The following is a 121,292-nucleotide window of genomic DNA, read 5'->3' as shown; positions in this document are numbered from 1 at the left end:
TTACTTTTTGCCTTAACAAAGCATATTGCAAATTTTAGAAAGGGCCTTTAAATAGTAATACCCTTGGTGAGCTGCTTAGAGAACAGTACTTGATTGTTCAAATTTAATGAACAGGAAAAGAAAAAGAGATTATAGAAAGCCCATTGATGGTATCTTTCCCAGAGTCTCTGTTTATTAAGCAATTTTATTTCTTCTTTATTAAAATGTCCATCAGTTCTTTTGTTCATTTACTGGAGCCTAAATTTGTGTGAGCTATTTTAAATAATTTGACAACAATTTTATAAATTTACAGGAAATATTTCCCCTCAACTTCTGTTTTTAAAAAACATAGAACTTCAAATTTTAACACTTTGACCTAAATAGAATTTATTTTGGGGTACTGTATGAAATTAAGTATTATAAAACACATTGTTATTTGTAAACACTATAAATTCTAAAAACATTTGTAGTAAAATAAATGGAAACCTCTTTTTAGGGATAGTTGGATTTAGTTATAAAATTTCAACTTCTTAAAGGACACTTCAATTTTACTTAAATGCATTTTAAGATAAATAACCCAGGTTAAATATAATGTTAAAATAATAAAACATATTTAAATGGACTCCTGTTTAACATCTTTCCCACTCCTAATCTTCTCTGATCCTTTTATAGTCATAAGGGTCAAACATGTATGTTTATGGAAACAGTAGTTATGTTTTATTTCTTAAAGCTAGTTTCTTTCATGGGTATTAATAACAGGATTGGCAAAGTTGATGATGACTCAATTATTTCCAGAAAATGAATCTTAAACTGAGCATCAAAAAGATGATGAAATGACATGAAACCATGTGTTTGTGATTATTTTTTTTAATTAATGAAACAAAGAGGAAATTGTCTACTGAAAAAAATTATATGGCTATACTTTTTTAAAAAGGAGTTCATATGAAAGGGATGTAAAGTAGATATAATTGATCAAAAGAGAAATGAGCATTTTTTTGGCCCTTAAACAAGCTTATCTATCACTGCATAACAAATTGCTGCCAAATCGACAGCTTCAAACAGTTTATTATCTGTCACAGTTTTGTAAATTAAGTTATTTCGGCTTGGTGACTCTCATTCTGGAGTCATGCTTTTGCTCAGATAGTAGATGAGGCTGAAGTTATATGAAGACTTGCCTTGGACATCCAAGATGGCTTCTTCATTTCACACTTCAACTGGATAGGCTCTTCAGGCATCTCTCTCTTCCATGGCCTCTCTATGGGGCCAGGTTGGGTTTCCTCACTGCATGGTTGTCTAAAGTAAATTTTAAGTGGCTACTTGTTTTCCCTATAACATGAGCTCTGAGACCAAGACAGAAGCTACAAGGCTTTTTGTGACTCAGTCTTAGATGTCACAAATCATCACCACCACTGCACTCTTATGTGTTAAATGGGGCCAGCCCAGATTCACTGTGCAGGATACTGCACAAGGTGGTAATTGCTATAACTTGTTCTTCTGACTACATTCTCTTCTGCTACTTTGGAGAATTTAACTGTGTATTCACACTAACAGCAGAGAATGAGAAAAGGGCAGAGCAAACACCTGAAAGTGTTAGTCGTGTCCTACTCTTTGTGACCCCATAGACTGTACCCTGCCAGGCTCCTCTGTCCAAGGGATTCTCTAGGCAAGAATACTAGAGTGGGTTGCCATTTCCTCATCCAGGGCATCTTCCCAAGCCAGGGATCGAAGCTGAATCTCCTGAATTGCAAGCAGATTCTTTACCCACTAAGCCACCAGAGAATCTCCCAACTGAATGATAACACATGAAAGTTTGGCCCCTTGAAGGGCACTTTTCTTTATTAAGTGCCAGATGTAATAACAACATCGTACTATAACAGTGGGCATACTGGAAAGCTCATAAAATTTTAGACCTTGAAGGGATTTGAAAGTCAATCTTTTTTTTCTGTTTTGTTTTTTGGCTATGTTACATGGCTTGCAGTATCTTAATTCTCTAACCAGGGACTGAACCTGTGCCATGGTAGTGAACGCACCAAGTCCTAACCACTGCACAACCAGGGAATTCCCAAAAGCAAATCTCTATTTCAAAGACATTCCAACTAAGGCCAAGACTGGTTAAACAACTTGCTAAAGATTTATTTAAATCATTGAAGACATTCTAACTCTGAGTTTACAAATTTGCATGCAACATGCCTCCTCCTTTTATCCACGAGTATTTGAACTAAAAGGCTTCCCTGGTGACTCAGATGATAAAGAATCCACCTGCAATGTGGGAGACCTGGGTTCAATCCCTGGGTTGGGAAGATCCCCTGGAGGAAGGCATGGCAACCCACTCCAGTATTTTCGCGTGGAGAATCCCCATGGACAGAAAAGCCTGGTGGGCTCCAGTTCATGGGGTCGCAAAGAGTTGGACATGACTGAGCGAGTAAGCACATTTGAACTAAAACTTTACTAACAAGACAACTAGACCTAAGTATGGTTTTCTTTATTAATTTTTTTTCCTTATTAATTTTTAAGAGCTCAGAGAGTGACACCTGTGATGTATTAAAAAGTATACATAGAGAAAAAAAGCCCAAGTTTATTCTAGACTAATGATGCTCAAATTTGAGTAAAGTATAAACCCCTTTTTAAAAAAAAGAAGGGAGAAAAACTCTCAATGGCCACATTATTGACTTAAGTTTCTTTTTTAAAAAACTACATGATTATAGTTTTGTATCATATTTCAATTATATATTTGTATTATAGTTCAAATGAAAAACTTTATGTAAAATTCTTAGGATTAGAACATATGTATAACTATGAAACCAAAACAAATGTGCAAGTTCGTTAAATAATATCTAACACATATACTAGTTAATGGATAATAGCCACTTTATATTTAGCAACTCATTTAACACCCACAAGAACTCTATAAGGTTGGAGACTATTACACTCACTTAATAGATGAGAAATCAAGATCTAGCTGGTCAATGGGGACCTGGGTTTCACAATTAATTATGAAAAATGATATTGTTGGACAGAAATTAAATTGCTGCTTGCAAATTGAGTGTGGTACTGACTGTACCTCTGTAGATCTTCTGGGTTTAACATACTTAAAATGAGCACTTGAAAAGATACAGGTACCCCAATGTTCATAGCAACATTATTTACAATTGCTAAGACATGGAAGCAACTTAAGTGTTCATCAATAGATGAATGGATAAAGAAGAAATGGCATATACACTGTATGTACACACACAGAAATACTACTCAGCCATAAAAAAAGAATGAAATTTTGCCATTCACAACAACATGATGGACTTGGAGGGCATTATGCTAAGTGAAATAAGTCAAAGAAAGAAAGACAAATTCTGTATGATATCACCTATACGTGGAATCTAAAACATACAAGAAACTAGTGAGTATAACAAAAAAGAAGCAGAGTCACAGATATAGAAAAAAAACTAGTGATTACCAGTGGGGAGAGGGGAGGAGAGGGGCAACATAGGGGTAGGGCTTAAGAGGTACGAAGTATTAGGTATAAAATAAGCTACAAGGATATATTGTACAACACAGGGAATATAGCCAATATTTTATAATAACTATAAATGGAATACAACTTTTAAAAATTATGAATCACTATATTGTATACCTGTAACTTATGTAAAATAAATTTTTAATTAAAATGAGTTGGAGAGTGACTAATTTCTCCCATCCCTTTTTTCTCTTCTGTCAGTTGTCAACTACATCTTGAAAAAGCACAAATTAATGTTATTTGGTCTTCACTTGAAGAGAATGTCTTTTTAGAAACTAAGTCCACAGATACATTCAAATCATTTGTCCATTTTATAATTGGATTATTGTCTTTTTATTGTTCCGCTCTAAGATCTCTCATTAGACTTTGACAGGGTGATATTGCTAGGCACCAATGCCATGACAAATGCAAAAAAACATGCATTCTGAAATTGCATACTTGTACTCGGTTACAAAGTGGTCATCTATGAGATCCAGAATCAAATCTGCTTTTACTGAAATTTTGTAGATAATTTAAAATATACATTTTAAATGTTTAATAAAATACTGATATCAGAAATATTCCTTCCACTTACTATAGCAAAGAGCAAATTTTTCAAAGAGGTTAAGGAAGTATTAATTGCAATAGGAAAAGAATAAAAAAATGTATTTTTCTAAAGCTCAGAGTAAAGAAAACATTTCTATACTAATATTATGGACTATAGCAATTAAAAATTATAAGCATCTGGACTATATTGATGTATGCAAAGTCATTCATGAAACAATGTTAGCCACAAAATATGTCTTAAACAGATATACACTCATATATTCTAATAGATTTATAAATGTGTCTACATCATTTGTCTTCAGACAAAATCTATGAAACATATTCTTATAAATCTACCAAAATTTATTAATGTACTTATAAATGTATATAATTTTATTTTCAATCTATTTCAAATGTACTATATATAAATTTATTAAAGTACATGATATGCATTGACAGAAAATGTAAGGTAATATTAACAGAATTTTATGTTTATTGGTTTCAGAGAGCAGTGTTTCACAAAAATGGTTCTATTTCATTAATATTCAGTCCTCAAAAAAGTTTGGGAATTTGTTGGGGAGAAGTAAACGAAATGTCTTTTAGGTAGAAATTCTCAGAGCCTTTAACCCAATAATTTGCATTGTGAATCTCTAAAATAAAGAAGTTCATCATATTATTTATCTGTTATTATCTGTTATTTTAGTCTGTTATTTTCATCATGATTTACATTTATTTTACTTGTGTAAACAAATTTGTGTAAATCTCATTTCTACTTGTTCACTAATTTATTGTCCCCAAACTATCAGTTCTAATGGGACAGGTAAGTATGTCTGTTCTTCACCTTTCTCCAAGTGCCTTAGCCAGGAACACAGCAGGAACTCAATAATCACTTTTGTAGTGAATGTATTACTTGGAAGAGCATTTTGAGGGACTAGAGCTTGAAATTACATACTTTGGAAATAACCACTCTAAAGTTATTCAATTGTATAATAACTTCAAAGAAAATACTGTGTGAACATCTTTAGGCCATTAGAAATCCATTTAATAACTTATTGCTGTGTACTTCAGTGGAATTCATTACTACTTCATGGAGCTAAAGGGATTTCTCAGAAAGCATGTCATGACCTGGAAAAATCTTGCGAAATCATTTTTATACTCTGCAACTCCAAATGACAACTGTAGTAAAAATGACAGTAACTGTGGAAGAAGAAGTTGAAAGGAATCATGTTTGCATCAATACCAACAATTCTGGGGAACACATCTGGTGACATGAGATTTTCCATCGAGAATGTCTTATTTTAATAGTTCAAGTAGACATGTCTTCTGGAAATTGCAAATTACTGACTCATTGGTTCTCTTTTAGGATAAGCGATTTCACATATAACTTGTTTTTTTGAATAGTTCAAATCCATGTTAAGACAGCTATTAAAAATACATAAAATATATGTCCTGTTTGATACAATAACTTATAGTTTAGGATACTTAAAAATCCTTTGTTTTTAATAACCCTTGTAGAAATTATATGATGCTATTGTATATTTTAAGAACATGGGAAAGCTAAACACTTGATTAACTACTAAGTTTCATGAATTTCCTCTACCTGCCCTAATACGAACTTCATTACTTCAGAGTAGTGTTGAAACAAAATAATAAAAATTGATACAAAATTTAATTATTTTTTTCCCAGTTACCAACGTGGAAAGAATTTTACCAGTTGCCAGTGTCACCACATCATGACACATCATTAACGGGTAGCTCATGCCTAAACTTTTGAACTTAATATTTGGCTGTGGGGGAGGGGGCACATGTTAAGTCAAACAAAGAATGTATTTCCAAAGCAGCATTTGCAAAGGTTAATCCCAGTATAGACTGCAAAGGGGAAAGTGCAGTGTCCAATAATCGATCCAAGACCTGCTTCAAGAGTTTTCCCCCCCCTAGTTAATAAAACACCGGAAGAGATTATTTTTTAAACTTAAATTTGCTGAAATGGGGATTTACTGATGTATGAAAACTCATTCCCCAAATTTGAGAATCTTCAGTAAATCGATTTGATATTTGAGAATAAAGATCTCTTGCTTCTGCCTGCATCTTCGGCACAAAAGATGGATACCTGGCTATTTGGCAATCTGCGGGGTTGGGGGTGGGGGCTGGTATTTACATAATCCTCAAACCAAAGGTAGCCTTACCGCTCAGGAATCCTCTGAACACTCAAGGCCATTGTGGCCTAGGCAGTTAAGTGGCTTTCCCAGGAACCCAGGTATCCTATCTCACCTGCGTTCCCCGCCCCCCACTCCAGACCTAACCCTCTTTTTCTCCTACACCAAGCTCAAGCACCACCAGCTAGAGTGAAGGTCAAAGCTAACAAACTGCTACGTGGTCCGCCAGCTCTGAGGGTTCTCTCCTAGCTCAGGGAGTTGTTAAATGTTGTTCATGAAAGGGCATTTCTGAACATTTTATTCCAAGGACACAGTCAAGCCAAAAGATGATTTGGGTGGGTAAAGGTGAGGGAAAGAACACGTACAGCATAAAAAGCGCAGTTTCTTGGAGACTTGTCAGGAACTGGAGTGGGGAAAGCGGGGGTGTAATTAAAAGTAAAATCTAGACGGGAAAAGGCGGCTGTACAGCACACAAGCAATGGAGGAGAAAAGTGGGCACAACTGTTCTAAGCGGCTTCAAAATGAATCCTGGCGGAGCCCTGCAGGGAGGCTCAGGCCACGGGTGGATACTCAGTGGCTCCCAGGAGGTGCAGAGGGCGGGGGAAGCGCCAAGCTGGAGCCGTAGAGCCAGCACTCCCCGCCGCTCTGCTTGCACTTCTTGATGGCCCACGTACTCCCGGGTTCTCCCCAGATCTTCCCCTCACCCTCTCCCAGCTCTCCGACTCCTCCCCCGCCGCCTCAGCTCTCCCACCTAGCTCGCTAGGCGTCCCCGGTCCCGCTCCGCGCTCTGCGAGCTCCCTGCGCGCAGCCCCTAGCGGTGGGTCTTGCGAGGGCGGCCTCTGCGCGCCTCCCTCCCTTCTCCCTCTCTCACTCCCTCCTCCCCGTGCTCCCCAGCCCTGCGCGATCCAGCTTGGGGAGGCGGGGAAGCTGCCCGAGCGCGACCGCAGCTGCAGTCACCCTGCAAGCCGCCAGCCGGAGGCACGGTCCCTAGGCCCTAGAGCCCGGGGAGGCCCCCGGGGACTCGGCACTGCTGGCGAGAGCTGCGAGGCCCGCCCCTGCCAGGCGCGGAGGGCGCGGAGGTGAGTCTTTCGGGGAGAGCGCTAGACGCGGCGGCGGCTGCAGAGTTGGGGGTCAAGACGCGGTCGGTGCCAAGCGCTGCATGCCTCTTTCCCAGAATTCTGCGGCGTCCGCTCTGAGCTTCTGGGGTTCCTGATCGCCTGGTACCTTGAGGCAGGGAGTGGAGAGGGAGTCTGTTCCACGGATTCCGTCCCCTACTTCCCCGAGCTCCCAGAAAGTCCTGGGGTTGGTTGGGCCCAAGAGAAAGGAGGCCAGGAGAGACACTGTCCCAGGTAGGATGTGGCCCAAGGGAACGAAGGGAAAGGACGGAGAGGTTACCTTAGCCTGCCTGATACTCTTCTAGACACTTTAGGTTCATGCAGCGTATTTCACTGAAGATCCGGCAGCGCTGCTTTACGAACGTGTATATCTTTCTAGTAGTCATTTTGTTTATTACCCAATGATGTGGCCGTGGTGTGTTTAGGCCATTATGTGTTAGAAAGTAATTGGCCTCTTCTTTGAGTGACCTAAATTATCTAAGCCCTGTATTCATCCACAGCCAAAACTTGTTGAAAATTATGGCCTAAAAATCTCGCTCTTAAAATAGAGCAGAGAGATAAAGAGAATTTTTGTCGAGAGATTTCCAATTATTATCTTCCTTACTGCCTTGGAGAAGGATTGGTGTCAGGTTTTGCTCCTCAGGCAGTGCATTTTTTAGATAGAAAAACTTATTCCAGGTCATGGTTAATTATCACTCATCACCTTGAAAGTGGGAGAAGTAGAATTTCAACTCCTGCCCCACCCCCACTCTCTTGACTTTGACTGGATTCTAGTCCTGCTAACAACCCCCGCGCTGGGAACATTTTTAGTTCTCTGCAAACCACATCCCCGCCACACCCACACACTTTTTTCACCTATATTATTTCTTCGTCGTGTTGATCTCCATTTATTTATTTTTTCTTTCTCTAAGTCTCTATTGTTTTTTAGTAGCTGTCTCTGTTTCTCTTCAGAAGAAAAATACCCATCCTAGAGATTTTGCAGGATATTTAGAAACATAATTTGAAAGGCTAGTTTCTTTGTCTTAGCTAGTCAGACTGGGGGTGGGGATGTTTGAGGGGGTAGGGGATGGAGAGGTGTTGAGGGAGTGAGACAATATCAGTAATGATGAATTGAGCAAATTGTTCAGAAAGGAAATGAAAGGCTATATATCCAGGTCACCTTTTATTATCTAGTGACATGGAAAACAGACTTATAGTGAGTGAGCATAATTATATTTTAGTACTGCAGTTTCAGTGAAGAACACAGGGCATCGGGGAGATGCATTTATTCTGTGTTCAGTCAGTAACCATGACATTGACTTAACTATGACATTGATATATCACCCCCTTTGGGCCTGTGGGCTTGCTGCCTTCATCAGCAAAATGAGGGGTCTTATCTGAGACCTATTACATCTCTTTTGTCCATGACATTTTTGGATGCATTTGACAAGGAAGAATATTTACCGTGTTCTTATGTACTATGTGTCGGAGACTGTGGAGGGAGTGATGGACAAGACAAACATGGTTCTACCCTCAGGGAGCTGATTTTCCGGCCAGGAAAATAGTAATGAGTAAAGAATAATTCCATAAGAAAGGAAACTTAACAGGGGCTCAAGACAAAACAAAATTGGAGTGAATCATTTTACTGAAGAGGTATGATAGCCTGATAGGATGGGAAAGTGATTGGTCCTTTCTACTTCAAGACAAGGGTCCTGAGACCAGAACACAGGGAGGAACAGTCATACAGGATGATATTGAAGAGTTATACTGGGCTAGCTAGTCCATTCAGAGCCTTCAGGTCAGGTTCATTTAGGTCAGAAAGGTGTGTGAGTGAGGGCTGAGTTGTGTCCAACTCTGTGGCCCCATGGACTATAGCCTGTCAGGCTCCTCTGTCCATGGCATTTTCCAGGCAAGAATAGTGGAGTGGATTGCCATTTTCTTCTCCAGGGGATCTCCCTGACCCAGGGATTGAACCCATGTCTGCTGAATTGGCAGGCAGATTCTTTACCACTACCACCGCCACCTGGGAAACCTGTAGGTCAGGAAGGTGACTGTAGTTCAAAATGCATCACGAGGCCATTGATTTTTAAGGAGGTGAAAGATATCATCTGATCTACATTTTAAGACAATCTTAGCTGCTACCTGGAGAATGGTTTGGAAAGAAGCGAAGAAATAAGAGAGACCCATTAGAAAATGTCTGCAGAGTTCAGGTGAAAGATGAGAGAGACTTGGATTAAGCTGGTGTCATTGGAGAGAGATTTTTAAGAAATACTTTGGAAAACAGAAGTTGGTGTTGGGTTTTACGTTAGGGGTGAGAGAAAGCAAGGACCTGAAGTTCACTTCTAGGTTTCTGGCTTGACCAAATGATGGGTTGTGTGTGCTTAGTTGCTCGGTGTTGTCTGACTCTTTGCAACCCCATGGACTGTAACCTGCCAGGCTCCTCTGCCCATGGGGTTTTCCAGGCAAGGATACTAGAGTGGGTAGCCATTCCCTCTCTAGGGGATTTTCCTGACCCAGGGATCAAACCCACATATCCTGCTTTGCAGGAGGATTCTTTACCACCTCAGCTACCAGGGAACCCCAAATGGTGGGTAATGATATCATTTACTGAGAGGAGAAAATTTGGATGAATGTGAATAGATCTGAGTATGAAAAGCTGTTTTATTTTGAACCTGTTGAGATGTCTCTGAGGAGATCATAACAAAAGCTGCTTGGAAGGAGAAAAGGGATGGTGTCCAGGTCAGAAATGGACAGACTGTCCTTTGATAGGTGAGATTGATAATGGTGAATTTAAGGTGAGCTGAGTTTTCAGATTTTTCTTTAGTAGCTTTCACCAACTTGAGTACAGATAACAGTAAAAATGGATAGCTGGGTTCTTCCACAACTAGAGAATTGCCAAGTGGATGTGATGGAAAGGAACTATAACGGAATACCACTGCTTGGGTAGCTTAAACCACAGACATTTATTTCTCACAGTTCTGGAGGCTGGCAAGTCCCAGATCAAGACACCGGAAGATTCAGTCTGGTAGGGGCCCACTTCCTGGTTCATAGACTTCTCTCTGTGACCTCATATGGCAGATGGGAAAAGAGAGCTCTCTGGGCTCTATTTTATCCTGTTGATAAGGGTTCCACCCTTGTGACCTAATCCCCTCCCAAAGGCTGTGCATACTAACACTCTCGCATTGGGAGTTAGGATTTCAACATATAAATAGTTTGGGTAGGGTACTAAACATTTAGTGTGTAATAAGAGTCCATCTTTTTAAGTGAGTAATGATAAATACACACTGTGAAATCTAGGATGGATAAAGAAACCAGTAGAGTGAGAATATAGTAAACAGATTAGATTTCTCTTCCTATCTGGAATTATCAGTATGAGTATTTGACTAAATTATTGGAAGGCCAAGAGATAGTGCTTGGAGATATCTGAGGTGAGGTGGAGGCAAAGATTCATTGCCTTAGATGAAGGGAATGAAGCCATGAGATTGAACGATTCATCCATTTGAATGATGAAGTGGTGGACATGACAACTGCTGGGGTAGAGAGGAACACTGTTAGTATTGGGGGCCAAAGTCACTAGTAATAATGAATAAGCCGGAAATCAGTAGATGATAGCAGTGAGCATAGGGAGAGGATGTTTAATTTTGCCATGAGCTTCAAAGGAGCTTGGGGTTTGCAGGACAGAAGAAGAAAGGTTCAGTGTAGCCTGCAAAGTAAAAAATATACCACCCTCATTGCCTGGTCCCAGAGGATTACCTTTTCTTGGTAACACATCCAAATTAGCAGGCTTTGAAAGTCATCAAGATCTCTGAGAACAACAGTCCTCTCAGAGTTATTATCATCCAACAATTAATGTTCTAGATGTTTGTGAAACAAATGTGGTTCTGTTTTATAAAATTAATATAGCACAACAGCTGCCATTCAGCCAGAGGAATATCAAGGAAACTCCACTAAATTGAAAATCTTAGGAGGTGATGTATCTGAGTGTAATAGAATTCTCTTAGCTTGATAATATACTTCAGATGGAAGCAGTGACAAATTTCTTCTTCTTGGGCTCTAAAATCTCTGGATGGTGACCGCAGCCAGAAATTAGAAGACAATTGCTTCTTGGAAGGAAAGCTATGACAAACCTAGACAGTGTGTTGAAAAGCAAAGACATCACCTTGCCAACAAAAGTCTGTATAGTCAAGGCTGTGGTTTTTCCAGTAATCATGTATCTATGTGAGAGTTGGACCATAAAGAAGGCTGAGCACCGAGAATTGATGCTCTTGAACTGTGGTGCTAGAGAAGACTCTTGAGAGTCCCTTGGATAGTAAGATCAAACCAGTCAATCCTAAAGGAAATCAACCCTGAATACTCATTGGAAGGACTGATGCTGAAGCTCCAATACTTTGGCTACCTGATGTGAACAACTGACTTCCTGGAAAAAGAGCCTGATGCTGGGAAAGATTGAAGGCAGAAGGAGAAGAGGACGACAGAGGATGAGATGGTTGGGTGGCATCACCAATTCAATGGACATGAACTTGGCCAACCTCCAGGAGGTGATGAGGGAAAGGGAAGCCTGGTGTGCTGCAGTCCATGGGGGTCGCAAAGAGTCGGACATTACTTGGCAACTAAACAACAACAACATACTTCAGGGATTAAATGCATACATCAAGTCAAAGGTCCACTCAGGAAAACTGTGACCTTGAAATTTCAAGGAACCTATGTACTACTTAAATCATACTGTTAAATAAAGCTCACAAATTTGAAGTGTCATAGTGTTAAATATAAGCTAGCAATTCCCATTATTATATAGCTATTAGTCTTAGAAACAAAAGAATTTTAGGTTAGAAAGGACTGTAGAGTCAAGTACAACTTTTTTGTTTTAACAAAGGAAACTGAAATTCATAATAACAAGATGATTTCAGAAGCCTAGGCCTATTCTTTCTCCTTGACACCACATAAACAAAACTTTCTATAAATGCCATAGTCTTCTCATTTATTTAGCCGGTATCACCTGTAATTAAGATCAAAAGAAAAGGTAGAGAAACTCTAGAGCCGTGCTAGTCCAAGTCTGGCCGATGAACTAGGACCATGTGTATCACCTAGGGGCTTGGGAGAAAGGCAGGCTCTCAAGTCTCCTCCAGACGTAGAGAATCAGAATGTGCATTGCAGCAAGATCCTCAGGTGATCCTGCCCACATTAAAGCTTGATAATCGGTCCACCTGGAAACCCTTTGTCTGCTCAGGTCAGTGGAATCTATGATGCCTGAAGAATTGAGGAGAGAAGCCCCTAGTCAGACAGAAGAGACACTCTTACTGGAACACTCTGAAATTTGAATATTATGAAATAACAGGAACAAAGTATGCTGTGCGGTGGGATGACACATTTTAAGGAATGGCACAGTCCTTTCCAAAAAATGAAGAGAGGAAATTGCAAAATAGTGAGTGGACCTTCTGAGACAGCTGAGAGCCTGCAAGGGAAAGGGCTGCATTCTCCAGCTTCCAGCATCCAGGGGCCGCTGTTAGTCTCTTGCTAGGGTTACTTTTATTGGAGAAGGAAATGGCAACCCACTCCAGTATTCTTGCCTGGAGAATCCCAGGGATGGGGGAGCCTGGTGGACTGCCGTCTATGGGGTCGCACAGAGTCAGACACCAAGTGACTTAGCAGCAGCAGAGTTACTTTTCATTATTACAAACAACAATGTGAAAAGAAATGTAACTGAGCATCAAAAAGCCGTATCTGTTATCTCCAAATACCCAAATGAGTATTTGGGTATTGAATCCTGCCTCAATTGAATCCTGCCTCCTTTAGTATAGTCGTTGTCAATCTTGGCTGCGAATTAAAGCACCTGAGGATATCGTTTAAAATCCTGATGAAAAAAATCTCTTAAAAAATTCAGGCTGAAACTTAGACTAATTAAATAAAAATCTGGGGTTCAGGGGTGGTAGTGACTGGGTATCACTATGTGGTAAAGCTCCTCAGGTCACTGGAGGGTGCAGCTGGAGTTGAGAACCACAGCTTTAGAAGGTGGTTCTCCATTGTGGAAAAGGCAGCTCTGACTGAGATTCTGCCTCTCCACTTAAGCCAAGTAATAGGTGCCTCTATTATACCCATATAGTATTGAGCAGAATCAGCAAAAGTCAGGCCACAATCTGCTGTGTGAAAGCCAGTGGGGTGTTTAGGACATTGCAGGAACAAGGATTTTTTTTTTAAAGAAGCATATACTAGTTTAAAAAAAAAAGAGGCATATGCTCTCAGCAAGTTTTTATTAAAATTTGAGTAATAACAGTTATTGCTGGTGGGAATGTTCTAAAACTGGATTATTGTGATGGTTACATAACTATAAATATACTGAAAATCATTAATTTATACATTTTAAATGGGTAGATTTCATAATATGTAAATTACACCTCCATTAAGCTTTTTTTTAGTTGCTATATATGCTTCAATATTTATAATTTCATCATATTGTTTAGAAGACCAAGAAGCCAGTACTTGTTTAGTGTCACTGAAGTGTTAATACCTAGCTGAATGCCTAATGGGTCAGGCTCAATAAGACACTGGATAGAGGAATGGTTGGGGATGGATGGTGAGTATCCTTATGACCTTTGGCTGTAGACAGATTTCTAAATTGATGTCAAAAATAAATAAGTAAATAAATTGATGTCAATCATCAGAGATCCCTACAGTTCACAGCACCCAGTGGACACTGAAAGGGAAAATGGGTTTGTGTAGAGGCTAGAGTGCTAGGCCTTTCATAGAAGATTATTTATTTGTAAGTTGCTACAACATAGGAAAACTTGTATTTGCTAGCCAGTAAACATAGATGTGGGCTTCTCTGGTGGCTCAGTCAGTAAAGAATCTGCCTGTAATTCAGGAGACCCAGGTTTCATCCCTGAGTCGGAAAGATCCCCTGGAGAAGGAAATGGCAACCCACTCCACTCTTCTTGCCTGGAAAATCCCATGAACAGAGGAGCTTGGCGGTCTCCAGCCCATGGGGTCACAAGAGTTGGAAACGATTTAGTGACTAATCCACCACCACCAAACATAGGTGTCCTTATCTCAAAGTATAATCTGCCACAAGTTATAAAATGGAGAGATTATATCAGCCATGATCTACCCTGCTATTCCCAGCTTCATTTGGGAATATGACATACCCCCTTGTAATTCAGTTTGCATTGCTATGAGAGTCCAGGTATACACAAGATTCCTGACTCTGCTTGATGTAACAGGCTTTCTTATAAGGTGGATGGAAGGATGTATATAGCATCTTCTATGGCCTAAACATAGAGGAAAAGTGGGTGGGTGGGGAGGTCTTAGACAGATGTTGTTGCTTTAATTCATTGAAGAAGATCCTAAAATATTTTTATCAACTCAAGTTGTTGGGCAATACATTTTTAAAGTTGAGTTTCTAGACTAACCTAAATTTAACCAGCAAGTTTTTTTGTTTAAAATGTTCCTACCATGAATTAGACTGCTTTCTTACCCTAGAAATTTCAACATAATAAACATATAAAGCTCTGTTTTGGTGATTTAGGACCTAGAAATATCATAAAATCATACCCATATAAAGGTGTATATTGAATACATACTGAGCCTAGGAAATATTTTGGGAGTTACTTGTAATTTTTAATCTCACTAAAATTCAGGTTCTTTGAAAAGTCTGGAAGGCGTGGAGTTAAGCTTTTGCTATAGTGCTATTATATTTCTTTTCTGAAAATTCTTCAGTTGGTTCTAGAAAACATGAACACAAAAAGACACTCAGATCCAAGTATGAAATATTAATGAATCATTTGTAATTACCATAGTTTATAAACAGAATTTCAAAGAATAAATCTGCATAGTTTTAATAAAATTACCATTTCATAATTTTGAGAGAATGAGTTTTAAATGAGGATGCATACAAATTACCCAAGAGTTTCAGCTGAAAGAATTTAATAATCTAAGTGGATTTTAATATTCAAATGGTGAATAGTGGTTGGACTGCATTACATTAGGGCAGTTATTCTCAAACTTTGATGTGCATCAAAACCACCTGAGGACTTTTTATAACAGATTGCTGCGCTCCACCCCCAGGGTTTCTGATTTAGGAGGTCTGGGATAGTGCCTAAGAATTCACATTTCTAACCAGTTCCCAGTACTGCTGATGCTGCTGGTTCAGGGACCATACTTGGACATCTGCTGTGTTAAGAAATCACATTCTGATTTTTCAAGCAGAATTGTTGCTTCTGGGCTTGTTTAAAGGACTTACAAATTTCTTCCAAAAAATGAAAGCCTAAAAAAAAAGACCCCACCTCTTCCCTCAAATAAATTTTTTGTTGTTATAAATATTTGAAAGTGAAACTGAAAATTGCTCGGTAGTGTCCGACTCTTTGAGACCCCGTGGACTATACAGTCCATTGAATTCTCCAGGCCAGAATACTGGAGTGGGTAGCCTTTCCCTTCTCCAGAGGATCTTCCCAACTCAGGGATCGAACCCAGGTCTCCCACATTACAGGTGGATTTTTTTTTTTTTTTTTTTTGCAGGTGGATTCTTTACCAGCTGAACCACAAGGGAAGCCCATAAACAGTTGGGTTTTATGTTTATTTAAATACTGAGAGACTGCAGAGTTTATCTTTTTTCAACCCAAAGATCATGATAGTAAAATCTCTAGTTACATAAAATTAGATGGGGATATTTGATATATCATCTGAGGGTTAAGCAGACATCTCCAGCAGCAGGGAACTTGTCCAGGGTGCTTTCCCCCTTCTCCCCAGAAAGGTTTTCTCTCCAAAAGGTTTAAGGAGCACTTTTATATAAGAGTTTCCAGTAAAATAAAAAGGAGGGGAGAGGATCTATGTAGGACTGCCAGCTCACACAACTTTCATCACTATCCTTTCATGAAAAACAGATATTTTGACCCCTAAAGTTAGTTAAGATATACTCTCAGAGGAAAGGACAATTTGGCAAATTGAATAATTTTATGAAGAACTCCCAACTGTATCCATATACTTTTTAATTGCTGTTGACCAGTGATAGCTTCATATTTGGGAGCCAGTGCCCTAGTGCTTTGAAGGTAAGGTCACAGAAAGCCAAATTTAATTTTGGGTCCTTGAGGTTTTAAGTCAGAATGAACCTGTAGTATACCTCCCTTGAAACATTCTGTGTAATTTTGAGATTATTTTGCAGGTACAATTCATATATATAGAATGCTTTGAGGTAAGGAGACACTATTTGACACTTTTCTCTCGCTGATTTTCTAGAATAATTATGCTCTGGTCATACTATCTAATTCTTAATTATATGCTAATATGAGTTTGTTTTTCTTTTTCTTGCTTTTTAATCCAAGTATATCCTGTCTTTTCTTAAATGGAATATAAACTTAAGTGTAAACACTGTGCTTCTCTTCTTTATCTCTTCTGTGCAAAGTCAGTGGCCTGAATAAATTGATGCTGGACCACGGAAAAACAGATCTTTAGATTATAGTTGCATCACTCCTTGTCAGTGGAAATGTACAATGTAAGGTATTTATGACTCTTACTTTGTAAATAGGTAAACCTTTTTCAGCTGTTGACATTCTTCACTTCTTATAACCCCATTAAAAAAATATTTATTTATTTCGCTGCACAGGATCTTAGTTGTGGCATGTGGGATCTAGTTCCCCGACCAGGGATCGAACCCAGGGTTCCTGCATTGGGAGCTCTGAACCACTGGACCAAGGAAAGTTCCTTATAACCCCATTTTTTATGGACATCACAATTGTAAACTTCAGCTCAGCTGTTAACTAAGTGATCCAAAATGATGGCTTACAGAATTGAAAGGAGATTGATGAGATTTTTACTCCAGTGTCTCAGCACACATAGTTTGTGCAGAGGAGGTGCTTTTTAGGTCTATGCACAGATGAGTTCCACAGGACCCACACATACTTCTTGCCTCTTTTTTCCTCCCCTCTAGAAGCAATATATACCTTCATGGTGTTTGCAGTGCCCCCACAGAAAACGGGTTGCTACCTGGGGGTTCTTCAAGAATTACCCAGCAATCAATCATGTTTTTTTTTTACAGTATTAATAAAGTTAGGTTTTGGTTGATTTTGATCTAAAATTTGGATTTACTGATGATTGATTGATTAATAGCTGTAAGTCCAAACTATATAGCTTTGTCATTGTGTTCAGTTAGTTATAAGTCATGTCCAATTCTTTGCAACTCCATGGACTACAGCACACCAGGTCTCCCTGTCCCTCACTATCTCCTGGAGTTTGCCCACTTTATAGCTTTGGGTTTACCTAAAACTATCTGAGCTATGATTCATACTTTATTTAGAGTTAGTATTTCTTTTGGAGAATAAAACTAATGGGTGACTTTTGGTGATCTTGATAGTTTTAAGATATCCCATACAATGTTTGCACTGCAGTGTTAGAATTAGCAGAGGTCAAAGGCCTTATATGTGAAGCTGAGTTGTGTTAACTACAAAGTGCACTGTCTTTGATAAATTGCTAAAATTCTCTAAGCCTCTGTTTCCTCATCTTTAAGATGGGCGTAGTATGTACTTCATAGCCATCTGAGAATTAAATAAGGTAATATATGTGAAAATATTGCAAACTACGAAATAGTATGTGCCATTATCATATGCTTACAGCAGTATACAAATAATCCATCTCTCAAATCCACCAAAAGTTGTTGTTTTTTTCTCATGAATGCTTTTACATTACTTAAAACTTTGATGAGAAGTCTCATTTATTAGACCAACTTCTATTTATAGGCATAGTCATACTCTTAAAGGGTTCAGTTAAAACTTGCCATTAGAAATACAATATGAATAAGGCCCAGACATGTTAGGACAGAGTCATCTATTAATATGCATAAGATACATGGTATTATGAGGTATCCAGAGATGACATTTTTAGGCCCTAATGTATTTTTACTTGTTCACATTCTGATTTACAGAAAGGGTTTGAACTTACTTTGTAAAATAAGCATATCAATGATACTGTTTTTATATTTGCTTTCATTTAAAAAGGTCTTGATCATCATGATTCTTGGATTTAAAGATTTTGCAATTCTTACATTTTGGGAGATGCTACGATCTCTACTCAGAAGAATTTGAGACTGGGATATAGGAAACTTGGTTTCCTGTGTGAGAATTTAGTAACTCTCTTTACCCTTAGATAATATATATGACTAGGGGTAGGTCAGTCAGTTCACCTTGAATTGTTTAATGAAATGAGCATTGATTTAATTACTTCTGGTTTCTTTAACTGCTCCTGATTCTCTAAATACCAGGAATGTCTCTCGGAGGATGCTCACAGTTTTGTACCACCTTGGTGCCTCTGACACCCCCCACCCCCACTTTTCAGGGTGTGTGGGATCACCCCAAGGGAAAGCAAATAATAACTTGGAAAGTGTGAAATGAAACATGTAATAGATTTAAAAATAGTGAGTTTTCCCCTTTCCCAGGACCCAAGTTAGACATTGAGATGACTAGGTAATGCTAAGGAACAATGACATGGCTGAAGAAGGACAACATACTAATATGAACACAACCATCTCTCTTCCACCTTGCCTCTGCCCCCATATCTTTCTTTAATTCCTTACAGGCACCCAAATGACATATACCTTGCCAGATTGCCTGGGTTCTAATCCTGGCTCCTCTAGTTTCTCTTTTGTGACCTTGTACAAATTATTTTCTGCATGTATCAGTTTTTTCATCTGCAAAATGGGCATGACAATATTAGTACCTGTCTCATAGGGTGGTTGTGAGGATGCAGCCAGTTAATCTGTAAACCACAGAGCTGGCATGCAGTGTATGCTATATGAGTATCAGGTAATATTATTATCTTTCTAAAGATTAATTTACTGATATATTTGGAGTCATTGAACATGTTCCATTTCTAGGGTAAAAAGTTGAATTTTCCTGGCTCTAGTAATTTCAAATTCCAGTGACTAAAAACCAGAAAAACATGTTTTTTTAAAAACATTCCACCTGTTCCTGTAAAATCCATTAAGTTCTCTGAAGAGATCCACATCTGCTATTAGTATAAAAGAAATTGCACATTGCAGATAAAATGGAAGAGTGTTTTTCATTCAGACCCAACAGTGACACTGATTCATGGCCATCTGATTTGTAATCTTGAGCAAGTTACTACAAATATGAACTTTCCAGGTGTTAGTCACTAAGAAAAGAATTTGATAGATTTTTTTCTGGAAAAAAATATTCAAGGCAACCGATGCAATAAAGGAAGAAAAAGATTTCATAAGTATTGTGTAATTTAAGACCATAAACACATTACTAACCCCCTTTATACAGGAAAACTTTCTCAATGATAAGTTAATGAGACATAAGGTGGATGATAGAAGTCTATAGTATTTAATTAATTCTTTATTATATTTTGATGGCTACTTTTCTGAAAACGGTAAACCCCAGATTTCATTTTTTTTAGTAGCTGATTTAACTTACTCTCATTTAATAATAAAGCTCTTACTAGCTACTTACTAGCTACTGAGGTAATCCCAAATGACTTTAGACAGTTTGGGGTTATAAATGGTTCTTTGGGTTTTACTATTGTTTGTCTGTCTTCTCTTGTCTCAAGAGCTATCATGAATCATCACAGTCCTTCTTTACCTCTAGTGGCATTTCTGACTTTGCTGCCTCTGATCTGCTGAGCAACTGAATTTTCACACTGGGTGCAATTGTGTTTTTTAAAAAGTTCTCCCTTGCTGAAAACTTCAATCTCTTTCCTTTTGTGCTCTAGAGCCTTGCTGTTCAAAGAGGGGCCCCACAGACCAGCAACATTGGCGTCACCTTATTAGAAATGCAGAATCTTGGGCCTCACTCCAGACTTACTGAATCAGAATCTGCGTTTTAACAAGATTCTCAGATGATTCAAATGCACATTAAAATTGGAGAAGCTCCAATTTAGCACATCAACTTTGTGACAGTTCATTTTTCTATTTCGAGATCCATTTCTGGCTTACAAATTGTGTTTTGTGGTGTTTGATGTTATATAGTTTGCCAGATTGTTTTACCTCTAGAAATAGGGATGTTGTTATAACATCTAAGAGTGTATTCATGTTTGGTAATAAGTAATTGATGAGTGCTTTATTTTCTCTCCCCTAGGATATCCCTGGTGATCTTGGAAGAGTCCATATCATGGAATCAATCTCCATGATGGGAAGCCCCAAGAGTCTTAGTGAAACTTTTTTGCCTAATGGGATAAATGGTATCAAAGATGCAAGGAAGGTCACTGTGGGTGTAATCGGAAGTGGGGATTTTGCCAAATCCCTGACCATTCGACTTATTAGATGTGGCTATCATGTGGTAATAGGAAGCAGAAATCCTAAGTTTGCTTCTGAATTTTTTCCTCATGTAGTAGATGTCACTCACCATGAAGATGCTCTAATAAAAACAAATATAATATTTGTTGCTATACATAGAGAACATTATACCTCCCTGTGGGACCTGAGACATCTGCTTGTGGGTAAAATCCTGATTGATGTGAGCAATAATATGAAGGTAAACCAATATCCAGAATCCAATGCGGAATATTTGGCTTCATTATTCCCGGACTCCTTGATTGTGAAAGGCTTTAATGTTATCTCAGCTTGGGCACTTCAGTTAGGACCTAAGGATGCCAGCCGGCAGGTATGTATTTTTACATTTTATTCTTATTTAGCTGGTATTTTATACTTAGGTAGACAAATACATACCTAAAAAATGAATTCTGATGCTCTCCCATGATTATCATTTTGTAAACTATGTATGAGCTCCTGAAGATTCGTGTTCTGACCTTGTAAGGACATATTTCTATCCTCAAAATGATGTAAAAAGCTGAGAAAATAACTTGAACTTTCCTATCATAATCAGCTAATTGAAGAAAAAGACAAGATTTGTAGATGAATAATGGGCCGTCTCCTTGCTTCCTCAAAAATTAAAACAACCTCAAACATGTCTTTTTTCTTTGCCTCTCTTCCTCCCACCCTTTCTTCCTTCCTCCTCCTTTCTTTGCAAACAAAAAGACGTAAACAGTGTTTGCCTATTTGGTAAACAGTGTTCCAGCTCTGCTTTTATAAGTAAACACATAGAGTAGTGCACCTTAAAAATCTTTCAAAAGCGTAGTTATGCATTATATTGGAGCAAGATGATAAAATACTTTTATTATTTTTGCCCATAAAGACAGTTGATTAGATGTCTTAGAAAATAAATTCGAGTATTTACATCGCTGTATGCTGCATATCATGCTTCCCTGGTGGCTGAGCAGTAAAGAATCTGCGTGAAATGCAGGAGACACCAAAGACATGGTTTTGATCCCTGGGTGGGGAAGATCCCCTGGAGAATAGCATGGCAACCCACTCCAGTATTCTAGTGTGGAGAATCCCCATGAACAGAGGAGCCTGGCGGGCTATAGTCCATGGGGTCACAAAGAGTCAAGACATGGCTGAGTAAAGCACAGCACAGCACAGCATGCTGCATATGAGAGTCATGATAACTGTTCATTTTCAGGTGTTTAATTTGGAAGACCTAGTAAAAGACTATATACTTTCCTAGAGACTGTTCTGAAGCCTTTTTTTTCTTTTGCATATCCACCAAGGTTTAGCGATAGATCAAATCAAGTAAATGAGAGATAAACCAGAATTTAATCCTTTGCCCATATTAGTGATAATTTTAATATTCAACAAAATAAATTATGGAACAAGAGATTCTTCAATGTGAAATACAGAGAGAGTTTCATCTGTATCTTGTGCCTTTACATATGTTTGATTTATTCTTTTAGGTAAATTATAAAGTTTCATAATTTTTAGTGTTTTTCCCCAATGAATTAAATAAAAAAGTTTAATTCACCATTGTCACACCTGTAATAAACTGAGAATGCTTTTCCTTATTTCTTTGATATATATCTCTCGACCTTCACTGTTCCATTTTAGAAGTTCTAACAGTATAGACTTTTTCATTTATATGGCTAATGTTAGATAAAATTAATAATCCTAAGAAGTCTACATTCTTTCCATTATATAACTAGGTGTAGCAGGCAAGAATTTCAATGTGGTCTGTTCCAGAGCACGTATATAAACATCTTTAGGGATATATTTAGGATTTGTTTTCCCTGAACATCACTCAGAGATTTTACAGCAAACTTTTTCTAACACTAATCCAGGTTCACTCCAACATGAACTTGGTGTTCAACAAATATTTGTTGCCTTCTCAACCATATTACAATATATGAGAGTATTTGGTAGCTTGAAAGCCCACCCTCACCCCTAGTGATCTCGATCACATCAAACAGCAGTTACTTTTACTATTTAAATTAACTAAGCCTAATAATGCCATTTCCCCCCCCCACCAAATATATTATCCTCATTTAAAGGTGAAAGAATTTCATAATTCTGACCAATGAAGTAATACACCTGAGATTATCCATGGTTTTGGTGAATTGGTTTCTAAGCCAGAAGGTAAATTTTATAAATAGTATAGCATCATGACATAATTTAGAAAGTTTTAGTTGCAAATTCAACCATCTCATTCAGTATACTCATTCAGCATCTTTTCCCTTGCTGAACAACCATAAAGGGCATTGCTTGCAATCACTCTGCTTGGCAGAAGCACTGCAGTCCTAGAGCTAAGCTGTCCACCAAAGCCTGGAGAACCAGCCCCAGCCCACGCCCTGCAGAGTGTGGGAGCTGGATGGGGGAGGGGCATGGCCAGCAGCTTGAATTCCACCTAGACTACTGAAGAGAAGACCTTACCTTATCTGTTCAGAAGCACGTGGTTTAGAAATCTTTCCTCCTGCCTTCCTTCCCCTGAGGACTTGGTCCCAGGTTCACGCTAGATTTTTCTGCATTTTCATTTCATGTCATCGAAGCTAGCAAGGACTTTGTTGTGTTTTTACAATGCTATCTTAACCTATAAATAAATAGATTAATAGATTAACAAATGCTTTATCACTTTAGTTTTTTGTATCACTCCAGGTCATCATATGTGATGCTCCATGGATTAAATGGAGCATGTGATTGTTACCATTTTTATAAGCAACAATAGTAATGATGAGTCTTCTGGTTTTTTCCCACAGGTTTATATATGCAGCAATAATATTCAAGCTCGACAACAGGTTATTGAACTTGCCCGTCAATTGAATTTCATTCCCATTGACTTGGGATCATTATCATCAGCCAGGGAAATTGAAAATTTGCCCCTGCGACTGTTTACTCTCTGGAGAGGGCCAGTGGTGGTAGCCATAAGCCTGGCCACATTTTTCTTTCTTTATTCTTTTGTCAGAGATGTGATTCATCCCTATGCTAGAAACCAGCAGAGTGACTTTTACAAGATTCCTATTGAGATTGTGAATAAGACCTTGCCCATAGTTGCCATTACTTTGCTGTCCCTGGTCTACCTGGCAGGTCTCCTGGCAGCTGCTTATCAGCTTTATTATGGCACCAAGTATAGGAGATTCCCACCGTGGCTGGAGACCTGGTTACAGTGTAGAAAACAGCTTGGATTATTAAGCTTTTTCTTCGCTTCGGTCCATGTTGCCTACAGCCTCTGCTTACCAATGAGAAGATCAGAGAGATACTTGTTTCTCAACATGGCTTATCAGCAGGTATGGAGCATGTTTGATATTTATCTGATGCTAGTAAAATACTTGATTAGTATAAGTTATAAAAACTAACATTGAAAATAGTGTAAAACTTTACATACTTTGTAATAGAAATGTTGGTATATTTAGGGAGGGGAAAGAATTATTCTTTAAACAAGGTTTTTGCATAAGAATTATATGGCTAATTCAGAATAATTTATAGTTAAAGCTTCTGTCATCCCTTTCTCTGCAGAATAAAAGCAGAGAAGTGAAGAGTTGGGTTTTATTTTCCTTTTTTGTTACAACTGCAGTGATTACTTTCAGCATCAGTTAATTATTTTATAATTGGCCATGTTCCCTGAAATAATAAGGCAGCTTTTAGTAAACACATACAATAAAATTCAGCCTAGTGAAAATATAAAAAAGAATAGCAAGTCAGGATTGCTGGGTTTTGTTATCAAAAAGCAAGAAAGGTACTAGTTTCTCAGGTGAAGCTTTTCTAACACTTAACTCTTAAAGGAAATCTCAGGGAGAGCCTCGTGGAATTGGCTTAATGATGGCATAGACTATGATTTTCCTCAACAATTTCCATTCAGTAAATATCAGGGGTTTCACTGAAGCTCTTTGATGTAGCATTTTTCATTGAAGCTCTTTGATGTAGCATTTTTCAGTGAAACTTGAGCACAGTATACCAAACAAATGTGTAAGAGCTTTTGCATTTTATAAGGAAACAAAGCATTATGGTCCAAGTGTGTAGCATCCAGTAATTACACTTGTTTCAACAATAAAACCTAAAATAATTTGAAAAAAAATTACTAGATTGATGTTCTTTAAGCCATTTTCTCTAAAAACCACTTCACTTAAATGAATGGTAAAGCTTTGATATCTACTCTACCAGCTTCCCCACCTCCTTCAAGTCTTCAAATTTGTTGACATAAATAGTAAACAATCAATAATCAGATTAGAAGAGAGTTTTATCCACACCAAGCTGAAGACTATAACCTGGGAAACAACCTCTCAGGAGCTCTGAGGGGACTGCTGTGAAGAGGCAGGGAAGGAGCCAGAATGTATATGAATTTTTTAGCTAGGAAATAAGTGTGGTCAAGCATACATCCTTGATAAAGGATTAATGCTAATCACAAAGAACAGATATTTCAAGTTAATAATTTCAGTGTTTTTCTATGTATTGGAAGATGCAGGAATCTGGGGTCATTGAAATTCTCCCAGAAGTATGCATCTTAACTATCTAGGGGCCTATATTTCATAGCCCAGAAAGCCTCATCCTTCTGTTTTCCTACTGAATTCTCCCCATGGCCCATTGTGAACTGACAATGGATTGTGATTAAACCCTTTGTAAAACTTGATGGTGGACAGCATTCTTTTTTTTTAATGGTAAAGCTGATGTACGTTTGTATGTTTGTACATAAGACAGGCTGTTCTTAGTTATAAAGTTCAAACCAATCATGTATGAGCCAGAATGACTTCCCCATACCTCAGAATGTGAAATTTTTTTCCATCAAGTCCTTATCTCCTCAGCGAGGCCTTCACTGGACACTGTTTGACATTCTGCCACCTGCTTCTGACTCAACCCTGGTATTCCCAGCCTCTCCTACTTCCCCTGCTGTACCTTCTCTTTGTTCAATAGTATTTTCCACCTTCTAACACACTTTGTATTCTTTATTTACTATTCTGTGCCTTCTCTCATCAGAATGTAAGTTCATAAGAGGAGGAGTCTCTGTCCATTTTGCTCACTGATATGTGCCTAATGCCTGGAACTGTGCCTGACACATTGTAGACACTCAAAAAACATACTCATGGAATGAAGGGGTGAATTGGGAGGTCAGGCATTGATAGATAGATACAGGTTGTAGTCTCCGGGTATACTGGGATATGCTGTTATTCTGTATTGTTGTATAGACGCCAAATAAGATAGTAAGAACATTTTCTCTACAGAGGAGCTCTGTGGCTTCTTTCAGAATGTTGTTATTGATTGCTTCAGTGAACTAGTGGCTAAGAAATAGCTTTTCTCTCCTTTTTTTTAAACTTAGGTATGATTACCTTGTATGGTTCAGGTATGGTTACCTGAACTAAACTTCAGTTTGGTTACCTGGGAGTGGACAAAAAGTCAAGTTAAGTTAGTTAGTTAAATTAAGTTAGAACCTGTTTTCCTTGAATAGATCAAAGCTTCAACCCAAGGAATCCAAACCTTGATTTGTACTCTAATTATATTGTTTGCATGTAAACCGACAATTCTAAAAGTAGTTCCTATGCAGAATCCGATGCATTCAGAGTTAAAGTCTGGCTTGATTATATGTGCATTCTCAATGTAAGGGGAAGACATTTGGAAAAACACTTAATGAGGCAACTAGACAGTCGAAAAGTATATTAATGAGGTCATTCAAGTAGATAAATATTTTTGCTCCGTAGGGCCTTATTCTCAGGGCAATTTCAGCTTCCTGGGGAAAAGATGGTAAGAAGAAAGAGGCAAATCAACATATAAATATTCTATGAGAAAGGAAGGCACAAAGTTTAGAAATCCCCTGCTTGGATTCTAAGTTGAACTAGAATTGTCTAGTTGAACATTCAACCAAATTGAAACCAACGTTTTTTTTTTTTTTCCAACTTTTAAAAATACCGGAAAATTAACTGCCACTACTTCTTTAGTCTCCCTCTGGAACCAACCACTTAGTATTTCAGTGTTGGGACTCCAGAGTCCATGTCAGCACGATGTATTACAAATGTGTCAACTACCCTTATCACACATGGGTGAGGAAGGAGAGGACCTTAGTCCTCTTTTTGTTTAACTTTCTCTTCTCTTTCCCACACACCTGGAACAAATACCATCCAGTAATAGGCTCTCCATAACAGTTCATTAAATTGAATTAGTGCAACTTAAATATGTCTATATATGACGTATTCTTAGGCCAAGAGTGAACTCTGTGCTGAATCAGTTAATGTTCTACCAAACAAAGGAAATTCACATTTGCTTTCTTGTTAGGTTCATGCAAATATTGAAAACTCTTGGAACGAGGAAGAAGTCTGGAGAATTGAAATGTATATTTCCTTTGGCATAATGAGCCTTGGCTTACTTTCCCTCCTGGCAGTCACCTCTATCCCTTCAGTGAGCAATGCTTTAAACTGGAGGGAATTCAGTTTCATTCAGGTACATGGTGTTTGTTTGGTGAGGGGATGGGTGGTACAGAATTTTAATTACAGTTAAGTACAGTTAAAATTTAAATATGTTCCTTATGAAAGAATGCCTCTGGGACTGCTGTTTATGCAAGTAGCTCGTGGAATATATGCTGCTAGAGGCCAGTTTAGGACCATTCTGATTTAGTTAGTAAAAGACCAGTACAGGACTTTACTGGAAGGTTTTGATAGCATTGCCTACTATGTTATAGATAAAGGTTATTTTAAAAAGGAATAGAAAGTGGAAGGTGAGTCAGCTTAGATCAAATTTAACACCAAAGTCAATTTGTTATTGGCCAACTCAATGGAGACTTAATTTATATTCTGAGTCATCTTAATCTGTCTAGAAAAGTTTCATTAGTTGTAATTCAAGTGGAGAGAAGCTCAGTCTCAATATTTTAAAGGAAATGTGTATATATACACAAACACAAGCAATAACAAAACTACGTTAATGGATTATGGCAAGCAACCAGCCTTATAAATCTTGTTAGTATATGTATTTGGCACATCAGTTGTATACATATGTGTATGAGGGATTTCAAAATAACATTTGTTGTATGATAAGTTAAACATTCACTTTCTCTAGTAATAGCTATTTAATGAACTTGCATATTTTAATAATATATAATTCAAATTTAGACCCTACCTAAATTATCGTAAAACCAGTATTGGTTGTATCCAAATGGTTTATAGCACAATATGCAGATGAGTGGCATCTGGTGGTACACTAACTTTTGGTTGTTTTGGGGTTGTGTTTTTTGCCTATTTGCTTGTGCTTTTTTTTTAAGTGGTCTAAAAACCTCATTCAGAATAAGGGCCTATCCCTCATCTAAATTAATTTTTCCTTTTTGAGGGAAATAAAATGTGAATATTTTCCCAACTGCTAGTTTAATACCACCTGAAAAGAAATAGAAGGCCCTCTGATAAAAGGTGCTAGATAGGTGCAAAGTTTCATGATAAATTTAGATGAGTAATTGCAAGCAGAACAATTTTCTGCTAGAGAGTTAATCCTTCCCCAGTGAAGTTAGACATTACATTATTATGCTGATAGCATGCTACATTTTGTGTAACATAGACCATTTCTCAAATAAGCAGTTAAATATAATATAGGGAACCCAAAATGCTGAACTTCTCGATTTTTAAATGGTAAACTTTTTAACAAAATATTCTAAAATCCATGGCTGATTCATGTCAATGTATGGCAAAAACCACTACAATATTGTAAAGTAATTAGCCTCCAACTAATAAAAATAAATGAAAAAAAAATAAAACAAACAAACAAAAAACCAAAATACTCTAACAATATCATTCAATATGGTCAGTAAAACCATTTGAAATGCTTTTTATGTTACACATTAATACTATAAGATTATTCATATTTATCTTCAACTTATATGTGTGTATACCTATGAGAATGCTCTTTAGCATTTAATTATATACATGTGTATATATGTATACATGTATTGCATATGTAATATTCATTTTAAAAAATATACACAACTGGTAGAAATGTGGATAACCTTTAAAAGAAAGTCTTCCAGTTTTTATCAGTATCCTTAAGGAAAAGCCAGATGCTTTGACCAGTAATCCCACTATTAGAAATCAATTCTAAGGAACTAAACCAAAATATAGAAAAGGGCTTAAAGTGACAGGTAATAGCTGAAGAAGGTAAAAAAACAGTAAATGATCAACAAAAAGGAATGGTTAGGTAAATTGTAGCACATCCATTCAGTAGAATACCTTTTAAATTAAACTCATGTTTTCATGTTTAATGACATGAGGAAAGGTTCTAGATGTGATAAACAATCAGAATATTAGAATATATGCAATGTGGCCTTATTTGTGTAAAACAAAGTGTGTATATAAATGTGTAAGAAATATATGAAAATATTAAAATTATTTAATTCAGTAGATAACAAAGAGTAACTCAATAATTTAAGATAAAGTTGTGTTTTCAAAATATAAACATAGTATATCTGGATGGATTAATTCATGAGTTTGAATAATTTTGCTTCTTATTCTGTTTCTCTTTCTTCTTCCCCTGTCCCAAGTCTACCCTTGGATATGTAGCTCTGCTCATAAGTACTTTCCATGTTTTGATTTATGGATGGAAACGAGCTTTTGAAGAAGAGTACTACAGGTTTTATACACCACCAAACTTCGTTCTTGCTCTTGTTTTGCCCTCAATTGTAATTCTGGGTAAGATTGTTTTACTCCTTCCATGTATAAGCCAAAAGCTAAAGAGAATTAAAAAGGGCTGGGAAAAGAGCCAATTTCTAGAAGAAGGTATTGGAGGAGCAGTTCCTCATCTCTCACCAGAGAGGGTTACAGTAATGTGATGATAAATGGTGCTCCCTGCTGCTATATGAAGTTCTCTTCATGCCATTATTTTTATGACTTCCTTTATCTTCACTTGCAAGTGCACTGTCAAACTGCTGTGGGCTGAAACCTGTTCAATGAGATCTCAACTGAATTGATGGTAGAATTTTCTTCAAATTTGTTTTCCCTAATGTCACATTTTGCCAATATGAATCTTTGTAGTCAGTTTATGTTGAAACATAGGTATGTTTTGTTTTGTACAATTATAATGCTATTGTTATTTTAATAAACTTTATTCCATAAACAGGCAGAAATATTTGTAGTTAATAGTATAGATACAACATAATATTAAAAAAAAAAACTGTGCAAACCAGCAGAATTTTAAGTTTTAATATAATGTGATGGATATTTTTTCCTGAAACTTAAGTAAGATTCTAATTATTATTCAGCTTAAGAAATAGAAATGCATAACATACATTATTTTTAAGAAAGGACACATTAGGTTAGCATCTAGGTAAGGGTATATGTTAATATCCCTATATTTCTTTCGTAAGATAGGGTTTGAACCAATGTGATTTGTGAGCAAACACAAAGAGACAAACTGAACTTGAAATTATATTTAAAACGTGTTGTAGACATGAAATATATACTGATAATGTGTACCTCATGAAAAGTTTTATTCTTTATCTTGTTACAGAGCAGTTTTATTTGCATATTAATATACTGGAGGGAGAAGACAGTAATATGTGGCCTCCAAAATTGATTTTTCTAATTTAATAACAATCCTTGGAATCATATAGTTATTTCTAGTTAGAGGGAAAGCATTAAGTTTACATACAAGTAGTTGTTTATCAGCTGATTTTTTCTGTTGTACCTTAGCCAGTCATATTCTGAGTGATATAGGATTTTACTGACATTCATTAAGGGATTATAACATGCCAGGCACTGTCCTAAGCACTTTAGTTATATTTTCCCATACAGTAGTTACAACAACCCCTTGACAGAGGTGGTTATTATCCTCATTTTACATATAAGGTTACTGGATGGAGGATAGAAAAGTTAAGTAATTTGCTCAAGGTCATGCCAGAGCTAGTATTCAAGTCCAGGCAGTCATATTTCAGAGGCTGCGGTTTTAGCCACTAGGCTGCATGGCCCCTGCCCCATCCCCGTGCATTCCAATCTAGATGCTTCCTCTTTGGTATAAAGGCACTGACATTCTTTACAGTGCGTCATGGGTGTCAAAAGATATGTGAAGATAAAATTGTAAATTTATCCTTGCTTGGGGATATAATTCACACTTACCCTAGGAAAGAATCTTGCCTGGGACAGGACCCTAGAGATCGATGGCAGTCCATACACCTCTATATGCAGTAAGGGACTCCAGTAGAGATAGGACCGTAGTAGTAGTTAACAGTGGAGGTCCTACAGAGTCTTAAAAAGTCCCTGTAGATTTGGTCATCTCTTTCCCTCTCTTGAGATGTCCTCCTGCCTGCTCAGCCATTCGTTAGGGAGCAGTTTGCAAGTATGAAGGATATTTAGATGAGTGGGTTAATTATGAATCTGCCCTAGAGATATAGAATCATACAAATTATTCATGAATTTTTTGAGTTCTGACATTCCACATTAAAAATTGCATTTTGTTCATACTTTGGTTAGAAAGTCCTACATTTTCCCCCCATTTGCTCTTTCTTCATTAAAATAGAAAGTTGCAGACAAGATACAATGAAATGTATTCTTCTTCCTGAAATTCTAACATTTTAAAACTTGGCCAGTAAGGTTCTACTGAAACCAGCTGCCAAAAAGAAAAGGACTTTTAGTCAGTAGAAGCTACGTTTCCCACCAATGGCTCGCTCCCCACCACCATATCATGTCAGTTTGGTAAACTGCTCATGATTCTCTGGTGTTCTCTTCTTGGTGAATTTTAGTAACTTGTACTTTTTAATTGAGCTTTTCATTTTAATTGTAGCCTTTCTGTCTTGATAATCATTTACTTGTTAGTTCTCAGCAGGGATTCAGTTGGGTGATAACTTCAAGGTAATACCTATAAACTATATAGTGGACTTGTGAAATTAACTACATATTTGTAATTATTTCTTGTCCCTTCAGTTCCACTCCCTTTAAGCCCACGCTTTCACCAGTTAATGTGAAAATACAGTGAAATATTTTTAAAACTTAGATTACTATTGAAGTATATTTACATTGTTGCATGTGTATATTAATTAGCTAATAAGATAAAATTATCACTATTACAGATAAATGGGGCCATTGAAAATATGAAAAAGCAAAGTTTATGAAGTGTATATATGATGTAAAAGTTGTTTGGAATGGTAATATCTTCTTTTCAGTACTACAAAGTTGACATAATTATGAAGTTTTAGAATAAATATAATATGTGCGTGTTCAGTCACTAAGCCACGTCCGTCTCTTTGCAACCCCATGGACTGTAGCCTGCCAGGCTCCTCTGTTCATGAGATTTCCCAGGCAAGAATACTGGAGTGGGTTACCATTTCCTTCTCCAAGGGATCTTTCCAACCATGGATCCAACATTGGCAGGTGGATTCTTTACCATTGATCCACCAAGGAAGCCCAAGTGTAATATGTTCATTATAATTCTAAATGTTTAAAAGCTTTTCTGAAAGTGGAAAAATACTGACTTTTAATTGCTTTACTTAAATAGCTTTTAACTGCTTTATTTTACTATTTCCTGATTACTTTTCTTAATTATCATTTCTCATAATCATTCTTTAGAAATCATGACTCTGACCTCAGAAGTATGACTGAATTTTGCTCTTGGTAGATGTGAGAAAGTAGTGGGAACTTTAAAGTAGGAGGCTTGTTTTTCCTAAATTATATTTTGAGAAGTGTCCCTGAGAAAATTATAAGAATGTAGAAAATATATCTAGTTGTGAAAGTGAAAGTTGCTCAGTTGTTTCCGACTCTTTGCAACCCCATGGACTATGGAGTCCATGGAATTCTCTAGACCAGAACACTGGCGTGGGTAGCTTTCCCTTCTCCTGGGGATCTTCCCAACCCAGGTATTGAATTCTTTACCAGCTGAGCCACATGGGAAGCCCTAGTTTTAATCCTATGCAAAATAATTAATTTTTTTCCTAAAAGGAAATTAATTATTGGGCTGAATCATGCTACCTAGCTTTTATGCACAGATTTCATATGTCTCCTCTATTAAGGATATTTGAAATCATGTTTAAATAGGAAATAGTCATGTTAGCATATATTTTTCAAAGCATATATGGAAATTAGCCTAGGTTGTCTACAGGTAGAGATTTTTATTTAAATTTTGAAGTATTTTAAAGTATGAATAAATTATATTTATAGGTATTTATCAGAGATAATTATTTTGTGCTACATATGGGATTGGTTAATGAGCTCCAATGTTAAAACTACCTGATTAATTTCTTATAAATTAGCATAATTTTGAGTTGATTAAGGGGTTTTAATTTCAAAATTAATTTGCTAATAGTAGCCTAATATGTATTCACCCTTACAGTGAAATTATGAAAATTGTGTAAAAGGGCTTTCGAGAATATATCATATCCATTTTTGTTATTGTTTATCTCTTATTAATGTGATAGAATCTTAATTATTTTTAATTGCCTTTTGCCATTAAACTATTTCATAAAAAATTCTGTACATAGAGGTTCCCCCTGCCAAAAAATTTTTTATTTGTGAAATTTAAAGTTTCTTATGTGATGTTTTAAACAAAGTGCCATCAGTGTAATTCATAAGTATTTCTTTAGGAATACTATGAACACTGAACCTGTGTCGGTCTATAAAATCTCTGTTTTGAAATAAGTATTTAAACAGCCTAAAATGTTGCATTGAAGTTATTTTGTAAGTTCATGACTTAAAGTATTGTAACACATGGTATAATAACCTGAGCCTGGTGTTAAGATTTATATTTGTGATGTGTTGTCATGAAAATGAGCTGCTCCACCCTCAGCTGTTCATAAGCCACTAAAGCAAATTCTGATACATATTCAGTATATGTAATTGCTCTAAATGAAACTGTAATAATTTTTGTTGGAAACAGTTTGTTCATACTTTTGAACAGTGAATTTTATAGGAACTAATAGATTCTTCAATTTTGTTTTAAGCAAACCTCTGAAGTGCTAATATTCAGAGATTCTGTCAATATGTTACCAAAAAACATTTAGTTTAGCTGAATACACGTACACACCATAATCCCCCCTACCATGGTTTCATTCTCTGTGATTTCAGTTACTGACAATCAACCGTGGTCTGAAAATATTAGATGGAAAATTCTAAAAATAAACAATTCATAACTTTTAAATTGTGTGCCATTCTGAATAGCATGGTGAGATCTTGGGTGTTCCCACTCCAGCTGGCCTAGGATGTGAATCAGCCCTTTGTTCAGCATGTCCTTCCCCTTAGTTACTTGGTAGCTGTCTTGGTTATCAGATTGGCTGTTGTGGTATTGCAGTGCATGTAATTCTTATTTTACTTAATAATGGCCCCGGAGTACAAGAGTAGTGACGCTAGGAATTCAGATATGTCAAAGGGAAGTTGTAAAGTGTCCCCTCTAAGTGAAATGGTGAAAGTTTTTGACTTAATAAGGAAAGAAAAAAAATTGTATCCTGAGATTGCTAGGATATATGGTAAGAATGAATCTCCTATCTATGAAATTGTGAAGAAGGAAAAAGAAATTCATGCTAGTTTTACATTGCACTTCATACTACGAAAGTTATATAGTGTGTGACAAGTGCTTAGTTAAGATGGAAAAGATATTATATCCAATAAGAGATTTTTGAGAGAGACAGACTACATTCACATAACTTTTGCTATAATATTTTGTTATAATCTTTCTATTTTATTATTTGTATTTTGTTGTACTCTCTTACTGTGCCTAATTTATAAATTAAACTCTGTCACAGGTATGTGTGTATAGGGGGAAAAAAACAGTATATATAGAGTTTGGTACTATTAGTGGCTTCAGGCATCCACTGGGGGGTCTTGAAACATCTCCTGTGGATAAGGGGAGGACTACTGAACAGATATATATATATTTTTAACTTCCCGAATCATTGGATTAACATCATGGAGTCATCCAAAATTAGGGCGGACTATTTGGATTCTCCCAATGGCTAGATGGGCTAATATAAATGACCAAAGCAGGTGTTTTTTTAATGATTTCCAAATTGCCAACTCCAAGGATGATTCTCTTATTTTCTTTAAAGGTCTTTCATAGTTTTGCAGATACTGAGTCTGAAGGGGGACTGGAAATTGTCTCCCTGTGTCTAGTTACCCTACTTTAAAAGCTGCTGCCCATCACATTGCTCAACAGCCCTCACAGTTAAGTCTTCATTTGTGACTGAGTGTGGACCAGTGAGATGTAGAGGTGCAAATAAGTGAATTCTTAGAAGTCTCTTCAAAGAAAGCAGCATGTGTTCCTTTATCTTATTCCTCTGTCTTGCTGTCAGATCTGTAATATAATAGGAACTCTAGCAAATATTCAAGAAGACCAAGGCCAAACCCTAAGGAGGGCATGTTAGAAATTAAAAAGGTCTTGACTGCTTCACTACTTGAACTGCCTTTTCCTGTATTTAAGCCATTGTAAATTTGGGTTTCTTTATATGAAATAAAAATTAATACATCCTGGCCTTCAGTTCTTTATTATAATACCGTATAACACTGTTTGAATAAACTAGATTGCAATAATTCTTACGTTTAAAAGTTTGTAAAGGATAGTGTGCAGTTCACATTAGAACTGATTTTCCATTAATTAATGATACTCATTTTCCTGCCTTTATCTTTCATTGAGTATTTTGTATCTGCTTAGAAAATACTGTCTTCTTTATAACTGTAATAGATATTTGCTAAAACTCCATAATCTCCAAAATACTGTTATCAAATTATATGCCATGTTTTTATATCATTCTCATAGATCTGCCTTATAAATATATAAATAAAAACCTATTATTTAATGTGATTTAGTTTCTTTTTTGAAATGTTATGTACAAACAGAGTTTTCTTTCTTACTGAATAATCATTCCAGTATTTGATGGAAGCCATCTATACTTTTCTGGCTGTTTCTTTTTAGAAGCATCCAGAAAGCATTCATGTAATTGTTTTGGGTTTGGGGGGAGTTTTGTTTGTTTTTATCAAAGCAGACATTTAGAAAAACATCTATCTAATGAGATGGTATTCTTAAAAGTAATTCACTTCACTAGCATTTATTAAGTATCTTTAAACTAGGACTGAATGCAGTATTCAAGCTATATTTTATAAGTTCTTGATTTCAGGAACTCTGTCTTACCACTATATTCCTTTGTTGTTGTTCTGTCGCTCAGTCGTGTCCTACTCTTTGTGATCCCATGGACTATAGCACATTAAGCTTCCCTGTCCTTCACCATCTCCTGGAGTTTGCTCAAACTCATGCCCATTTTGTCAGTGATGCCATCCAACCATCTCATCATCTGTCATCCCCTTCTCCTGCCTTCAGTCTTTCTCAGCATCAGGGTCTTTTTTAATGACCCTGATGGTCAAAGTACTGGAGCTTCAGCTTCAGCATCAGTCCTTCCAATGAATATTCAGTGTTGATTTCCTTTAGGACCAGCTGGTTTGATCTCCTTGCATTCCAAGGGACTCTCAGTTTGAAAGCATCAATTCATAGCGCTTAGCCTTCTTTATGGTCCAACTCTCACATCCATACATGACTACTGGAAAAACCATAGCTTTGACTATATGGACCTCTGTTGGCAACTGTATTTCTAGTGTCTAGTAAAACACGGTCCTGCAGAAACCAATGAGATAGTATGACTTGCCTCACTTTTACAGAAAATTGTTATTTATCAGCCCATAGCTGTGCAGCCATGCCTGCATCCTCCTGCCCATACCCTCCCCATCACCATCTCAGCTTCCTATTTTGCCTCCTGGCCAGTGGTTAGAGCTGCCCTGTGGGCCCAGTGAGGAGTCACTGCTATTGCTGCCACTGCCACCATCACCCCCACCACCCTGTTGTACTGATCTTCGTGCCTGTGCACAGGCTCTGTGGAGGCTCTAGCTCCCCCTGCAGCTGCCTGGAAATGTGTGGGTATTAATATCCTGAGAGTGGGGTTCAGGTAAAATACAGGACACTCAATCAAGTTTGAATTGCAGAGAAACAACAAGTGTAATTCTGTTACAAATACTGCATAGGTTTTCACCTTTAAATCTGGCAACTACTTCAAGGATGAACTTTGATCAGAGTTGCAGCATAAGAGGGTGCTAGTACGTAAATTCTCCCTTCATTTCCCCAGATGGACTGTTCCAAAGTTCAGTAATTCATAAGGCCTCCATGAAAATATCCTAAAAGACTGAGCACTTATTAATAACTCCATTGTTCCAAAGATATGGCAGCTCAGTAACAGCTATGTTTGTACATCCTCCCACAGGCTGCCTCACTTCCATCTTCTCCTCCCTTCTGCTTAGCAGAGGCAGTGCCCCCCCCAACCCTGCCACTACCACCAACTGGCAGAAGGGGAAGGTTTCTTGTTTGTGGAAGACTCTAGGGAACCTAGGCTAGCACAGTAATTTTGGTAGTAGATTCTTCAAATGGAAAATAAAATATGATGATTTCCCCAAAGTCAGGCATAGGGCTCTGCAGACTCAAAATCCAGACTGGTTGAGAACCTTGAGTGGATACATCTCCCAGAGATGGATTCACATTGATAAATGTACAGTGATAGATTGTTAAATCAGAAATATCTGAGAAATATCTGGACTTCCCTGGTGGCTCAGATTGCAAAGAATCTGCCTACAATGTCAGAGACGTGGATTTGATCCCTGGGTTGGGAAGATCCCCTGGAGAAGGGAATGTCTACACACTCCAGTATTCTTGCCTGGAGAATTCCATAGACAGAGGAGCCATTGAGAAATAGCAATGTCCTAAAGGCAAAGAAACCGGTATTGCCTAAACTAAGCACATTCTACTCTTCAATCTGTTTTTTATAAGAATTCTAATTATAGTCCAAAGGATGTCGGGATCAATTACAGGCTAAATTATGTCCCCCTAAAATTCACATTGAAGTCCTAACCCCTAGTATCTCAGAATGACTACATTTGGAGAAAGGGTCTTTAAAGAAGTAATTAAGGTAAAATGAGGTCATAGTGGTGAGCCCTAATCCAACATGATTGGTGTCCTTTTAAGAACAGTAAGAAGAATAGATAAAGATACAGAGGGAAGACCATGTGATGACAAAGGGAGAAGCCAAGGAGAAAGGCCTCATAATGAAACCAATCTTGGACACCTTGATCTTGGACTTTTAGCTTCCAGACTGGGAGGAAATAAAATTTCTGTTGCATAAGCCACTCAGTTTGCAGTATTGGTTCCCACAGCCTTCAAAGACTAAAACATGGTTCATAGAATCAGAACAAGTCAAGTTAGTTACATAATTTGGGTAATTAATGTCACTGGAATGAGTTTGTCCAATTAGTCCTACCCCACAACAAAGACAGTTAGTTCTCTCCTGGGGTTACTATAACCTCCCACCATGTAAACACAATAAACAGCTTTTAGTTCTAAAAGTTCAAGAAAATTTTCAGTTCATGGAACTATGAACTGGAACTACGTCATGGAGCTTTCATCAGATAAAAGTCACTCTTTATAAATTAATTCATTTATTACCATTTATTTCGATGCTCCACTAAACATGAATAGCTCTTGCAGCTTCCTATTTAAAAATCACTTGCAATTTGGATTATTAGTACACTTCATTAGAATGGTTGACAACCGAAAAATGGTTGACTTTGTTTTCATGTTCCATGTACTTATTACTTAGTATCAAATTTAATGATTCTGTTAGAAGGAGGTAATTACTTTTGTTTCTTTTTTATGCTTTGTTTCTACAACACTCAACTTGAAAGATTTTTTAAAACACTAAAATAGATTAAATTTCAGCTTTTATGTATTTTTTCTGTTACATAATTCCCCTACAGGGGACTATAACCACACTTCCCATGTGCTATAAAATTTTTCTGTTTAAAATAAATTACTCTCAGAAAGAAATAATACTTGTGTGAACATTTAGAACATTTGGCACTAGGTTATTGACTACCAGATTCATGTATAATCTAAAATGTTAATTAGAAACATTCTTAATTCATGCTAGTGAATAAATAAAATTTTACTAAATATTGTTAATTAGGGTGCAAATAAGTATCAAGAAAAAATCAGAAGAATACTTATTTCCTAATATTACATTTAAGTTAAAAATATATTTAGCTTTCAATGTTACTTTTAAAAGTGGTGCATAGTTCAATAAATTATTAAAACTTGTAGTTAATATAAGTCTACAGCAGCTTTTAAGAAATTATAATTTGTAATTCAACAGAAATGTTAAATTCTGCTGAACTGTTACCAGATTGAAGTATTTTTATTCTCTATTTCTCTACTATTAATTTATCTTTTTGCTGAAATAATTTACCATTTCAATAGTTAGACATTTAACCCCACATCCTTCTGTGTTCTGCTGTCATAAAAATGTATTTTGTGTTCTTACCAGTTTTTAAAAATCGATACTAAAGAATGATCAATGGGACTTCCCTGGCAGTCCAGTGGTTAAGACTCTGTTTCCAGTGCAGGCGTTAAGGATGCTGGGGGTGGTTAGGGTACAATGTGGGGTTAGGGACATTGACCCTGACTTGCATGAAAACCCAGGGGTAACATTACAGTTAACCCTCTGTATCCGAGGTTTCATATCCATGGATTAAATCCACCAGATTGTGTGGGACTGTAGTCTGTATTCATTGAAAAAAATCTGCATGTGAGTGGACCCCGCAGTTCAAACCTGTGTTCTTCAAGGGTCAACTGTACATGCAATCCCTTGAAGCCTACCCCGACTTACTAAAGCAGACCCTGGAGATGGGACTCAGAAGTCTTTTAATTAGCTCTCCAGATGATTCTCATGCACATCAAGTTTTGAGAAATACTTCTCTAGACACTATGTTGAGGGCTTGGGGTGTAAAAACCTGGGTAACTCTCCTTGTTTCAAAAAATCTCAGTCTAGCAGGGAGTCTGCTGAGCCAGTAAATACCATTAAATGTGTGGAGAGTACAAAAACAGAATGACAGACAAAACAGCACCTAAAATAGCAGAGTATATAGAGAAGGTTTCCTAGAAAAGGTCACACGAACTGAGTTTCACAAGGAGTTAAGACATTGGAGGACAGTCACGAGTACAAAAGATACAAAGGTAATGCAGGAGGAATTTTGGCACCTGTATAAAAGTAAAGTAATTCAGTCAGTATGGCTTGAGCATGGGGTGATTGAGGATTCTATTCTGATTGCTTCTCACCTGTCAAAAGATAAAAATCATTAAAGCAAAAAAAAAAATTACAGTTAGATCTATTAACTTCCCAGTAATGGACTCACTGATGGAGAAAAGTCAAAAGTTTTTAAGTGCTAGAAAGGGGGAGTTCATGGGATTTGTACTAATTAAGGATGGGAAACTGCTACTCTGGATATGGGACAGAATGAATATATAGGTTGGTACACAACTGGTTAAAATAAAACAAAAATCCTATTGTCCATTTGTTAGAAAAATGTCTTCAGTTAAGTCCAGTGAAAAGAGTCTGACTTCCCAGGGCCATTGCAGTTTATGGGCTCTTATCACCTTCAGTCTATTGTGCTAAATCACAAAAGTCAGTTGACATCTCCTAGGTAAGCTCTACTTTAAGTGGAAAATTTTCCTTGGCAATCCCTTCTCTTCATCATTCCTCATCTTTAGATACCAGGATAAACACACAGAGGATCGCAAATCATTGCGTTATCAGCTTTCCAACCACCGTCTTTAGGCTTTGGTGCCATTCTCACAGGATTCCACTCTGTTTATCCAAGTGGTTTCAGTCTCCTCTTGATGTAGTATATTTACACAGTAATTAAGGTTACGTTAACAATACACTTGACACATCCTTTGCACTTTCTCGGGTTAATAGCAACCTTAGACCTACTGAACTACCTCTAGGTGTAAGGCCTGAGAGGAACTCTAAAAGCACCAATGAGTAGCTGTAAAGATTAAAAAAAAAAAAAGAATGCTGAAAACAGAGCTAGGGGGTTTCAAGAAAGGGTGAGTGGTCAACAGTGTAAAATACTATAGATAAGTATACACCAAGATGAGGACATGAAAATGTACACAGTGTTTGACCACAAGTGGTGGTAACCTCAGTAAGGGCAATTTCCGAGGATCAGGGTTAAACAGAATTGAATAAACAGGGACTGGAAGCGTGCAGTACTCTTTCAAAGAAACTTGGTTTCTTTGGCTGTGACTCACATCAAGTGCTGCCAACCCCAATCTAGGTTTTTCATTTCTATTTGTAGAGCCAGAAATGTCATATAGATCATCTTGCTTATTATGTGCCAAGCACCACATTACAAAACCATCATCTCATTCAGTCCTCTCACAGCAATCCTATTGATGAGAAAAGTGGAAAAGTTATGAGAAAAGTGGAGTTTCCAGGGGTTAACTTGCTCTAAAATCAACGGTTTGACTCGAAAGCCTTCCCGCATTGTATACAATGCTTTGGTGCTCACTAAAGTACAGAAGAGGTAAACGGCTAGGGAATGTAGGTAATACTGGTCTCTTCTTAGGGATGAGATAAACTTCTCAGCTTCCAATATTAGCATTCTATCATTCATCATTCCTGCATCCCACATCCATCCCTCATTCCTCCACCGGCCCATTCTTGTTTTAAGAAAGCCCAGAGCAAACTACAAAGATTGAGACACATAGTGCAAAAATTAACACTCCACTGTTACCTACCGAGGTATTCGCCCCTCTTACCTCTGGAACGCATGCAAACCTAGCCACTGCAGAGTTTAGGGTGTAGATACGGGTTTGGGGTAGTTTGGATCCTCCGGCTTTCCGTAGGAGCCCTTTGGGCAGCCTCTGGCTCCGCCCCTAGCAACGCTTTAGCTTGTCAGCAACCTGCCAGCCTGAAAGCGGCAAGGTGTGCGGGTGGGCTGCAGGGGCAGGATGCGAGTGGCGTCGCAGCAGCTGAGGCCACGGCCGGACCCCCGCGACTTTTCGCGACTCTAGCCGCTCTTAAGTGGCTTTCACTTTTTGCTGGCAGCCTCTTTCGGTCTCGCGGCTGCGGGCACAGTGTAAAAAGGAAGGAGACGCACCCATCCCTCGTTCCGCAGCCACGGCCATGTCCACAGCGGAGGCCGCGGAGACGCCCGAGGCCCGTGAGCCCAGCGGCAGGATCAAGTTCAGCAGCCCTCGCCAAATCCCGATAGTCGGAGTGGTGACGGAGGATGAGGAAGTGCAGGTACGGCCAGGTGTCTGTGCTTTGGAGGGTGTCAAAGAGTGGGCGGGGGTTGAAATCTGGGGGCGGGGACGATGGCTGGGGGCAGTGAGAGCGGAAGTGGGGGCCCGAGTGGAAACCGGGGCAGCCCACGGGACGCAGGTTCGAGCGCAAAGCTGATCCTTCGAACTGCGCTGCCTGCGAGGGGAGCTGGTTGTCGTCAATCAACCTGTCTGGGGACTTGTGTCTCGAGGTCCTCCTGGGTCCTCCCGGAGCGTCCTAGTAAATTGAGTAGCCGAGGTTTGGAGACGGCTTTGAAAAGTGCGAGGCCACGAAAGGCCTGAGAGGGAGGGAAACATTCTTAGCGAAAATTTGATTTGCATTGGGCTTTTATATGTAGAACCCTGTTATCGTGTGCTGTTCTTGACACAGGGGTAAATCCTCACGTGTTTGAATTTGCTGCTACAAAAACCTGCATCTGGAGGGGAGGAAAATGCTATTAAAATTATAAATTAAACAACATTTTCATATGAAATTGGATTCTGGTTTGGGAGGGCGTCGGAGAGAATTGAGATTGAATGGAAATGATTCTATTGTGCTCGTAGTTTTTGGTTTTTAGTTACTTTTTGTCATACAAAACTAATTCTAACTTCTGTTGAGAAGTTTCACTTCAGAACCCTGTGGATCTGTAGCAGGGGTCTTTAGAAACTCCAAGGTGTTTTTTCCATACTAGAGTTCCATTGCTTCTCCCCAGAGAGCCATGATCAAGCCCTATGTTAACATGAATTCTACAGAGGAATCCTGCCCTACCTCCTCACACTGATGATGTGGGGCCACTCTGGGAATTCCTGTTGAGGTCTCACAAGGCTCAGGCTGCGTCAGGAGCCCCGTCTCCTGCGTCCACATCCTGGAGCCTTGGAGAGTTCCTTAGGAGCGGTTGGTTGACTGGGGACCTCTCCTGTGGTGGGAATAGGGTTGCACCCTCTGAAGATGGACAGACATTTAACTCATGGAGCAGCAACACTTTTGCATGAAGAGGAGCAGGTGTTGAGGGAATTTACCTAATCGATTTTGTGGAAGTAGTACAGTCCAGGCAGGAAGAAGAATTTTGAGGAGCAACAGATGTCCCTTCACTCCCAAGGCTGCAACGGGGCTCGACACTACCACTGTTCTCCCAGGCACCTGGCAAAGCTGAGAAGTAGGTGAATTTGGCATCTGATGGCTCTCATTCCTTCTTTACTTGGTATTACAAAAGGGGGTAGGGTGCAAAGTTATAGGAGGCAGGCAACTGTGGGTTAAAAAGGAGAAAAAGGGGGAAATACTTTTAACAGACTATTGCCAATATAGTCCACAACATATCAAGTAATGCAGAACAAGCATACCTGTGTATATATGTGTATATTTTCTCCCTTCCCTTTCCCTTTCTTTTTTTCCTTTTCTTTCATTACTACCTCTTCTTACAGGGTGTAGGATTCTCCTCCAGGTAGAAATCAGTTTGTATTGATTAAAGTTCCTACCCTGTTAATAACTGCTTCAAAAAGGCAGTTTCTACCAAAAAAAAAAAAAAATGAAATTGAATAAAGACATTAAAGCTGAGAGAAATGGTCACTCAGCCTTCTTGGTTTTTGTTTGTGGTTACTCTTACCGATGAGGGCCCTACAGCCATGAGAAGCTACCACGAGTTACTTAGTTTCTTTACTGGGAGAGAAGTCTAGTGCTCTTTTTGCCATTAAAAACGATAACCTTTTAGACCTCTAGGTTGGAACTCTAAATGTTTACAGTCTTTTCAAATTATTCCATATTTGCAACCTACAAATGACAGAACAGTATATCCTAGTTGCCAAAAGCGAGAGGCTAGAGTTTATCTCAGTTCATTAAGCCAGCTTCATCATATACTTGAGAAATCACAAATCGTTCACCTATTGTCTAGTTTCCATTTATTTTAACATTTTTTTTTCATTATTAAGAATCAGAAGCCCTTTGGAACAAGTGATTATTCAAGATTTCACATGCATTTGGAGCACCTGGGGAACTTATTAAACTATTTTTTTCTGGTTCTGTAGGTCTCGGGTGCAGCCCTGGATTCTACTTTTCTAACAAGTTTTCAGGTGGTGCCTGAAAACTTGTACTGGATCCCATTTCCCACTCAACAATACTTTGAGTATCATAGCTGAAGTATGGTATGAACAGTGTGACAGTTTCAGAACAGCCAACTCCTGGAAAGCAACAGGAAATGATTTCATGTGGATTGGATCATAAATCAAAGTAAACAGTAACAACAACAAAAATTCCAATCCTCCCCCTGCCAGGTCAGAAGATGTGGTACCAAATGGGGCTTTAAAATAACTACTTGCTCTCCTTTCCTGCCACCAGAGTCCCTCAGTCAATCCTGGATTAATGTCAGATCCTTTGGTTTGCACCTCTCTCTCTTCCCTTCTGTTCTCCATAAACACCACTTTATCATCCTTCTTCCTCCCTCTGAGTCCCACCTGTTCTTTCTTTCAGGCTTCCACAGTAGCTCCTTATTGCTTCCCTCATCTAATATCATTACACTGACCAGATCACTCAACTCTCTAGGCCTGTTCCCGTTTTTATAAAGTGAGCCTGTACTAGATGAGTGTTCCCTAAACTTGGGTGATCATCACAGTCATCTGAGGAGCTTTTTTAAAAATGTACAAAGCTGGGTACTGTAGAGTTTCTCAATCATAATCCCCAGTGTGGAGCCTGGGACTCTTAAAAACTTCCCTCAAATGATTTTAGCCTCGAAACCTCTGAACTTGATGTATGTAAGGTCTTTGCCGTCCTATGCGTCAGGTCTCCTGTCTGCAAGGTTTCCTAACGCACAGCCTGTACTTTATCTCTGCCATGCCGTCTGCCCAGTGCCACCTCTGTGAGGGCAGAAACCTTCTCTGTTGTTTTTTCTGCAGTGTCCCCTGTTATCCCCCAGTAGCAACCAGCACAACACCTGGTACACAGGAGGGGATATTAACTATATGTGGACTGAATGCCCTCCCCTGTTTCCGTAATTTAAATCTTACCCTACCTTCAGGTCCTACCTCTCCGCCATAAATTATCCCCAATAGGAAGCACTTCCCATTCATTTTCACACTTTCAGACCTTCTTTCATAAATAGGTATAGTCCCCAGCCTGAATCAGTTTCTTACCTAATGATCTCTTGGTTTATATTTGTTACTATTTCATTTGTCTTGTTTTGTCTCTCCCATTAGCGTATGGGTCCCTTAAGTGTAGGACATCTTAATACTTACATGTCCTTCCCCACTCAACTCTAAACTCAGAGTATATATTTAAATCTTCTTAAGTAGCTTACAAAATCTGTGTTCCAGCCACCCTGGCTCCCTGGCTTCTCCTCAAACATGCCAGCTGTACCAGGCCTAAGGGTCTTTGCAATCGCTGTGCCCACTGCCTGGAAGTTTTCCCCTTATATGTATGGCTTGTTACCTTACCTCCTTCATGACTGTAGTGAAATGTTACCCACTCTCCTCTTTTGCTGACAATTGCTTGAGCATCTTAGCACCGTTTACTCCCATTTCTCCAGAGCATTATCACCTTGCAGTACACTGTATAACTTACTGTCTCCCCCAAACCATATCACTTCCTTATGGAAGCAGAAATTTTGTGTGTTTTATTCAATACCATGTCTTTAGCACTTAGAACAATATCTAACACAGCAGAGGCACACGATAATATTTGTAGGTTAAATACATTATTGTAAACAGTTGACTTGAATGGGTATCATGGCTGAACTTCCTTGCCCAAATTTGTTTTCCTTCTGAGAGCCTCTGAGAACTTACACAATTTGTTGGTTGAGGTCATATCCTGCCACTATCTATAATTCTTCCATGTACTGTGTACTTAAAGTGGCCTATCCCTGTTGTGGAGTAATTGCTAGAAGTAATCTCTGGGTCAACTGAAGTGTCAGACAAAGAACTAAGGTGCAAAGAACCAGTGTTTCTGCATCAAACAGCCCTGCTAGCCCATACAGTTACTATGTGGCCTTAATAAGTTAGATCTCAGTTTCAACAACAGGGATAATAATGCTACCTTCATATTGTAGATTTGAGATATGTTAATTAAAATATAAAGTACCAGACACATAAATGGACCATAATAAATGTTAGTTCTTTCCCTATAACTAGGTTTCAAATAAGCAGGATTTTCCCCCTTTGAAATGTTCATTGGTAAAGTGGGAAAATAAGTTCATCTTATGACTTGAAGTAAGTGGAGGTATAATTTCCTTCAAAGCAGTTAATTAAATGAGCTTTTGCTCTTAAAAGATTTTGTTAAATGTTTTTATAGTTTCTCCATAAAATCTTATGACGATAATAACAGCAGTTATTTTTATATTTACATTTGTACATTCTCTTTTGCTGCTACATTCTGCTTGTGTGATCTCATTTACCTAATCTCTCCCAATTATTACTTTAAGCCTGTAATTTAGAAATCTCTGCCCCAAATTTAACTCATCTCCAGCCTCAACACAAGCCTCTTCCTCTAGTGTCCCTGTTTCAACAAATGGTGCTACCATTTATGTCATTCCTTAAGCCAGTCAGTCATCCTTACTTTTTCCTTCTCTTCCCTGCCAAATCAAATCACTCATTAGGACCTGATGATCCTGCCTCCTTGATGCTTTTCATTCCACTCATTGTTGTGATTCCTAGTGGCCACTGCTTTAGTCATTGCCTGAAGTCATAGACTAGTCTCCCACCTCCAGTCTAGATCTTTCCAGATCAGTCTGTACTCAGCAGACAGAATTATCTCTTTATTGTTACATTCCTCTGGTTAAAACCTGTGGAAATCAACAAAGATCACCGTAATGAGAATGAACACCGACTGTTTATGCGGAGCTTACTGTAGAAAGAGAGTCAGCCAGCATTACTTACATTTGGCAGAGACTCCAAGGGAAGCTTCACTGTGATAAAAGGGAGGCTTCTGCTTTGCTCTTGTTGTTGACTGCATGATTGATTTGAGAAGCATACTTGGCTTTTTTGGTTGGCTCTGAGTGGCAGATGGGGTCAAAAAATAGGGAATGTGATGATCATTGACCAAATACTGACTTTTCTGAGCCAACAGCTGCAGAGGTTGTGGTTTGACTCCCTAAGTTGCTTGCTGCAGAGGTTGGAGGACAGAGTTCTGTTACCAAGTAAAATCTGGCCATTGCCTGTTTTAATATCCAGTCTCTCAAACCATTCAATATCTTCTGATGAGCCTTATCATAGTATATACAAGACCACCTGTAAAATGGAGTTAATAGTATCTACCTCACAGAATTCAGTTAGTAAATTAAAGAGCTTACAATTGTACCATCATTGTTATTATCACTAAGATTAGTATTCACGATTTGACCTCTGCTTACCTTATCAGCAGCATCTGTAGCTTCTATCCCTTGCACTATCCTCTCCTACCGTATGACTCACCAATCCTCCAAATGCCATGTTTTTCTTGTCTCCAGGACTTAACACATGCTACTCCCTTTGCTCCATCTCTCAAACCTTCAGTTGATCTCACAAATCCTATTCAATCTCACTCTGCCTTCAGATTGCTTCTTTCAGAAGCTCTCTCCAGATTCCCACCCCTCCTCTCCATGCCATTCTGTCCCTCTCTGTATAGTTCTGGAATGCACCTCTCAGCATTCATGAACCATTTTGTAGCATGATCTATATTACCTATATCTCATCCCAGATTGATAGGTGCCTGAGTCAGGGCAAATGTGTTCCTCACACCTACCATTTCTGAAATATGGAAGCTACTCATAAATATTTATAAAAGGAAGAAAAGGCTAAGGGAAGGAGGGAGAAATCTTAAAAGTATAACATTTGCCATGCAAATAAAAGACCGAGTAACATGAAGTGATAAGATAAATTTAAGATAATATAAGAAAAAAATAATATAAGATAAATCTATGCCTTAATCTTTACCACTCTTCTTTCTTAAAAATGTTATACCTTGGAGAAGGAAATGGCAACCCACTCCAGTATTCTTGCCTGGAAAAGTCCATGGACAGAGGAGCCTGGCGGGCTGAAGTCCATGGGATTACATGACTGAGCATGTGTGCACGAGGGTGGAGGGAGATGGGTTGGTAGCAATAAACTGGTAGAACTAAAAAAAAAAAAAAAAGTTATACCTGGTCACTTGGGGGGAGAAATTCTGATAATAATACAGATTTTAAAAAGAAAATTCTGCACTGACATTTCATTTCAGTATCTTTTCCAACCCACAAAACCGATATTGCAAAAAATCAGAAAATAAAAATTCACTGTACATTTTTATTTCTCTGAGAACACAGGGAGAAAAAAGGACAACTGAGGTGGTGGCAGATGGCACTGTTAAAATCCCAAATCTTAAAAGGCAAAATTCTATTTATCAAAAAAATTGTAACAGTAAATTTAATAATTTAAGCAATTTAATAGTAAGATGTAACACTGTTAATGATAATCATAATACCTAGGATAAATAAGTATATAGTAAATCCTTTTTGATAATTTTTAAAGTAAAAATCATGTTGAGTAAACTCAGGGACTTATTCTGCAGACAAAGTTAGAGCACTTAACTGAAAATTGTATTTGAATGACATTTCTGAAGATCAGAACATATTAGTTTGTAATTGTGAAAGGAAAGGAAATTCTAGACCTAAGAGGCAATGAAACAATGACTATGTAGAAATATGGAAATGTATGTATATAGACTTAAAAAACAGAATATAAGATGGTGTTAACAGTAAGTGAAATTATGTTATGTATTTCTATGTGGGAAAAAAACAGAAAATAAAATATAAATATATAAAACAGAAAATAGTATATAAAAATAACAAGATGTATTTTGATGCTAAGAATGGAGGCAACACATGAACTGTGTCTCAAAGGACCTGTGAGAATTAACCAAGGAAACGGATAGGATCGTAACAACAATGAAAACAGAGGAGAGGTGAAGGGCATTAGGGAGTCATTGAATGATTTAGACGTGTTGTGTTCAGATTTGAGTATTATTGTTCTGACCAGAGGGTAGAGGACAGTGTTGAAGGGTGCAAGGCTGGAGGTAGGAGAACAAATAGCAGGAAACCTTCACAATTGAGTAAGAAATAAGAACTGAATAAATCATCAAGATGGAGTGGGCCAACTATCATAAAACTCTTAGAGGAAAACATAGGCAGAATGCTCTTTGACATACATCACAACAAGATCTTTTTCGATCCGCCACCTAAAGTAATGAAAATAAAAATAAACAAATGGGACCTAATTAAACTTAAAAACTTCTGCACAGCAAAGGAAGCCGTAAACAAAACAAAAAGACAACCCTTAGAATGGGAGAAAATACTTGCAAACAAAGCAACTGACAAGGAATTAATCTCCAAAATATACAAACAGCTCATGCAGCTCAATATCAAAAAAACAACCCAATCAAAAAATGGGTGGAAGATCTAAATAGACATATCCCAAAGATGACCAAAAAAAAAAAAAATACATGCAAAGATGCTCAACATCAGAAATTATTAGAGAAATGCAAATCAAAAACTACAATGAGGTATCATCTCACACCAGTCAGAATGGCCATCATCAAAAAATTGATAAACAATAAATGTTGGAGAAAAGAGAACCCTCTTATTCTATTGGTGGGAATGTCAATTGGTACATGGAGGTTTCCTAAAAAACTAAAATAGAGCTACCATATGAGCCAGAAATCCCACTCCCAGGCATATATCCCAAGAAACCCATAATTTGAAAGGATGCAGCACCCTGATGTTTATGGCAGCACTGTTTACAATAGGCAGGACACGGAAGCAACTCTGTCCATTGACAGATGAATGGATAAAGAAAATGTGGTACATATATACAATGGAATATTACTCAGCCATAAAAGGAACAAAACAATGCCATCATTGTAAAGCAACTCTATTCCAATAAAAATTTTTTTTAAATAATGGAGTGGGTTCAATAAATCTATAATATGTAAAGTCTGTAGAACTTGGCAGTTCCTGTTTTCTGATATGGGTGATGTAAGACTGCTGAGAGAAAGGATACCTAGTTCAGGAAGGTGCTCTCCTACCTGTAGTTTAGAAGCTAGTCTTAGGTATATCTGCATAGGCAAACTCAGTGTATATGATGTGTATGCATGAGATGTATAGTATGTATGAAATCATTTTATTTCTCAAGACATGGAAGTGCTATTATTCCAGATGCTCTCTTGGGCCTTTTGGAACTATTGAAATTTAAAGACATTGAGACTGTAAGATAATACCAAAATTCAAGAGGGTTTTTTTATTTAAAACTCCAGAATTTATTTACTCCTATAAGTCTCAGGTGCTTTTCATTCTCCCCTCACTGTTTTTGTCATAAGGTATTTTTAAGTTGCTAAGAGATAATACCATATAAAAATAATGTGTTTGATGTGATTTTTTGATTCTCATGATACAGAATATTGTGAATTGTGTGTTTTTAGGGTGCCTTCAAGTCTATGGACCTAAATCGTGTCATCAAACTCTTCGAAGAGACTGGTAAAGTAAGCTTTTGGAGAAAATTTCTCCATTTCACTTAGAAACTGTGATTTCCCTGAAAGGTAATATGTACTCCCCTAAATATAAGTCCCATTCCTCCTTTTAGTGACAACACTTCAAACAGTATATGTCTTCTGTTGAAGAACTGTTTAAATTTAGTATGAATATATTTAACCTGGTAGGTACATATATACAAATATAATATATGCATATATTATATGGGTGAATATAAATAGAAATCATAAGAGTAGATTTGACTCATCTAGCCTTTGTTCATGCTTATTACCAAGTAGGATCTGGGTGCAAAGGTAGGAAACATGTATCATGATATAAAAGTTTTCTGATATGAAATTAGGATATGTGCATACTCATACACAGTCACAAGTAATTTATTTTGAGAGAACTGTCATACATAATGTAATGGAAATAAAGATACTAGACTGAAAACTGAGAGTTTAGGCTTTGGCAGAAAGGATAATAAATGCATATGCGTACATGTTTATAGGACACTCTGCTGATGTTACTCAAGAATTGACTGAATGCCTAAAAAGTCAGTATACACTAGAAAATTACTACAGGATGAAGATTGCATGCTTTCAGTTTGTGGGAAGTGGGCTTACCATGGTTTCAAAACAATGTCCTGTGATTAACAGGTGCAAAAATTTAGTCATTGTCTTAACATTTTTTAGTCTCTACACTTTTACATAGAAAGAAGAAAAAACACAATAAAAATAATGCCTTTATAAGAACAGTTTTATTTGTTGGCTCTGATTGTTGTGATAGTTATTTTTAATTGTGAATATATCTACAGTTTTTTAAAAAAGGAAACCCAACTACATAGAGCTCCTAATAGTTTGTTAATTAAGGGTAGCCACAATATGTGTGTGTGTGTGTGTATGTGTATGTTTTGTTTAAATTGACTGAGATTTTTAGTTTGAGCCATTACATTATGCATATTTTAGGTTAAAAATACAATTTTTGGAGTCAGATGGTCAAATCTGACTTCATACATCATACATCATACATATTAGCTGTATGATTTGGGATAATTAGTGTTTCAGCTGAGTTTCCTTTTCCGAAAAAGAAGGGTAATAAAAGTACCCTCCTAATAAGGTTATTTTGAAGATTAATGAAATGATATCTATATATATTGCCTAAATAGTATTTGGCATAGAAAAATGCTCAACATACTTCAAGTATTATTAATATTTCCGGAAACAGTTACTGCTTTTATATTAATCTAGTTTTGATTTGCAATTTCCTATTTGAATATAAATTAGTTTATTTTTACCTTCACTATTTTAGGAAACATTTTATAATGCTTACATTATAATATAGTAATTTAAGAATTACTTGATAATGTGTCTACTTTCTTCTTATATTAAGGGAAAATTTTAAAAATCTCAACAGAATAACACAAAAGAACTAAAATAGATAATTTGTTATAGGATGATTTGGAAGAAAGACAACTTAAATCTGTCAAGAAATTGGTGCAGTGTTATCAAAATGGATTTGTATCCTTTACTTATATGTGTATGTTTGTTTCCTTTATCCTAAAATGGAAGGCTTTTTATTAGGAAACATGTTAGTTTCCCATTGCTGCTATAACAAATTACCACAGACTCAGTGTCTTAAAACCACATGAATTTTTTGTTTGATAGTCTGGAAGTCTCACTGGGCTCAAGGAGAGGTGTTGGCAGGGCTGGCTCCTTCTGAAGGCTCTAGGGGAGACGCCAGTCCTTGCCTCTGCCAGCTTCTAGAGGCAGCCAGCATTCCTTGGCTTCCTGGGCACTTCCCAAGAGGTAGCGAGGGAGCACCCCCTCACCTCTACTTCTGTCATCACTTCTTCTCTGACCCTCTCCTGCCTGTCCTTTCCTCATAAGGACCCTGTGGTTGTATTTGGCCTACCTGGATAATCGTGGATAACTTTCCCATCTCAAGGCTTTTAATCACATCAGAAAATTCCCTTTGCCATATAGTAAGAAAGGTAACATTCCCAAGTTCTAGGGGTTAGAATGTAGATATCATTGCTGCTGCTGCTGCTGCTAAGTCGCTTCAGTCATGTCCCACTCTGTGCAACACCATAGACGGCAGCCCACCAGGCTCCCCCGTCCATGGGATTCTCCAGGCAAGAACACTGGAGTGGGCTGCCATTTCCTTCTCCAATGCATGAAAGTGAAAAGTGAAAGTGAAGTTGCTCAGTCGTGTCCAACTCTTTGCGACCCCATGAACTGCAGCTTACCAGGCTCCTCGTCCATGGGATTTTCCAGGCAAGAGTACTGGAGTGGGTTGCCATTGCCTTCTCCAAGATATCATTGAACAGGCCATTATTCTGTTTACCACAGAAAATATCTAACATTTTATGTCTTTTACAAAATTATATTTTTACCAGAGAATATAAAGTGGAAGAAACAGTATAATGCAATATTAACTGTATAGTGTCAATTTCTATAGACTCAGAGAGACAGTGGATGTAGTTAGGAGGGCCAAGTAAAAGTCTTGTTTCTACCAATTTACTTGAGTATTTGCACTGTTGATAAACTTTTTAATTTTTTCACCCTTATGAAATAGGGATAATAGCTCCTCATGAGGTCATAAGGAAGACTAGATAATACACCAGCATTGCTTGATAATCGTCAAAACATTCTATAAATGTGTTATTCCCAATGAATATACCACCATGATTAGAATATGTAGAGACCAGTGTGTTTCAAAACTATGTGTGATTAAGAACCAGTTTGCTGCCAGGGGTTATTTTCTTTTTTAACCTTTGCATATACATGCTATTGTAAAATGCAATAGAATTGTCACAGGAAACTCACTTTCTGTAGTTATTTTTCCATAGACCGGTAACATACAGTTCCAGAACTGGCATGTCCCCAGCCACAGTTACAGTAGTATTGATCTAAATAAACTTTAACAGTTGTCCAACCAGGTTTAAAGAAGATACCAGTCTCTAATTAGCTTGTTTAATATTTCAAAACATCTTAAGCCTACCATTTAGGGAAATGTGCCTTATAATTTTATCTGACTCTTTTCTCACCTTATTTTAGCCTTGTTTTATAGGGATTTGTTTGGTCAGTCAGTTACTGAGGGCTTGTGGATATCAAACATTGTTTACTGGTAGCTGAGAAAGTCTACTAGGAAGTGATTTCTTTTCCTATCTTAACCTGATAACTCAACACCTCCATTGTTTTTTCTTCTTCAGGCCACAGAGTTGGTGGCAAATGGCTCTGTTTCTGAATGTCTTTAGTAGTCTGACTTTAGACTTTATAAAACATAAAGCAAAGATAGGTTAGAGAGGTATCTTAGTCATTTCCCTAGGAAGTTAATAGAAGTTTGTATTTTTAATATATCCAGCTCACCTATCTTTTTCAGAGAAGCTCCTAGAAAGAGACTAGAAGTGATCAGATTCAGTCAAGAAGTGCAAGTCACAGTTACCATGTCCCCTTAACTATTAAAAAAAAAATGTGAAATTTGTTTATGTACCAATTGGGTTTTTTAAATAGATAAAATAAAAAGTTGCAAAAAAAACAAATAAAAGTTGCTTTTATCTGAAGATTTAGAGAGGGTACATTTTGCTTTCATAAACTAGTCTTAAATAAAATTTCAACCAATATAAACCTTATAAACAAGAAAAGGCAACTGAGTAATGTTAATAAAATAATGCAGGAAAGTAAGGTAGGTTTGGGTTGCTTATTCCTGAGCAATGTATGTTTTGTATTTGGGTGGAGATGAAGCAGATAATTGAGGCATTAAGTTCTTTTTTTTTCAAAGTGTTATTACACATCGCCAATAGTTATTGCTCAACTGAGTATGTGATACAGTAGTTGGCAATCAGATTCTAAAGATGTGGTGAGAAACGAAAAAATATTTTGAATAAGAGGTTACTGAGACAAAAATTAAATAATATTCCTTAAAAAAATGGTTCTGTTTTTCTCTTTGCACTTCAAAATTAGTGTAATTAAAATAGGGTCAACCATGTTTAACAGAATAGATGAAGTTCTATAGACTTTCTTGATAGAAATACTGTAAAGAATATGTTAATAAAAATCTTAATTTTATTTCTTAACTAAAAATATTAAAGCCCCTAAGGGATTTAGCACAGATATTTAAAATTCTGAATCTATGCACAGAAAAAATTAAAACACAGCCCCATTTTATAGAACCTGCATATAATATCATAAAATTATGTGGGTAAGTTTTCAAACTTTATTTTATATTAGCATGCATGCAGTATTTTATGTTTTATCTTACAAAGATATTATGTATTATGGTGTAGCAAAGCAATATAGAACTCAGGAAACTTCACTTGATCACTTGATTCCAGCAGCTGATATCTCAAAGGTAGTCCACTTTACTGTAGTCTGAGATTGCTAGCCACAAGAATGTAAACTGTAAGTATAATAAAATGTTTTCTCATAAGTTACCTCAAGTGAATGAAAAATGTGAAATGTAAATAAGAAGTTATAGTATTTTTAGAGAATCCTTGAGAAAATTTATGGATAATACAAATTTCTGTCTAGTTTTTTTTTCTATCTCTTTAAAAAATTTGACTGTCAAAGATATGAGAGTCAAAATGTTTTATTTGATCTTCCAAATTTGAATAAAGAATGATTTATCAGCAAATTATTTGGGGGATTTTTTTCAAAATGAAAATTAGAGATCAGAATTATAAAATTTATATATTCCATCCTCTGTACTATTGTTTCAACAACCATTTGTTGGAACAGCCATATAGTTGCTAATCAAGATGTATATTAAAATACATATTCCCAATTTTCAATATAATTGGTAGAGGAAATTTCTTTAAAAAGAGATAAACTTTTTGACAATTGAAACTTCTAAACCTTTCTACCAATTTTAACTTTAAAAAGTGAGTTTCTTTTAATTATAAATAATAGTATTTATACATAGTAAGTATATCTCTCACTTTTAGATTTAGTAGCAGTAATATTTGCAATTTTGTTACTAAGTTCATTTAAGTGTTTTGATATCTGAACAAATGATTGGAAATAATTTATTGAATGTCCTTATCATGCCTTTTTAATGGAGTCCATGGAAAATAAAGAAATAAATTATTGTTCTGATGCTCTCAAGGAACTGTAATACACTAATTGGAAGTTATTTTTATATTGATGTGAGATAATATTATGTAAAATAGTTCCAGATTTTAAGGCCATGCAATCTTAGAATATCGTGTTCACAAGCATTATCAGTGTTCCTAGAGCACTCCACCAATAATTAGTTCTCTAGGAAAGCTGTGACTGAATGTTTCATTGCATAATATGAGAAATCTTTAGAAATGCACTCTTATCTTCATAGTTCATAATTGTCCACATTATTTATTTTTAAAAAATTTCCTAATTTCTCCTTTTATCGTGCATTTTTCCATACCATACCCTCACTTGATTCCCTTTTCAGGTCATTTTGGGGATATAAAACATTGAAAATTTAAAAAGTAAAATCAAGCCCTCTGTTTTGGCCTTTAAGTAATTCATTTTTCTCAGTGCATCAGAAGCATAATGCTTACCTTTTTCCATAACCTTTTTGGTGGGAATCTCTTCTGATGCTTTATCCTTTAGGTTGTTTTCTTTGGTAATAAAAGGAAAAAAATATGACAAGAAGAATTTATTTTAGAGTTTTTCACTTTAGAGACTCAACAATGAGCTGGGTGACAAGTAATAAACTACTTCAAATGAAAAATTCTAGAAATGAAACCTAGAAATACTAGAAAGGAACCTTGATGACATTCACAAAATTTTCCTTTTCATAGCTTGACCTTGAAATATCTTTTAATTCTAATTGGCATATATATATATATATATATATATATATACACACACCCATATGTGATAGCTCCCAGTGCTGTTTTTCAACCCCTTGGTTAATTTTTCTTGAAAAACATTATTTAAAAGTACTATATATAAGATATATTAAATATCTTTAAATAGCATATAAAGTTCAAATTTTGAACTCCTCAAGTACTGAAATAGTTGATATTTTTTATTTAGGAAGTGACGGTTATCTCTCCTCTGACAGACTAATGACATAGGTTCAAGTGCCCTATCTTTTCTGATTTGTGAATAAATAAATAATTTTCAAATAACTTTGGTTATATTAGTTGTGAAATATGATTCTAATATAATTAATATTTGTTAAATTGAATTCTTTAGTGTCTCAAAAAGTATATTTGTTATTTTGTGGATGGTAACTAATCCAATTAATAAGGAAAAAGTCACTAACCCTTAAGAACAAATAGACCATTGATATATTAACTGGAGTTTAAAAATTTCAGGGAAAAAAACCCCTAAACAGCCTTTAAGTTATAGGTAAAACTAGACCTGTGATTTGTATCAGCTTTTCTAGTGTATTCCTAATTCTGATAGAAGTACGGGTATAGTATTATCGGGTATAGTATTATCTTACCCTCAGAGAGGAAAGAGGATTCTTAAGTTTTGTATTTATGTAGTATTGCAAGATGGCTTTCTTAACTCTTGCCTTTTATGTCCATCTCTCTTCATTTTTATAAACTGATTTTATTTTGTTTTTATTTTGGTCAGCTGGTTAGAAAAACAAAATTTTTTTTGGTAGTTAATTCTCCAGGACTAAAGAAACAGGATATTTATCCTCATTTTAATCTTTAGAAGAGAAATTTTCCTCTTATTTTGCAAATGATGCTTCAGTGAAGGACTTCATTAAACATAATTCATATATTCTTCATTCTTATTGAAGCTTGCCATTTTTGAAAAAGAAAGCATCAGATGAAATAACATATGCTGAAGATACTGCTAATTCAGTTGGACTTTTGGGTGAGTTAAGATGATTGGACCACTGACAAGAAGGAAATCTCTCTCTCACTGAGTTTCACTAAGAATACTCCTTCTGTTTTCTTGTTGAAGATTAATCATACTGTGCTTGGTGATATTTTTTGTGTTATCTTCCACTCGGGTGTTTCATGATACCATCAGGATTTTTTGTTCCTTAATTATAAGGACTGGCAGATACTTCTTTGTGCTTAATGTCTTGATGTTATGTATTTAGTTTGTTGAAATGTTTAACTTTTTTTTAAAAATCAGAAGTACATGTTCCTCTCAGTAATCACAGAAATGTTTTCATCTTTGAACTCTAATAACTGCTTGAATCTAATTGATTGCTGGAATTGACTGAGGGCCCGATTATTCATTAAATAATTTAAAATCATAAAATGCTGGAATATTGGGAACTTTAATATAATATACATAAAGATGCCTGTATTTTGTATACAAAAATATAAAAAAAATCACAGGCAGGTTTTATATTTGGCTTATTGCTCAATTTTCTAGAGAAAGAAAATAATATCTTAGAAATGAGATCAAACATTATGGCTCCTCGAATCAGCCCCTGAGTCATGACATCATGTTCCCAAAACAAGTCCTAAATTAAATTTATGCTTATTAATTTAGTTTTTGTTTGTATAGTAGAAATTAAATACAAATTAAAAATAAGTATTTACTGTATATTTATGTTCCTAGCATTATATTCCATATTGAAAGATGACAGAAACTAGTAAAGTACTAGTATCATTTAAAATTTTTAACATAGACACTGACACTTTTATGTCTAAATAAAATTTCATAGTCTTCATCTGTAGATACTTTGGGAGAAATTATTGTGGCCTACAGTGGGTGAAGAAGGAAATTAGAATAAACATGGGGAGCTAGATAAGACGGCCTTAAGGAAACAGGCAGGTTGGAAACTAATGGGAAACTTTAATTCTGTGAATCTCTATCATCAATAGAAATTTACAGTGAGAAGCCAACCTGGAAATAGGATATGATGGTATTGACGGATAAAATGTGTAGATTTGATTGATAACATTTAAAAAAATCTCTATTGCCCTTATTACTTTTAAATATGCATTTGTATAGTAAATACATAGCCCTTTCTTACTGTGTCAGTTTGCTGTTTGTTGAATGCCTGCCCACAGAGCATGTTATTGCCTCATTTGAGGGCAATATGAACTCTTAGCTAAAAAATGAACTCCTTTCACTGATTACTTATGATAAGAACTGCCGTTCTGTCCTTTATTAATTGCTGGAAACATGAGTTGAAACTAAAATAATTGTAGTACAAAATTTTGAAAAAAGGATATTCATTTTTACTAATAATTTCATTTCTACTATGTGCTGTTTATAAAAGTGAATTATATTACTTTTTCTCCTAAATAATAGATATTTTTCCACTTAACAGCAGGATTCTGGAAACATAAAGGAAAAAGTTGGTACTCTGCCCTGAGATTGTAAAACAGGAAACCATGAAAGATGATCTCAATTTACGGGAACTAAAATGATAGTAAAACAGATAAGAAACCTTAGCATTTCCCGTAAACTTGGTTTGGCTAGTTTTGTTGGAGAAGTTTAGTTGTTCCTGTTGCCTAATTTGTTTCAAAACATAGTTTTCAACCACAAAGGAGAGTCCAGAAAAATTAAGAGAATAATCTCAAGCCTGTCTTTTTTCTTTTTTTTTTCCCCAGTGTTTTTGCAGATAGATTCTCCTAAAGCTAGGCTGTTTCCTTCATGCTCCCTCCTCCCATCCACTTGCTTACCCACCCACTGACTACCCTCAGAGATAAACATTATGCAAAAACTAATGCAAAACACAGATCTTCAAGGGACATCTAATTATCTCTTTCCCTCAGAGGATCCAAGCAGATCTTTTTCCGTCCGGAAGCTGATACTCCTGACTGCAGTTGTTCTCAGATGCCCAGAAGGCATGGATCATTTTCAGAATCCCACTGATCATTCTCAGATTCTCTTAGGAATCATACTTAGAGGACTTCACCAGAGCTAATGCAATTTAGTTTGAAGTATAGGCTGAAGCCAATTCAGAAGTTGTTTAGATATGACTGAAAAGGAATCTTCCCTGTCCTCCATCCCCGCCAAAATAACTTGAACATAAAATTATTACCAGCAGGACAAAGACTGCCTAGAAACACTATCTTCCAGTCTGTCAATAAACTGAGGGGGCAGAGCTCAGCTGGAACTTTTCTAAGCAAAGGATACATTATTAGAGGCAATAGATTACTGATTCTCTAGCTAGGGAGGAAAACTCTCAGCCCTTTTCTTAGGCTAACTTATTTAATTCTCACAGCAATCTTTAAAGTAGTAACTATTTCTATACAAATTTATGGGATGAGAAAACTGAGACACAAGTTTATACAGGTAGTAAGTGGTCAAGCAGGATTTAATCTTAGGCAGTCTTGTTCTAGCTGCTAATTACCATTCTTTTCTTCTTGGAAAGGAAAGGCTGAGTTGATCATTGGCCAAGTGGTACAAGGATAGATAGGGTGTTTTGTGTGTGTGTTTGTATGTGTGTATGTATTTAAAATTATATGATCCAGTTTGAATCTCTGATGATGATATTTTAATAATCATGTTACTAACACTTTATCCTTAAAACTGTAAATAAACATATGTCATTGTTATTAAATAGCATTCATTCATCTTTCTGACAGGTGACTTAATGAAAATACCAAATTCTGAATTGAGGATTCAAATTTGTAAGTGTATTATTGACTTTTATCATGCAGAGCCACCAAAAAAGCATATTACAGGTAAAGTTTTCAGTACTGTTTCAGTAATAACTTATGTCTTTATAAAACAGCATTCTCATTTCTCTTTGGACTTGTAAAGACAGAGTGGGGATCATAAATGCAACACAACAAAAACAGGCTCTTTTGGCAGTCTCAAGCTCTTCAGTCATTTTAAACAAAAAAATTATATAACTTTTCTCAACTTTAGATATTTATTCTGATGCTAAATATAGCAGAATTTTTAAGGTTAAACCTAAACTAGTTTAATTATAATTATTACTATTAATGTCATTTAATACTGTTGATAATATTATTGTTCTCTAACATTTATAATGTTAGATCCCTAAAGCTAATAACATTCTCCACCACTTCTGGAAAAAGAATTCTGCATGTTACAGCTAAGGGATCTTAATATATAATGATAAAATGAGTCACACTGAAATGGGTAATATCAAGATAGGGGGCACTTGCAATATGGAGGATATAATGATACTTTAGGTTATATTTCCTACATTCATAGTTTCCATAATTTATAATCAGTCTAGGAAAGGAGAAAGGATATAAAATACATTTTAAAGTTCTCTGTTCCTTAAGATAGGTGAAAATAAGACTCTGGTAGAAAAAAAAAAAGATTACTTATGAATAGGGAAAAATGGGAAGACATCTGAAGTGAAGAAATGAGTAGAGAGATTAACTGTCAGATTTGAGCTATCCATGAGATAAACAGGAGGAAGTGTTTGATAGATAGTAGACACTGAATACTAACAGAAATACAGGTTTGGAATTCACCCAAATAGAGATGAAAATTGAAACCATCTGGATGCTTGAGTTTTTCCAGGAGATAAAACACGTAAATCAGAAAGGACCAAGAATAACAGCGTGGAGAGGGCCCATACTGAGATCCAGGGGGGAAAACGATCCAAAGAAATTGGCAGTGACAGAAGGTTCAAAGTGGAGGATGAAAAGCAAAAGATCGTCATGTCTTATATGCCAGTGGATAAAATATTTGATGAAGGAAGGAGTAGTCCTAGTGTCAAATACTGTAGAGGCTTCTGTAATTGAAGAGTCAAAGTACCGATTGATGTGATATCTGGAAAACTCTAGTACATCTTTGGTGGAACTATTGCCGTAAATAAGACAGATACAAGACCAGAGAATGAGAGGACTGTGAGATAGAGGCAGTGAATGCAGACTTACACATTAAGATCAGATGGAGAAGAAAAATAAGGGAGATGCATAACAGCTCCACTGGTAGCAAAATCAAAGAAGATTCTTGGCTTTGTTCAAGATTTTTATTCCCCTATAGGCAGAGGAACAAGAAGCTAGTATTTGGAAAATGAGAGGAAGAAATTCCCAAAGCATGAGAGGATGGACTTAAGAGTACAAGCATAAGGTTAACCTAGGCAATATATACACTGTCTTTTTAAGATAGAAAAAAAAAAAAGGAAACAAATGATGTATAAGATAAGACAGAGGAGTTAAGGTGCAGAGAAGTGAGGCTGATCTTAATTTAACCAGGCTCTGAATATTGGAAACCTTAGGCAGTGCTCTCAGTAGCTGTCACGCAGTTGGCTTCAGGTGATGGCATGGCTGGATATCTGGGACCACAGCTGAAAAGTCATCAGTAGGGCAACTGTATGAGACATATCCCTGGGGACAGGAATTGGGTTCATGAGCCTTACTATTACAATATCCTTCTATATAAATGTAAACTAAATATATAAAGATACAGTAAGAATAAAGTGCAGGCATGCAACCAGGCTATTATGCAAAGAAAACAATGATTTGGGAAAATATTTTATAGAATGAGAAAAGGCTTACAATAAAATGTTTAGTGGCTACAATTGAATATAAAATTCTACATACAGTGTATTGTTAAAATTATATGATACATTTAAAATATCATTACTGTAAGAAATATACCAGAATGTTAAGGTTGTTATCTCTGAATGATGAAATTATGCAACTTTTGGTTTCCTCTTTATACTTTTTATACACCTAAAGTGAGTCGATAGGGCATACCATAGAGAACCCATCACAGGAAAGGACAGGGCCATGTCCAGGGCTAAAGATCAAATTCATAAAGATGAAATAACAGACATCTCAGAACCATAGCAAAGAATCTAGTTGGTCTCAAAAGTCAAGAAATCAGGGAGATAGATAGTATATCACTACGAGAGAAAAAGCATCTCAAGTGAACAGGTACCCTCTGCTGTGTATTTAATCTCTCTTGAGTTGAGAGATTATTGGGCAACCACCCGTGCAGCTGTATCAAAGGAGAGGTGGTGGTGTTTCTCAGGCAGTTATCACCAAGAATCATGCTTCCTTAAAATAGCATTATATTTCACTAGCATTTATCAGAATAGCATTATATTTTCATTGCCAAATTACATCACCAAGTTGCATAATTTTGGTCCCTTGAAAGCACTAAAGTCGTGCATTGACTTGAATATGAATATATTTAGTATTTGTAATCATGCCATTTTCATTTATGGAAAGGTATATCTAGACACAAGAAATAATGTTCATTTTAGCATTTAAGATATGTCTCCAAAACTGTGGTCCTATTTCAAATTCTACACTAGGGATCAGCAAACTATGGATCCCGAGCCAAAACCAGCCCTCTGTAAATAAACTTTCATTGGAACACAGCCATGCCGACTTATTTTTATACAGTTTATACCTGCTTTTGTGCTCTGGTAGCAGTGTTGAATATTTGAGAGAGAAACCTTATAGGCTACAAAACCTAAGATACTTGTTACCTGGCCTATTATAGAGTAAGTTTGCCTACCCCGTGCTATACCATTTTAAAATGCCATATCAGTTCAGTTCAGTTGCTCAGTTGTGTCCGACCCTTTGCCATATACTTTTTAAAAATTTTTGTTGTCGTTGTTGCTGTTTAGTGATAAATTACTCATTCCTTTGTTTAATGTAGATGATTTCTATGTGAAATAATTGCACATATTTATTCACTAATTGTTGTTAGGTTACCAGCAGGCTAGTTCCTCGTATAAGATTAAAATGGCTGAAGTTGGAGGACTGGCAAAAACAATGGTTCAGTCGTTGGAGTTGCTTGAAAATCAACTTGTTGAGAAACTTTGGGTACTTAAAGCTCTGCAACATCTCTCAACTTCTGGTTTGTATATTATGTACATAACTGAACACTTCATTCTCAACTATTTTTGTTTTTATCTAATAATGTCGAGTCTATAAAACAATTTTAGAATTTATTTTCAGAAGTTAATTGTACTTTAATGGTGAAAGCACAAGCAGCCAGTGGAATCTGTGCTCACCTCAATGACCCAGATCCCTCTGGACAACTTTTATTTCGTTCATCTGAAATACTTTGGAACTTACTGGAAAAATCTTCAAAAGAAGAAATCATACAACAGCTTAGTAATTTGAAATGTTTGCTGTAAGTATATGGGGTTAGATAGGAATGTTTTTAGCCTTAAAATGATAGCTGGTGCATAACTAAACTCTTTGTTTAAATTTGTGTTCAATTAGGTTTTTGATTCATATGATGGCTATGTATCAGGACTTTTTTTTGTACCATGGTATAAATGTATTTGCATAATAACAAGTCTTTTCTTTCTATGTGGAAGACATTTAAAGTAGCTTGCTAACAAATGTAAATTGTGTCCTTGAGTATATATAAAGTAAAATTAGCTATTTAAAAGGACTATCTCATTTGTTCATTTAGTAAACCTGTTTTTGAGTATTTACTCTCTTCCAGATATTGCAGTAAGCATTAGCAATAAAATGAGTGAGACTTTAAGTTACTTAATAATTTATTTATCAAATAATTACTGTCTGCTCTGTGCCAAGTTCAGTGCTAGGCTGTGGAAGTAAAACTGGAAACAGTATAGAGATGGTCTCTGCTTTCACGGCACTTGTATTATGTTAAGAGAGACAGACAAGTAAATAGGCAACTAAAAGAGAGCATACTAAACGTTATGAAAGAGAATTATTGCAAGGTTCTTCATGTTCTCCAGAAGAGGGTAGATCAGTGCATTTTTCTTTGCAAGTGACAGAACCCCCAACTCAATTGATTTAAACCAAATAGGACATTTATGAGCTCATGTAACTACGGAGTCAAGGAAAAAACTGATTTCATGTATAGCTGTATTCAAGGCTCAGCAAATATCAGGACTTGGGCCCTCTTCATCTCTCTTCACTGTTTTCCAGTGTGTTGGCTTAAGTCTTAAGATCCATATGGTTAGCTCTAAGAAGTCTAGGATCACATCATCACAACCCCAAACCAAGGAGAAGAGAAGCTATTCCAAAAGCTCAAAGAAAATTTATCTGAGTTCCTGCTAACCTGGTGCTGGCCATATGCCCATTCCAGAGTGAATTACTAGTGACAGAAAGAAGGAATGCTCTAACTAGCTTCCTTTTAGTTAAAGACAGCATCACAAGACCAAAAGTGGGGAAAGAGTGACTGCCTAAATAAGGATTTTGTTATCATAAGAAGAGCAAGGAGGTCCTAGAAGATAAAGTGACAAATGCCTGTTGTACAGGGAACCTAACCCATACTTGGAGAGTTAATGAACACTTCATAACAAACCCTAATCTGGTATCTGAATGCTAAATGTGAGTTAGCAACACAAGAATTTTGCATGTAGACAGCACCCTGGACAGAGGAATAGAAATGAAAGCAGAATTTAGCAAAATTGAAAAATTTAAAGAAATTCAACATAGAGCAGAAAATACAGGGTAGAATAGTGAAAGATGAAGCTAACAATGTTAGCAGGGATCATAGCATGGAAGGCCTGATAAGTCGTGGTAAAGAGGTAGGACCTTATCCTGAGAACAAAGGAAAAAGCCCTTAAGTAATTTTAGAAAGAAGAATGATGTAACTGAATCTTTATTTTAGAAAAGTCACTTTGACCACCATGTATAGACTCGATTGAGAGATTCTTATTTGCTCCCTCAGTGAATTACAGGTAGATTTGGAAAGAGAAAAGATTAGAAATATTTTGAAATGAATAAAAAAGGGAGATTTTGGTGGGAAATACTTAAGGAGTATTTCCATAGAAATATAGCTTTAAAGATATGATTTTATTTTTTTAGGGCTTTGAAGGAAGTATTTAAAAATCTGTTTATAAGAGGCGTTAGTCATTATGATCGTCAGCTTAGAAATGACATATTAGTGATCACAACAATTATATCTCAAAATCCTGGGGCACCAATGATTGTAAGTATAAATCAAATTGCATTTTAATTTTAATTGTGGAAGCGGTGGGTGTAGGGGGGAGGAAGGAGTCCTAAATTGTGTTGTAACATTTATGTGAAAATGAAAGTCACTCAGTTGTGTCCAACTCTTTGTGACCCCATGAACTGTGCATGAAATTCTCTAGGCCAGAATACTGGAATGGGTAGCCTTTCCCTTTTTCAGGGGATCTTCCCAACATTTATGTACTTGGTTGTAATACCAGGTTATAATATCATTATGGTCACCAGTATACTTGCACTCTGCCAATTCTTCTTTTTATCCCTTTGGACAGTTGAGATCTTCCTCGTGTACTATAATTTACTCACGTATTGACTATTCATGATGTTTTTCATCTCTTCCTGATGATAGGAGTTTCTAACTGTTATCATTTCTTTCACCCAAAGAATTTCCTTCACCATTCCTTGTGATGCAGATCTGCTGACTGCTAGCAACAAATTTTCTTAGCTTCTTGTATCTTAGACTAGCTTTAATTAACTTTAATTCTTGACATCTGTGTTCACAAAATATGGAATTCTAGATTGCAATTTTTATTCTGTTTTAGCACTTTAAAGATATCATTCCACTGTCTTCTGGCCCCCATTGTTTTCTATAAGAAGCAGTCATTATTTCAAATTGCTGTTCTATGTAAAGTATTTTTGGTTTTCAGCAGTTTTACTATAATGTGCCAAGATGTGATTTTTCTCTGTATTTACCCTGTTTGAGATTCATACATCTTCCTGAATATGTTATTGTTGTTCAGTAGCTTGGTTGTGTCTGACTTTGTGACTCCATGGACTGCAGCACACCAGGCTTCCCTGTCCTTCACCATCTCCTGGAGTTTGCCCAAACTCATGTCCATTGAGTTGGTGATGCCATCCAACCATCTTATCCTCTGTTACCCCCTGCTCCTCTTGCCTTCAATCTTTCCCAGCATCAGGGTCTTTTCCAATGAGATGGCTCTTGGCATCAGATGGCCAAAGTATTGGAGCTTCAGCTTCAGCATCAATCCTTCCAATGAATATTCAGGGTTGATTTCCTTTAAATTTACTTATTAACTTTGATTTAAATTTTCTGAATATGTAAATATAAGGAAAAACCAGTGATTCAATGGCTCAGATGCTAAAGAATCTGCCTGCCATGCAGGAGACCCAGGTTCAATCTCTGGCTTGGGAAGATCCCCTGAAGAAGAGAATGGCTACCCATTCTAGTATTCTTGCCTGGAGAATTCCATGAACAGAGGAGTCTGGAGTATTACAGTCTGTGGGTATCAAAGAGTCAACAGGACTGAGCAGCTAACACTTTCACTTTCACTTGGAGAATTTGGGGCCACAATTCTTTAAATATTTGTCCAACCTGCTTTTCTCTCTCCTGTCCTTCTGAAACTGATTATAGTTATGTTTGATTTCTTTGATATTATCCCACAGGTTGCCTGTGATTGCCTCTGTCTTCTGGTTCTTCAAACCAGTAAGATTACAGGTTTACCCTGAATTTTAGTATCTCTTTAAGGTGCAAACTAGGGCCTGACCTCAGTCTAAAAGTCATTTTTTCATTCATTACCTATATAGCTTCCTAGTCAAAGCTGCAATATATAGGTGGACCTATGTTTCTGTGGAAGCCCTTGGTCAGCCAACAAATTCTCATTAACATCCCTGCAAACACTTGGGTAAATTCCATGAATGTGAATCAACAGATATAACATCTTTACATTTTAAAGAACATGTGGATTTATCTCTGGGCTTTCTATTGTGTTCCATTGATCTATATTTCTGTCTTTGTGCCAGACCATACTGTCTTGATGACTGTGGCTTTGTAGTAGAGCCTGAAGTCAGGCAGGTTGATTCCTCCAGTTCCATTCTTCTTTCTCAAGATTGCTTTGGCTATTCGAGGTTTTTTGTATTTCCATACAAATTGTGAAATTATTTGTTCTAGTTCTGTGAAGAATACCGTTGGTAGCTTGATAGGGATTGCATTGAATCTATAGATTGCTTTGGGTAGTATACTCATTTTCACAATATTGATTCTTCCAATCCATGAACACGGTATATTTCTCCATCTATTTGTGTCCTCTTTGATTTCTTTCATCAGTGTTTTATAGTTTTCTATGTATAGGTCTTTTGTTTCTTTAGGTAGATATACTCCCAAGTATTTTATTCTTTTTGTTGCAATGATGAATGGTATTGTTTCCTTAATTTCTCTTTCTGTTTTCTCATTGTTAGTGTATATGAATGCAAGGGATTTCTGTGTGTTAATTTTATATCCTGCAAGTTTACTATATTCATTGATTAGCTCTAGTAATTTTCTGGTGGAGTCCTTAGGGTTTTCTATGTAGAGGATCATGTCATCTGCAAACAGTGAGAGTTTCACTACTTTTCCTATCTGGATTCCTTTTATTTCTTTTTCTGCTCTGATTGCTGTGGCCAAAACTTCCAAAACTGGTCAACCACTTGTAAAAGAGTGAATCTAGAACACTGTATAACACCATACACAAAAATAAACTCAAAATGGATTAAAGATCTAAATGTAAGACCAGAAACTATAAAACTCCTAGAGGAGAACATAGGCAAAACACTCTCTGACATGAATCACAGCAAGATCCTCTATGATCCACCTCCCAGAATACTGGAAATAAAAGCAAAAATAAACAAATGGGACCTAATGAAACTTAAAAGCTTTTGCACAACAAAGGAAACTATAAGCAAGGTGAAAAGACAGCCTTCAGAATGGGAGAAAATAATAGCAAATGAAGAAACAGACAAAGGATTAATCTCAAAAATATATAAGCAACTCCTGCAGCTCAATTCCAGAAAAATAAATGCCCCAATCAAAAAAATGGGCCAAAGATCTAAACAGACATTTTTCCAAAGAAGACATCCAGATAGCTAACAAACACATGAAAAGATGCTCAACCTCACTCATTATCAGAGAAATGCAAATCAAAACCTCAATGAGGTACCATTACACGCCAGTCAGAATGGCTGCTATTCAAAAGTCTACAAGCAATAAATGCTGGAGAGGGTGTGGAGAAAAGGTAATCCTCTTATACTGTTGGTGGGAATACAAACTAGTACAGCCACTATGGAGAACAGTGTGGAGATTCCTTTAAAAACTGGAAATAGAACTGCCATATGACCCAGCAATCCCACTCCTGGGCATACACACTGAGGAAACCAGATCTGAAAGAGACACGTGCACCCCAATGTTCATCACAGCACTGTTTATAATAGCCAGGACATGGAAGCAACCTAGATGCCCATCAGCAGACGAATGGATAAGGAAGCTGTGGTACCTATACACTATGGAATATTACTCAGCCATTAAAAAGAATTCATTTGAATCAGTTCTAATGAGATGGATGAAACTGGAGCCCATTATACAGAGTGAAGTAAGCCAGAAAGATAAACACCAATATAGTATACTAATGCTTATATATGGAATTTTAAAAGATGATAACGATAACCCTATATGCAAAACAGAAAAAGAGACACAGATGTACAGAACAGACTTTTAGACTCTGTGGGAGAAGGTGAGGGTGGGATATGCTGAGAGAACAGCATTGAAACAAGTATGCTATCAAGGGTGAAACAGATCGCCAGCCTAGGTTGGATGCATGAGACAAGGGCTCAGGGCTGGTGAACTGGGAAGACCCAGAGGGATGGGATGGAGAGGGAGGCAGGAGGGGGGATCGGGATGGGGAACACAGGTAAATCCATGGCTGATTCATGTCAATGTATGGCAAAAACCACTACAACATTGTAAAGTAATTAGCCTCCAACTAATAAAAATAAATTGAGAAAAAAAAAACATGTGGATCTTAAAGTAGTAGGAATATATAGTTGCAAGCTCAAAAGCCCAAAGTTTGTCTTATAAATTCTTCCTAATGTACAAAATCCACCTAGAATATCTCTGTCAGGAATGAGTTCCCTCGTGCTGAAATGTCTGCAGTTCTTGTCATTCTTCAGGGCTTTTCGGGTTAAATAGGAATTGTTTGTTTTCTCTTGACCAAGCCTTTCATATAGGAGAGTGGTTGATGTCAGGATGGGGAACTGGGGGGTGTTAAGAAGAAAAGCTGTTGAAAATAACTATTTTCTTTCCTTCTTTTGTCAATTGAAGCTATGGATAATGAATTACATAAGTAACTTGTAGTAATACATTTTTAGGTTCCTAACAGATTTTAAACAGCATCTTATAAATATTCATAGAATTTAAAATATTTCTTAGGACCTACAAAATTAAGTTTAATATTAAAGAAATTACAGGTATATCTGGCTATATGTTTTTATTTTCTTGCTTCCATCCCTTCCTGTTATTAGTGCTTTATGAATTCAAGTCAATGCAAGGAGAATGTGACAAATATACTTAAATATTAGGTAAATATGGGCATCTGTAACCTAATTTCCATATAATTAATTCATCCATCTGTTTCTTTTGTGTATTTTTATTAGGAGTCTGGCTTTACCAGGGATTTGATATTATTTGCAACATTTAATGAAGGTAACAAACATAAAACTTTCAAGTTATAATTATCTTAATATGTCTTATACATCATTTCAGCTTTTATTTTCCTTTTTTTTTCTCCCTCGCAGTTAAAAGTCAAAATCCTTTGGTAAAAGGTGTTAAGGTTTCTAATTCCTATGAAGATTTTGAGTTGAAGAAATTGCTATTCAATATAATTGTGATCCTATGTAAAGATTTATCTACTATACAGGTAAAAAGTAATCAAAGCAAAAATTTAAATTGTCTCACTTTGTAGTATAATTTTTTAAAAGTCACAACTGCAAATCTTTCATCAGCCCATATGTTTACCATCAGTTCAGTTCAGTTCAGTTGCTCAGTTGTGTCCAACTCTTTGCGACCCCATGAGTTGAAGCACACCAGGCCTCCCTGTCCATCACCAACTCCCGGAGCCCACCCAAACTCATGTCCATTGAGTTGGTGATGCCATCCAACCATCTCATTCTCTGTCGCCCCTTCTCCTCCTGCCCTCAATCTTTCCTAGCATCAGGATATTTTCCAATGATTCAGCTCTTCACATCAGATGGCCAAAGTATTGGAGTTTCAGCTTCAACATCAGTCCTTCCAATGAACACCCAGGACTGATCTGCTTTAGGATGGACTGGTTAGATCTCCTTGCAGTCCAAGAGACTCTCAAGAGTCTTCTCCAACATCACAGTTCAGAAGCATCAATTCTTTGGCGCTCACCTTTCTTCACAGTTCAACTCTCACATCCATACATGACCACTGGAAAAACCATAGCCTTGACTAGATAGACCTTTGTTGGTAAAGTAATGTCTCTGCTTTTTAATATGCTATGTAGGTTGGTCATAACTTTCCTTCCAAGGAGTAAGCGTCTTTTAATTTCATGGCTGTGATCATCATCTGCGGTGATTTTGGAGCCCCAAAAATAAAGTAACAACTCTTATTCACTGGAATTTCACCTTTTCAAAATTTTTCATATCTATTTATGAATAGTGATTTTACCTAAATTAAAACCAAACAAGTCAAGGAAAAGCAGGAGAACCTGGGAGATTTATTTATATATTTATAGCTGCTAAAAAGAGAACATAATATGAAAGGCAATCTATATAGGCCCATCCAGCCTAATAGTCTCTCTGACCATAGTAATAAGGGATGATTTAATGCTAGAAGAAATTGCTCATCTCTGAGATGCCCATTTCAAGCCCTATGACCCTGCTTTTTCTCCACACAAATCTAACCTCTTTATATATAAACACACACACACACACACACACACACACACACATATATACTTGGGCTTCCCTGGTGACTAACACAGTAAAGTATCCACCTGCAATGCGGGAGACCTGGGTTCGATCCTTGGGTCAGGAAGATCCCCTGGAGAAGAGAATGGCTACCCACTCCAGTATTCTGGCCTGGAGAATTCCATGGACAGAGGAGCCTGGCAGGCTGCAGTTCATGGGGTCACAAAGAGTTGGATATATGAGTGACTAACTCATATATATATATTACCCATGAATTATCTTAATACTTTATATCCTAAATAAGGCATGATGTAATTTGAAGAACACTGGAAATGAATTTCAGTCTGTATTATCACCTACTTGCTATGTGACCTTGGCAAAGTCACCTGAACCTTCTGAGGCTCAGTTCCTCTTTCTCTTGTGAGACTGAGATAAAGGCTTTGTAAACCAAAAGGTAATAGAAAAAAATAACTACTAACAATTCCATCTGTTTAGTTAATATTGCACTAGTTGAAATTTTATTTTAGTCTTAAAACTCAAGTTCCAGGGGGGCTTCAGTCTATCAGCATCATTAGTAATAATATAAAAGTGGTATTAGTTCAGTTCAGTTCAGTTGCTCAGTTGTGTCTGACTCTTTGCGACCCCATTAACCACAGCACTCCAGGCCTCCCTCTTCATCACCAACTCCCGGAGTTTACTTAAAACTCATGTCCATCAAGTCGGTGATGCCATCCAGCCATCTCATCCTCTGTCTTCTCCTTCTCCTCCTGCCCCCAATCACTCCCAGCATCTGGGTCTTTTCCAGTGAGTCGACTCTTTGCATGAGGTGGCCAAAGTATTAGAGTTTCAGCTTCAGGATCAGTCCTTCCAATGAACACCCAGGACTGATCTCCTTTAGGATGGACTGGTTGGATCTCCTTGCAGTCCAAGGGACTCTCAAGAGTCTTCTCCAACACCACAGTTCAAAAGCATCAATTCTTTGGTGCTCACCTTTCTTCACAATCCAACTCTCACATCCATACATGACCACTGGAAAAACCATAGCCTTGACTAGACGGACTTTTGTTGGCAAAGGTTGTTGTTGTTGTCTCTGCTTTTTAATATGCTATCTAGGTTGGTCATAACTTTCCTTCCAAGGAGTAAGCTTCTTTTAATTTTATGGCTGCAATCACCATCTGCAGTGATTTTGGAGCCCCCCAAAATAAAGTCTGACACTGTTTCCCCATCTATTTCCCATGAAGTGATGGGACCAGATGCCATGATCTTAGTTTTCTGAATGTTGAGCTTTAAGCCAACTTTTTCATTCTCCTCTTTCACTTTCATCAAGAGGCTCTTTAGTTCCTCTTTACTTTCTGCCATAAGGGTGGTGCCATCTGCATATCTGAGGTTATTGATATTTCTCCCGGCAATCTTGATTCCAGCTTATGCTTCTTCCAGCCCAGCATTTCTCCTGATGTACTCTATATATAAGTTAAATAAGCAGGGTGGCAATATACAGCCTTGACATATTCCTTTTCCTATTTGGAACCAGTCTGTTGTTCCATGTCCAGTTCTGACTGTTGCTTCGTCACCTGCATATAGGTTTCTCAAGAGGCAGGTCAGGTGGTCTGGTATTCCCATCTCTTTCAGAATTTTCCACAGTTTATTGTGATCCACACAGTCAAAGGCTTTGGCATAGTCAATAAAGCAAAAATGTTTTTCTGGAACTCTCTTGCTTTTTCGATGATCCAGAGGATATTGGCAATTTGATCTCTGGTTCCTCTGCCTTTTCTAAAACCAGCTTGAACATCTGGAAGTTCACGGTTCACGTATTGCTGAAGCCTGGCTTGCAGAATTTTGAGCATTACTTTACTAGCGTGTGAGATGAGCGCAATTGTGCGGTAGTTTGAGCATATAGTATGGTGATTAAGACTTTAGTCAGGTAGACTCCAGTTTCTTTGCTTTCTAGTAATGTGATCTTGAATAAGCAATTTAGTTTCTCTAAATTCCAGTTATCTCAATTTCAAAATGGAAAAGATACCTATCTCATAAAATTATTATGAGGATTAAAAAAGCTAAGAAAAATTTTTGGTAATGCCACTTTGAGGAATATACCAAAAAATGCTCAGGAAAAAGCCTGTCTTTACAATTATAACTTTATTGTTCATATCAAAAGCATGTACTCTGTAGAACCTAAATGTATTTTCTGAAATGTCATATAGAGACTTAATAGAATGTGTTTTATTATTACAATGGAGTATCCTATAACCATTAAAATGACAGATACAGGGTCAAATGGCACAGAGACTGTGGTAAGCACAGATGTAAGCAATGGAATCAGTCCATTTTTTTCCTGTCATATGTTTGTGTTTGTGGCTCAGTAGTGGTAGTGATAATGAATATGTGTACTATTACAGTTCACAGAGTATTTCAGAAAAATTATTCGCTTAATATAGCAATGCTAGAACTAATAGTTATTTTTGCTTTCTCAGTTCTAAATCTTGTGTTCTTTCCATGTGGAATAATATAAATTTCAGAAAAATTCATAGATGCTGTTGTGAAAATGTCTTTGTAGGATAATGCCAAATGAAAAGAAAATTGAATAGAATATAGCACATGGTGTGTTACTATCTTATGAACCATAAATATGTATCAATCAGAATCAACTATAATAGTAACTTGATTGTCATATTATCATTGCATTGTACTTTTATTGAAATCATGGATTCAGTACAAACTAAATAGAGTATTTGTGTACATTCTGTTGCCTATACTTAAAAATTAGCCACAGTCATGATCATAATTTCAGACAAAATTGATTTCTTGAAGTGTACAGTTTCTTAAAGTATACAACTCAAATATACAATTGAGTTTCTAAAATGTTTCTTTTTTAGGAAAGCAAGGAAGGCAGAAATAACCACCAGCTTATTTGCCCCAAATTTTTGACTCTTGTGGTTTTATCATAAGCAGGAGCTAAACTGCATATATAAGTAATATAGATTTTAAAATTACTACTTATTATGTATTATTGTCAGCCATAGAGTGCATAGCCCAGAAAGGGGAATCATAGTGAACTGTTGTTATTATTGAGTTTGGTTTTTGGTTTTTTAGTTTTTGGTACTTAACATAGCTTGGAATCTTTAAGAAGGAAATATTTTGAAATCATCAGTAACACATCAAATTGGAAATCTGTTATTAAATTTCCTTAGATTAAATTGTTTTAATTATGTTTCTAACATAGTACTTTTGCCTTTCTCATAGCTATTAATTGATGGCAAAATAATTTTGGCTTTGTTTACCTATGTTAAAAAGCCTGAGAAACACAAAATACTTGAATGGTCTGCAGCACAGTATGAAGAACTACAGCTGCATGCAATTGCCACTTTGTCATCAGTGGCTCCTTTTTTAATAGACGAGTACATGTTCTATACGGGAAATGCTCGAGTCCTTGAATTTCTAACATGGTGTGACAATGAAGGTAAGTGGGCTTTCCGATTCCTGTCAAAATTCCAGTTTACATATTTCAACTGAATAAAAGTGAAAGTGAAGTCGCTCAACCATGTCCAACTCTTTGCAACCCTATGGATGGTAGCCCGCCAGGCTCCTCTGTCCATGGAGTTTTCCAGGCAAGAATACTGGAATGGGTTGCCATTTCCTTCTCCAGGGGATTTTCCCGACCCAGGGATAGAACTTGGGTCTCCCACGTTTCGGGAAGACTCTTTACCATCTGAGCCACGAGGAAATCCTTCAACTGAATGGTGGTATACAAAAAGAAATACAATTAAAAGGAGAACTAAAAATGTTGATCTGACCTTCAGTGATTTTAATATATTTAAATGCTGTTTTAAGAAAAAAGTCTGAGATTTCATTTAGAGTCAGACATTAGTAAATGTTAGCTATACCTGATGCTTACCTTTCAGTAAAAGAAATCATTCATTTAAACTGATTTAAATTTTTTGACCTATCCAATAATTATAAGTCCTATAATACTGTAATTAGTCATTCAACAAATATTTATTGAATGCCTACTAGTTACCATATATTGTTTTATCTGCTAAAGAAACATATATGTTCACAATAATAAAATCCTACCTTCATGGAGCTTCAAATCTAGATCTCTAGCCACATGTTGTCTGCTAAATTAACAGAGCCATAATTTATATGACTATTTCATTTCAATTCTCATATTTCTTAGAAGGGAAATATATATATTCTTTTAAAAAATTATAAGGAAGATACTGCATTCTTTTCTGGTAGTAACTTTGCTTTGGAAATAATTTTACATGGCACATTTTCATTAGATCAGGAATAGCACTCATTTATCAATGAGGGAGAGAAAACAATGGCTTATTTTTATTCTCTAGCTTTTAATATGATGAGTTATTAAATTTAGTCATGTTAAATTCAGTTCAGTTCAGTTCAGTCACTCAGTTGTGTCTGACTCTTTGTGACCCCATGAACCGCAGCATGCCAGGCCTCCCTGTCCATCATCAACTCCCAAAGTTTGAGTCAGTGATGTCCATTGAGTTGGTGATGCCATCCAACCATCTCATCCTCTGTCGTCCCCTTCTCCTCCTGCCCTCAATCTTTCCTGCACATTAAATAAAACAGTTCTCCTGCATCTCCTTTATATCATTTATGTTTATAGAAATCTATAAGACCAAAAAAAAAAAGGTAATGCTGCTTAACCAAAGGAAGCCTGATGGCTAACAGTTATTGAGTACCTACTGTGAGGTAGGCCTTAACCCTTTCAACAATATTAAATCATTTAGGCCTCAAAACAAATCTAGGAGTTATGGGTTCTGTTATTAGCCTGGTAGGTCAGTGGTTAGAACTCAGTCAGAGGAGTTCAGTAACTTGTCCCTTTCACATAGTAAGTAACAGAGCCAGGATTTAAAGGGAGTCTGGTTCCAGAACCCACATTTTTAAACCTATACACATTACTGAGAACAGTATTTTGAACTTTTTTTTTCTAGCACCAAACAAAAAGATACCTCTAAAAGAGCCTTTCTAAGAATGCATATTATATCCAAGAGGACTTCTCTTGTTACTTATCAAGACTGACCATAAAGCTATAGTAATTAAAATTATATTGTACTAGGCTTGGAATAGACCAGTGAAATGGAATATATGGGAGATGGGCATTATCAGAGATGATATTGCCAATCAATGAGAAAAAAATAGTGCTTGGGCAGTCGGCGCTCTGTGAAAAAAATAAAGATTAGATCCTTTCAACTTGTTTTAAAAAATAAATTGCAAAATGAACTAAAACCCTAAATGTGAAACACTGTAAAAATCTTAGAAGAAAATATGGGAGATTATCTCTATGATAACAGGGTGAAAAATGATTTTTTTAAAAAACAGAAGAACTTAAAGTATTTATAAGATTATAAAAGATTATTAAATGTATCAATTACTGTAAAATAGAAATATCTGTGTGACAGAATGACAGAATCTGAATAAGATAACAGTCTACAAATTGAGAGAAGATATTTATTCACCCCTCTGACTGAGAAACAGTTGGAATTCAGGCTCATAAAGAACTCATAAATATCAAAAGGAAAATAACTCAGTAGAGTAGACAAAGAATAAGGTTTGCCAAGAAGATTCTTCAAAATTTTTGGAGAAAATCTCAAAGTTAACAAAAAAAATTTAAAAGACATTCAACCCCACTGCACTACAGAGGAAATGTAGTTGCTCTGCAAATTAAGCTAACAGTGAACTACCATTTCACATTTAAAAGATCAAGGAAAAAAATCCATTTCTTAAACATTGTATTCATATAACCACTTTGGGAAACAATCTGACAACTTGAGTAGAACTCCATGTGGGTGTACCCTACAGGATTCTGGTGTCACAGGCAAAACACTTCTTTGTGGGAACAAGAGGACATGAACTAGAATGTTCATCTTAGCAGTTTGTACTAGTGAACAGATAAACTGTTATTTATAATATGGATGTGGAAAACAGTTAAAACTGAGTGATCTAGATCTACTTGTAACCATGTGAATAATTTTAAAAACATAATGTTGCATTAATAAAAAACATGACAAAAGATAACATGCAATAATGATACATTTGAGTAAAATTCAAAAACACATATTTGTATACAGGAATAGAGGAAGGGAATCGAATCACATTTACTTCTCTAAAAAGAAAAACCCTGAAGTATGACAAAATGTTACCATCTCTTTAAACTTATATAGACAGGAATGATGTCTAAATTTCTTGATGTAAACTAAACTATTAATATTTTTCTACAGATTCCTTCTTTAGTCATGGTAACAGTTTTCATGGTGCAGGTGGCCGTGGCAACAAGTTTGCCCAGATGCGTTACAGTTTAAGACTCTTGAGAGCCATGGTCTACCTTGAGAATGATACTATAAACAAGGATCTGTGTGAAAAGGGAGCAATTCAGCAACTAATAGGTAAAACATTACATGTTCCTGCCCTGATGAAAGTAGGATTTTTATAAATTAGAAATTTTGTTTGAAATGGTTTTCTATACATTTATTTTGTCCGATAGCTGACAAATTCCTGATTTTTGTTTCATACTATGGATATAAATTAGTTTGTCTTTACTGAAACACCATGATTACTTATCCTTTTAACATTTATTTAATTCAGATATGGTTTCATTTAGGATTATCTTTATCCTTTTTTTAATAGACTATTGTTATGTTTCATTCTTCTGGTAGTAAGATCACCACTTTTTGGCCAGGCCTTTTGGAGTCATTTTAAAAGAGGATAGCATTACACTTTCCAGTGCATTTGACATACCAGAACACTGGTACACTGGTGTATTCAGAAATTTACATATTCTTTCTGGTGTGAAATATCAGGATATCCTTAATTTTTAAATTAGAGTTGACAATGCTAAGTCACTTTATCCCCCAAATTCATACATGTGCACTCAAAATTGAGTTCAAAATTGAGCTCTCAAAAAAACTGAGAACCCCTAGAGTTAAAACTTTATGCCTTTTATTATTAAAAAAAATAAATAGTTCTCTGGCCCTAACCTTTCCTGACTTTGAGAAGTAAGAGTTATATTAGTCATATTCATGTTCAGTGATTGCCACATGGGTAAGTGATATAATTTGCTGGATGTCAGTTTATTATAAATGTTTACTTAAAAAGTTTCTTGTCTGTTAAGTGCCCACTCTTCCATCAGTACTGAATTAGGGTGAAAGTGAAAGTGAAAGTCGTTCAGTCATGTCCGACTCTTTGTGACCCCATTAACTATAGAGTCCATGGAATTCTCCAGGCCAGAACACTGGAGCGGGTAGCTGTTCCCTTCTCCAGGGGATCTTCCCCTGGAGAACCGAACCCAGGTCTCCTGCATTGCAGACAGATTCTTTACCAGCTGAGTCACCAGGGAAGTCTGGATAGGGGTGGTACCCTCTAACAATAATACAAATAAGCAAAATGAAGATATTGAAAAAAGGGCTAGGCAAAAACATTCACTTTATTGATGAGTTTACTTAGGATGATCAAACCTGAAAGTAGATTTTATCTCTTCTGTGCACATTTCATTATGCAGAACTCAATGTTAAGGCCCCAGCCTAACAGGATGAATACAGTTTTCCGTATATCCAGGAAAAAGTCTTAATCTTACCTGGGTGGCAAGAGGGGAAGGAAAAGCAAATAGCAAGGGTTCTTTTCTTCTTAGGACCTCATCCCTTTAACTTGAAAGAAATTGATCTTTATTATGTGAGTGTCCTAGAGGTAGGGATCGTCTCTTACTGAGTCTAACAGAGGGCTCTGTAGTAGTAATAAACTCAACAAATAGTAATTGCATTGTAAACGCAAATGTCTATACACCTGTTGTCTAGGCACTGATGTCATAAATATGTATAGAGCAGAACTCTCAGGACCTTGCCTTAATGGAAACAAAAGGAAAGATATATGTCATAGAAAGATAGTATGAGTTACCCTGCACCATCAGTAAATCACCTAGTGAGTAAGACAGAGAGTAAATGCCACAGAGTAGTTTTCAAGGCTGGGCAATCTTAACAGGAAACTTTATGAGTTAGGGTGTGAAGGTAAGGCTGTTTCAAGAGGGAAAAAGAGAAAGAAATGGTCTTTCACACAAGGGGACAGCATGAGCAAAGACATGAATCCAAAATATACATGATGGTGTGTTCAGAGCTAGTTTAAGCGGAGTCTAAGTTTTATGAAGATAAATAATATGAGATAAAGTTAATTGTTTAGTCAGATGCCAAGCTAGAAAGAGTATTGAATGGCAGATAATAATAGAGTTTGAACTTCATCCACTTTAAGCACGGGGAGCTATTAGTAGTTTGGATTGGGGAAGTTATATATACAACGCTATTTTGGAAAGAGGAAAAAGGAAAGAAATATATCTAATGATTTAAAATAGAACACGGAGAGGGTAAATGTCGGGAGTTAAAGGATAAATATTAAGAAAATAATTCAGTATTAACATAACTTTTATTACAGATAACAGGGAAAGTGACATACCTGTACACAGATAGGAAGAAGAGGAGTTAATCTAGAAAAGAGAAGCCGACCTGAGGCAAGCCAAGCTGGGTTCCTAGAAGGTGTCCTAATGAGAGAACATAGGCCTCTGTCCATGGCATACCTTTGCCCTGGCCTCCAGCACACTCAGCTAGCCTTCCTAGACTCTGATCCTTCACCTGTAATTCACTGTAACAGGACCAAGAACTGTCCTTTCAGGGACAACTATGGAAATAGGCTATGGTTTCCATGGCCCTTTTACTTTGAAATATAGCTCCACACCTTGCTGTTAATGCGAATTCCCTTTGATTCCCTTTAAGTGAAAAAAAGTGACTTTTGTTCCTTATATAAAGTTTAAAGGAGAAGTCCTTTTCTGAAGCAAAATGTTCTTGTGAATGACATTCCATCAGTGTAAAGTGACTGTTTTCAAGTCTTTTAAAATTCAGATTGGAAGCAAGGGAGAACTTTTAAAGGACACAGGAATATTGCTACCTAAGTTGTCAAAAATGCCTTCAGGTAGACATAAATAGACAAAACAGAAAGAAGTAACAGAAAAAGAAAACATACTTAGGGCACTCTTCCACCTTTACTTAAAATTGACCCTGTTAATCATAAGGAAAAGAAGAGATGAGGCAAGCTAAGATCTGTATTTTGGTCATATATTTGCAAAGGCATGTGTCTTTGCCTCATGAAACTGCATATTTTTAAACAGTTTTGTTTTCTTGGTGAAGTATCAGGTTGTAAAAGACTGCTTTTAATGATATTCAATTAATTATGTACTAGAAACTCTATATATATATCAGAATATTGATTGTATTAAGAGCTCAAAGAATCCATTTATCATCTGTCTACAGCTTCTAGGAAATCATGCAATGAAAATAACCCTTTTAAAAATAGTTCTTCTAGTTGAAATTTTATAAGAATTTCAGAACAGAAATTGATCAAAATAAAAATACAGTGTTCAATAACTTTACATTCTTTAACTTTCTTCAAATCAGGAATCTTTAAAAATACAATCAGCAAGTATAATGATAAGGAAGAGGCCATTCTTCTGGAAATTCAGTCTGATATTTTACTTATTTTATCTGGTCTTTGTGAATATCATATTCCTGGGAAGGTATGTATGCCTGTGAATCAAAGTTTTGTTCAGATCTTTCAATCACATGACATTAGGAACTATTTCTTAGTAAATGTCCATAAATGTTGGTGTTTCTTAATCTTATGAAGATTTAATATTCTTTTTATAATTAGAGTATAATTACATAAAGTATATAGATCTTAAGTATATAGTTTGATTTTGACAAACATCATCCATTTAACCAGTATCCCAATTAATATATAGAATTTTTTCTCTCTATAATACTTCCACGCTGCTTAGCAGCCATTCCCCTACTTGCCTCTAGGCAACCCACTGTTCTGATTTCTATCTTCATAAATTAGTTTTGCCTATTCTTTAACTTTATATGAATAGAATCACATAATTATCTACCTTATTATTTCTGGTTTTTGTCACCCAGCATCATGTTTCTGAAATATATCCATGTTGTTGCATGTATCAATAATTCATTCCTTTTTATTGCTGAATAGTATTTCATTGTATACCAAAATTTGTTTCTCTATCCCTTGGTGATAAGCACTTGGGCTGATTCCATTTGGGACTACTATCTTTAAAGCTTTAATTAAGGTTGCTGTACTAGTCTTTTTGTGGGAAAAAATGCTTTCATTTCTCTTTGGTAAATACCTGGGAGTGCAACTGATGAATCATAAGCTAGGTGTTATGTTTTGAAGTAACTGGCAAATAGTTCTTCAAAGTAGCTATACCATTATAAATGCTATTTTGTATTTAAACTGGGTTCATACCTAAAACTAAAAGTTAAAAAAGAGTTTAATTCCTTTTGGTCTTTTTAATGCCTTAGAAAACTCTGAGTCTCAGAGATTAATAACTTACATAATAATACAGATTTGGAAATATAAAAATTAAAAATTATGAAGGCTTCAATACAGCGGTTTGAGGGAGAAGCAAAAAGAACAGTAAATACATACTTAGCTCAAAGCTTTGGTGAAACTTCTTATATTCTATCATCTTGTGCCTATGTTCTTCTGGAAAATACTCATAGTCTTGCTTACTGGGACCCAGAATAGAATAATAGGACTATAAGAAAGGTACTTAGTATGGGACAAATATTAACTGGTAATAACTTTATATAAATTATTAAAAGTTTTAACTGCTATTGATTATTTCTGTCTTGGAAACATTAGAAAATCTTCCATAATAGAATTTTAACCCCTTAAATTAGTTGTTGCTATCTGGTATTTATCTGACATTATGTTAGACTACATTCACTACAGTGTGAAAAAAAAAAAACCATGGGACAAGTCTTATGGGGTTTTTTTTTTTTTTAAAGAAAGAGAAAGAGGAAAAATATAAATGGGCATTAAGTTGGCATATGGATTGGTATCCTCTCTTAAAAAATAATCAACTTTACAATAATTTGCCTTAAGTTCCTGAGAAAACTGAGTAAAAATTTGAAAACAAAACAAAACTGTATTACTGTACTATTTTCCTTGTTGAGATAATCCCATGGACAGAGGACTCTTGTGGGCTACAGTCCATAGGGTCACAAGGAATTGTTCATGACTGAGCAACTAAGCATGCACATATACACTATTTTCTTAACAATGTTGTATTTTCCTAGTTGAAAAGTTTTATGGGACAGGATGAAATGGGAAAGAAAATGATTATTTGTTTATTTCAAGAAATAATTGTAAATAAATCTCTTAGGAAATTTTTGGAACTGGAGGAGTGGATATAATTCTTCATGTAATGAAAACAGACCCCAAGAAGTTACAGAGTGGATTAGGCTATAATATACTTCTTTATAGTACATTGGACAGCATTTGGTGAGTATGGCTGTACCCACAGTAAAAGAAAATTACCTCTCTAGCTATGTATCCATTTTCTTCCCTTAAAACTGCAGAAGAAAGACAAGCCTTTTTCAATAGTCCAAAAATGACACTTACAAGTATAACTTAGAAAGTAGTCTTGTCCATCACTCAAATATAAAAACCATTCTTATATCTAAACTTAGATCCTTATATTTGTGATTTGAATGCTTTCCATTTTGGCCTGGCCTGGGAAAACACAAGCATCTACTGTTACTCATATAGTATTCTTCATATCCTTTTGAAGGATATGAAGACTTGAATTCCTCATTCATCTTATCTTAAAGAGTTGAAAACCAATTGATTAGGTATTTCCTAGTCAATATCATTTCCCCAAAAGTTTAGCATTCCAAAAGGCAAATAATAAATAAACTGCTTTTTTAACATCAATTTATGAAATTTTGTCTTGGGGGAAATTACTTGAGTTTCATATATCATTAACATTTCTTTTGTTCTATTTGGGTGGAATTCATGAGAGTCACACCACACACATTTGTTTAAGAAAAAAAAAAAAAAACCTCATGACTAGAGACCTAATAGAGACCTAATAGATGTATGTAGATCATTCTACCAATAACAGCAGAAAACACATTTTTTAAATCACTGTAATATTGTGATTTATAATTTAAAAATTTATATTTGGTCCATTTCTAGTACAGAACTCCCCAAACCCTTGTAATTTCTTAATAAGAGCAATGGTAACATCTTTTGTTACAATATTTGGCCTTTTATTTTTAATTCCTACAATACTTTCAGAGTAATAAAGATGAAAGTAGTATCTTTCTTTATTCATAACAAGCCACTTTCAACTACCTCTGAATTTATGGTACTAAGGTGATTTTTGGAAAGCCCCTAGATAAACACAGGATGGGAGCCTGGTTGCCAAGGAACTAACTATAGTGTTACTTAAAGATTGTAACTTTCAGCTCCACCCTCAACCTCCAGGGAGGGGAGAGAGACTGAAAATTGAGTTTAATCACCAATGGCCACTGATTTCATCAGTTATACCTACACAATGAAGCCTCCATAAAAATCCTAAACTATGAGATTGAGGAACTTCCAGGTCAGTGAACACATGGAGTTGCTGAGAGGGGCATGGAAGCTCCAGGCCCTTTGCCTGTATACTTTGTCTTGTTGATCTCTTCCATCAGATTGTTCCCAAGTTATATTATTTTACAGTAAACTAGTAATCTAGTAAGTAAGCTATTTCCTGAGTTCTGTGAGCTACTCTACATCTGGTTGTTCAGAAGCACAGGTGACGACCTGGACTAGAATCTAATTTTGTGGGGGGGAAAGCAGCATAATCTTGTGGGACTGAGCTCTTAACCTGTGAGACTGGATGCCAACTCGAGGTAGTAGTTTCAGAATTGAATTGAATTGGAGGATACCCAGTTGATGTCCACTGCGAATTGAAGAATTGTTTGGTATAGAAAAAACCTACACATTTGGTGGCCATAAGTGAAGTATTTAGAGTAGTTTTGAGAAGAGACACGGAGATTTTTGTTTGTCTGTTTTACAAGCACATGTGGCGCATTTTCTAGGGTAAGTCATGTACAAGGTCACAAAACAAGCCTAGGCAAATTTAAGAAAATGGAAATCATTCTTTTCTGACTACAACTGAGTTCAACTAGCAATAACAAAAGGAAACCAGAAAAATTCACAAAAGCATGGAAATCAAACAGCACACTTTAGTATAACCATTGGGTCGAAGACAAAAACAAAAAGGAAACCAGAAGATTTCTCAGGGAAAACTAAAATGAAAACACAACATACCTAAACTATTAATAGAAATATACAATCTACCAAGACTAAGAAGAACAGAAACCCTGCACAGATCAATAACAATAAAGAGATTGAATCCATAATCAAAAACCTCCCAACCAAAAAAGTCCAGGTCTGGAGAGCTTTGCATTTTTATCAAAAATTTAAAGAATTAATACTAGTCCCTTTTAAACTCTTCCAACAGATAGGAGAATAGAGAACATTTCAAAACTCATATTATGAGGCCAGCATCAACGTAATACCACAACCAGACAAAGACATCATTAAAAAAAAGAGAGAACTGGGAGATCCCTGGCATCCAGGGGTTAGGACTCGGTGCTCTCACTATCATGAACCTGGGTTCTAGTCCTTGGTGGTGAAACTAATATCCTGCAAGTCAACCAGTGTGGCCAAAGAAAGAACTACAGCCAAAATCCGATGAACATGGAAGCAAAAATGCTCTGGAAAATATTGGACTGAATCCAACAGCATATTAAAAGGATTATACACCATGACCAAGTGGGACTTATCCCTAGAAAACAAGAATAGTTCAATATATCCATATTAGTCAATGTGATACACCACATTAATGGAATGAAGGACAAAAATCACAGAATTATCTCAATGTATGCAGAAAAAGCATTTGACAAAATTCAACACCCTTTGATGATTAAAAACTCAGTAAATTAGGTAGAGAAGGAATTTACCTCAACACAATAAAAGCTATATGAAAAGACCACAACTAATATCACACTTGAATGGTGAAAAGCCAAAAACTTTTTCTCTAAAATCAGTACAAGGCAAGGATGCCCACTCTTACCACTTTTACTCAACATACTACCATAAGTTCTATTTGGAGCAGTTAGGCAAGAAAAAGAAAAAAAAGCATCCAAATCAGAAAAAAAGGGTACAGTTTGCATCTGTTTGCAGATTACATTGATCTTAATATGTACAAAACACTAAAGACTCCACCAAAAGACGGTTAGAACTAATAAATGAATTCATTAAAGTTGCAGGATACAAAATTAACATACAAAACAACTGCATTTCTATATACCAGTAATGAACTGTACAATAAAGAGGAAATTATAATCACATTTATAATTTTTAAGAATAAAGTTCTTAGAAATAAACAAGGGGTGAAAGACTTAGTGGTACAATCACTATGGCAAGTGATATGGAGGTTCCTCAAAAAATGAAAAATAGAACTACCATATGATCCAGTAACCTCACTTCTGGGAATATATCCAAAAGTATTGAAATCAGCATCTTGAAGAGATAGCTTCATCCTGTGTTCTATGCTGTGTTGTTCACTGTTAATAATTATTCACTATTCACAATAGTAAAGATACAGAAACAACACAAATGTCCATCAGATGAATGAAGAAAATGTGTTATGTACATGCAGTGGAATATTACTCAGCTTTAAAAAAGAAGGAAATCCTACCATTTGCAACAACATTGGATACATTATGCTAAGTGAAATCTCATTCACAGAAGGATATCTCTTATACATAATTTCTCTTAAACACAGCATCTAAAATAGGCAAAAGTGTAAAAGTAGATAATAGTATATAGTATGATGGAGTATGTAGAATGATGAAGTGAGGGAGGCGTGATGTGTTGTTCAATGGATATAAAGTTACAGTTATACAAAATTAGTAAGTTCCAGAGATCAGATCTGCAGTACAACACATTGCTCATAGATCTACTTTAGAATATAGTGTCTACAGTTAAGGTAAGATGTTATGTACTTAAACATTTGTTAAGTGAGTAGATCTCATATGTTCAATGGTCTTATTCCCGCCCCACCAAAAAACACCACCAACAAAAACCCACAAAGGGATATAAGGAAACTTTAATAGGTGATGAATGTTTTTATTACCTGGATTGTGGTGATAGCAACACAAGTATTTGCATATGTCCAAACTTACCAAATTATATACAGAAACTATATACAGATTAAAAATTCCAATTATACTGCAATAAACATGGGGGTGGTAGGGAAACTCTGATGAGTATTACTTTCCATAGGATAAAGTAATTAGATTTATCCCCTGGAAATTCTCTCGTTTTATACAGAGCTGGAATACTCAGCTCTCTTCCACATAAACATGGGCAATGGGGCTAATCAACTATCTGGTTTCTTTTTTACTACGATATAGTGATAACATGATAACCTGATCTTTAGTTTCAACAGCAAAGTCTTATTGACCAAAGTGCTGTATTAAGCATAGTAAAAAGTTCAGACATGAATATTGAGTACCATCCTTGCTATATGCCAATACATTGGAATTCAGTGGTTACTGCGGAAAATGACTTGATGTTTTATCCCTTTTTTATTTGATATCTCATAATTATACTAAGATAAAGATAAATGGCTTTATTTATCTGTGTATTTTACTAGAGCACAACTTCAAATACCTTTGTGTAATAGATTAGTAATAAATAAGTTGGACATGAGTTTCAGCAAACTCTAGGAGATAGTAAAGGACAGAGAAGTCTGGTGTGCTGCAGTTCTTGGGGACGCAGAGTTGGACACAACTTAGAGACTGAACAACAGTAACAACAAAGTTCAGTGTTTAATTGGTAATAACAGCAGTCAGATCTTTTTCCTTTTCTTAGACACTTAAATGGGAGAAGTTATTCCTTTGTATCATGAAAGGACTTTAAATATTATCAAACACTTTTAGTTCTATTGAGATATCATATTTCTCCTTCATTCTGTTTACATGAATCATCACACTGTATTTCTTGAATAAGCCTGACCTGCTTATGGTGTATTCTTTTTTTTTTTTATGTTGCTAGATTCAATTAGCAAATATTTTTAGATTTGGGGGAAAGAATATCATGTTAATGTTAAGTTTAATATTTTTTTATTAATATTCCCTGAATGGTTTTGGAATCTAGTTTGACCTCAGAAAACAAGTTTGGAAGTATTCCTTCATTTTATTTTCTCTAGAAAGAGTTTGCATAAGATTGTTTTTATATCTTTCTTAAGTAATTCATGGAATTCACCAATTAAGTTGTCTATGCCTGGAGTTTTCTTTGTAGAAAGATTCTAAAGTATAGGTTTCATTTATTTAATGTGTATGTATCTGTTAAGATTTTCTACTCATGCATAGGTTCTGATGTCTTTTTATAGGGACTTAGTTACTTTGTCTAAATTTTTGTTATTTCCTGCTGTGTGAGTGTTTATAATATCCTCTTAGTATTTTTAATGTCTGTAGGATATAAAGTGATGCCTTCTTTTCCTTTCTTGGTATTAGTCATTTCTGCCTTCTCTCTTTTTTCTTGATGGGTTTCACCAGGGTTGATCAATATCGGTATTATTAGTATTTTTAAAGAATCAGTTTGTGTGCATCATTGTTTCTATATTATTTTGTTTTTCTATTTAATTAATTTTGTGGAATCTTTTTTCATTCAATTTTATCTTTTCTATTTCTTGAGATAGATGCTAGGATCATAGATTTTTCAACTATTCTTCTGCTCTAAAATATCCATCTAAGGCTATAAATTCGCCTGTAAAGCCAACAAGTTTCCATATTCTCTTATCATTAAATTCAAACTGTTTTTCAGTTTTCATTGTGATTTTCTTTTCAATCTTTGGGAAATTTAGAAGTATATTATTTAATTTCTGAACAGAGAAGGATGTTCTATTTTTTTTCTGTTATTATTACAATAATCCTATGAATTAAAGAGTCAAAAGACGCCATGCTTGGCATGAGAGAGTTACTACCTCAAAAGTGGGAACAAAATAAGTGTGATTCATACCCATAGGTGGTAAAACTTGAAAGCACATGAGTGAAAGAGGCCAAGCTGATGGCCTTTATGTACCAACCCTCACAACCACCACCACACACAACCACCATCGCAAACAGCCAGCAGAAACAGGTCTCTCTCTTTTTTTTTTCCAAGAGGGAGCCATGTTAAATAATTATCATATTATTGTTGAATCATAGATAAATAAATGAATACCATGTTAAATAGAAAAGAGATTTAGATTGACCCCAGCAGGCTTGCCATTCCTGGGAAGACTAGAGGGAGCTTGGGCTCAATTTACCACTACCACCAGCAGTGGCTTGTTCAGCCCATGTCTATTGCAACCCAGGAAAACAGTGAAAGGAGCCCTGGCAACAACTTCAGTCCCTCACTCCATGTGAGCTGCACAGGTTTAGGCCTGTGCAGCAGGCACTTCAGCAAATAATCTCATGCCAAGATAAGATGTAATTAAAAACAATAAATAAAGCAAGTATTTCAGGTATGCCAGCACTGTAAAAGACAGTAAATGAATAAAGCTTGAAGAAATAGCTAATAGAGCAACCAGAGGAGACCTTTAGGAATAATTAATATTGGGAAAACAAAGGAGAATATTGCATCACAGAAAAAAGGCAGTAATGAAAAACAATTGAGATTAGTTTTTAAATAGTTGAAATTAAACTACACTGGCAAAGTCTCTTCAAATTTCAATATTTAAGCAAAGAAATAAACTGATGTGAGAGAATGAAGAAAAATATTCCTTGAAAAGATATTTTTGATAGAAATAAACTCACAAATTGAATTTAACAATAAAGCCTTGTTAAGTTATTACCTTCCTTTTTATTTAAGGTGCTGCATTTTGGGATGTTACCCCTCAGAGGATTACTTTCTTGAAAAAGAAGGCATTTTTCTCCTTTTGGATTTATTAGCAGTAAGTATAATAACTGTTTAACAAAAATTAAATATGTCTTTATTAGCTCTTTCCAAACTGAGTATCACAAAACACTACCCTGTGATTACGTGTGCCCCCAAATAGTGTTTAAATGTTTGTTTTAAACAAAAATCCCTCCTGGAGTTCCATAATGTGCATTGGCATAATAAAGAGTCTGAAAATTCCTTCAGTGAAGAAATTGGTTTACTTAGATGAATGTTCCGAAACACATGACAGCAGGGAATTTGTTTTATGTGGATTTTTCCCCACAAAATTAAAGAAAGAGCTAGACTACTTCAAAATCAATAATCATTTACTAATAACCTCTAGCTTTACAAACAAGGAAAGAGCAACATTTAAAAAAAAACTATGATTTGTAGGTAAAGTGAAGACTCTAGTGTATCATAGAATGATCCAGAAAGGCAGATGAGAAGAATGGCAAAGACTCATTTATCCTTACAGTAATCCCCTCCTAGCCTCAATTCTAAGTGGGTCCATAGTTAAGGTGATATAAAAGAAAAGGTATACTTTTGTTTCAGTAAAACTCTGAGAGATATTCTCATGCAGAGTTCTAGGTATGTCACTGCCTGTGATTGCCACCATTCTTGATATTATTAACAGAATAACAAACCTACTTTAACTTAGCAAAGATACTAAAGTTATTTGTGTCCTTTCAGCTCTCTGAAAGAAAATTAGTCGACACTAGAGATGAGAGCAAGCACACAGCACACACATCTCTCTGAAAAAAAAATTAGCTGACACTAGAGATCATAGCAAGCTCATTAGATATAAAATACTAGAAACAAAAAATAGGTAAATAATAATTATAAAAATAAAAATAACCCACCTTGAATGAGTCATAAGCAGAAACCCTTTGAAAGTTCAGAAAATTGAGCATAATAGAGGATGTATGCATAGCTCTACTTAGGCAGTCCTAAATGACATATATCTCACCATGTTTCTCTGACTAGAGTATATCTAGAAGCACATGGTCAGTGTCAGGGAATTCTCAAAGCTACAGAATTAATTTGGCATATCTTCCTGGAATGTGGCTTCTACTTAATATTTGGAAGTAAGGAATGATATTATGCACATATATATATATATTAAGTAATTAAATTTTATTTTAACATTATATAGAAGACTTAAAAGACATTTCTTACTTGTATTCATTCTCCTTCACCATTAGGGTTTCTGGATGGAAAGACATGAAGACTGGTAGGAGAAGCCATATAGCACAGTGACTGTGAGCACAGACTGGAATCAGTCTAATTGAGGCCTCCGGGAGTTGTTAGCTGTGTAACTTTGACAAATTATTTAACATCTCTGTTATCAATTTCTTCATCTATAAAATATAGATAATAGTATTATTTACCTCATGCACTGTTGCTAGGATTGTATGAGTAATTATGCACATGTGTGTATACATATACATGCAGTGGTTTGAATAGTTTCCGACATATTTTTGCTGTGTTTTCTTGAATGTAATTATTAGATTGTCCTTAATGTGGATTAAACCAACCAAGCTAATTATAAATTACAAATAATCTTTAATGAAGTTTCTATATAAACTTCAACCATTGACATTTGCCTCCCTCCTAAAAGTGAAGTATGTGGTGGTAGCTTTAGTTGTTAAGTCATATCTGACTCAGTGACTCCATGGACTGTAGCCCACCAGGCTCCTCTGTCCATGAGATTTCCCAGGCAAGATTACTGGTGTGGGTTACTATTTTCTTCTCCAGAGAATCTTCCTAATCCAGGGATCGAACCCATGTCTCCTACATTGCAAGTAGATTCTTTACCGCTGAGCCCTCAGGGATTCCCAAAGTGAAGTAGAGGAATGAAAAACTCACTTGATTGAGGATTGTGCTTAATACAATCTGTTAAAATATTTATTCAGTCTGTAATAATAATTTCTCATAAAGGTTAAATATTACTGAGAATTTACCATGTGACAGTGTGTGTGTATGTTAGTCACTCAGTCATGTCTGACTCTTTGCGACCCTATAGACTGTAGTCCGCCAGGCTTCTCAGTCCATGAAATTTTCCAGGCAAGAATACTGGAATGGGTTGCCATGCCCTTCTCCAGGGGATCTTTCCAACCTAAAGACTGAACCCAGGTCTCCTGCATTGCAGGCAGATTCTTTACTGTCTGAGCAGCCTCATATAACTCATGCGTGCATGTGTGCTAAGTTGCTTCAATTGTGTCTGACTCTTTGTGACCCTATGGGCTGTAGCCCTCCCGTCTACTCTTGTCCATGGGATTCTCCAGGCAGGAATACTGGAGTGGGTTACCATGCCCTCCTCCAGAGGATCTTCCCAACCCAGTGATTGAACCCGTGTCTCCTGTAGCTCCTGCACTGCAGGAGGACTCGTCACTGCTGAACCACCAGGGAAACCCCATTTAAGTTATAATAACTCTCTAAAGCAGGTAATATCCATAATTTAATCTAACAGGAAACTGATAATATTTATAATTCAGACAACAGGTTACATGTTTCTTTTGCCATATTCTATTATCAGTACACTGTAAGAGTTTCTCAACCAAAAATGAAGCCATGACTGTGTGGACGCCTTTGGTCTATTTGGACTTCTCACAAGCTGGAATCAAGATTGCTGGGAGAAATATCAATAATCTTAGATATGCAGATGACACCACCCTTATGGCAGAAAGTGAAGAGGAACTAAAAAGCCTCTTGATGAAAGTGAAAGAGGAGAGTGAAAAAGTTGGCTTAGCTCAACATTCAGAAAACTAAGATCATGGCATCTGGTCTCATCATCTCATGGGAAATAGATGGGGAAACAGTGGAAACAGTGTCAGACTTTATTTTGGGGGGCTCCAAAATCACTGCAGATGGTGATTGCAGCCATGAAATTAAAAGACGCTTACTCCCTGGAAGGAAAGTTATGACCAACCTAGATAGCATATTAAAAAGCAGAGACGTTACTTTGCCAACAAAAGTCCGTCTAGTCAAGGCTATGGTTTTTCCAGTGGTCATGTATGGATGTGAGAGTTGGACTGTGAAGAAAGGTGAGTGCTGAAGAATTGATGCTTTTGAACTGTGATGTTGGAGAAGACTCTTGAGAGTCCCTTGGACTGCAAGGAGATCTAACCAGTCCATCCTAAAGCAGATCAGTCCTGGGTGTTCATTGGAAGGACTAATGCTGAAGCTGAAACTCCAATACTTTGGCCACCTCACGTGAAGAGTTGATTCAATGGAAAAGACCCTGATGCTGAGAGGGATTAGGGGCAGGAGGAGAAGGGGACGACAGAGGATGAGATGGTTGGATGGCATCACCAACTCGATGGACATGTGTTTGAGTAAACTCCGGGAGTTTGTGATGGACAGGGAGGCCTGGCGTGCTGTGATTCATGGGGTTGCAAAGAGTCGGACATGACTGAGCGACTGAACTGAACTGAACTGATACCTAAATTTTAGTTTGCTGAAAACTATTTGTAGAAAAACAGGAAATATGCTTAATAAGATAATTTTTCTTAAGTGCTGGTATACTCTTTAATGGTTGCTGAATTTCAAACTACAAAATTATACTTCATTTTGATTTATTTTCACATGTGACTGCCACTTGGAGTTACCATCAGTTAGTCTCTTAATAACAATGAGGTTACAGCGAGGATGTCTTAAACTTTAATAAACCAGGTAAATTGCAAAGATCCTATAATTGCAGTCTGTGTATAGCACAAATGACCTTGCTCCACTTTATTTCAATATTTCTTTTTCCTATTCAGCTAAATCAATGACATTTTGCTTCATGATGTGTTTATGACTTCATCAGAATTATATTCAATCTTTTTATTTCTATTTTTTGAAAGTCCCTATTGTTTGAAAATGAACTCATTACAATGGTATCTATTTTAACAGGAGATGGTCACAGATCATACTTAGAGTCTTAATTTTATAAGGCAATCATTTAGGAAAAAACCTACTGATTAACACAAATATTTCTCTTTTTAAAGACAATAATTCTCAAAATTTTAATTTTTTTATTTAAAAATATTTATTTATTTATTGCAACATTTTTCTTTTTCTTTTTCCTTGCAAAAGTTGAACCAAAAAAAATTCTGCAGTCTAATACTTGGAATAATGGTTGAATTTTGTGATAATCCCAAAACTGCGGCTCATGTCAATGCTTGGCGAGGGAAGAAGGACCAGACAGCTGCTAGTCTTTTAATTAAATTGTGGAGAAAGGAAGAAAAAGAACTAGGAGTAAAACGTGATAAATATGGGAAGATTGTTGGTAAGTGTATTTGTAATTGTTTGTAGAAATAATTAGATCCGTATTTTTAAGAGGAGACATTAGGAAAGTATGGGGACTTCTACCTCTTTGTTTGAAGTTCTTTTCACAGGGGTCTGCAGAAGTTGCTATCATAAATTATGAATGATTGAAAGAAAACTGAGTAAATTAGTAGCAGGGTCATGTTTTTATAGAATATTTTCAGGAAATGGTATTTGATTGTATTCTTTAACTTGAAAAAAAATCTTAACAGGACTTCCTAAAGAACTTTCTTTGGGTTATCTGCTTTTGTAAGTATATTCAGTAATATTTCATTTACCAATAAAATTTGAGATATAAGTGGAGTGCTTAAGAACAATTTTTATAGTATTTTGTACATTTCTGTTGATTCTCATTTATAGTTTACTTTTTATGTAAAGGAGGAAACTTTTCTAAATAAAAATAAACTGATGGCCATAAATTTATTGACTAGACTCTAAATTAATGAAGTTTATAGTACCAGAATTTATATTTCATTTATCTATTCTATAGTGCTATATTACATTTTCTAAACCTCTTATGATTCTTATTATAATTTCATATGTTAGTATTGTTTATTTTTAAGTGAAAATACTTCCCCTTTAACTCCTGGTAATTCTCTCTTCAATCCATTTTTATTGTATTCTAACTTCTAACCCATAATATCATAAAATAGTTTTTATATTTATATGATAACATATAGAAACCAAAAGCAAACAGGAGATTAAATCATTGTTAAACTGACATGTTCAGTTTCTGGATCTCAAAATTAGAAAAGTTTTTTTATGTGAAAGTTTCACTTCTAAAAAGGTAATTTTGTGAAATTTTTATACTTTACAAAAATAGTAAAAAAATTAAATTTTTCCAACAGAATGGGGAAAAATTGCTGATTACTTATGTTTTTAAAAGAGAAATCATGTATCAGGCAGTACTGTATTCTGTTGCAATATTTTTGTATATTTTATGATGTCTAAACTAAAATCTTAAAATTGTTAATTTACTACAATTTTTATCTGTCCTCTCTATATTTTTATGATATCCAATGATCAGATACAAAGAAACCTCTATTTACTAGTTTCCAAGAAGAGCAAAAAATCATACCACTGCCTGCTAACTGCCCAACTGTTGCAGTTATGGATGTTGCTGAGAACATCAGAGCAAAAATTTATGCTGTGTTGGGTAAACTAGGTAAGAAGTCAAATTCTAAAGTGCCTCTCTTTGCTGAGTGTTGTGAATTGATTTCACTTTGGAGTCCATTTCTCAAACATGATGGAAAAAAGTCCCTTTATATAGACAAGTGCATATTCCATTGTTATCACAATGCACCAGCTGCCCCCTTGAGCTCTGGATTTGGGGGAAGGCATCAGTATTTTTTAAGCTCCCCAGGCAATTCCAGAGTACAGTCAGGATCAAAGACAGTTGGTTTAGATGATTAGACGTAAATACTAGAATTCTGAATCACCTGAGGGCTTAACTTCGCTTCTTATTAAGAAAGAAGTCCTCACTCCTCAGACTATGAAAGTACAGGATCATGGTCTGACCACAGCACAGAAAGTGTTCCTCTTTTCATGACTACATGAGGATGACCTGGCAGAGGTTTGTTACAGAAGAAGTCAGAAGTTCACAGAAGTAACATTTTCATGAATCAGGATGAAATCAAAAGGAATCATTTGCATTTTTATGATAGATATATGCCTTTTAGAATTACTTGCTCAGTTAAAGTAATTCTCTCTTTATAAACTTTGTTTAGATTTTGAAAATTTACCTGGCTTATCTGCTGAAGATTTTGTCACTCTATGTATCATACATAGATACCTTGATTTTAAAGTGAGTATCTTCTTAGCCTTGTTATTAAAATCTAGTATGCAAGTCATCAGTTGGGAAAGATCTATTCATATTTGTGAGCAATAATCCACATACTATGTAGCTTTTATTTTTCATTTTACATCTGATACTATTCAAGGAGCATACAATTAATTGATTGGGTATTTCCATGGGATAAGATTTCATCCAACTTTTAGTTTATAAAGGAAGATAGACATTACTGACATAGAAGCCTAACAGAATCTTTAAAATATAATTTCTTCTCTTTAAGAGGATATTTAGAGCTAGAATTGGGACTTCCCTGGTGGTCCAGTGGTTAAGAATCTACCTGTCAATGCTAGGGACACAGGTTCGATCCCTGGTCCGGGAAGATCCCACATGCCACAGGGCAGCTAAGCCCGGTGCCGCAACTACTAAGCCTGTGCTCTAGAGTGAGCCTGTGCTTTGCAACAGAAGAAGCCACTGCAGTGATAAGCCTGTGCACAGCAATGAAGAGTAGCCCTAGCTCTTAGCAACTAGAGAAAGCCCACACGCAGCAACGAAGACTCAGTGCAGTCAAAAGTTTAAAAAATTATTTTTTAAAAAAGAGCTAGAATTGAATGAATTATTACTTATTAAAATAAATTATTAATACTTATTAAAGTGTTGTTTTATCATTACATTATTCAGTGGTCAAATATCAATTAATAGTCCTGGGTTGCTTACTTTGCTGGTTATATACTTTTTGGTAAATAAATGCCTTTAAACTTTTAGGAAAGCCTTTTCAAGTAAACATTCTCTTCTAATATTAGTACTATGTATTGAATGCTGTAAATGAAGAAATCTCTATTTAAAAAGGGAAAGCAAGGCTTAATTTTACCCATATCCTGGATGCATATCTTTTTCCTCTAAACTTAAACATACTCAAATGCAGTAATTTCCATATATCCCAGTATATGAGGTGGAGCTACAGCATGATGAAATCAACATGTTAAGAGTTTTAGGTCAAGTATTACCTTAGCTAGAAGATGAGGGACAAGGCCCTATTTCTCAGGTGACTAGGTACCAAGATTCCAGAAATCTCCATCTTCACTGTTCTACAAATTCATCTTGACTCAGCCTTCAAATAGGGCTTTAGGAAGGAAAACATCAGTACTTCAGGAGGATGAGAGTAAAGCAACAATTTGTGCAGCTGTGAAAACAGTGACTATAAAAGGAGAGAGCAGTGATGATGGCAATGAACTACACTTAGATAGTAGAGCCTTCTCTGTGAATACTTATCATTGAAAAACATTAGGTAAGTGATTCCTGAATACTCAAATGTAACTGTTGCCCCAGATCATTCCCAATGCCACTTACTCCCAAAGAGTAAGTTAGGAAAAGCTGGTTCAGTAAGTGTTAACTTTGGAATGATCACTCAAATACATTTTAGGTTACCTAAATGTGTATCATTTATTTTTGGTTAATTTAACTTTTTAAAACTTTTTAAAACTTTGCTATAACAGATTGGAGAAATATGGAATGAAATATATGAAGAAATAAAATTAGAAAAGCTAAGACCAGTCACCACAGACAAAAAAATTTTGGAATCTATTACAGCAGCATCAGAAAATATTGGAAAGATGGTTGTTTCTCTGCAAAGTGAGATGATTGAAAGCCAAGCACGCCAAGATGTGCAAAATGAACAAAAAGTATATGCAAAAGTAAGCCAAAATAATTTCAGCATATAAACTAGTTGAAATTATCCCTAACATGTATTTGCCTTACTTGTGAATGCTTCAGCACTTAAGAGTCATTTTGTGATTTTCTTTTATAGTTACTTTCTGTGTCTTTGTACAGACTGAAAGAAAACATGGAGTGAATAGCTTGAAATTCAACTACTGTAGTCAATGCTGGTCTATGACATTATAGTTTTATTTCTAAAGGCTTACATTTCCATTTTTGAAATGTCAGAGTTTCAAAAATTGTGGTCTATTTAAGTGCACACATTTAGAAAATTCCGACAAACAGTGTATCTCTGTGACTGTAGGTTTAACCTCAACGAGAAAGTCCCTCACTCTGTGACAGGCCCTCATTAGCATGCCAACCACAGGCACATCTCCCCACCTCAGTGCCAGATCACATACTGTGAGCCCTCTGTAAATGCGCTCTCTGACTTGAGCTAGTCAGAAAAAGCCTGTTGGGAAAATATAAGCCATTTTTTCCCAAAGCTTTACACAGGTGAGAAACAACACATCTGAAGTTTTTGAGCAAACAGATTAAGTGACTAAGTGAACTTGTCCACCAATGCTGAGATGATATAGACTCCCCATTGCTGCTTGGTGATCCTTTATGACTAAAGTTAAATATTTAGACCTCTTTAAGGTGGGGTCGCACAGAGTCGGACATGACTGAAGTGACTTAGCAGTAGCAGTAGCAGCAAGGTGATTTCCAAAAGTGTTTTTCTATTGCCTGATCTTTTCACTTATACTATTAAATGTTTATATCTTCAGTCTAGTGGAACTTAGCATCCACCTATAAATTCTGCTCCATCTTAGATACCTCCCTTCTTAAAACTTTTATTTGTTGGAGAGTTTTTATTGCAAGGATGCTGCCATTTAAGCCGTTCCTTTGATCTTTAGTGGAGCACCCCTGTTGGAAGTTCTGCTTCTCATTGGTTCTATTGAGTGGCAGTATTCTGCTGTGTGAACTAGCTATTGCTGATTTGCTGATTATCGCTGATTTGTTATCATGGCTCTGACCCCACTTATTTTTTAGCAGTTGTTTAATTAAATACTCTTAGGTTCATAACTTAAGCTTAATAATATACTACATACCAACCAAGGGCATGTGTTTTCTGATTATATATTTAGTGGAGAGTCTGTTGAGAACTACAGTCTTTGTAGTTTGTCAGTAGTATTTCCCTAGACTGTAACTCCACAACAAACTCAGCACTCACAAAATTGCTTATCTTGCTGAAGTCATAAATTAGAAGACACTCCACCAATATAATCTTGCCTAAACTATTATCAGTGGCAGCAGAAATCTCTTTATTTTCTCCTGTGAATTTGCTGTTGGGTCATTTATGTAACTTGCTCTGGATTATACTCTGTTTTTGCAAGTAACACTTATTTAAAACAGTCTTGCTGAGAATGATTATTGTTATTCTCATATTTTATATTTTTATAACAACAGTTTTTCATTACATTTCATGGGAAGCAGTTCAAACCTTGGCTATATAGTGAGGAAAGGATTTTTTTTTTCATTTTAAGACTTTCGTTATTTAAGTTGTTAAACTCTAACCTTTTTGCTAGTTGGCCTTAAAATTTATGTTGGCAAAAACTAGCTCTTTCTTCAGAATAGAGGTATTCAAGCCCTTTGGTATCATTTCATAGAAACTGGAACTCTTAATTATCTTTCTCATTTCAGATACAAGCCACACACAAGCAAAGAGAATTGGCTAATAAATCATGGGAAAATTTCTTGGCCAGAACATCAAATGCTAAAACATTAAAGGTAGGACTTTTTAAATATTATGATATCCACAACAAACAGAATTTTTCAGGGAAATATTCATTCACCTTTTTCTGTTGATCTTTCTGTGGGATACAAACACTGTTGATCCTCATTTGCAGTTTAGGATGATAACTGAAACTAAGCATTTTTCACAGTTCCAGAAGATACCACTCTGAGTTTCATTTGGCTTAGCAGGGATGGTGTTCCTGGTTTGCATAAAAGAGATGAGAGTTAGTCAGGAATAAGCAGAAGTGTGCTCCTGCTTTCCATTCTGAGCCTTCTTATTCACTGATCCTTTCTGTAAGGAGCAGAGAGAAGGACACAAAAAACAACTGTCCATATTGCCCTCTCGATCAAGGATGTTTTCCCTGTGGCCACCACAAGAAACATTTAAAGCTTAAATAGGAATTTGAGATAAACACCCCTTCGAGAAAATGTGACAACCCGCTTCAGCAATAAGCTTGAAAGTAATCTAAAAAGTTTATAATGCTAATTGTTCATTTTAAATATAAGAACACCACAGAGTTCCAAAATCTTATTACTTTTTTCCAACTTTTCCATTTGTGCTTGGGATACACTTTTACATAATGTTATAATTTTTCCTCTAAATATGAAATCATAAAATTATATATTAGCTCACGAAAATAGTGGAACCATATTAAGATAGCAAAACCAAAATTAAGAACAAGCTTATTCAAGATACCATGTCTCCTCCTTCTCATGAAAAGTTCTTCCCAATGTTATTTACAAGATAGCCCCATAACTACCTGTACTCTTAAGGAAGAGTTTATGAAAACCCTTCCACACAGATCAGTTGTTACCTAGGATTTCACCTGTTCTACTGCCTCAACTATTGAATTTGAAGGTAGCTACAGCAAATTATATAGTCTGCATCATTCTGAATTCTTGAAACATTTAAGTGTACTGGATTAGTATTTGTACAAAATAATTTGAAAACATGCTTCATCTATTGTAAATTTAGTAGTTTATTCAACCATGTGCAAAAAATTGAGCCTGATTTCCTTAGGAACTTCTTTATCCCTTGGTCATATAGTGCCAGTACCTCTGGAAATCTCAGTAACATTTTTAGTTGTTTCCTGCAATGTGCAAAGGATATAACTTCCTAATAACTATTTTCTTAGCCCAAGTGAATAAATGCTGGATCTAGTGCTAATAAATTATAAACCAGACACAAATATATTTTGTGTACTTATTTGTAAGTACCATAGTTAATGCTTTAATAACAATTTTATTTTCTTTCTAATTTAAAAATCTTCAGAAAACAAAAAGACTTCAAGAGAAAGCTATAGAATCCTCTAGATATGGTGAAAGACCACAAAATGCAACATTTCACAGGACAGATATTAAAGGCCTTAATGCAACAGTAAGAATTTTTTTCTCCATAACTTTTCTTAATAGATATTGAATTTAGTTCTGAAATAATGTTATTTCCATGAGGTTCTGTCTCATACTTTTTCTTTTTGCTGTTAAAATGTCAAGTAGTTAAGGCATGTTTATCCCTGCCCTTACCTAGTGCTGGTTTAGACCAGACCCAGCCCTCCAGGATTCCCAAGAAACTGCTGCAAACACTGGTCAAGGTAGGGCTCCACACCTCATTGACAGGAAGCGTGCAGTGCCTCCTTTGCTTGGCAAATAGATCCATGCCATATGCCGGTGTTCTTGGTGTCCTCTTCTGGACATAATTTGGCCCTGATTGCAAAGACCCCAAAGCCCTGATTTTTCCATTATTACCCACTGCCTCCTAGTTACTATGTGCATTTTGTGTCTTTTCCAAAGTTTGATAAAGGACGAATAGATTTCCCTCTTAGTGAAAATTTTTATAAATGGACTCTTAAATGTTTAATTTTGCTTTTATAGGTGCCCTCTGGTGGGGTAGTAACAGTGGAAAGCACTCCTGCCCGATTAGTGGGAGGACCTCTGGCTGATACAGATATTGCTCTTAAGAAACTGCCTATTCGAGGAGGAGCCTTACAGAGGGTGAAAGCAGTAAAAACTGTGGATGAGCCAAAGAAGAGTGAGCCCACATAAAATACTCTAAAGGGTTTTTGTAATAAATTCCACTTATAATTTTTAGCTAAATATCCTTATATATAAATGTAAAGCAACCATTTTAGAGTAAATATTTTAGTAAAATACTATTAAAAATAAAAGTAAGGGCATATAATGTATTTTTACTGAAAATATCAACATATACTTTGAGAAAAGTTGTCATCAATTTCTTTCTAGAGATTACAGTCCTCTTAACTGAAAATTGTAAAACATATTGTATCAGTTAAAACTCTTTCAGCTGATGTGAGCAGCTCCAACTGGTTTGAGCCAAAAAGCAAAACCAAAAAAAACACAACAAAAATCAAATATAAAACTAATTAAAGGTATTGTTGGATCCAGGAACTGAACCTCTGTGAGTAGGCTCTTCTCTTTTCCTAGAAGCTCCTGAATTATATTCTCCCAGGTTGATATCCAGTAGGAAAGAGTGCACGCCTACCTCTCAACACTCTCTGCAACTGTCTCTGCATCTTGGGACATCTGACTGGCCACATACCCACTCCTGAACCATTCATCATGACCTTAGCCAGATCTGAGAACTGCTTACACCCAGAGCCTGAAGGAGGCCAGTCCCATCTAAAGCATATGGGTAGAGTGGGAAATCAGGATCAGTACGTAAGTTGTTATAAATATATGTAAGTATGGGCAGCAAAAATTTTGCAGCAAATATGTTGGTCAAAGTAAAAGTTCTTCTCCTATAAAAACCAAATGTTAGTTATAAGCTAAACAATAAAAATTAAAAATAAAGATGGTTTTTAAAAAATTTATTTATATTTAATTGGAAGAAAATTGCTTTACAATGTTGTGTTGTTGTTCAGTTGCTCACTCATGTCTGATTCTTTGTGACCCCATGGACTGCAGCACACCAGGCTTCCCTGTGCTTCACTATCTCACAGAGTTTGCTCTAACTCATGTCCATTGAGTCAGTGATGCCAACCAACCATCTCATCCTCTGTCACCTCCTTCTTCTCTTGCCCTCAGTCATTCCCAGCATCAGGGTCTTTTCCAATGAGTCAGCTTTTCACATCAGATGGCCAAACTATTGGAGCTTCAGCTCCAGCATCAGTCCTTCCAATGAATATTCAGGGATGATTTCCTTTAGGATTGATTGGTGTGATCTCCGTGCTGTCCAAGAGACTCTCAAGAGTCATCTCCAGCAGTTTGAAAGCAGAGTTCTTCAGTGCTCAGCCTTCTTTATGGTCCAACTCTCAGATATGTACATGACTACTGGAAAAACCGCAGATTTGACTATATGGACCTTTGTCCGCAAAGTGATGTCTCTGCTTTTCAATATGCTGTCTAGGTTTATCATAGATTTTCTTCCAAGGAACAAGTGTCTTTTAATTTCACAGCTGCAGTGATTCTGGAGCCCAAGAAAATAAAGTCTGCCACTGTTTCCACTTGTTCCTCATCTATTTGCCATGAAGTAATGGGACCAAATGCCATGATCTTCGTTTTTTGAATGTTGACTTTTAAGCCAGCTTTTTCACTCTCCTCTCTCACCTTCATCAAGAGGCTCTTAAGTTCCTCTTTGCTTTCTGCCATTAGGGTGGTATCATCTGCATATCTGAGGTTATTGATATTTCTCCCAGATATCTTGATCTTGTTATTCATCCAGCCCAGCATTTCACATGATGTACTCTGCATAGAAATTAAGCAGGGTGACAATACACAGCCTTGTCGTACTCCTTTCCCAATTTTGAACCAGTCCATTGTTCCATGTCCAGTTCTGACTATTGCTTCTTGACCTCCATGTGTTGGTTTCTGCCATACATCAACATGAATCAGTCATAGGTATACACATGTCCCCTCCCTATTTAAGATCCCTCCCACCTCTCACCCCATCCCACCTCTCTAGATTGTCACAGAGCACCAGGCTGAGTTCCCTGCACTATACAGCAATTTCCCATTAGCTATCTATTTTAACTTAATATATAAATAAATCCCAATGATACTTCTCTTTAATGGGGATGGAAAGGGGGTATGGAGGGAAACATTTTTGGTGGTGGAGGTATCTTGCCAAATAGAGGTAGATCCCTTAATCTTGGATGTAGAGCAATATGTGTGTGTGTCCCTGTGTGTCATTATGTGTTTCCAAAGCCTGAAACCCCATCAACCCCCTTCTTCACTCAGGAAGCTGCAAATTTGAGTTCCAGGGCTGGGAGAGACAAGAATCTGTTTCCTCAGAAAGGAAAATATGTTGGAATTTGAGTCTAGTCTCTAGGCCCATAGGGTGCACATAGCAGTGTACTGGTTAAATGTATAACAACCAGCTCTTCAAGGGGGAAAAGATCTTATATATAGTGTTTGCCAATTTGCATGATATAAATATTTGCAGGATGACCAATTTCAAGCTACCAACATGGTGCTACTGAATGCAGAGTTGGGAAGACATGCATAGGATCCACTTGCATTATCAAATAAAAGAGGGTTCCAACACCCCACTGGGCCCACCCTCTCCTACTTTCTCCTCCTTCTTCCCCTTACACTTCCTCCACCAACTCACATTCCTCCAGGAATTTTTCATTATTCCCTCTGTGAGGATAGTAGCATTTGCAACAAGAGAAGAAATGGCAGCTATTGATTATGTTCTATTTAGAATCTGTTGCCAGTGCCCTCTCACCCTGGCCTGGCTGCCCACTCTCCTGTGGTTCATAGGGGTACATAATATGCATCAGCTTATCAGTGAGCTTTGTCTTCCCTTGAACCCCTTTCTCTATTACCACCACCCCCAAGAGGACAACAGAAGGCAAAATTTGTTCATCTTCTTCACAGGCAGTCCTAAGCACAAAGGTTCCATGTAAAGGGGAGTTGGGGCTTCCCAAGTGGTGCTAGTGGTAAAGAACCTGTCTGCCAATGCAGGAGACTTAAGAGACATGGGTTCAATCTGTCAGGCAGATCCTCTAGACAGGCATAGCAACCCACTCCAGTATCCTTGTGTGGAGAATCCCATGGACAGAGGAGCCTGGAGGGTTACAGTCCAGAAGAGTCAAAAAGAGTTGGACATGACTGAAGCAACTTAGCATGCACGCACACATGCAAAGGGGAATTACTGAGACACAAGAATGGATGTGGAAAGGAACATGCAACAGTGAGATGGCCCATACAAAAAGCACCAGATACACTTTGGGTACATCTGAGATGCGTACAGAACAGAGATGAAGTGTCTGTGACTAAGATAAAGGAATGTTTACCCCATTTTGTAGACCATAAATTCCTTCCTCAGATTCCAAGCTCCCTAAAGACAAGACAGAGACCATATCTCATTCATTGTGGTAACCAACACCTTAGTTAATTACTGAATAAGTGTGATGGTAGCCCCAGTTCCTGGCAGCCTTTCCCCCAACTTATGCAAATACAGCAAAGTCCTGAACTCAAAGAGAAGGTTCAACCAACAAAACACTATACAGGGAATGCTAAACACAAACACATTATGGTAGTTCAGATGCATTCACTTCATAAGAGTGGTAGACTTTCTCTAAAATGAGGCATAAGTACTACTACATTAATATGACCAGAGAGTAGAAATAGATTGATATTACTTGGGTGAATATCATTTTTTGTATATAGTACAACTTGGTATCTCCAGATTTATTAGGACTGACTGTAATCAAAAAAATCTGTGCCTTCTGTAGAATTTCTCCCTGTTGTTGTAAGTCTCACCCATCAGAAAGAGGAAAGGTAAAATAGTGTAGGTTATTACCTAGCAGCCATTTAACAGAGGAAGAAATGTATGTGGATGAAGGGTAGTAAGGTTGCTTAATCCAGACACTTGTACTTGGTAGACAGACAATATCCAAGATCCCATATTATAGTTCTAGGCACCCAGCAGTGAGCCAGCAAATCAGTCCCTCTCTGACATTGTCACTAATTCTAACAAGTCTCAGTCTCTCCTCACATCTGTGCTCCCACTACATCACTCCTGAGCTCATCCAGCTTGGCTGAAAGGTAGATAGTATATTTCCTTCCATGAGTCAAGTGAGACAAAATTTTATCTCCCAAACTTTTCCTAATAAACTAAATGAAAAAATAGTCAAGAAAATAAAAATGGAGTTTAGGAGCCCAGATGAAAGTGGCTTCAACACTGTTCAATAATGAGAATTTTACCACATGAGGGAGGAGTTCATTACATGATTAGATCCTTTCAGCCAGTGCTTGCTCATATTGGATGAAAACTAGTGAATAATTAGGTGAACAATTATTGTTCTTCTGTTCCTCAGTCTGCTTCTGGAACACAGGGTACATTTCATATCACAGGGTAAAAACTATGATGTTCGCCCTAAGTCTTTGGGGGCCAAATATCCAGTTTATTTAATCATTCCAGACTATGAATCTGGCCAGCTCTTTCTGAAGTGCTGAAATTTGTTAGTATTCCTCTATACTGAGACCAACAGAACCAAACAAAAAATTTACAGGTTTAACATAGATACATAGAGGGTATAATAAAACTAGTCCCTCTCATTTTTACTCACCTGCGGCCAACACAGCCTAAGCTTACATTAGTCATTGGCAGCCATGTTTCATGACCACTTATATTTATGTAGAGTTCCTTTTCAAGGAAATGTAACATAACTTCCCATTCCCTAAAGTGTGGGTTATCCTTAATGCCTTGCTTTAAAGAATACAACATAGAAAGAGAAGGGAAAGTAACTTTATAGTCAAGAAATCTGGTAAATACTACCTTGCATACTAAGTCACTTCAGTCGTGTCTGACTCTTTGTGACCCTATGGACTGTGTAGGCTGCCAAGCTCCTCTCCCTATGGGATTCTCCAGGCAAGAATACTGAAGTGGGTTGCCATGCCCTCCTCCAGGAGATCTTCCCAACCCAGGGATCAGACTGGCATCTCTTATGCCTCCTGCACTGGCAGATAGGTTCTTTACCACTAGTGTCACCTGGGAAGCCCAAATACTACCTTAGCCAAGGTTAAACACCATCTGTGGGGTATGTCATGTAGACAGCATGTACCCTTGATATGAAGTGTTGAGAACAGTGCTTTACCTCTGTAGTTTTCATCCCCCAAAACCTATAACCCTCCTCAAAACCTGAGAGAAACATCAGGCAAACCCAAATTGAGGGACATCCTGCAATATACCTGGCCAGTATCTGGAATTATCAAGGCCATCAAAAACATCTTCTTAGAGTCTAAGGAGACATGACAACTCAATGTAAATGGTGTCCTGGATGGGATAGGGTTGAGTGGGGAACAATTCATAGTTTTCTTTTCCCTTATTCCAAATCATCAGACTGGAAGAGCAAGAGGACATAAAAGGGGGAAAATCAGTGGAATTCAAATAAAATATGAAGTTTAATTTAGAATGTATCAATACTGGTTCATTAGTTATGACAACCATACCAGACTAATGTAAGATGTTAACAATATGGAAAAATGGGTGAGGCGTATATAAGAACTCTCTGCACTGGCTTGCAACTTTTCAGCAAAGTTGAAACTATTCCAAAATAAAAAGCTTATTTAAATTAAAAAAAAAATCTATAGGAAGAGCAGAAGAATTTTAAGCATAGGCACTCAGTAAATTAACCATTGTATCACCTCATGAAGAAATATTTTGGGAGCAATATTAGATGGTTTTATTTGTTTTGTTTCTCTGTGCTTTGAAGCATGTGGGATCTTGGTTTCCCATCTAGGAATCAAACCCATGTCTCCTGCAGTGGAAGCAAGAAGTCCCAACCACTTGACTTCCAGTGAATTCCCAATATATGTTTTGCTATCTTGTTTCCCTCCTCAGCTTTCAGCACTCTGGAAAATAACTGGTTTTGAATTAAGCTATAAGAGTTCAGCATATACATAAAGCTGTGAAACTGATTGAGTCTTTACCATACCACCACTGCAAGAATGGGTGGGTTTGGGGTTTTATTTTTTGGCTCATCGTCTTGCCTGACTAGTCTGATGATTTGGAATAAGGAAAAAGAGAACTATGAATTTTTCCCTGCTCAACCCTATTCTGGCTACCATTTCTTTTTTTTTTTTTTTTTTTTTTTAAAAAAAAGCTTGTGTTTTGACATCATAAAAGTAATTTTGAATTAGTAATATTATTTCCTGCTGCAGCTTTGTCCCACAGCAGTGACAACTCTGGGAGCAAGGATTGTGTCTGGATTGCTCAGCAGTGTACCTCCAAGCTCAATGAATTTGTGTTGGATGAATAAGTGAATGATGAAAAAATTTTTTTTCTTCTGTATACAAATGACATGATTTATGCCCAAAACTGGGGGGATTTAACAGAGCATTATATCTAAGTACCATCAATGAGACTTAAGATGGACGGCTCTAAAACCAGAATTCTCAGTTTAGCAAATATCCTTATTTTAACTTCTTTAATAATCCAAGGTAGCATGTAAATTAAACTAGGAGAACTAGAAAACCATTTTCAGTTAATCTGTTTTGGAAGGTTAGAAATTAATTTTATTAATATTAAAAAGCTCATCATTGCTGCAATAAAATTTTTATGACAACAAGGATTGCTGACAACTGGTTGAATAATTTTTTAGGCTAAAATGACATGATCTTGCTTTATGGCATTTAACTTCTGAAGTTCCAAAAGAGGACTGTTTTCTAAGGAAAAATCATGACCCCATGCCTCTATAAAAGGAAATTAATTAATCAGCTTCATGGGTATTTGGTCATTTTTATAAGAGAACATATGGTCTACCCTCCAACTAGTTGCTTTTCTGAGCTTAGGGATCTATCTGTAATTGGCAAGATCAAATATTCTCAATCTAGAAAATTTATAATATTAAACTTAAAACCTCATATTATCTGTAACCAGTTATTATACAAAACTTATTTATATGAAATGCTACTTGTAAAAAAAAATACCTGAAAGGTATGCAGTCCATTCATTCCTTAATACTGGAGTTTCTTGACCTAGGACTCATGGGACCCCTGAAATTATGTACAAAGTATGGGTGTATATATATAAAACCCCTAGTAAAGGGTCTATAATTTCATCAGAATTTCAAAGTGGTCCACAACTCAAAGAATGTCAGGCCCCCTAATTCAAAATTTATTCTTGGATCAAATCAAACCATCAGACAATTCATATTACTTTTGATGCTTTTGAAATTGTTTGTATTTAATTGTGTTTGGGTGTGCTGGCATCAAGTTACATTGAAGGCTATTGTTGGGATACTTGAAAACACAATGCTTTAACCCATGGCAGCCATTATAAAAAACTTATGGGACAGACAGACTTCTATTGATCCTTAGACCTAGGAAAAGCTAGGCTCCCAAACATATTGCTTGGTCCCCACTGTGAATCTTGAAACCGTTCATGAGCCCCAATTCACATTGGAAATTCAGACTAAATTTATGGCTACCCTTTATCAAAGGTATAGAACTTTATGACATACATTTAAAAGCTTTGATCTAAAACTTTAACTGCATATTATTTGTTTCCTATTTCTCATCATCCCAATCTCTTAATCTAATTCATGTTATTCTATTGTTTGGTATATTTCTTTAAATTCCACATCCTTTTTAGAATAAAATGTGTTATATAAATGGAAATATAAAAACAATTTTTGTCTTCTAGAGACAAAAATTCTATCCAATTACATTTTACTAAAGGGCTTCCCTGTTAGCTCAGTTGGTAAAGAATCCACCTGCAACACAGGAAACCCCAGTTTGATTCCTGGGTTGGGAAGATCTGCTGGAGAAGGGACAGGCTACCCACTCCAGTATTCCTGGGCTTGCCTTGTGGCTCAACTGGTAAAGAATCTGCCTGAAATTGCAGGAGACCTGGGTTTGATCCCTGGGTTGGTTGGGAAAATCCCCTGGAGAAGGGAAAGGCTACACACTCCATTATTCTGGTCTGCAGAATTCCATGAACTATAGAGTCCATGGGGTCACAGAGTTGGACATGACTGAGTGAAGCTGGACATGACTGAGTGACTTTCACTTTACTTTTGCACTTTACTAAAATGAAGTTTCTTACTACTCTTCTGTACGTTATTCCTTTTTTAAAATGAGGGCAATAAAAATGAGAACATAAAATGAAATTTTAGACCTTAATGGATAAAAAATAATATATAAGATAGCTTGGTGATGAGACAAATATATCAGAAGCCACAGAGTACACTACATCAAGATTAAATATTACTTTTTAGGATAATATTGGCATTAGTTTTGGCACAGTTTTAAGGTCAATATTATATATAACACCAGATAAAATTGGTTATTATTTTACTCCACTGATCATTGTATTAAAATATATATATTGTATTTGCATTTTAAGTGATGTTTTCTTTTAAAAAAAAGATGCTTTACAAAGATGCCTTCTAAATAAAAAATTATTGACAAATTATCCAAAAATATAGAAATGATGATTCTAACAATTACACATCAACAAAAATACAACCTTCATCAATATTAAAGAACTGGAAATAACAATTTTGATAAATGCTGTAGGAAATATTTGAACTCATAAATACTGACACAGGGTTAAATTTTCAGGTTGGTGTCATACTGCTTGAGGTATTTTTCCGTGTTCTCTTAAATGTAAAACTCACGTTTTATAAAATCCAGTCCTGTAAAGTCAGAGAGGAAAAATTGTTAACACTTATTTTAATATGATTCTTAAGTTTCCCTCCCTTTAAGCAACCCTACTTAAAAAATTAATTTCAAAAGTCTAAACACATGTTGATGTTTAAAATTTTTTTAACAAATGTAATATGAATAATTACAAGGCTAAATGACTTTCTTCAGAACTATTCATGGGAAAAAATAAGATGATATTTATTTAATGATTACCAAAATATATTATATCCCAAGATCATTTAGAATCAAGTATTTGCACATCAGAGCTCCTATGGCTTCTAAACAGTATAAAATCAGCAAAAATGAAAATCAAAGCTGATCATATTAGGAAAAATACGGCAAATTTGCTAGCTTATTAGAAAAACTTTAAAAATCAGAAAGATTAAATGTTGAATTTTTAAGAAAACCAAACTGCTATTATCTCAGTACACATTTAAATTCTCTTATCTTCTGTAGAAAATTATACCTGGGAGACATCAACTGTCTTCTGCCCATTCCATGAGATCTTGAAAGCAAGCAGTCTACATACATGTCCCAGAAATCCTGAGCTATGCTTAAGAAGACATTATAATGTCTAGGCCACTGGGATTTTTGCAGGAACAACATGAAATTCCAGAAAGCATCCACATTGTGCTCTATCTTGAGTTCCTTGAGTTCTATCAATGTCAAAGAGCACATATTCCAGCACTGGGGATCAATGTCTTCCATGATCCCTGGGTTGTTGCTGGCAAGTACCCACTTTTGAAATTCAAAGTCAGCATGAGTCAGATGGATCAGCAACATGCAACCCAAAGGCAGGTAGAACCATCTTGTGGCAAAATCCATATTCTGTATAGAAAAAAAAAAGAAGGAATATGTTCTTAGCTTAAAAAAGAAAATTATTCAATTACTTTATGATCTGTTTAAACCTAAAAATTATAAATACTTATATATTTGGTTTTCATCAAATCAAAATTGCCTACTATGTATTTGCTGGTTTTCCTTTAAGTTGCTGACTTTCAGACCTCCCCTCAAAAGGATATTAGAGTAACAAGTTTACCAACATTCTGATAAAGTCTTCAGGAGTCACTGAAATCCAACACATGTTTATGAAGTGATGAGAGTCATTTCATCAAAGATCTTTGGAGCATGTGCTCCAACCTTTTCCTTTTACAGGTTAGAAAAATTCTCTTGATATGGTTCAGCAAGTTCTTAGGTCTTCTGTCTCCCTATCCAAGACTCTTACCACCATACATTTCAATCAAGAGGATCAAAATGTAGCCCATTTTATGTGTAACCATAAGAAAAAGAGTGTGTGGTTGTGTTTCACTGGTGTTTTCCAATCTATTAAGTGTTGAACACTCAAGCACCATTTTAGGTTTCAAAGTTATTGATGAACTTTTGAATATTCATTAAAAAATACGTTATGCACTGATATCTAGTGGATCCCTGGCTTTTCTCAAGTTGTTCAGGAGTCTGAAGACAATAAAGATGATAGAAGCTAATATGACATGGTGCAACACAAATGACATTCAAGAAATGTCATTCAAGAAATTCAAGAAAAATTCTGATATTTTCTCATGATTCTGTGCACCAATTTCTCTAAAAACTGACTGCTCAGTAAATGGGCCTGAAGCGTATAGATGAAGTCAATGTCTAAATTCGCTTTGAATGGCCATACAGTTAATCATTCCAGGCTGGCACTGGAAATGTCCGTGACACAACCTTCACAGCCAGGAGTGGAGTGTCCAGGACAGATCCAGGAGATGGGATTCACATTCTTCCCTGTATACCGCGGTCCTTCACTCCCCCCGCCCCTCCAGCATCCCGCCTCTCCGCCAAAAGAAATAAAGTTAGGTGAAAGAGACACATCGAAGGAAACAAATTTAAATTTAGGTTATTCAGGTCGTTTCACACTGTGGAAAATTGTGCAGATTTCCCAAACACAGCTAACACGATTTCCCCCAAATTGTGCATATTTCCCAAGTAAAGCTGACAGTGGCCAGTTTATGACACAAAGGGACGGAGTGGGACCAGAGAATTTTCTTCCCCGAGAATTTCAGGTTACTTTCCCGATCCAGTGCTCTCCTCCCGGGTCGGGTCACCTGCGCGCAGAGGGAGCCGGCGGGGAATGGTACCTCTCCTTAGGCGGCAGAGACAGACGTCCTGGTGCGATCTCCTGCGTTCGTTCGCTGCGCTTCCTCGAGGTACGAGGGTGGCTCCTGCTTGGGGGGGGGACAAGAGGTCTCAGAGGGGACTCCCATCCCCTGCCCAGCCAAGCCCACCCCCTGCAGGCAGGTGACAGGCGAAAGCGGTGCTCTGGGACCTGCCGCGAGCGCTCACCCGGCACTCCGAACTCGCCCTGCGGAGACCTCTAGGCGGCACCGTGCTGCGGAGCCAAGTGGCTCAGGCTCCTTGACAGCGGCGCTGCGGAACCTGCTGCTGCCGCTGGGGGCTCCGCAGTCAGCCCGGCAGAGCGAACCACGCGCCTTTTCTAGAGACCAAGAGCCGGCAGAGAGTGGGTGGCTGCTCTCAAGGCCCCGCCCTCACCTTGCTCACCTCCGCAGCCCTGAGACCCAGAAACAAGAACAATGTGAAAAAGAGTAGTAAAGTCACAAGACCATCTCACTAAAATACGATAGGTGAAAAATACTAAACAAAATATTATCAAACCAAATTCGGTAGGATCTAGGAAAATACACATCAGCATCAAGCTGGGATTATCCTAATTAATGAAAGATCAACACATGAAAATCAATTAGTGGATTCACCACATAAACAAACTGAAGAGAGAAACCATTTGATAAAATTCAACACCCATTCAAGATTAAAACAAAAGACAAACAAAAATATTCTTAGTAAATTTAGAAGGGAATTTCCTTACTCTCTTAAATGATTATGGTTCCCAACAAATGTGTTAGGTGTATTCTTTTCTACTGTCAAATAATGCATGTTAAAACTTCTAGAACAGTGACAAGATTACATAGTTCAAATACATAAAGACAAAGCTTAGTAACTAGTCACATTGATATGACATGGAAAGAAAAGAGAACTAATGTTTTCAGTATGCCTGCTTTTGGAGGGTGACAGTAACAATATGAAAAACAGAAAGGAGGATTAGCGGGGAGGTTAAACTTGATCCAGGATGTGTTGCATTAGAATTAATTCTGGATCTTCTGGAGTATCTAAAATCATCTAGAAATCAAATTAAGTTGAGAGATCTCTGTTTTGATAGAAAATTATTGATCCCATTAAAGTATACACTGATAAAGTTAAGATGAAGATAGAAGACTATGCCCAAACTTAGGGGTCCATGAACTTCAAATGGAATCAGTGAAGAAGGAAGAGACAGAACAATCAATCCATATAAGCTCCAGGTGGTATGATGTGACAGAACCAAAGGGAGGATGCTATAGTGTGAATGTTTGTGCCCCTCCAAACTTTATGTTTAAATTCTAATCCCCAGAGGTGATGGTATTAGCACATGGAGCCCCATGGGAAATGTTTATGGGACCAGTGCCTTATAAAAGGGGCTTCCCTGGTGGCTCAGATGGTAAAGAATCCGCCTTCAATGCAGGGGACCCAGGTTTGATCCCTGGGTGGGGAAGATCCCCTGGAGAAGGAAATGATAACCCATTCTAGTATTCTTGCCTGGAGAATTCCATGTACAGAGGATCCTGACAGGCTATAGTCCACAGGGTCACAAAGAGTTAGATACGACTGAGTGACAAACACTGCCTTTAAAAGAGGCTCCAGAGGGAACCTGGCCCCTTCTATCAGGTGAGGACACAGCCAGAAGAAGGCAACCCAGAAAAGAGCCTTCACTAAAACCCAACCATGCTGGTACCCTGATCTTGGGCTTCTAGCCATCAGAACTGTGAAAAATAAATTTTTGTTGTTTATAAACTAGCTGGTTTGTGGTATTTTGTTATGTAATCCTGAATGGACTAAGACAGAGGATATAGCTGAAGAATCGGAACACTAGATAGGTCTCCACTTGGAGAACTGGTCTAGAAAATAATATTTTTCATGTGGCAAACAGGAGTGCTGAAACTCAAAAGTGCACAATTTATTTAAACATAGCCATGATAAATTCATGTAGAAGCTTAGATTTAACAACTTGTTATTTATAAAGTCAAGTCAACTAATCCATCTAATTATAATTTTGTCTAAAACAAACCCTGAATAATATGCAACTTTCCATACCAGGTATCATGTTTACCAACATACGTCACCAGCAGCAATATATTCATCACCATCTTATCATGATCCTCTTATTCCAGCATATGCCCGTTGTCCCCAGACTTCATCATTCAAGTTATATCCTATCTCTCCCTTTCTCTCTGTTTCTCTCTCTTTCTCAAAGCCCCCTCCATTTAACTCAGCCTTCCTTCTGCAATTAAGCATCCATTTTTCACTATAATATTTGGCATCTATTTGTACTTGGCATCTATGACTATATATATTGTGTTTTCCCCCCATGAGAACATGTAATCTTTCCTACTATCTTTAGGAAATATTAAATACTATCTAAATACTAAAAATAGTATCTTTATTTCATGTTCTTCTGGTGACTGGCATATGATGCAATCAGCACTCAATAAATATTTTTTAGCTGATTTCTCCTTCACATTCTAGTATTGCCTGTGAAAATTTCCTGGGTTAGTCAGGCCAGTAGCCTATTCATTTGCCCCCATGCTTCCTACCTATGATCACTTATCTGACACTTCTGTTTACCCTATTTCTTCTTTATATAGCTTTATCTCCAGGAAATACTGCCACAATCACACTCCCACAGAATTCAGAAGAGCACTCCACACACAGCAAGGACACGTTGACTAACTAATGTTGAATACCCACACAAAGAGTAATTTTTCAATTCACTGACTTTCTGACTCATTATAATGAAAGACGTTAATTTAAAACATCTACCAATGTAATGGCCTCTAGTAAACCTTAATAACAATGTATTTATCAAAATGTGATTCAATGACCTTAGGGAGAAAGAGGACAGGAAATGAAGTTGAAACAAATAAGTACCCTGCAGAGAATACAAGCACTAGCTGACTGCTGACAAATTGAAGGGAAAATAGGCAATTTTTTTTTCAAGAACATAGGAGAAAAAGATGAACAAAACACTGACTCTGAGGCAGGAGAAAAAGAAAGAGCTGAAGAGAGAAGTTGAAAAAAAGATCATATAATCTTAACCCTTGGCAAAAAAGACCACTAACAGAAATATTTTGTCATCATTTAATAAGTACAAGAAATAAAAAGTTTGACTTAGATTTGTTTACCTTTATCTTTGGTTTATCTAACACAGCATATGTATAAACATGTATTCCAGCATCCTTATTTTACCTCTTTGCATTAATTTTTAGTGGTTGTTTTACGGATCACAATATATATCCTTAACTTTTCACAGACTACTTAGGGTTAATATTGAGTCAATTCATGTCAAATACAGAAGTCTTTCAAGACAGGAGTTCATTCACTCACCCTTGCCTGTTTTTGCTAAAGTTGTCAAATGTATAGCATCTACATACATTAAAATTCCATGATAGATACTACAATCTTCAATGCTCTCATCCATACCCCCAACAACAAGATCTGAATTTGCATCTCTTTTTATTTCTCTTTAGCCTGTAGTACTTCCTTTAGTGGGTCTCCCCTAGTGACTCAGATGGTTAAAGAATCCACCTGCAATGTAAGACAGTTGGGTTCGATCCCTGGGTTGGGAAGATCCCCTCGAGAAGGGCAGGGCAACCCTCTCCAGTATTCTTGCCTGGAGAATCCCATGGACAGAGGAGCTTAGCAGGCTACAGTCCATAGGGTCGCACAGAGTCGGACACAACTGAAGAGATTTAGCATGCATGCACGCACTTCCTTATTATTTCTTATAGTGCATGCCCACTGTCAATATATTCTTTTAGTTTTCTTTTTCTGAAAATATATTTTATTTCACCTTCATTCTTGGAAGGCAATTTTCACTGGATATAGAATTCTGATTTGTTGCAGTCTTGTTCTCCCTTTCCCTCCGGCACTTTAAAGATGCTCCACTGTGTTCTGGTAGTCAGTAATTCAAATCAAATTCAAATGCAATGTATCATTTTTCTCTGACAGCTTTCAAAATAACTTTTTCCCCTCAAATTTGATAATAATGTGCCTAGGTTTGTGCAGTGCAGTTCTGATTCTTGTTGGGGCAATCTGAGCACAGATTGGAAAAGAATCCCCAGACACAGTGTGTTTTAGTTGCTCAGTCATATCCAGCTGTGACCCTATGGACTGTAGCCCACCAGGCACCTCAGCCCATGCAATTCTCCAGGCAAGAGTACTGGAGAGAGTTGCCATGCCCTTCTCCAGGGGGATCATCCCGACCCAAGATGGAACCTGGGTCTCCTGAATTACAGGCAGATTCTTCACTGTCTGAGTCACCAAGGAGGCGCCAAGATACAGAGTGTGCAGACAAGAGTGAGCGTATTAAGAACAAAGGATAGAGATAAGGCGGGGACTGCAAGTGCAGCAGGCCAACCTCCTGACAGACCAGGGAGAGTCAAGCACTTTCGAGAGTTAATAGCCAATTTTTATAGCATCAAGATAAAGAAAATTCCTGTTGGAAGATTGGTGTTAGGTGACTGGTTGGAGTGCTATAAGGTGTCTACTGTAGTGGGCATCTTTGTCTAATTGGGAGCCAGGAATTTTGTTAGTGATGATCAACAGGGCTTTTGGCAACAGTTACAAAGGGACTCAGTCAGCTTTAGAGGTGAGCTTAGTTCTGGGTTTCCCTTCTGTGACCTTGGGGCAATGCCTCAAACCTGTAGTCTGGGGGGCAAGACTCAACAATGCTAACTACCTAGAATTAGGCCACATTTGGCAAGTTAGGAGCATAATCCTACCCTCACATCAGAAGCCAGGTACAAATTCCAGAGTTTCCAGGTCACCCACACTTCTGATCAACTGACTACCAATACAGGGGTTTCCAGTATTCCCCAATGTATTATAGTTAGCTAAAATGATTCACAGAACTTGTACTTGCATGTTCAGTTGCTCAATCGTGTCCAACTCTTTGTGACCCCATGGACTGTATCCTGCCAGGCTCCTCTGTCCATGGGATTATTTTTTTTATTGATTTGACTGTACCAGGTCTTAGTTGCAGCATGCAGGACTTTTCATTGTGGCATGTGGGCTCTTTAGTTGCAGTGTATGAACTCTTAGCTGAGGCATGCTGGATCTAATTCCCTAACTAGGGATGGAACCCTATAATTATAATCTTATCACAAAGTATATAAATCAGGACCAGCCAAGTGGAAAGACCCATAGAGTAAGGTCTGGGGGTCCAACAAACAAAGCTTTTGTGTCCTTAGAATGCCCGACCTTCCAGGCACATTACTGTATAATTACCTAATCAGGCTCACCTCAGTGACTAGTTTTTACTGGAGTTTCATTACATAGGCTTGATTGACTGAATGAATTTTGAATATTTTGATTGAATCATTGGCCATGTGCTTGAACTCAATCTCCAGCCAATCCTGCCCTCTTCAGAGGCTGGGCTTATAACACCTAACTCAAAGCCCCAACCCTGTAATTCCATGCTTGGTCTTTCTCATGTGGCTAGCCCCCATTTTGAGTCATCTTATTAGCATAAATTTAGGTGTGGGCCCAGAGGCCCACCATGAGTAACAAAGACTGTCCTATCACTCCAAGAAATTACAAAGATTTAGAGGTTGTCTCCTAGGGACTAGGGACAAAAAGACAGCCAAATTATTATTCAACAGTGTGGTTTTCTTTGTTGTTATCTCATCTGAGGTTTGTTAAGCTCTTGAATGTGTAAATTTATATCTTCCACAAAATTTGGAAAATATTCAGCCACATTTTCCTTAGATATTATTTCTGCCCATTATTCCCTTCTCTCATCTCCTTCTGGGGTTCTAATTACACATATCTTAGAGGTTTCAGTATAGTTCCTGAGGCTCATTCATTTTTACTTCATTATTTTTTTTCTCTGTGTTCCTCAGGTTAGACAATTTCTATTAATTTAATTTTTTTCATTTTTCTTTTCTGGCTGGCATCTAGGATTTTAGTTCCCTGACCAGGGATTGAACCCATGCCCTCTGCAGTGGAAGGCCAGAGTTCTAACCACTGGACCACCAGGGAATTCCCAATAATTTCTATCTTCAGCTTTGCTGATTCTTTTATCACCTGCATTCTATTGTTAAGTATATCTGGTAAATTTTATTTCAGATATTACAGTTTTTAGTTCTAGAATTTACATTTCTTTTGTTATAGTTTCTATTTCTCTGTTAGATTTTCTATATTTCATTCATAATGCACGTATTTTCTTTTATGTCCTTGAATATGTTTTATAGTAATTGTTTTAAATCATTGTCTGTTGGTTTCAGCATATGTGGTATCTATGGGCTGATCTTTGTTGATTTGTCTTTTGTCTCAAAAATGAGTCACAATTTCCATGTTTCTTGGTTAATTAAGTAATTTTAGGTTGTATCCTTAACATGTTATTATCCTAGCAACTTTAGGTATATCCTTAACATATATTTTCCAAACAGATTGGAGTCTGTAATACTCTCACAAAGAATGTTAGTTGTGCTTTTGTTTTGTTTTGGGTTTTTTTGGTATGTTTGCTTGGTTTAGCATACAATTGATGGATTGGGCTATATTTTGGAAGGCTGACGGCTTAAAGTCTGTCCTGTTCAGGCGTGATTCAGGCATTGGCAGAAGAGTCATTAAAAAGATTTAGGGATTCCTTTCTCTGGATCCCTCCTACTTTGGATTTTCCCCTTACTTTTAAGCAACTACAGTTATGCCAAACTCAGCCCTCTACTCTTCAAGCCACAAAACCTAGTGTTTTGTAGCAGAATTTTAGCCAAAATGCAGGGGACAGACTGAATTTTGTCCTTAGTTTAGAAAACAAGGGATCTGAGTACAACCCTTCTTACAAACTTTCAACTGCACTCTAGAATCTATTTACTTTTGGTCATTCTCCAATGCCTCACTTAGAGTTTACCCATGTCATATGTAGAAGGATCATCTTACAAGAGCAACTCATGTTAGAATTCCTCCATCACCCTAATTTTGTAGGTTAAAAAAAATCTATAAAAGGAATTTATTAGAATTGAGTCTCACTAGCATGAGAGTTGAGTTGAGTTGTGGTAGTAAGACAGATGTTACTGGGTAATTTCCTTAAATTTAGTAAATACCACTAGTTTGAATTCATTGGCATGACAGTCAGTGTTAATTAAAATTCTATTATTTCTATAAGCATATGTTATAAAAACTCAGAGTATAATTGTGACAACATCAACTCATTTCATAATTTTTAATAAAAGAAAACCGTCATGCACTTTACTCAACAAGTATCTAATGAATACTCACTTCTTGCCAGATGCTGAGCTAGGCTTGGAGCTGTAGTGGAAAACAAGTAGACAAAGCACTAGAGGTAGGAGACAGATAGTAAACAAGTAAACAGATATATAAAGAAAAGGGACCATTTTAGATAGTGGCAAGTGTTATGAAAATAACAGAAGATAACTGAGAGGTGGCTACAATCTTAGGTGTGGTGGTCTGGAAGACATTTCTGAAGAGATGACAGTTCAGCTGAGACTACAATGACATGAAAGAGTTGGCTAAGGGGACTTCCCTGGAGGTCTAGTGATTAAGACTTCACTTGCCAATGCAGGGGGTGCAGGTTTGATCCCTGGTTGGGGAGATCCCTCATGCTTTGCAGCCAAAAAACCAAAAACATAAAACAGAAGCAATATTGTAAAAAATTCAATAAAGGCCTTAAAAGTGGTCCACATTTTAAAAAAATCTTTAAAAAAGAGAAAGAAAGAGTTGGCCAAGAATATAAGAAGAGCTGGCTATGTTAGGACATGTCAGGCAAAGGGAATAGCTAGCAGAAAGGTCTTAAATTTGGTATATGGATAGTGTGTCGTGTCAAGAGAATGTCATGAAAAAACTGTCAGGGACCAAGTCATGTGGGGTCTCATGGCTTTGCATTTCACTCTAATTGCAACGAGGAGATATCAGAGAATTTTAAGCTAGAAAAGAAAATTATCTGATTTATGTTTTCAAAGGATCCAACAGGTTACTCTGTGAAGCATGAACCAAAGGGGTCAAGGGGAGAAGCAGGTAAATCAACTGGGAGGCTTCTACTACAGTTCAGGCAAAGGATAAAGGCAAGAGTGAAGATGTGAGAGGGTATTGGAATTGGGAAATATTTAGGGGGTTTGGCCAACTGAATCAACTGGATTCCTGACAGAACTGGTAGGAAGTGGAGGTTCATAAACTCCCTGTGCTTACATGGATGAATTTTGCAGGAGCCTTGAATGCCCTCAAATGGAATGAAATTTTTTCTACATATATTCACAGGAACTTTGGGTTGGGAGCATACACAAGTTTCAACAAATTCTTAAATGAATTTGAAGTTGCCTCTGGCAAAGTTAGGTGCTTCCTAACACTTTACCCTCTGGATTTTCTTTTTCCTTCCTTTTATGTTTATGATTATGTAAAAGCAGAGAGGAGAGTAGAGACTGAATTGTTATCAAAGAATTTTAAATTTATATAAAGAAAGGATACATCTTGAGAGTCAGCTCTCTTTTTAATTTTACTTCATTGAGTATATAAGTATATATATACAAGGTAGACAAAGACTCAAGGAACTCAACTTTCTGTTTCCAACAACTTAACCACTCCTTAACGTGTGAAATTCTCAGACATTATGACTAGTACTAGCATAGTGATTTTTATAAACTTGGGCTACAGTTGTTAGTAAAATGATACTTATTTGGGGATGATATATCCCACCTCTTTTATTCTTTTTTCCCTTTCTGATATGTACAAGAAATAATAATAATATTGCTCTGACTTAGTGGTAATTCCTATGTGCCTATATAAATTAAATGAGTCAAGATCACTCAATTTTATATCCTATCTAATTCTGCTACAGACTTTAATATATAGCCTCACAGCAATGTTTTACAAGTAATCTTTGTTTGCTTTCTTGTCTCAACACTTTAATGTCTTAGGAGAAAGTAATACAAAATTGATGTAAATATTATTGATTTTTCTACTCTGTGAACTGTAATTTCTACACATCATAGATCTTATTGTCTTTTAACAAAAAAGAGTGCTTATTAGCTAATGAGACACCATTTTCCTTTGATTAAAAGGAAGAAACCACCTTTCATCTATGAGAGAATTTTTCTGTCAGAAATATTACATGGCAAGATGGGTAATATTAACAAGATGACATTTCATGTGAAAGATGATTTCCCTAATGAAGAGATGTAATCATTCCTAACTGTTGGAGAGGCAATTTACAGAGTAGGCAAAGAGAAGTCCAAATTTGAAATGAATGGTACACAGGAGAGTTTTCACAGTCCAAGATCAGTCCTCCAAGATTTACTTGAAGGATTATGTTATTATTTCTTTTACATACCAGAAAGGGAAAAAAAGAATAAAAGAGGTGGGAAATGTCATCCCCAAATAAGTATCGGTTATTATAATAGAAAGGTTGTAAAGAGAAAAATTCATATTAATTCCTTTTCCAGTTCCCCATAACTAAATTATTAATTAACCAGGAAGAGAAATGACAAGTTTGAGATCACACACAGATGCAAGAAAGAACAGAAAATAATGTGTTAACATCTTAGTCAAATTCAATTCCAGCTCCGAGTTTCTTATTTTTCAAAAAGGGAATATCTTAGGATATTGAATGACAAATTACAGCTGAGATATCAAGAGGACAGAGATACTTCATACCTAAGTCAGGTGCCAGAGCCAAATTCAGATTTTTAAAGGAAAGGATCACAAAATTCCTGGACCTCCAGGTTCTACATCCCAGATGTGTAGGGATTAGGCTATGCCTGTTCCCTCACACTCATTTGGATGTGTCTCCAGGAAGCCTACTGAAAGGAGCCTCTGAGAAACCTACTAAGAAAACTTATTGTCTTACTTCTGCAGTGATGAGGCAAAATGACTGCAGAAAAACTGCTTTGACAGTAATGCGGGAGAGGTTCTGCTATTTGGGGATTGGCCAGCACTCTCAAATATGACCAGCTAAAGTCTACATGAGGGTTTCCCATGGCATGGAGGTGGGTAGCATATGAGGAAAATCTCATCTTGGATTCAGTACAATAAGGCTACAGAAAAGGATCAAGGGGTTCAATTCACAAGGATAGGATCTATGTGGACCCCCAATTTCTGGAGGAAGCAAGGGCAGAGAGAGTCTAAATCTACCATTCAAATAGAGATCTATCCATTAGGAAATCCGAGGTGAGAGGCCCCAGTGACGGGACTCTTCCAGTACCTATGAAACCATCCATGAAAGGGTCATCCCTAAATATTTCTCAATCCCAGGACCTCAAATCTAGCCCACCAAACAAAGTTTGAGTAAGGATTTCCTTACCTTCTTACCATATTTTTCTTCCCCCCTTTCATGCTCCAACCAAATCTGGAAAGGTCTGAAGCCAAGGTTAGCAAGCGGGCAACTAAATTCAGTAATAGCTGAGAGAGAGGAAAGATGTTACTGTAAGTTAAACATAGTTTCAATTACTATACAGGAAAGTGTGTTAGTCACTCAGTCATGTCTGACTCTTTGCGACCCCATGGACTGTAGCCTGCCAGGCTTCTCTGTCCACAGGATTCCTGAGGCAAGAATGGGTTGCTATTTCCTCCACCA

General features: G+C 36.6%; 3 protein-coding genes across 10 annotated transcripts; 2 read left to right on the top strand and 1 right to left on the bottom strand.

The window, feature by feature from the left end:
- Nucleotides 1-6,831: 6,831 nt before the first annotated feature.
- On the top strand, nt 6,832-35,268 carry STEAP2 (STEAP2 metalloreductase). The gene is made up of 5 exons (XM_020915004.2): nt 6,832-7,250; nt 20,342-20,866; nt 23,289-23,816; nt 26,791-26,955; nt 29,033-35,268. Exons 2-5 carry the CDS (start codon nt 20,375-20,377, stop codon nt 29,318-29,320), a joined length of 1,473 nt encoding a protein of 490 aa, XP_020770663.2. The 5' UTR covers nt 6,832-7,250; nt 20,342-20,374; the 3' UTR covers nt 29,321-35,268.
- Nucleotides 35,269-41,240: 5,972 nt separating this feature from the next.
- CFAP69 (cilia and flagella associated protein 69) lies at nt 41,241-105,336 on the top strand. Of its 8 annotated transcripts, none has more exons than XM_020914985.2 (23): nt 41,241-41,584; nt 50,015-50,074; nt 51,518-51,583; nt 54,157-54,266; nt 56,805-56,881; nt 59,566-59,664; nt 62,630-62,779; nt 62,881-63,058; nt 64,717-64,840; nt 69,301-69,349; nt 69,442-69,563; nt 73,819-74,035; nt 76,821-76,985; nt 80,034-80,152; nt 81,818-81,936; nt 88,348-88,429; nt 92,494-92,686; nt 93,752-93,889; nt 94,452-94,528; nt 96,010-96,207; nt 97,913-97,999; nt 99,279-99,383; nt 99,878-105,336. In XM_020914985.2, exons 1-23 carry the CDS (start codon nt 41,465-41,467, stop codon nt 100,046-100,048), a joined length of 2,826 nt encoding a protein of 941 aa, XP_020770644.1. In that variant the 5' UTR covers nt 41,241-41,464; the 3' UTR covers nt 100,049-105,336. The 8 variants fall into 8 exon arrangements, with proteins under 8 accessions (XP_020770644.1, XP_070323447.1, XP_070323456.1 ...); XM_020914986.2 differs by lacking the exon at nt 41,241-41,584 and adding an exon at nt 42,680-42,758; XM_070467346.1 differs by lacking the exons at nt 69,301-69,349; nt 69,442-69,563.
- A 3,518-nt stretch (nt 105,337-108,854) lies between these two features.
- FAM237B (family with sequence similarity 237 member B) lies at nt 108,855-110,902 on the bottom strand. The gene is made up of 2 exons (XM_070467366.1): nt 110,737-110,902; nt 108,855-109,447 (listed from the first exon to the last, which is right to left on the bottom strand). Exon 2 carries the CDS (start codon nt 109,442-109,444, stop codon nt 109,037-109,039), a length of 408 nt encoding a protein of 135 aa, XP_070323467.1. The 5' UTR covers nt 109,445-109,447; nt 110,737-110,902; the 3' UTR covers nt 108,855-109,036.
- Nucleotides 110,903-121,292: the final 10,390 nt, after the last annotated feature.

Source organism: Odocoileus virginianus, chromosome 1 (assembly GCF_023699985.2).
Source record: "Odocoileus virginianus isolate 20LAN1187 ecotype Illinois chromosome 1, Ovbor_1.2, whole genome shotgun sequence".
Taxonomy (NCBI): domain Eukaryota; kingdom Metazoa; phylum Chordata; class Mammalia; order Artiodactyla; family Cervidae; genus Odocoileus; species Odocoileus virginianus.
Note: the sequence above shows the minus strand (reverse complement) of the source record. Positions and strands in the feature narration are given on the sequence as shown.

What these genes read in the sequence shown, in the direction of transcription:
- CFAP69 (XM_020914985.2), top strand. Translation starts at nt 41,465, where the DNA reads ATGTCCACAGCGGAGGCCGCGGAGACGCCCGAGGCCCGTGAGCCCAGC. An exon ending in ACCAAAAAAGCATATTACAG is followed by an intron (nt 59,665 to 62,629) that starts GTAAAGTTTTCA and finishes AATTGTTGTTAG; the next exon opens with GTTACCAGCAGGCTAGTTCC. An exon ending in TCCTTTTGGATTTATTAGCA is followed by an intron (nt 88,430 to 92,493) that starts GTAAGTATAATA and finishes TCCTTGCAAAAG; the next exon opens with TTGAACCAAAAAAAATTCTG.
- STEAP2 (XM_020915004.2), top strand. Translation starts at nt 20,375, where the DNA reads ATGGAATCAATCTCCATGATGGGAAGCCCCAAGAGTCTTAGTGAAACT. An exon ending in TCAACATGGCTTATCAGCAG is followed by an intron (nt 23,817 to 26,790) that starts GTATGGAGCATG and finishes CTTTCTTGTTAG; the next exon opens with GTTCATGCAAATATTGAAAA. An exon ending in GGGAATTCAGTTTCATTCAG is followed by an intron (nt 26,956 to 29,032) that starts GTACATGGTGTT and finishes CCCTGTCCCAAG; the next exon opens with TCTACCCTTGGATATGTAGC.
- FAM237B (XM_070467366.1), bottom strand. Translation starts at nt 109,444, where the DNA reads ATGGATTTTGCCACAAGATGGTTCTACCTGCCTTTGGGTTGCATGTTG.